This window comes from Gymnodraco acuticeps, unplaced genomic scaffold (genome assembly GCF_902827175.1).
Source record: "Gymnodraco acuticeps unplaced genomic scaffold, fGymAcu1.1, whole genome shotgun sequence".
NCBI lineage: Eukaryota > Metazoa > Chordata > Actinopteri > Perciformes > Bathydraconidae > Gymnodraco > Gymnodraco acuticeps.
In genome coordinates, this window is record NW_022991340.1 from 29222 (window position 1) to 173400 (window position 144179).

The 144179-nt window shown below is 40.8% G+C and overlaps 5 protein-coding genes and 1 long non-coding RNA gene across 13 annotated transcripts; 1 reads left to right on the top strand and 5 right to left on the bottom strand.

The window, feature by feature from the left end:
• The first annotated feature begins 9075 nt into the window (after nt 1-9075).
• LOC117562668 (THAP domain-containing protein 5-like) lies at nt 9076-77348 on the top strand. Its single transcript, XM_034240518.1, has 5 exons — nt 9076-9127; nt 9482-9573; nt 75986-76178; nt 76350-76703; nt 77337-77348. Exons 2-5 carry the CDS (start codon nt 9494-9496, stop codon nt 77346-77348), a joined length of 639 nt encoding a protein of 212 aa, XP_034096409.1. The 5' UTR covers nt 9076-9127; nt 9482-9493.
• Nucleotides 31312-74955, bottom strand: LOC117562669 (solute carrier family 22 member 6-like). Of its 4 annotated transcripts, XM_034240521.1 has the most exons (12): nt 74894-74950; nt 66561-66606; nt 64252-64727; nt 64066-64169; nt 63565-63719; nt 63251-63419; nt 63033-63156; nt 62829-62944; nt 62520-62734; nt 62326-62434; nt 31930-32133; nt 31312-31776 (listed from the first exon to the last, which is right to left on the bottom strand). In XM_034240521.1, the coding sequence occupies exons 3-12, from the start codon at nt 64654-64656 to the stop codon at nt 31689-31691; spliced, it is 1689 nt and encodes a 562-aa protein (XP_034096412.1). In that variant the 5' UTR covers nt 64657-64727; nt 66561-66606; nt 74894-74950; the 3' UTR covers nt 31312-31688. The 4 variants fall into 4 exon arrangements, with proteins under 4 accessions (XP_034096412.1, XP_034096413.1, XP_034096411.1 ...); XM_034240522.1 differs by lacking the exon at nt 66561-66606 and having other exon boundaries at nt 74894-74955; XM_034240520.1 differs by lacking the exons at nt 66561-66606; nt 74894-74950 and adding an exon at nt 65993-66045.
• Nucleotides 77349-79973: 2625 nt separating the features above from the next.
• LOC117562671 lies at nt 79974-81165 on the bottom strand. Its single transcript, XR_004571605.1, has 3 exons — nt 80885-81165; nt 80286-80478; nt 79974-80114 (listed from the first exon to the last, which is right to left on the bottom strand). It is a non-coding gene; the product is annotated as an uncharacterized LOC117562671 (long non-coding RNA).
• Nucleotides 81166-100190: 19025 nt separating this feature from the next.
• On the bottom strand, nt 100191-110879 carry LOC117562670 (solute carrier family 22 member 6-like). Of its 3 annotated transcripts, none has more exons than XM_034240526.1 (11): nt 110518-110879; nt 109918-110331; nt 109733-109836; nt 109223-109377; nt 104454-104622; nt 104236-104359; nt 104028-104143; nt 103719-103933; nt 103525-103633; nt 100790-100993; nt 100191-100637 (listed from the first exon to the last, which is right to left on the bottom strand). In XM_034240526.1, exons 2-11 carry the CDS (start codon nt 110320-110322, stop codon nt 100550-100552), a joined length of 1689 nt encoding a protein of 562 aa, XP_034096417.1. In that variant the 5' UTR covers nt 110323-110331; nt 110518-110879; the 3' UTR covers nt 100191-100549. The 3 variants fall into 3 exon arrangements, with proteins under 3 accessions (XP_034096417.1, XP_034096416.1, XP_034096415.1); XM_034240525.1 differs by having other exon boundaries at nt 109918-110340; XM_034240524.1 differs by having other exon boundaries at nt 109918-110393.
• A 5704-nt stretch (nt 110880-116583) lies between these two features.
• Nucleotides 116584-124371, bottom strand: LOC117562690 (solute carrier family 22 member 6-like). 3 transcript variants are annotated; one of them, XM_034240563.1, is made up of 11 exons: nt 124099-124371; nt 123511-123933; nt 123326-123429; nt 122813-122967; nt 120077-120245; nt 119869-119992; nt 119662-119777; nt 119353-119567; nt 119159-119267; nt 117183-117386; nt 116584-117037 (listed from the first exon to the last, which is right to left on the bottom strand). In XM_034240563.1, the coding sequence occupies exons 2-11, from the start codon at nt 123913-123915 to the stop codon at nt 116950-116952; spliced, it is 1689 nt and encodes a 562-aa protein (XP_034096454.1). In that variant the 5' UTR covers nt 123916-123933; nt 124099-124371; the 3' UTR covers nt 116584-116949. The 3 variants fall into 3 exon arrangements, with proteins under 3 accessions (XP_034096454.1, XP_034096455.1, XP_034096456.1); XM_034240564.1 differs by having other exon boundaries at nt 123511-124335; XM_034240565.1 differs by lacking the exon at nt 116584-117037 and having other exon boundaries at nt 117331-117382.
• A 7084-nt stretch (nt 124372-131455) lies between these two features.
• pygma (phosphorylase, glycogen, muscle A) lies at nt 131456-142265 on the bottom strand. Its single transcript, XM_034240569.1, has 20 exons — nt 141954-142265; nt 139893-139994; nt 139679-139757; nt 139439-139542; nt 139123-139254; nt 138919-139030; nt 138755-138837; nt 136430-136573; nt 136127-136219; nt 135851-135997; nt 135080-135243; nt 134847-134961; nt 134654-134755; nt 134252-134399; nt 134104-134162; nt 133880-134021; nt 133061-133268; nt 132414-132548; nt 132136-132202; nt 131456-131942 (listed from the first exon to the last, which is right to left on the bottom strand). Exons 1-20 carry the CDS (start codon nt 142194-142196, stop codon nt 131796-131798), a joined length of 2526 nt encoding a protein of 841 aa, XP_034096460.1. The 5' UTR covers nt 142197-142265; the 3' UTR covers nt 131456-131795.
• Nucleotides 142266-144179: the final 1914 nt, after the last annotated feature.

Here is a 144179-nt window from a genome sequence, read left to right on the forward strand (position 1 = left end):
ATATATATATATATATATATATATATATATATATATATATATCTTAATGCATTTTATATAAAACAATATATTTTGAGTGGGCTGTATCTGTCGAAAACTGCTGTCTGCTGTATGCACCTCCCTTACGAAATGAACTATAAATGAATTAGTAGGCTATTACTACAGTATACTATAAGAGTTGTATAGTGTCCTTTAGTAAGTTTGTATTTTTCACCAGCTATTGTATTACTATAGTTTTTTCTGTAGTGCCATTTTATTAGCTCCCTATAATATTTCAATAGTATAATATATAGTGTTTCTGTAGTTGTTTTTTGAACACAAGAACACTCCTATAATAATAGTATGATGTTGTCATAATGAATGCATATTATTACTATAGTGTTTGTAAAAGTATTGCACTCCTAGAATTGATGTGTATTTTTTTTTTATATCAAATTAATTTATATATATTTATATATATATATTAGCTGTACACTTTCCGAATATAATAGTTTTTTATGGACAACTTTACCATTCAGTCTCGTCCAACTGATCTTGCAGCTGTCACTCCTCGGCTCTTGGTAGTTCAGGCATTTATCAAACCTGGCAACTCCGGGCTTCCTTGCAGCTGTCAATCAAAGTCCAGTGGCTCCGCCCCAAAGTGTCAGAAACTTTTCACGCGCGCGTAGACAGACTCCGCGAGCAAGTGAGGCTGACACTCCCGCGAGCGAGCAAGAAGGCTGTCTATCTCGCTCGCGGGGGTTTAATCTGCGCGCGGGGGTCATTTCATGCGCGTGTAAAAGCACATTTTCCACTCGTGAGTAGCTTGTTTTGCGCGCTAGAATATTGACCCAAATCTGACTCCATAACAGCCGGAAAAAATCTGCTACTTCCTTACAGAGCCCCTCCTCCAACACACACGAACGCGCACATGACCAATGAGGGCACGAGATAACCTACGTTTGTGCACAGATGGAAGGCTAACAGGCAGGTAGGCCATCCAGTTATTTTAGCCGGGCCGGCTAAAATGATTGGTCGTGCTTTTTACAGTAGGCCTACCACGGCTTCCACAGATGAAATTTTGTAATGGATTTTTTGTCAAAGCACTTAAGATATTAATTGCTATCGGGATGTTAAGAGCATTCCATGGAATATAACAAAAAGTGTATCTCGAGCCGGTTTCTCAAACTTACCTACCCCACCTTTAATACTGGTAGGAGAAGTTTAAGTCCATTTCTGTCAATATCATGGACTGTGACATTTATAGGAAATCTGGCTGAGCGGAGGTATGTGTTTCTGTATGTGAGTGTGTGTGTGTGTGTGTCAATTATTGTTCATTTTTAGATTTTCATTTTGTATGTGTGAGAGATAGAGAGGGGCACATAGAGGAAGAGAGTGAGGGAGCACACAGAAAGGCTGAGAGCAAAAGAGAGAGAGAGAGAGGTCGGGGGACATACACCCAGCATGTGTGCCTGTGTACTGTATGATGTGGCTCTTTGCAGTAACACAGGAAGATTATTGGCTCTTTACCTCTGTTGGTTGGCCACCCCTGCCTTAGAGCAGGGGTAGGCAAGTAAGTTTGGCCTTGGGCCAATTTTTTGCTGAGCCACAAGATGGCGGGCCAGAACATAATCAAAGCCTAATTCAAGGAATTTATTTTGGTAAGAGGGCAAGAGCCCCTGTTCCCCAGTTCAGAAAGAACGCTGATATCGCTGATAACCCTCCATCAACACTCTGATGCGCAGTCAGATCCGCTGATTGGTTCAATAGGCGCCCAATCCAGAGCCTCTGGCTAGACCCGCCCAAAGGGAGGCTCGTCCTCTCTAGCCCCATTTCAGTCCCAAAGCCAGGGCTATTATCTGTATTTTAACAGACTTATCTTTTAAATTGAGGTGTAGTTATTGTTCTCTTCAAAGTTAATTTTTCTCTGAAATTTTAGGGAGGATGGTCCTCCCTTTCCTCAATGGACGAGCCTCCACTGAGTAAAGTAGAGTTATTAACTAGGTAGCAGTGTTATTTAACATATTCTGATAAGTATTGTCAAGTTTTCTGGGTTTTTGGCATTTATTTGAGTGTTTGCCCATTTGAGAGGCTTGAGGGGCAACAGAGAATCCTTTTTCCTTTTCTTTATTTCAACTTTTCAAGGACACATTAGGATTCTTTCAGGTTGAAAACCTTTAAAAAATATCAAAGGACAAAATAAATCAATTACAGCATGTTTTGCTTTGCAATTTAATATATTATAACCTAAATTAATCAGTAACCAAGTATTTTACTCAAACTCAATGTATTTAATAGTTAAATAAGTACTTTAATTGACCTGGTTCCCCACAACCACACATTTGCCATATGTGACCCGCTCTATCGAAATCAGTCGGAAGTCGCAACGGCTCATTTCAAAATAAACGTGGATTTGCGTAAAAAACTATTTTTTCGGGATTCGGGTGTTTTGTTTGATTTTAAATAAACAAAGTATTGGCTTTCAGAATATGGAACTTTTATTTCCAAAATCACCCGATAAATACATGTTTGAAGCTTGTAAAGGGAAGATGACAGCTCTCCCTCGCCACTCTGCTCTTCCACAGCGTCGCTTCCCCTCCCTCCGCTGACATTATGAATGTAAGCGGATATGTCGGGACAGAATTTATTTTACCGGACAAATTTGAAACTTACCGGTCATGTTTCAATAATAATAAGAATTGTGTAGCAAAGTTTCCGTTAGCAGGTAATCACCGGACTATGACAGGATATGCTGATGTTTAAAACTCAGTTAATGGGAATAATTTTTATATTGCTTCAGTTTATAATCGTTACAGATTAACCGCCGAATCAGATTCATTTTTCAATAAATGATTCCACAAACAACAAACAACATAATTATTACATTCAAACAAACTACTTGTAGTATGAAGTACATTATTCAAAAGTTTACATTAACTTTGGATAATAACACGGGAGAAACGGATCCTCTCTTTTCCTCTCTCCCTCCCTCTCTCTCCTGACAGCCCGTCAGTTTCTCATGCAGCGCGCTAAACAGTGGGCGGGGCTTCAGGTGATTATGCAGCAGCTGATCTGATCTCTCTCTCGGTCCGGTTATACTTCACTCGTGTTTATGTCCATATCGATCAGATCCAGCTCTCCTGATCGGCCTTTATAGAGAGCACCGATCAAACTATTAAGAGTGAATATCGGCTGATAATGACCGGCGGCCGATCGATCGGAGCATCCCTAATTTTGACCAGCAGGTTTTGAATTGACCGGTTTTTAATGAATTTTACCAGATAAAAACCGGTAATTACCGGCTAACGGAAACCCTGATGTGCGACTCTCTGGTCCTATGTTGTAAAAAAAAAATTCAAAAAAAAATGTTTTATTTTTGATTCTCAAAATTACGGGCCAAATATTATTGCTGGCGGGCCAACAATGGCCCGCGGGCCGCCTGTTGCCAACCCATGCCTTAGAGGGTGTTAGGTCCACTCCCCACTTATAAAAATAGCACTTTACCACTGCACCCTCTCTAATCTCAGATGCACCCTGAGTCATTTTGTTCTGGAACCGGGCCTGGTCACACGCCAGATGCGTGAGAGTTGGCAACACTGGAATCTTGGTTACTGCTTTTTCTCCGGCCTGTTTATTAGTTTGATTTCAATATAAAGCTTATTATATTGTATGTCTGCTAGACAGGTGGAGTTGCAATAAGACAGGTCAATACAGTGAAATGAATAGCTGTGAACAATTAGATCTGTGTGTGTTTGTGTTATAGGAGGATTTTAGTCTGGATTTGCATAAATCATGTTTTTATATTTTAGAAAATGTGCCTTCTACAGGTGCTTTGCTTTTACTGGTATTTGTATAACTTCTTATTACTTGCAATCTTGTATTTGAAAACAAAACTATATTTTCAATAAAATCAGCACCTACACATTTAAGTCTTCTCATTCCCTTTGCTCTGTTGAACTGAAATACTTTGCACACTTCTTTATCCAGGCTACTTTTAAATGGGCACTGTCTGATACAATTACTGAAACAAGTCAGACAAAGAAGTTTGTGACAAGAGGATTTACATTTAACTGGTTTGCGTCTGTCATTCATTGTCTGGGCCTTATGCTAAAATATCAATCAATAAGTAAACAATATGAAATCAGGTAGATAATTCTGTTTTTCAATCACACACAGAACGGCAAAATCAATGGGCAGTTTTTTCCACTTCTAAAAAGACAAGGTAAAGTACGGAAATAATTTGTCTTTTAAATGCTATGCTAAATAACTATGATAAGTGCTATGAGAAAGACTGCACTGTGTCAGACTTTTCACTAAACAAATTAAGAAAATAACAAGTGAGTATATTTGAGAGTGCAGTATAATGAGACAATAACAGGCTACAGATGCGGACACACACACACAAATATATTTATATAAATATATACAATTTAAAGTATGAGAGCACTCTCATAATAACGTAACACAATCAGAGACTGGATATATCCCCCCCTCTCTCTGGTCGCTGAAATGGGGAATTGAAATTACGGGCCAAAAGTTGTATTTACAAGTAGGCAGAGGACACCAAACCAACTGAGACCCGTCTGTCCGCCGCATTTACGCACTGTACAACACACACCTACACACTGTACCACACACACCTACAGCTCCTAAAGCATAAGCCGTTGTGTATTTTATTTTATTATGTGAAGCAATGGTCTTAGAAAAATATCGACTCTTTGTTTGTAGATATCTACTAAACTAAAGCAAATAAAGAGAGTAGGCCTGTTATACTGAGTGATATATATTATACACACTGCTCTGCTTTCTGCATGGACCGTACAGCTGTTCTCTCTGGAAACATCGGGACGCGATGAAAGCAGTTTCTAAAATAATATCCAGGGGATGCATGCATAGCTGTCATTGGCTGAGATAAGTCCGGCCGTGCATCACGCCTCCACCGTTCCCGGAAATGCATCCGTGGAGGAGCCGTGGAGGAACCATCAGTGTATCCTCGGTTAGAGCTCCTCCAGAGAGCCTCCTCGACGCTCGATCCTCGGTGTGCATTTAGAGAAATGAGATGTCCTTCAAAATGGCGCGCTGAAATTCATTTCCGGGTCACTACCGGAGGACCGAGGACCGAGGAGTCGAGGAGGGGAAATTTGACTATTGAGAAGCCTCTTAGGTCTCACTCACAGCCTCTTGTTATTAGCCAGCTAATAAATACAACCACGTCATACAAAAAGAAAAGCTGCAATTTCAACATGTCCAAGCATCCTGTATCATAGCCATGCTAATAACGTTTATAATAAACAAAACCGTTTGTAAATCAGTCAAGATTTCAGCAATTTAAGAGTATTTTTGTGCAGATCACTCACCTTACAACAGCTACCATAGCGCATCCCAGAGTAGCTGTTGACTGTAGCAAGATGGCGGCCGGTGAGCTACGCTGGAAAATCTCCCATGAGCCATCTAGTGTTTATATTATATACCTATGGAGAGCACTACCTGTAGCAAGATGGCGGCCATGTGGCAACGTCGGTCTCCATTGGCCAGCAGCGCGGGTGAGTCATCTAGTGTTTATTATATATGGTGGTGCTGACTTGAGACCATGGATGTATAATAAGAACTGGATACAGCGTGGGAGGCGGGGCCTCATTCATTCCTATGAGAGCTGCTCATTAGCGCATGATGATAAAATGGCCCAACTTTTGAGAGAGTTAAACGTCACAGATTACCCAGCATGCCTGAGAAGTACCCGTATGTGCACTCATAGAGCATGCGCAACTTTAACCAAAATGCTCGTTCACATCAAGCACGTCAATTTGCGTACACGTAATAGCACCGTGCGTTCATGACAGCATGGTAATGGATTGTTGTTATCATGAATTTGATATGAACGAGGCGGCAGTTAGCAGCTAGCGGCTAGCTAGTAATGATGCTAATGTACACATCAATCGTTATGTACTTATATTACGCTGTAACAGGATCTAGTGATATCCAACAGAGCTTCATTTAGCATGAAATTATTATTGCACTGTATATATTTATATACAGTGCAATAAGCTTCTTAGTGCAATACGAAGCTACAGGGACGTTAATAATGTCGGTAATATTAACTTTATTTAATACAACATTTACGGTACAAGATTTAATCATACAGCCCATGTATGATAATGAATTACAGCAAACATGTGCAATATATCCATTATTACAGCTCCGTGGGATGGCGGTAAGACGATATGGATCCGTTCTTATTGTGCATCCATGGGTAAAGATAAACGCAACTCACATTGGTTTCTCATACAGCATCTCTGTAAACTACGTGTATTCACTGAATTTCACTCTCTGTCTTTAACGGCTCGTTGTAGCTCCAATAGCTCCAGCCCCCACCCTTCCTGTGAGCACAGTGTGCTCTGATTGGTCGGGACACGTAACATGAACGTGCCGGGCGGCGCGGTCCCGTGGGTTAGATGCACGTTCATAATGAAGAGGGAAATAACTCTCAGAATAACGTTATTAGCTAATTTTTACAACTTGAGGAACGAATGTTTTTAATAAGGGCTATACAAGTGTTCATACTGGGTAGTTTATTTAGTAGTAGTACCGCCGTTTGGCCAGCACGAATATTTTCATCTGAGTCCGGCGCACTTCCTGGGGGCTTGCTTGAGACCAAGCCCCCAGGAAGTGCGCCGGACTCAGATGAAAATATTCGTGCACCAAACCCCCAGGAAGTGCGCCGGACTCAGATGAAAATATTCGTGCTGGCCAAACGGCGGTACTACACTTCCGTTTGGTTGCCAGGCCCGGAAACACTTTTTCCCATTGACTTACATGGGGAAAGAGTGGTCTGTAACTCGTTGGATAATTTTTTTTAAACTAAATAAACTACCCAGTATGAACACTTGTATAGCCCTTATTAAAAACATTCGTTCCTCAAGTTGTAAAAATTAGCTAATAACGTTATTCTGAGAGTTATTTCCCTCTTCATTATGAACGTGCATCTAACCCACGGGACCGCGCCGCCCGGCACGTTCATGTTACGTGTCCCAACCAATCAGAGCACACTGTGCTCCCAGGGAGGGTGGGGCTGGAGCGGTGTTGCCAACTTGGCGATTTTCTCGTTACATTTGGCGGCTTTCCAAACCCTCCGGCTACTTATTTGTGTCAAAAGCGACTAACGACTAATCTAACGATTTATAATGGTGTTATTAGGGACTTTTCTGGTGTTTGGAGACTCACGTATTGTTCTGCAGTTAACGAGCCGCGGGTGCTGCCGTGAGCCCCGCCTCCCTCCCATAGTACAGTTGCCTGGCCGCAGCAGAGCTGCTGCTGCAGTCAGAGCAGAGAGGAGACAACCACACTCCCCCGCGTCGAGACTGCAAATGAATTGCGCATGCGCCAACTGCCAACCCGTCCTGGTTTTGAGCGGGATTTAAATGTAAAATGTAAATGTTTCTTCACTCACTTTCACACTATAATAAATAACTGCCTTTGCTTTGCCTCACACAGCCCCAGTCACTCAATCACCTCGTCCACTCTGTGTGTGCCTCTCTGTGACAAGCTAAACATCATGGCACAGTCTAAATTGTATTCTCAAAAATACAGAAAGGAGTGGGAATCAAACCCTGAGTATAAAGGATGGTTGAAGCCATTTATTGGAGATGACACACGGGCATACTGCCTTTATTGTAAGGGGGATTTCTATGCCAAACGGTCTGACATCTGATTGATTGATTGATTGAAAAGTTTATTAACAGCTTGTATATTGGGTACAGTACAGTACAGCTCAAAACATACAATTGTTAAGGGGATGCAGACCAGAGAAAGACTTTCGTCTTGTTTACATCAGGGTCCCCCATTTCCAATTCATCATGAAGCATGTTAAAACCCAAAAACATACTCAAAAGGCCTCTACCATTCCTGCCAATCACACGCATATGTTTTGGTCATGCCCCAGCCTGAATGCCTTCTGGTCTAGTATTTTCAAAACCCTTGAGCCTTAACACACCCATACCCCGTAACCCTCTAACTGCCTTGTTCGGCGTCCCCCCAACACAGAACATGCCATGTTCATGGGAGGGGTGAGGTAACTATTTAATTTTCCTACAGACCATCTTCTATACATGTGTACCTACTGTATTGCCATTGTGATATCTGTCAAAAAGCCAATAAAAAGATAAAAAAAAAAAAAAAAAAGGCCTCGACCATGCTCTTTCCTACAGCCGCCATTACATGATATGCAAATTAGGCGATGACGTCATTTAGCGACTTCTGGCGACTTTTCGGACAGCCAATAGCTATGGAGTTGGCAACACTGGGCTGGAGCTATTGGAGCTACAACGAGCCGTTAAAGGCAGAGAGTGAAATTCAGTGAATACACGTAGTTTACAGAGATGCTGTATGAGAAACCAATGTGAGTTGCGTTTATCTTTACCCATGGATGCACAATAAGAACGGATCCATATCGTCTTACTGCCATCCCACGGAGCTGTAATAATGGATATATTGCACATGTTTGCTGTAATTCATTATCATACATGATTAAATCTTGTACCGTACATTTTGTATTAAATAAAGTTAATATTACCGACATTATTAACGTCCCTGTAGCTTCGTATTGCACTAAGAAGCTTATTGCACTGTATATAAATATATATATATATATATATATATACAGTGCAATAATAATTTCATGCTAAATGAAGCTCTGTTGGATATCACTAGATCCTGTTACAGCGTAATATAAGTACATAACGATTGATGTGTACATTAGCATCATTACTAGCTAGCCGCTAGCTGCTAACTGCCGCCTCGTTCATATCAAATCCATGATAACAACAATCCATTACCATGCTGTCATGAACGCACGGTGCTATTACGTGTACGCAAATTGACGTGCTTGATGTGAACGAGCATTTTGGTTAAAGTTGCGCATGCTCTATGAGTGCACATACGGGTACTTATCAGGCATGCTGGGTAATCTGTGACGTTTCACTCTCTCAAAAGTTGCAATATGGTCTAGCTGCGGCCGCGGCCAGTACACGGCGGTGTCACCATAGATATAAACACTAGATGGCTCATGGGAGATTTTCCAGCGTAGCTGACCGGCCGCCATCTTGCTACAGTCAACAGTTACTCTGATTCGCGTTATGGTAGCTGTTGTAAGGTGAGTGATCTGCACAAAAATACTCTTAAATCGCTGAAATCTTGACTGATTTACAAACGGTTTGGTTTATTATAAACATTATTAGCATGGCTATGATACAGGATGCTTGGAGATGTTGAAATTGCAGCTTTTCTTTGTGTATGTGGTTGTATTTATTAGCTGGCTAATAACAAGAGGCTGTGAGTGAGACCTAGTATTACAAAGTTGACCCAGCAACTTTACACCAGTGGGAGAGGCAGAACTGCTCTTTCTTTTCAACATAATTTAAGTTACACATGATTTCTTCCAAGTGGTTTGGCTTGTTAAAAACATCTTGCATTATGATACAGGAATTTGCTGGCTTTGTGTTTACAGAAGTACCTGACTATGCCGGACTTTTGTGCAGCCTACGGCTGCTCTAATCACCGCAGTCTGCAAACAAGAACCCGTGGGATCACCTTTCACGTGTAAGATATGAAAATATTATGACTAAAATTAGGATAATCGTTAATTACTTAGTGGATGTATGGACATTACAAGTCCTGCTACACAGGATCAGTGGGGCTATGTGATTTAATAGTATTGCAAGATTGTTGTTGACCCAGCCTCTTTAGAATATGTTGGGCAGAGCACCATTAAATTAGCATAGTGGTTGCTGATTGAGAATAATGTGGTTATTACTCTTCAGCAGATTCCGTTCTTAGAATTAATTTAATTAATTAATATCTCTGCTCTCGGTCGGTTGAGCAGTTTTACCACTACATTTGCATAGTGGTTTTGATTGAGAATAAGGTCGTTTATTGCTCATCAACTGAATTAATGTTTAACAACACAGACTTGTATTTTCTGTTAATCACACCATAAGCTCAAGAACTAAATTGAGCTATTAAATGGGAAGGGTGGTGGCAGAATATTACATTCACACTGTGTTTAATACACTTACGGATTATTGAATTGGATTTTGTTTAAAAAAAATTAAAATAATTTAAAAAAAAACAATAAGTAAAAATAAGTACTGATATTTTCCCTACCCCCGCTGAAGTTTCCCTAATTCGGATTAAAATTAAACTGGATGAGTTTAGCTGTCACCTGATATTTGTTGCGGGTTCATGTTTGTTTGTATAATTGTTTCGTGTTTGTTTGTATACCTGCCGTCTTGTGCATGTTTTTGTAACAACTAATAAAATGAATCAGTCCACAGCCAAGGTAAAATGAATCTAAATTTCCGCAAAAGGAAAATAAATAGCAAAAAAGCCTCTGTTTTACACCCGGGAACCTCAGAGGCATAACTGCGGGTCATCTGTCTGCTCAAATAGGTCAATGTTGTATTATTTGTTTCATTTATTCTTAATCTATGAATTGTATGGTAATAATGAAAATAAAATAACCTAATGTATTGAACACATTCCGAAACAAAGCAGATAAGACAAGACTTAGACACAATGGTGATTGAACCTTTTTGCACGATTGATGCAAAATGAAAACTTTGTCATTATCTGTTTCCAACTGGCCACTGGAATCAGATAATGGATATGAGTTGAAGTTCAATTACAGTTTTAAATATAGTTCAACATCCTTTTCTATACTCTGCTTGGTGCTGCAGAAGAAGAAAATAAAATAAACCGCAAGACACGGGGTCAGAGACAAGCGTGACCTCTGGAAGGAGAAGATAATCTGAAGCAGACCACGGCGCGACCCATTTGGGGTTTTATGACCACAGCACAAAGGAAGATCTAATTTCAGCAGTCAGTTTTTTTTTGGCAGAACTTTTGAGCATTTTGAAAATGTCTTTTCTTGCCTCTGTGCAAGGCTTAGTCTTTCTATCTGTATAGCCACTGGTGTAAAGTAACTAAGTTCATAAACTCCACAAGTCCTATACTTGGGAACCATTTTGAGATACTGGTACTTTATTTGAGTATCTAAATGTTTTGCTGCTTTATTTTTCTACTCCACTACAGTTCAGTGGTACATGGTGTACTTTTACTCCACTACATGTATTTAATACCTTTAGTTACTTCACAGATGTGGATGAATGATGTGAAATCTAATCAAGTGTTTAATCAGACTTTAGTTCCACCTGGAGTAAATCCACCAGCTACCCTGCAGTATACAAAGTACTTCAAACTAGCTGCACCTTTACCAGCTTTGAGAACACTTTAATGATCAATCATTATAAAACATATCATATATATTATTCTGAAATAAACCAATCTGCACAACGACTACTTTTACTGTCGCTATTTTCACTATATTTTGATGACAATACTTTTATACTTTTACTTGAGTAACATTTTGAATGCAGTACTTTTACTGTAACTTAGTATTCCTACACTCTGGTACTTCTACTTGTACTCAAGAACAAGATCTGAGTACCTAAGCTAACGTTAGCCAGAAACCTTCCATTTTGACACAAAGAACAATGGGGTAATTTCAAAGTAATTCGAAGTAATTCACACAGCCTCTTCCCTATGGGAGGAGCAGCAGTTTCAGCTTCATTTAAATATGTCGCGTGGTTATAGATGGATTTATTTTTTCCTCTAAAAGAGAGAATGTGTATTTTATGTTAGTATTTCAAAAATCTCCTGGGGGAGAATCCCCCCAGACCCCCTGCGGGGGTTGGGTTTTCAGCATGTGAACTCTTTCACTTGTGAGGAAATGGCAGGATTGGCTCCAGGTCGCCTTTTTATTTACTACAAGACAAATGTTTTTATTTTATTTTAATTTCATACAGTTCAATTTGGATTGAGACAGGGAAATATTCTAAACCTCACGCGTGGCGTTTCACTGACAAGGGGGCGATATAGCGTGTATGTAATTACATTTCAAATACTGATTTGAGCCCCACCACTGTATGGGTTAGCCCTACCATAGATTATCTAACACAAATACTCGGGAGCCGATAAGTCAATTAGTTGCTTATCGCGACAGGCACACAATAAAACAGTGGAAACAAACATGTGTTTGACTTTCATTATTTAATGAAACTGTGTGCCCTTTATAGTCTGTGTCCAATATTGTGTATTTGTATATATATATTATATATATATATCCTAAGTATATGCTAAGGTCCCGCTACGGACACGATAGCAGTCGCTTCGTGCGCATGTGTGTAATTAAACCCATGATATCAAAATCTCACTCCAGCCAGGTACCCAAAGTTAGCAACCCTGTCCATACCCCAATTATATTTTATTGATGACAAGTTTGCATCCCTGCCTGTTATCGTTTTCATCACGGAGCTGGAAAAATGGTGTATTGATTACTGATCTGTGCAAGTCCAATTTGTTAACTGACTTTGGTTCTAATGTTAAATTGATTTCAACCCATAAGTAATTATTTAAATTAACTCAACATTCCACATGATGGATTAGTGTTCCACATTTTTCCCACTAATTTGTTTATGATTAGGCCAATGGTAAAGAGAGACTTGATGACCCTGTGTCCTTTTTGTTAGCACGTGGTTCCATTTTGTCTAATGGCGTTGGACAGCTTCACTAAGAGTCACCCAGTTCTACCCTGCTACAGTCCGGCTGAGTGCAGTCACAGAGATGCTATGGCTGCTCTACATGACATTAATGGTTTGGTCCGAGAATGGACACCATTTCCTGCTCCCAGAGAGAATGACGCTCCTCACACTGAACAATACAGCCATTGACACTGTCTCACGTGGGTCTGCTCCCCCCCCACCGAGCCATGAACTGGAAGCTGTAACACTTGGAACTGTCACACCAGCACCAACCCTTGGGTCAGTTAGATGAGACTAACGGCTTCACTTAGGGCATATGGGTCAGAAATATGACTCTCGTTACCACGGAGTGGGTTGTTTGTTTTTTAAGGCTATTCATACTGCTATGCAGAGTGAAGAGCCCCTACTATTTTAACAAATAGACCTGATGTCAGGGGCCTCTTACTGTCTACTTCTGCATGTATTCACATTATATGGACCATGTTTACACCTGTTGAAACTAGGGCTGCACGGAACTCAGGCTACAATACAACCATTTTGTTCTGCTCTAACGATTCAATTTATAAATTCTACATCAAAATAGTTCGGTTTTATTGTTTCCAATGATAACGTCACCTTAAGTGGAGGAATGCAAACCTGTTTTCAAATGTAAGGTTTTGAATTTCTTTGACATTTCTCAGTAATGACACCCTCAGACGCCCACTATCATTTATGCCAGTGGTTCCCAAACTTTGTTGTGCCCAAGGCACACCAAAGGACAAGTAAAAAATCTCAAGGCACACCTATTGTGAAAAGATAGCCCTTATAACACGTGTTATCACTCATATTATGTAAAGTATCTGTAAATGTGCATAATTATTTACTAATGCCAAATAAAATGTGACAAAGACAACTATATTACGAAATATTTCCGAAATTAATTTGAAACTTTATCAAATTAGGCTTCATCAAAGCAGCAACACACTCATTTACACCAGACAGGTCACAAAATAGAAAATGAGGCAAAGGAAACTCAGCAGAAATTCAGCACAGACAACTGTCAATGCAAGGAAGCTGCATTGTCCATGGTCCGGAACTACAAATTATAAATGTATTACTTTAAAAAAAATGTAATATATTACACTACTTCGTTACTATCTACATAAAGTAACTCGGTACTTTACTCGTTACTTTCCTCGCCGAGCACGTACAAACTGCGCATGCGTGAGTGGCAATAACTTTCCTTACCAGCAGGCGGCGGTAGTCAAGCCCCCAGGTAGTGCGCCGGACTCAGATGAACATATTCGTGCTGGCCAAACGGCGGTACTACACTTCCGGTTTGGTTGCCAGGCCCGAAAACACTTTTCCCATTGACTTACATGGGGAAAGAGTGGTCTGTAACTCGTTGGAAAAAAATTTTAACTAAATAAACTACCCAGTATGAACACTTGTATAGCCCTTATTAAAAAAAACATTCGTTCCTCAAGTTGTAAAACATTTGCTAATAACGTTATTCTGAGAGTTATTTCCCTCTGCATTATGAACGCGCATCTAATCCACGGGACCGCGCAGCCCGGTACGTTCATGTTACGTGTCCCGACCAATCAGAGCACACTGTGCTCACAGGGAGGGTGCTGGAGCCAGGCTCTGGCTGGAGCTTTTGGAGCTACAACGAGCGTTAAAGGCAGAGAGTGAAATTCAGTGAATACACGTAGTTTACAGAGATGCTGTATGAGGAACCAATGTGAGTTGCGTTTATCTTTACCCATGGATGCACAATGGGAACGGATCCATATCGTCTTACTGCCATCCCACGGAGCTGTAATAATGGATATATTGCACATGTTTGCTGTAATTCATTGTCATACTACATGGGCTGTATGATTGAATCTTGTACCGTAAATGTTGTATTAAATGGAGTTAATATTACCGATATCACTAGATCATTACTAGCTAGCCGCTAGCTGCTAACTGCCGCCTCGTTCATATCAAATCCATGGCGGTAGTGTGTATTTGTCATTTAATACAGGCAACAACCGGAAGACAGAGAAGAAGAATAGACTGCGTGATATAAAAATAATGGGCATACCTCCACCCCTCGATAGTTATCGCTGACTCAGCCATGTTTATGCAGCACTGCACGTGGAGATGTGGACGCGCAAGTCGCGCAGATTACGTACATAAACCTACAAAGTACTGATATAGTAAATTAAAAAAAATAAATGATTATTTTTGTGTAGTTGTATATTGAAAAAATAATGTATGGTTGTCACAAAATCCCACGGCACACCCGGATTTGCCTCACGGCACACCAGTGTGCCGCGGCACACCGTTTGGTAACGGTGGTAACTCAGATGCTTACATGGACTTGTATGTTTTTCCTTCATATCTAACAGAAATAAGAGAGAACGAGATGGGAAAGTGAGTAAAGAGGGGGAGACGCACGGCGCATTTGATCTCGCTCATTTTTAGAGAGGTCTGTGTGAAATTCACCTTCAGCCATGAATTGTCTCAAATTGTTGTAAAACACTAAAGTCTTCATTCTGTCAGATGCAATGCAAATCACAGTTTGTCACATGTAAAAACTCTGCAAATCACCGTTTGTCACATGTAAAAACTCGCGAATGCGCAATGCATATTTTGTCACATGTAAAAACTTGCGAATGGTTCAGACGGTCTAGATGTCAATTTTGTCCTACTTGGGTTGCCGTCCGGCGTTGTCCAATATGGCGGACCATCTCGCACATGCGCACAGCAGATCGGGCAGAGCTGCAGATCGGGTAGTGACAGGCGGTACACGATGGTACACGACACGCCCACCTGACACTACGGTGGCCGAGAGGCATGGCAGATGAAAAGCGAATTGACGACAACTACGCCGCCTACGGTGGAGACCGTACATGGCATGTTATTGTAGCATTTTAAGCAACTAAATTAATAACCTATCCGTTTTAAGCAACTATTAGGCGTTTTAAGCAACTATTAGGCAAATAAATTAATAACCTATCCGTTTTAAGCAACTAAATTAATAACCTATCCGTTTTAAGCAACTATTAGGCAAATAAATTAATAACCTATCCGTTTGAGAACCCCTTGGAACCCCTTATCCCATTTTGATGGTTGGCATCTCATTTGAACAGTGAAAGCCAGAATATTGTAAAAATGCTTACCAATGATGTATTAATAATAGGATATATATAGCGCCTTTCATGAGACCCAAGGTCCCTTTAAAAAGAAGAACAGCAGTAGAAACAAACATAACAAAGGCAGTCAGACAAAACAACAAATAGATTTGGGGCCAAAGGCCTTGGCAGACAGATGAGACTTGAGGGCCCTTTTTAAGGCATCAAGCGTGGGGATGTTGCAGATCTCCGCAGGGAGAGCGTTCCAGAGAGTGGGAGCTGCCATACTGAAGGCTCTGTCCCCGAAGGATCGCAGGTTGGTGCGGGGGGCCAGAGTCTGAAGCCCGCAGGTTCCGGGGTAGAGCATGTGGGAATTGTATTGATTGAGCCAGTGTTTCATCGTGTACTTTCAACTGCAGTATATGGTCAGGCAAGTTCAGCATTCACTGTGATGTATATAAAATATGACACTGATACCGTTTTCCTCAATGAACATTTATTGAACAGAACATCAAATGGAAAATCAGAGCTGGTCAACTTAAAAAAATATTGAATAAATAATAAACTCCTCGGAATCTTTCACAAGTCCTTCAGCCTTTGGTGCGCTTCCTCACTCATGTTCTTGGCGAGGTCATGAGAACAAAGTTCCATCTTACTGATAAGACAAGATGGTATAAAGAAGTCATGTAATATTATAAAATCACATGCATCAGGGGTTGTACACTTGAATGTGTCCATTCACTAACCGACTCTTTAGGAAGGAAGTTGTAAGGCCTCCTGTTATAGGAGTGGTCCTCATCAGTGTCCAGGGGCATCTGTAGACAGTCAACCATTATTTTGACAGTGCTTTACATGCACGGTTTAACTCCTCCAAAAATGATCCAGGCTCGATTCAGAATGACACAGTACCACACAAAACAAATGTTGCATGTACCATAAGTTCTATGTAGTATGTGTTTTAGGAGTAGTAACCCATTCTGAAACAGGCACACAGGGTCATAGATACGTTGAGCAATACACTGACCATGGTGCTGCTTGCATGCGTCCTTTTACGACTGATCCTGAATGTAGGTGGGACATTGTCGCTAAGGGTCGCCCTGCCTTCCTCACTATAGTGAGCAAACCTCTTTCCATACCTGCAATTAAGACACATTTTCTTCACCAGAAGGTTGAATTTTAGAGCCAGGTGTTCACCCCCAAATCTTCTTGATAATACAATTACAAATTCAAATGTTTTTGTAGCACTGCAGCATACCCTTCCAGTCCAAAGTTTTTCACCAGGATAACACACCACCACCTTCTCAGGAGAGACATGTCATGCTAAAGAAAGAGCATCAATTTTCATTAAGTTTGTTATAGAATTTTAATGTGACTTCTTTCCTTAATACTTACAATGCTGAAGTCAAAGCTGGCCTCCATGGCAAAATACCAGGCATAATGTAATGAGAATTTTATTAGCACATGCAAGACATAATGTACACGTGACGGCTGGGTGTGACCCGGTCCTTTCACAAAATGGACACTGGAAAGTGTCCGAGTCCAATTTGTTGAGCTCTGGGCGTGCTCCATCACGGAGTGTTGTGTTGTTTGTCTATAGGTGAATAAAATAGAATACAATTTAAGTGACTTTAATATTGGAAATAGTTAACTCCTTAAACAAGCAGCAATGGACTGGCCTGTATAATCCTATGGGACAAAGCTGGTCATACTTCCTCACTTTCAGAAGGTAACCCTTTAATGCACAAAACAACCTCTAGATTTCACTGTGGTTTGAACAGAAAGCCCTTCAGCTAGTTTAAATGTCAGGCCTACAGCATAAACCCCATCTAAAAACAGAGGCTCTGTCCTAATTACCTGATTGCATCCACCTGGGTTACTTGGCTCTACCCAATAACTACCATTTAACTTTAAACCACACTTAAAATAATAATTATACATATTTACATGTCTACAGTATAGGAGCTAATACATGTTTTAAATAAAAAACATTCAAATGTGAAAGACACCTTCAATTAATATTTAAAACTTACATAAAATCAGATTCTTGTAAAAATTAGAGTACATGCATGTTCAGTTAGCATATATGCTAAGTTAACTGAACGTCGAGCATGTCAAGCTAAGGGGGGGGGAGTCTCGCTCCGCAGCCGGTTGGCGTAGTTTTGGCACAATTCCGTTGTACAGACCGACGTTAACAGCAGCCCTGTCTGTGCACACGGAGACCGACTCTGTCGTCCGGTGATCTAACCGCCTTCTGGAAAAGCTTCACAAGTAAGCCTACGTCGGTACGCAAATGCGCTTTGTGACACAAGTGACGGTACGCATTTCAGATTACGCACATAACCTGCGTACCAGTTATGTACACCCCTGTACTACAGCAAAAGTATTCTCCGTCGGGACTTCCTGCAACAACACCACGCCGTTATCTTGATTCTGATTGGCCAGAAGACATTATCAAAGATGTTCTATTGAGAAGACGAACACTACGTGACAAAAGTTTTCAAAACCGTGGCTACTGAAATCAATCTTACTAACTGCTGTCTGTGCAATTTACTCCGCGCGAGTTGGCAGACTTTATTTTGCTTACTTTAACATCATTTTTCATGGTGGGGCTAAGCCATTTCTTGGTATGGGTGTAGGCGTGTAGCCTACCCCAGCCATACCCTGGCGCTGCCACTGGGGGCACATATGGGGCGGGCCATTCTGCACATGCGTTAAATGCGTTAAATATTTTAACGCAATTAATTAAAAAAATTAATTACCGCCGTTAACGCGATAATTTTGACAGCACTAATATATATATATAGCAAAATAAACACAATTAATTTACACTGCGCTAAACAGCCACATCGACAAACAAACGAGAACCTAAATAGTATGTAATTATATCTAAAACCACAATACGTTAAGTACCTGTACTCGGTGCGCCATGTTGTTTGTTGTCTGTAAACCTCACGTGTTGGGCGTGCTCTCTTCTGACCATATTTGGAAGTACAACTTTTCGCGGCCGCAGCTAGACCCTTCTCAGCCACCGTAGGGTCGTGTCAGGTGGGCGTGTCGTGTACCATCGTGTACCATCGTGTACTGGCCGCGGCCGCCATAGTTTATAAACACTAGATGACTCACCCGCGCTGCTGGCCAATGGAGACCGACGTTGCCACTTGGCCGCCATCTTGCTACAGGCAGTTCTCTCATTCATAACATTATGGTTTACTATTTAAATAACCATAGCTTGCTCAATTTTCAACCAATTTTCAAACGGTTTGGTTTTTTATAAACATCAAAGATGTAGTTATGATACTGCATACTTATAATCATGGACTTTCATATGAAAATAACATTAATCAGATAAAGCAATAGCTATACACACACACACACAGTATTTATATTAAATATTTGCCGGTGTATATATTTCCATTTATTTTATTATATTGTTAATATTTAAAATAAATTATAAAATTAAAATACATTTATATTTTATATATAAAAATCGGTCTCATGTTACCACTCTGTAAGCCAAGAGTTGTTAATTTAGCAATGCCTTAGCTTGAAGAACAGGGACACAACTAATGATAATAGCATATGTTGGTATATTATTTAGATATTCACACCTTTATCAGAAGAACCAAACCAACATAAAATGTGCTCACAGACAGGCCAGTGCTGTCTAATTTATCACAATTATTTTTGACATGAGATCTTCATATCATCCTAGTTTTGTATTTAGTTTCTAGATTTGTAAACAAATCCAGAACCTTTGAAATATGTTATTGAAAAAAGACCTAGAATAATATAAACTGTACCATGTGTCCTTTTGTGTCCTTCTGTAGTCCATTTGTGGTTTGTCTTGTCTCACCCCGGCTGATATATCACAAAATCCACTGTTTAAATTGTTCCCTATATTGCCCCTATAAGGTGTCCTTGGGTGTTATGAAAGGCGGCCCCCCAAAATAAATGTATTATTATTATTATTATTATTATTAAGAAGAACAACTTGGTGTGGTGTGGAGGGGATGTAGGAAGCAGGAGCGGGTGGGGAGAGATGGGGCTTCAAGGTTCAAGGTTATTTGTTTTAAATGTGTCTTGGAGATAAGGACCAGCTGCACACAATAAAATACAGTATAACACAAAACCAATAAGACACACGGTGGCACATGGCACACCAACAATCAATCATCGTCCAGCCTCAGCTTTGGTATTCTTTCACAACCATGTTATGGGTTTATTAGACTGAGCAAACATAAACATATGTGGGGAACATAGTGCTGCGTCTCATGGAACCTGAATATGTCCCTTCTTAGGGCGAGTTCCCACTGCCTCCTCCTCTCTTCGGTTTTGGGAAACCTTAAAAACATGAGAAAGGTAGCCAGCTATATAAATTATTGTCAACATTTTCCTCCCTTCTTTCCTTTAACATTAAGGGTAAGGACAAAAATACACACCGAAATTATCATATTTTTGGTATGTATGCATGTATGTATAGCCTACTTTAAGAATAAGACAACCACACTAAAAGTAATAAAAAAGGTGTCCAAAAGAAACATTCAATAATTGTGTAAAGAAATGGTAACAACATATTCTAAAGAGGCTGGGTCAACAACAATCTTGCAATACTATTATCTCACATAGCCCCACTGATCCTGTGTAGCAGGACTTGTAATGTACATACATCCACTAAGTAATTAACGATTATCCTAATTTTAGTCATAATATTGTCATATCTTACACGTGAAAGGTGATCCCACGGGTTCTTGTTTGCAGACTGCGGTGATTAGAGCATCCGTAGGCTGCACAAAAGTCCGGCATAGTCAGGTATTTCTGTAAACACAAAGCCAGCAAATTCCTGTATCATAATGCAAGATGTTTTTAACAAGCCAAACCACTTGGAAGAAATCATGTGTAACTTAAGTTATGTTGAAAAGAAAGAGCAGTTCTGCCTCTCCCACTGGTGTACAGTTGCTGGGTGAACTTCTTAATACTAGGTCTCACTCACAGCCTCTTGTTATTAGCTAGCTAATAAATACAACCTCATACATAAAGAAAAGCTGCAATTTCAACATGTCCAAGCATCCTGTATCATAGCCATGCTAATAATGTTTATAATAAACCAAACCGTTTGTAAATCAGTCAAGATTTCAGCTAGTTAAGAGTATTTTTGTGCAGATCACTCACCTTACAACAGCTACCATAACGCGAATCAGAGTAACTGTTGACTGTAGCAAGATGGCGGCCGATCAGCTACGCTGGAAAATCTCCCATGAGCCATCTAGTGTTTATATATACCTATGGCGGCCGCAGCTAGACCCTTCTCAAAAGTTGGGCCATTTTATCATCATGCGCTAATGAGCAGCTCTCATAGGAATTAATGAGGCCCCGCCTCCCACGCTGTATCCAGTTCTTATTATACATCCATGCTTGAGACCGGTCTCTACCTGACCGGAGTCACGCTGTGTGTGTCCGTCAGGAAACACGCTGTTTACAAGTAGTTCCAGCAAACATCCACTGATAAACTGCGATGTTAACAACCTCATGATAACCCATAGCCGCGGGAAGTCATTTTGCTCAGGGGGTGCTGCCAAAAGTGAGGAGGGAGCCGCTTAAAAAAAAAAAGAAAAGGCGGGGCCGGGCCGGGCCGGGCCGGGCCCAGCTGTCAGCGATACGAGCCGCATACATTGTTTGTTAAAGGCGAGACACGGCAGGCAAAAACATCGTTTTTCATGCACTGGTCAATTTTGAGATGTTGTACTATTTTGATTCCATAACATGTTTTCTTTAAGGCTTTTGGAAGTAAAACGTACAAAATACACATTTAAGTGTTCATTTTACTATAGTTGGTCTATTTGCGTCTGTATATTTCTCCTAAATTCACCAAAAGTTAGCATTCTAACGTAACATAAAGTACCGCGACCGCTGTTTGCACCATGTCATCGTTGGAAAGCTGAGTCTCTCCTGCACAATCTCATCGGATCCAAATATGGTCATTTCCTTTGTATCAGCAACCAATCGTGAAAGTACAAAGGGGTCTTAAACCAAGAAACGAAATCTCATTGGCTCGTGTCAACTTCTGACAACGTGATTCGTTCAGATGCGTCACGTGATGTGCTAAAACACTTCCTGGTTAGCTTTCCGCTAGAAATTTAAATCTCAAAATGGCAAAGGAACGGCGAAAAAAACGTTCACAGAGAAGACAACAACAATTGTCACTTGCACGAAGCAAGGTTATACAAAACACAAATGACCCCGAACATGAAATACCTTCACGGAGTGCGTCGATGCCCAAGCTGTCATCCAAAGAACAGGAGGGTTTAGCTAGCGCCTCACTGCAATCTTTAAAGGTCCTTTTCTCAAAATGAGTTTTTTCTCCTACTCTGAGTTCGAAATTTCAACTTCAGTTGCACGTACATACACCACACCTTCCAGTTATATTCCTATCAATATTATGAAGGTTTTTGCAGAAGGGTTTGTTCATAGATCATTCATAGCCTGAATTATATAAGATGTTATACCTAGAAACATGGCGAAAATTGATATTTTAGGGCTGTTGACAGTATTTTCTGATTTATGGAGTGATAAAAAGAGATATCCAAAATCCCTTCTGTAAAAGCCTTAGATGCTAATATGACAACAAAATGAAACGAGCATTTTGAACCTGGCTTTATCCAAAGTTCAGATTTCGGTTCCTGAAATGTGTTAAAATATGCGCAAATATAATGAGATAATGGCTCATTTGCATATTCAGAAAACTTGTAATATAAGAAACAATTGCCTCATTGTAGGTAATTAACTGGAGAAATTACCCTATTCACCTGGGGTGTCTCGCCTTAACTTTAATAAACCATTATAGACCTTAGCAACAGCTGCACATGCCCACATGCTAACTATGGGTCTTACAAACCTACATAACATTACAAATAGTCAGAAAATATTATTTACAATATTAATAAAACTATGAATTCAATTGTAACTGATTGACAAGGCAAAACACTGCACAGCGGCAGCAGCATTAAAGGAAACATCGTCTTACCTTGTGTTGGGGCTTCACAAAACTCCAAATGTAGCCTGGGGTGGCACTAATGAAGACCCTCATTAGAGCAGATACATCCACATTGTCCAAAATGTTACTATGGACATGCATTAAAGTCAGATGTGTCAGTCTCTTCTGTGTCATATTACTCTAGTTGTAGAGGTGGTGGGCTGAGGAGTAGCTGGTGGTCCACTCTTTTTATTGGGTTGTTTGTTGGAGAAAAAAATCCAAAATCCTTTTTTGCGCCATTCTATAAAGTTGTCACTCTGCAGTGTGTGTGTCGCGTCAATTACGTCACTCTCCCACGACCTATGACCTAGATGACTCGGATTTTATTTATTTAGAAAATAAATTCAAGCCACCTGATATATACAAATATATACTATGACTATTATATGCTACTGTATACAGCTAATTTTATTTTAAGTAAAATCATAACTATTTTATGTAGTTTAATCATTTTTATTTAGGTGGTCACTCAGTTTTTCAAATGTACACCACTCGCCAACAGGGGGTGCTGCAGCACCCCCAGCACCCCTACTTCCCGCGGCTATGTGATAACCTCATATGTTTTTAATTTAGGATCAAACCTGTGTTTAGTCTAGAAAAAGGTAAATGTGTGCATTTTATTATAAAGTTGTGTATATTTACAGACCGTTGCAAAAACTAAGAAGCTTATAAACATCAGGTTTAAAACTAAAAGAGCTTTGAAACACAATGAAAGATGTTTGGAGTTTTATTTGAGTTATTCATTTAAACTTTTTGTCTAAGAGATGCTGATTTGAAACCGTTGTTACATACAGTTACGGCACTTCCTGTTTCTGCCGGAGAGAGGAGAGGCCGTCCCAAAGCTTACTGCTGTATTTACTCCCTCCATCTGACAGGAGGGAGCCTCGTTGAGCTGCGAGTGTGGCTACAGACGGAGTTCACTCCATCACGGAGGGGTAGGGTCGAGGGAGTGGTTTGGGATTGGGCCTCTGAATCGGAAGCCAACTTCAGCGTCGTCAGTTAAGCATGGTTTGAGTTACAACAGCATGGACTGCAGTAATAAGCGGGCAAGTGCCATGTTTAGTGATTCGAACACTGCAAAGAAAATGCAATGTGGAAGAACAAAGGCTGAGATGATAACAGCCAATGTGCTTGGCCCCAAAACTGTTCGGGATATTCTAAAAGAGCTGTGTCGTCCTCTCACCGAGGTCGCAGCAGGTGAGGAGGTGGAGTAACTAAAAAAGTAACTAAATCCGCCAGAAACCCGAAAATCTTTGCGCGCACGCGCGCGGGGGACACATGCATGCGTCCCGTTTCTCCATTTCTGGAAGTTGGCAACTCTAGTTATAGTCAACCATTAATATTGTGTCTCACACACACAAACTCTCAGTTCAAAACATTTGAAAAAAGTTGTTATCTTACTATGCATGTTGCTTCTTGAAATGTGCAGAGGATGTGGAAGGGGCTCAAATGCATGAAAGGGCACATTTGCGATCTTTGCGACTTTTTTCTCCCTGTCTGTATCTGACACACAGATTCATGACAGTTATTTAAAAATAAATGTAAATAAATAAAGTGTATTTTTGTTAATTCTCCTCACATGACATCTCAACTTTTACCTAACCCTCTGACTGACAGAAGCTCTGCTGACAGAGATGCACTTTCTCTCTTGTTTATTTCTTTACCGCGAATCACCAAATTCGGCAGCCCTTCTGTGTCAGCTGCCAGCTTTCCGGGAGCAGGCCTTCTCACAAACACATATACCACTGCAAATTGTTACCATTTTGATTTGACAACATTATATTGAATTATTACGGTTTTATCTGAGTTATATTTCTGCCAATCGGAAGCAGATCTCTCCCTTCACTGTCACATCGCGAGTGCAGTAAAGCCCGCCTCCAGTACTGCAGGATCTGCATTCTGATTGGCTAAAGCACTTATTTGTTGAAAACTCTGTGTAACGATTGGGCTGGAACTTGTGTGTTGTTAACCCTTTGTGAACTGGGATACATATGCGCAACAAAACAAAAAAAACACAATTAAAATTCGATATGAACTGAGGAGCCGCATGAGACTGGGCAAAGAGCCGCATGCGGCTCGACAGCCGCGGGTTGGCCACTCCTGCTCTAAGGGGTCCTCATGCTCCCCCGGGAAGATTTTTTTTTTAAATATTGAAGTTAAAAGCATCAATCTGGTGCACTTTGAGAGCAAAAATGAAGAGATCTATGGATCTATGTGCTCTTTGCTTGATTCATGCCTTCTCAGTCCCTTATCACGTAGCCTAGCCTATAAGAGCATGGCGCCAGTTTTTGTAGCCAGTTGTGGTGAAGGCATCTGACTTACTTGAACCGAAATGTCTACATGCATAGCAGAAGATGGCATGTTTTTTACATGAATATTCCAGCCAATCTCTGTTTTGAAACCATGAGCTGCAAAATAAGTAGCCTACAGGCGAGTTGGGCACTTTTTTAAATATACCTGGGCAGGCTCTGTTGTGCCGAGGTCCTCTGGCACTTGCGGGCCGCTGAGGGGTGGCGGTGTTTGGGGCAACAAAGACGGCTGCGGCTGCTCCGCCTCCGTGGGCGAGGCGGGCAAAGCCGGCGAGTCGGGCGTTATGGTCCACGACAGTGGCCGCGGGTAACGTAATGTCCCCATGATCTGAACTGTTATTACCTGCAGTAGATGCAGTGTTACTGCTGGCGATAAGGGCTGGTTGTTTTAACAATTTTCTGATGTCCATGACTGCTTTGTAAGAACCTTGCAGATGACGAACGCGCAGCGGCACAGGTCACGCACACCTGACATAATAATAACGTTACTTACTGTTTAAATTGAACAAATAAATGCAGCAGACAATGTTATTTAACCACAATTACAATTTATTTTATTTCAACTAAATTCTTATTATTATTATTACTACTATTATTATTATTATATATGTAATATTTTTAACTTTTTGTGTGTGTGTGTGTGTGTGTGTGTGTGGCACGAGCGCATTTTGTGAGTGCGCGAGCGGTATCGTGGAATGTTGTTGTTAACATCTGGTTAGCTGGCTATGCTAACGGATATAAAGAGCTGTTTCTACACCAAGGTGGAGGAGAGTCCTCCTGTCGGACTGAGAAGATCGTATAACCTCAGCTCAGTGAGGTAAGGACTCTCTCAGTGTTTAGATAGTTCACTTTAGTGTCAGTTATCTCAGTGGGTCTCAAGGGCGCCGGAAGCGGGGGGGCCATTGGCCCCCCCATTTTACGGCCCTGCCCCACATTTTCGCAGCAGCGGATGCCGCGGAACACTGTACACATCCCGTTTCAATAATTCCCCTCTAGTCTAAAGTCGCATCTAAAAAGAACGCCATCTGATCTAGCTGTGTATATTTTTGATTGTTATATTCAATCTCATTACAGGCATTTTTGAAGCTTGTAAAGGGAAGAACACAGCTCGCCTCTCACTCGCCACTCTGCTCTTCCACAGCGCCGCTTCCCCTCCCTCCGCTGACATTATGAATGTAAGGCATAGTAATCATAGATAACACCGCAGGGTCCGTTACAGTTTGTTTTCATCTGATTTCAAATAAACAAAGTCTTGGCTTTCAGAATATTAAACTCGTTTTGGCAAATTCAGATGATAAATACAGCTTTGAAGCTTTTAACGGCATAATTACAAGCGGAGAACGGAGTAACTTGACGTCACAGCAAGCATAACAACAGCCGGTGTTTCTCCTGAGAGTTTTCCCCGGGAAACAAACGCAAAAATACACAAACACACACACGTATACACACACACACACTCGCGAGCATCCCCCAGACCAGTAATCCAAACGAAAATATCTTCCCTCCGTACTACTTTGATCATTTGCTCCGCTAATAATCAATCAGATCGATCCAGAGAAGAGGAAACTTTAGAAGGCCTTTTTCTCAAAATGATGACTCGGTGACAGTCATTATATAATGTGACATATTTTGCTTAATATAGTATACAAAAACAATCCTGATATCATTAGAAAGCTAGGAATCTCCTCTTTCCAACAGTATACAACTCAAAATGTGTCTTCGGATCAATGCGACTGATTTCGATGGAGCAGGTCACTTTGCATTAGGTAAAATACAGCAGGCAGACATAACAGGAAGAATATGTACATTTTAATCCAATCAAATATTGTCACACCATTCAAATGTATCCATGTACATTACAACCAATAACAAAGCTTAGATGTGTTTATTTGTTACGTTGTTTACGTTATGTGTTACGTTGTTCAGTGTGTGTCAGCCGTTAACCTATAGATAAACTTGCAAACATGTCAGAAGAACCGGCGCATAAGAAAACAAAATACAGTCAAACTAAGCTGAAATTCAACAACTTGAATGTCACATCCCTGACATCCACAACTCCGGAGCCTGGTCCTTCAACCATAGAACCAGCGCAGCCAGATGAACCCCAGCAGCAGCTCTGCGGCCGCAGAGCCTGTCAAAACCGCCGCCGCCGGCATCGTTGAACCGAAACAGGCTGGTTCCGACTGCATGGAGGTTTGTTGTCGGGACATTGTGACGGGCAAAAAAAAAGCTTATTTGGGCAAAGAGAAGGTACTTCAATGCAGAATGCACAAAAACAGAGAGTGTAATTATTTACAAAACCACTAAACGAGCCTTCTGTGAAATATGCAGATTTGCTGCTGTCAAACGGCTTGTAACTTTCTCCAAATGTGGAGATGACAGCTTTGTAAATACAGAGTTAATAACTGGAACTTTTCACAGAGCTTACTTCAGTCAAACACCAGTCAACATTCAGCTTGTCAAACAAGAGCGTATGGAAAAAAGAAGAGATGGAATGATGTGTGGGCTGGTCTGTATAGTTTAATTTACAGGAAAGGAGTGAGCAGAGGGTTGAGTTGTCCATTCTTGTTCTGTTTTCTCTGACTATCTTCCTCCTGAAGACCCTCTCAGACTTTCATTTGCTCGCGCTACTAAAGAGACACGTTACCATGGAAACCAAACAATGGTGTAGCTGTATTGAAGTCCGAGTGGAAACAGTAACATTTGGTGCGTTATGTTAGAATGAAATAAATCAGATTTAGTCAGAAATCGGGAGAAATGCGGGATAAATATGACCCCGGCAGGAAAACGGGAGTCTCCCGCGAAAATCGGGAGGGTTGGCAAGTAGGCTATGTCACATACACACGCACTTTTAGGCCCCCCCACTTCTGAAATGAATCCGGCGCCGCTGGCAAACGGTTTGGTCACCATTTATGTAAACAAGTATTTGCGAGGAACACCTTTATATGATCATTATAGTTATTAAAAAATAAGAGAATAAATGAAAAACGGGTATGAAATACTATAGGACAGTAACAGAAGAATACAGTTTAAAGGGGGAGTGACTAGTAAAATATCCATAAAGAAAAAGTAAATCTGTTTACAGTTCTGTTTCATATGGGTGCTGCTGAGAGATGTAGGCTATCCATAGATCTCTTCATTTAGCTCTCAAAGTGCACCAGATTGATGCATTTAACTTCAATATTTTAAAAATAAACTTCCCGGGGGAGCATGCCCCCAGACCTTCCTAGAGGAGGTTAGGTCCACCCCCACCTAAAACATGTTCACATGGATAGGATACTAAATACATTTGCACACTTTTTATATGGTGGCCTATGTCCATATGTTTCTGTTTTGGTGGTCGTGCCACAACCGTGCATGTATGCACAAGTTGTTAGGGATATAATTGTCCTAGACTCCTAGATATGACGTGCATGACCAACCCTGACGTCTGTTATCTCCTTTAAGGAGATAGGCTGCTTCAGCCATAATGTTGTTGTTCCCATTCTATGACCGGGCAACCCTAGGTCACAGATGGTTTATTGTTGTGGGTACACTGGGACACTTCCTTCTCTGTGTTTGTGGACTCCAAGGTGTGAAATCTTCGAGGCCAAGAGTGTCAGACGCAAGTAACTCAGTGTTCCCAACTGTTTAGGCTATCTTCTCAAATATGTTGATTACTCTCTGCGAAACCAGTTAAATGGGCTAACGAGAGAGAGGTGCTCCAGAATTGACGTGGCAACTCTCCCGTGCAGTCAGAACCTCTGGCTCTTGGACTTGTGATATGAATTCTCCGGCCGAAGCTCCAAATAAACCATCAGTGTTTTACATCAAAGCTCCTGCTCTTCCCATGTCTTCTTCATGAGTCGGTGACTCCCACTGCATTGCTACACAGAAGTTTCCCCCACACAAGTCATGGTGGATCCACAATGTAAAGTCATTCACACAGCCTCTTCCCTCTTCTCTCTGTGAGGAGCAGCAGGTTCAGCTTTCAGAACAAAGTAACACAAAACTAAAATGGCATTCATTTTTTAAATATGTGGTGTAGTAATACATTTATTTATTTGTCTTCTCAAGAGAGTACCAGAATGTGTATTTTATGTTAGTATTTCAAAAGATCTCCTGGGGGAGAATCCCCCCAGACCCCCCTGCAGGGGTTGGGTTTTCAGCATGTCAACTCTTTCACCTGTGGGGAAATTGCAGGATTGGCTCCAGGTCGCCCTTTTTATTTACTTCAAGACAAATGTGCCTTTTTATTTGATACAGTTCAATTTGGATTGAGACAGGGAAATAATCTAAACCTCACGCGTGGCGTTTCACTGTCAAATCAGGCCCTTGGTGGATTTAATGTCGGCCCGCAGGATAATGTTTAATTACTATTAGATCTGGCCCGCCGCTATATTGCACGCACACCTTCACTCAATCCTGAGGATTTCCTCAGCTCAGAGCCTGACCCCAAACATTGATGAACTTGCACCCAAGATGAGATGCCAAGTATCTGGCTTGAATTAGCATCACAGGAGCAAACTGAGTTTCAATGGATGTTTCCTTCTGCACTTTGTCTCTCACGACAGCAGGGCATGTTTGGTTTGTTCTTTGAGGGAAATAGTTTTTTTGAAGCGGTTGTTGGCCTGTGGAAAAATGTAATCATAAGAAATGACTCTGGAAAAGCTGCAGATAGAGCCATAAGAAATGAATGCAACTGATTATTTCATGTTTAATATTGTTTTTATAGGCAATAATTTAAGCTTTGTTAGTTCCAGGTTTAATATGTGCAATAAGTTCATTTCAATACGTTTTGCAATACACATTGAACCTGTACTAGTCGGCCCTCGACTAGTACCGATTTTTAAATGTTGGCCCACTGTGTATTTGAATTTGACACCCCTGTTCTAGACTGTCTGTGAGACTCAAAAGATTAATATTTAAAGACTGGGGTTGCGTTCCGATAATCCAAAAATCAGCTCCTAAATTCTAACCCTATCTCCTATTCCTTGACCTCTGAGTGAAACGTCACGGGGTTAAGGGATAGTGGATAGGATAATTCAAAAGGACTTCGGAGAAGAGACTGCTGTACTTTAGAGAATCCGAATGCACTTTCACTATCCGACGTGTTTATGATGCGCCAGCGGACGTCATGAATGTGCGTCTGCTGCTGTGGGGAAACTATGGAAACTACAGTTTTCTATACAGCGGACTACAACATGGATGTTTAATAAGAACGAGGGACTCATCTAGAGACTCTGCACCGTGCTCTGATGCTGTTGCTTTGCTTTATGAACGTGGACAACAGAGAAAGATATTCTTCATGACCAAAGTTGGAATTGAAATAAACAAGGAAAGTGAAACTTATGCTCGTCACCCTCTCCCTCCAGTCCACATTAATACAAATGATCCCAATACGTATGATTGTATGAACTATGAAAAGATCTTAAAATCAATACAAATGTATTTATTATAAATGTTAGTCCTTAACATCTATCACTGTGTATATCACCATTCAAACATCTTTTAAAAGTTGAACAAACCCCACACAGCTGAGTAAACACTGAAATGTTGACTTTATTTGATCATTTCAGTAAAAACTAATGTTCATATTTCTCTTTTTGATTATAATACTGATGAACGTTCAAAACAAAGCACTTTGGCAACTTACCACATACGTTTTAAAATGCTTAATAAGCACCGTAACTTTCATGATATCATTTCTCCGTCATAATCGTTTGTTTCCGTGAACGGCCGACTATTGTGTGACGTCAAATGCTGCGGCTGCAAGGCATTGTGGGCAGCATTTTCTCCTCTCTTTTCGTCAAGGGATGTCCAGTGGTTCCTAAGCTAAAGGAGGTTATAAAGGAAGTTTGAAACCTCCTTACCTTTCATTTAGAGAATTGGAACGGCACTTATCATGGCTGCCACTGACGTACTTCCGGGTCATTTCACTCCGTTAGGAAGGTTCCTAAGCTAAATGGACTATTGGAATGCAGCCCAAGTGACATTTTACCTAAAATATGGAACACCAGAGGTCATTCATGAGATCATGAAGTGAAACAGACAAATGTAAACAGGAGTAAGTTCTGTGTGTGATTGAAAAACAGAATGATCTACCTGATTTCATATTGTTTACTTATTGATTGATATTTTAGCATAAGGCCCAGACAATGAATGACAGACGCAAACCAGTTAAATGTAAATCCTCTTGTCACAAACTTCTTTGTCTGACTTGTTTCAGTAATTGTATCAGACAGTGCCCATTTAAAAGTAGCCTGATAAAGAAGTGTGCAAAGTATTTCAGTTCAACAGAGCAAAGGGAATGAGAAGACTTAAATGTGTAGGTGCTGATTTTATTGAAAATATAGTTTTGTTTTCAAATACAAGATTGCAAGTAATAAGAAGTTATACAAATACCAGTAAAAGCAAAGCACCTGTAGAAGGCACATTTTCTAAAATATAAAAACATGATTTATGCAAATCCAGACTAAAATCCTCCTATAACACAAACACACACAGATCTAATTGTTCACAGCTGTTCATTTCATTGTATTACCCTGTCTTATTGCAACTCCACCTGTCTAGCAGACATACAATATAATAAGCTTTATATTGAAATCAAACTAATAAACAGGCCGGAGAAAAAGCAGTAACCAAGATATGTTCATTGACATGTCAGGGAAACCTCAGAAGCAGAATCCATATGCCCTCAGGCCGTCTGCTTTAGGAGATCCACCTGGGTTTCTTGCAGGATTATCGCTTCCTTTCGTGACACTTTGGAGCTTCTCCCAGTTCCCCTGTGGTCAAAATAGAAAATGAAAATATTGATGAATCTGTCTCTGTCTCTCTCTCTTAATGTCTAAAATGCCTCCAGTATACTTTACTAAAAATGTATTTTTTGATTTGCAGAGATGTAAAGAAGGAACAGATCCTGTCCCCCCTGATCTTACCTGTCCTCCACATCTTGTATTGTGTCGGGGAGGGGTGAGCCAAGTGTTTCTGGAAGAAATATTGCAGCAATTCCACTGAGGATCGGAGCGCCGCCATAGATCAAACCCGGGAGCCAAGGTAGATAGTCGGCCGTGAGAAGCACCATCGGGGCCACCATGGCTCCCACCCGACCCATCATGGATACCCATCCCATGCCATTCTGACTGAGAGGGAGAAATAACAACAAGATTAGAGGCTGCTATTTCAGAACATTGCTAAATTGACCAGTTAAGGTGTACATGAAGTATGTCATTTTCGTTGAATAAAACGCAGATAAACCTCGTAAATGCAGTCCATATACAGCACTGATAGGGACAAGGGTTTTTAGTAACTATTTAAAGGTGGGGTAGGTAAGTTTGAGAAACCGGCTCGAGATACACTTTTTGTTATATTCCATGGAATGCTCTTAACATCCCGATAGCAATGAATATCTTAAGTACTTTGACAAAAAATCCATAAAAAAATGTCATCTGTGGAAGCCGTAGCACTGTATAAAGCACGACCAATCATCTGAGCCGGCCCGGCTAAAATAACTTGATGGCAGAGGTGTGGACTCGAGTCACATGACTTGGACTCGAGTCAGACTCGAGTCACACATTTTATGACTTGAGACTCGACTTGACAACATCACAAAAGACTTGCGACTCGACTTGGACTTGAACACCAATGACTCGGGACTTGACTTGGACTTGAGCCTTCTGACTTGAGGTGACTTGCTACTTTAATTCAGAGGTCTCCAACACGCCGATCGCGAGCTGCCGCTAGAAGAGCAGACTCCCGTCGGGGAGAGCAGAATCTTCAGCCGCTCCTACTCTTGCTGAGATTCCTTGCAGGCAGGGGCGGGTCTTTATTTAGCTGGGCCACCATGCGGCCAATCATATGCGAGGACACACTAGGATCATACCATTATGTGAAAGAAGGGTGGGGGGCACAGCATGTGTAGTGGTACAGGCCAGCTGCACAGAGCGACGGGGAGACGGGGAGCCGGATTGAAATGCAAGCGCGTCGGAAAAAGTCAAGAAATGAGCGAAAACCGAAAAAAGAAGCAGCATCTGGCTGCTTTTCAATGATATTGGAGAAAGCAAAGCTGAGTGCAGGATTTGTAAAAATGAAAATAACCTTCAGAGCAGGGGTTTTTTTTGGTAACCACTCAGGATTTATTGTCAGAGGTGGGAGAAGTTCAGACAATTAAAAAAAGTTACAATCAGGGTTCCCGCGGGGTCTTAACAAGTCTTAAAAAGTCTTACATTTGATAATCAGAATGTAAGGCCTTAAATATGATTCAGAAGGTCTTAAAAATTATCGGATTTGAAAGGTACTTCTATGTTGCGATAGCGTCTAAATGTGTTTTGGGGGAAATGTCCGGGCTGCAAAGTAACCAGTACGGTAATAGCCTTTCAGTTCCCCCCAACAATTTGTATTGAATTAAATCAACATGGAACCAGTAATCACTAACTTTGTTTCCCCCGGCCCCTTATTGGAGAACACCCAGCTAGTAACCTAGCAACCAAGCTTCAGCTCATGTAGCCTATCTTCGAATCTACTTACAAATAAATATGGGGAAGTGTCAGTTCAACCGTATTTGGTTGGAAAACATCTAATTTAGTGCTTGGTTGAAACCAGTGGAGGGAACGTGTTTGAAGCCCGCTGCACCTTTTGCAAAATAAATTAGTGTTTGTTTTGCTAATGTAGCGTTAGCTAGTGCAGCAGCAGCTAATGTAGCGTTAGCTAGTGCAGCAGCAGCTAATGCAGCAGCTGCCGCAACAACACCGGGGGACCTCCGGGCGAAGTTTGGGTCTACGTCAACCCTTAAAGCGGAGGTGCTGTAGACCAGTGCTTCTCAAAGTGTGGTCCGCGGACCACTGGTGGTCCGTGAGCGCTCTCTAGTGGTCCGTGAGTATATTGGTAACATTTCACATTTTAAATAAATAAATAAATACAAGTTTTCCGCACTCTCGTGGGAATATCTCCCCAATGGAGCGAGCTTAAGTTTCACTTTCAATTGCATGATATAGCCCAGCGCAACACCTTCATCACACATGTTGCTAATTGTTTGTACCATTTTCAGGCAATTTCTAATCTGTTCTAGAAAAACGATGTGTTTTTGGATATGTTTGGAGTTAGCAGGTCCGCGAGTGTTTTTTTATTGGTTTCTCTTAAGCCCCACGGACCCGAGCTCGGGTCCGAAAATGCTATATATGTAGCAACAGTGCTATATCTGAAGTGTCATTCATGAAACTATTAATATTTCATACCCATCTGACCGGAGGAAACTTGGCTTACTGACTATACGAAAAAAAATTTTTTTTTCGAAAAATAAGTCTCACAAGAAGCCTCTAAATGACCCCATGTCAAAAACGGGCAATTGCTATGTCTGCTCATAACTCACAAAAACGATCATTTATAATTCATCCTTTCCGCACAAACAACACATTTTCTGAAAGCTGAGATTCCACAGATTCCATGGGTGTACACCCCATCACTACAGGCACAACATTAACCGAGCTGGCAGCCACAACATAGCAAGTAAACAATATCAGTTTTCAAATCCCTGACAATAATTAGGTCTTACCTTGGCTGTTTTGTGATCAAAAGTTGTGTTCAAAGGAATAAAAACGCTGCTCAGGGTTAATCCAATGTCTCTTGTCACTTTAAAATGATTACTGAGAATCAATCCTTTCATTCACGGCAGAAGAGTAGGTCCAACGATTAACAGTCCGTGGATTCAGCTGCGGGAGCTGCTTTTTACGCATAGCTCCCCCTCCGCAGGCATGACGTATTTACGTAATTTGAAACTGCTACTCGATTCGATTGGCTCTAACGATTCAAAAAAGGTGTCAATCACCCAAATCGACCAATGGGTTCCAGAGATAGGAGTTTGCGTAAGGATAAATAAAGGCTGTATCAGCTGATTTACGCACGACCCAGTCTTTGTACGCTGCATACTAGGCTATAGCGTAGCATAGCATGTCCCGCGGCGACAGGAGAGCAGAGAACGGCAGATCGATCAGCGAAACAGCAGGATTTGTTTTCTTTGTCTTCATTGTAACAATGGCAGCCAGAAAGAAGACTTTTTTGTCCGTCGAGGAGGCATTGGACATCGTATTTCAGGACTCTCCGTCGGAAGATAGTGATCTCGTCACGCACAAAGGGGACAGTAATGACTCTGATTATGAACCTCCGTCACCGGAAAGGTATGGATTCTCTCTGTTTGTATCTATTACTTATTTATTTGGTGTAAGAGTATTCATCTGTTTTTATCTTTTTGTTATTTATTTGGTGTAAGAGTGTATTCATCTATAGTAATTTCACACACGTGACAATAACACGACGGCATCCATCTTGTGATATAATGTTCTTTCACACACTCAACAACAACAAAGAAGATGGATGCCGTTTCTTGTTCTTGTTGTTGAAATAAACAAGACATATACATGTTGAATTTAACACGGTATTACATTTCATTTAGCTGACGTTTTTATCCAAAGTGACTTACAACTATATATATACACACACGCATATATATATATATATATATATATATACATACACACGTGTATATATATATATATATACATACACATATATATATATATATATATATATATACATACACACATATATATATATATATATATATATATACATACACACATATATATACATATATATATACATACACACATATATATACATATATATACATACACACATATATATACATATATATATATATACACATATATATATAAACATATATATACATACATACATATATATACATACATACATACATATATATACATACACATATATACATACACATATATATACATACATATATATATATATATACACACACATATATATGACAGACAGAATATTAATATTAAATATTGAACAGATTATATGAACCCTGTCTCACATAATTTACACGGTATACATTTTGAGTGATATAATGTTATTTCACACACTCAAAATTGATGTTCTGCTGTTGTTGTAGAGAAATTATTTCTGATTTGAGTTACATTTTTGAAAGTACAAGCCAGAGAATTAATCTATTTGTTTTTTCCACATTTGTTTTCACAGTGAGGAAGGCGATGAGGATATGGCTTCTGGATGCCCGAGTATTATGGGGAAGATGCCACCAAGGTCAGGAGGTACTGCAGGAGGTGCTCTGATGCTGGCAACTGAAGGGTGAAGACACCTGTGTACTGCAGGAAGTGTCAGGTCCCTCTGTGCTTCACTATCAAAAATAACTTTTACAGGGCATGGCATGACTTACTGGAGTAATACTGTAACATTCAGGGTTTGTATAAAGTTTTTTTTTTACCCAAAAAATGCTTGTTGTATAGTGTGTTGCTAATTTTTTTTAATAAATCTGCTCCAGTTAGAGTCAAATGTTTCCTAAGTTTCCTCATTTTTATTGTGCAAGTAACATGCATCTCATGCAAAGAGGGAACTTTCCACACACACACACACACACACCCACTTAATTTTTATTTATTTTTTTAACAATTATTTTTTTATTTTTTTATGGAATGAATACCTATAGTGATAATTAAATGTTGTACAATGATTTTTACAGTCTGGTACCTGAAAAAGGTTAAATGGCACTGATGGTACCAAATGTGCCCAAAGCTTAGTCCGCTTGGACTTTTTTTTGCTAAATCTCTCTAAAAAGGTCAATTCTCACTTGTTTTGCCTCAATCTTGATACAGGGTACTTATTATATGTTATACTTTGGATTCCTAAAGCTTTTAGGCTACTAACCCATCATTCAAGGGTGGTTTTCACTATAAGTAATGGGTTTTATTTGGGCGGAGACAAAAATGTACACTTTTTGACTATGTTCCATCTGGATTTACTCTGACACTGAAACATCTTTATTGATTCTGACACTTCTACATCCAACTCACAGATGTGACCTTGCTTTGATAAAAGAAATTATTCATATAACCCTTTTAGAAGTTAAGTTATAGTCCTTTGTTTTGGGCATGTCATTTTCGAGCCTGAAACCTGAAAAACAGGCTTGGGGCTTAAGAGGTTAAGTGGTCCTTGGTATGAAAAAGTTTGAACAACACTGCTGTAGACGCTACACACTAGGGCTGCTCGATTATGGCAATAATCAAGATTATGTTGGTCAATAATTAATATCACGATTATTAAATATTATTCATTGACTTTGAAAACATCCATTTATTGAACTTTAAAACAAATAATAATTTGAACAGTATCTTTTTAACTGTTGATTACCCTGAACATATAATTCAACTGAAAAACCAATACAAAAATTAATTAAATAAATGATACATTACTAAAAAATTCATTAGATCAAATATGTTGTAGTGCACTGTCACAACCTAGCAAAGCAAAATAATCGTTTTTTCCGATTATGTTGTTTTCGTAATTGTGGCAGGCCAAAATCGTAATTGCGATTAAAATATGATTAATTGCACAGCCCTAACACACACACACACACACACACACTTTTTGTCTAACACGCTAACACAGTTCTGTACTGTTATGCTGTTATGTTCAGTCACTGTTCTTATGTTGAACATGAATACATTTACTTTGTAAGTGATTATGGGACGTATTTCTTCTTTCATATCAATTTTCCTTCATACTTTATTGCCGTGAAATAGGTCTTAAATTCTATTCAAAGTGGTCTTAAAAAGGTGTTATTTGAGTTGGCGAAACCTGCAGGAACCCTGTACAATAAAAAGTCCTGCATTCAAAATGTTACAAGTAAAAGTACAAAAGTATTAGCATCAAAATATACTTAAAGTACCACCTGCAGAGGGATCTAGATGCAGGTGTTCTTTATAGAGACCGCCTCGCTGCACATTATCCCTTGCATAAAGATAGATTGTAGGGCCATTATAACATGTACACAGTGGAAATAAACATTCTGGTTACCTCAACATCAGGGATCTTATACATTAAACTCCTTCTGAATCAAACCGTCACGGTAGCCTTACCTTACTGATCCCTCTTAAATGAGAAAAACACACGTTACTTTACCAGCAGAGAGAAAATGGATTATTAAATTATTAATGTGACTAATAAAGAGCAATTTGATTATTAAGTATTATTCTGTTGATCGATGTCATTACATTTGGTGAAAAACACATAATGACTTGTTTATGACTCATTTTGTCAAAGTTTAGGACTTGACTTGACTTGAACTTGCCCATCCTGACTTGAGACTTGACTTGGACTTGCAAAACAATGACTTGAGACTTGACTCGGACTTGAGCGCAAAGACTTGAGACTTGACTCGGACTTGCAAAACAATGACTTGGTCCCACCTCTGCTTGATGGCCTACCTGCCTGTCAGCTTTCCATCTGTGCACAAACTTATCTCGTGCCCTCATTGGTCATGTGCGCGTTCGTGTGTGTTGGAGGAGGGGCTCTGTAAGGAAGTGGCAGATTTTTTCCGGCTGTGTATTTTCAAATTCTAGCGCACTCGAGCTGGTTTCTCCAAAATTACCTACCCCACCTTTAACCTCTTAAGCCCGAGGGTCCCCCCAGTATGCAATTGTGCTAAATTCAACACTGGAATCAAGCAAATATTAATATGTTTGCATGACATTAGTTATTTATATTTTGATATCACTTAATTATACGTTTAATACATTTAAGTCAAGCTAAGGTACATGTGATGGTAGCTAGCTAGTGCTCTTACCTGTGAGGCCTCCTCCAAACAGCATAATAACCAGACTGTATCATTAAAACTAAGTACCAGTTCTAGATACTTGACTTTAGACAAACAATTCAAAAGACAACATGTATTTAAAGACCAATCTTTATTTGAATGTGCCTCTTAACCTGAGCTATTAGTTATACAGTAATAGTATTGACAATCTAAAAAAACTGAACAACTCAACAGTCAACTTTATATTTCTTATTGTCTAAAGCATTTATTATTTTCATTTTCCCCCTCTCATATTCAGTGTGGACGGATTGAGACAGCCTGGTGTCCAGAGAGCTGCAGAGACTTCAGGGAGAAACCTCCGTGTGATGGACGTCCTGTCTGTTGGTTTGGAGAGGACTGAGGGTCTTTCCTCAGCGAGGAGGACCAGGCCTGATGGAGGAGCCCATGCTGGGCAAAGCTGATACCAACTGCACAGTCTGTCACGTTATTTGACTAAATGTGTTCACTTATACATTTAATAGGTTTACACCTTCTGTCCAGGGTGTCCGCGGGGTCTTAAAAAGTAGATAAATCAATTTAGCGAAAATTAAGGCTATTAAAAAGTATTACAAAGTATTAAACGGCATTTTCCAAGGTATTAAGAAGGTCCACAGCAACGACAACATGAAATACCCTTTAATTTACTGAAACAACATGTCGGGAAACCCCCTCAAGGTGGCCCCATGCATAGCGTGCCATAAAATGCTGCTTCTTATTTTAAGTTTCGTTGCCTTGCTCCGCTCTGTGGGGGGGGGGGGGGGGGTTTATCTGCTGGTGGACTACCTGAGAGATATACAGCAGGAGAACACGCCGTCCACCGCGGAGAATAAACAGAAGGGCAACCATGACAACCATGCTCCGGGGTCTTCTTAGCTGCTTTTGGTGTATTTTGTGGCGGCAGCGCCACTTACAGGCCTGGCATATGTACTACAGCGTTTCCAGCATTTCCAGCGGTCTAGTGTGAACGGACACGTTAATGAATCGAATGCGTGTGAACGGAAAACTTTTTTGCGTTTGCGTATGCGTTTTACTGTATACGTCCTCGTGGGGCCGGGGTCTAAGCCAAACTATATCCGGTCACAGAGATCTGCTATTTTAAAGTAAGGTCTCAATCTATATTAAGAACGAGAAAAGTCTTAACATACATATCGTTTTTGTAAACATATGACAAATGTGTGAGGGTGATGACGTCAGAGCATCGTCCTATGTGCCGGGCTTAGCCCCGGACAGCCCCAGCCCAATTCAACCCCTGGGTATTTGTGAGGGAGCTCCTATATGGCATTACCCCGCTGAAGCTCACCAAAGTTTAATATATTTCATAGTTGAAAGTTTTGTCAATTGTTTTGTTTATTGGTCAAATACTGGTTTCTACATTTGGTTCTGAGGAGTTCTACTGGAATTAAAGAGCACAGAGTACAGAAGCAACAAAGCAGCATACTGCATTAAACCTGACCTTCACAGAGAGGTTGAAGTTCATGTGGAGAGGAGGCTTCAGTAGTCTGTCTGCACTCTGTTTAGTTGTGCTATCTTACAATCAATATAGTAAATGTGAGGTAAAGTGTGTCGCCAATGTAACCGGTTAGAACTCGAAGTTGCGATGAGGTCTTAAAATGTATGGAAAGGGTCTTAAAAGGTATTACATTTGACTTCAGGATTCCTGCATATACCCTGTCTGTCCATATGTGCTTTTTATTTAAAACATTTGATTAACTTTTGGTTCACATTTCAATAAATTGTATTTGCACTCGTTTTGTCCATTATTCTTACTGAAAATGTTAGATTACACATTCACATCTGATTTGTGACGTTGCAAACTCTGCGGTACATGGCACAAGTGATGTGAAGCTCATAAAGTGAGGCAAATAGAAATAATCAGCTGATGGAGTGTAGATGTGGAAATAGGTGCATTCGATCAGCTGACTGTTTTTACAATAAAATTAGTTTCTTAGTGAATGTCCTGTACTGGTCTTAAAATCTCATAACATCAGATTTTAATGTTCCTCTTGGATGTTCTTCTTGACCCTCAGAGAAGGAGAAAATGTCGTGTCTTTCAGGCATGTCCTTTCCTAACAAAAATGACAGGAAACGTAAAACATATTATTGCAGAACAAGTGTGTTATTTATGAAAGCAGTGTGTTTGTGTGTTTAGGGGCTGTCGATATAATTATTTTGTAATTGTAATGTTTTTTTATTTATTTCAACAGAGCTACAAAGACAATCAGATTATGAATGAAACGTATGAAGTTCATTAACATTGAAATATATGTTATTATCAAAATAATATTTAACTGTTATCAAAACGTAGTGCAGCTGTAAAAGCTTGCTCTCTTGTCTCACTGAAAGAATCACTTTTACCACGTTTTTTACAGACAATATTGAGAGATAAATAGTAGCAGTTCTCACTATGTGTTAAATATCTTTGCCTTCAATACATTAAATTAGAAAGCTGACAACGTCATATTGCTTGTTAACATCTAAATGTAACCTTTTGTATGGAAAAAACCCTCAACTTAACTGATGTGTAAGGCAAGGCAAGGCAAGTTTATTTATATAGCACTTTTCAACACAAGGCAATTCAAAGTGCTTTACAAAAAATGAAAGAGATTAAGAAAATGGCATTTAAAATCAGTCATTGTGATCTAGTATTTAGTATTGTTTAATGGAATACATATCAGTGTATTAAAGTCAATACTTCATTCATTTAAACCAATATCTTTCTTGATTCTTTATACAGTATGAAAAATAGAGTCTTTGTACCTGAGCTGAAGTTCACTGCTGTGAGGAGTCCAGTTCTGTCTCTCACTCTCTGGTCCAGCCTGTCTGCATCACCTGGACACCTTAAACAAACATATATATATATATGTAAAGTACCATGTGTACAAACAAGCTTGTCTACATACTTGAGCATAGCCAATTTAAATTAACCTTAGCGATTCATACAGTTCCTACCTACATAATAAAATATCTCTCTAAGTTACAAGGATGACCTTATTTTATAACCTCAAACAGAAGCCGTTTCTTCTACAGTATTATCCCACTTAACGCTTAACACTAGTCTATTTCGTTTTAACCTTTATATATACAGTCTATGATTTTAACTTGTAGGCTACGATTAGCATCGTTAGCACCGATGTAGCTACCACTCGCTTACACACTAAACCAAGCCTTAACATTCATTACGTAGCCGATTAAAATCATTAACACATAAATAAGTACTCGATTTTCACTTACCGCAAAACCGCATGCATGCACCGTCTGTTTTAACCGCAGAGTGAGTCACAATAGTCCGATATATAAGCATGAAGAACAAACAACCACGGCCGGCTTCAAGTTGTGTTCCCTGGATGAGCTGAGCAGGCAGAGTCCCAGCTAGCAGCTAGCAGAGAGACGAGAAGCTAGCAGCAGCAGTCACTTGACAGAGCCGTCACTCAATGTGACCACGCCCTAATTTATGCAAAAACGTTAAGACCTAATATAAATAAAAGGGTCGTGTTAGAAAACAATTCACTCACAGATCCATAATCATGAAGGTGGAACCTAACTATATTCATAATAATATGTATTGCATCCATGGGTAGAAACATGTTTTTTTCTGCTGTAAAGTTGGGCATTTTAACATGGGGGTCTATGGAAATTGCTCCTTTCTGCAGCCAGTCCCTATCGGCCAATATATGAACTGCAGTGTGTGGCACTTCCGTATTGGCGTCCCGGTGTCAGTACCAGATATGTTCGGGCCAGAGCCGTATAATAGAAGAGTTATGACATCTCCGTTCACTCCAATGGACCACTTTTTTACAGCAATGGCGGATCGTGGAGCCTCTCATTCGTTCCCCGGAAGTTAGCGCCAAGGCTAGCAGAGCGGTAGAGTTGCAGCATAATAACCGTTCGTGACGGACTTTTAAAGGTAAGAAGAAGTTTAAAGATTTATATTGCGGATATTATCAGTACATCTGATTCAAATTAACATGTGTATTAAAGGATGTCAGTGGATTATCCCTAAATCAGTAGATTTAGGGATTTACAGATAACAGATCAAGCTAGGATACCGAAGCAAGTTAGCAACAGACGTTGAACAACCTTTTAATTGTAAATTCCGTTCTCTTAATGTCATTTGGTCCAACGTTGTTGAATTAGAGAAGAGGCGCTTCTAAACGGGATTGTATGCGGGGGTGGAGGGAGTTAAATATTAGATAAATATAACTTTGGTGCGTGTAAGAGTGAGTGTTTTTAGCAGAGCCATATTGTGTCCTTGTGATTATGTTGATTATTACCTGCCTGTATAATGTTGCAGCTCAGCTGATTTTGGATTGATGGCAAAGGGAGAGGGACTTAAGTGAGTGTGAAAACAAACAAGGTAAGTTTAATACTACTGTTTTATATAAGTAAGCATACTAAACATGTATTCTATCACTGTATTATATAAGTAATCTTGTTAGTAACCTACTGTATGGCAGGTGGAGGGGCAGTGATGTTACAGGTGGAGGAGCAAGACTGCAAACTCACAAGACAGAGAAATCAAAGTTTGTTCTCCAGAGAAGAGGTTGATTTCACTTCAATTTTTTATTTCATATTTTCTAAAGATGTGGAAATGGCAACAAAAAAACACGTGAGAGCTGTAACCAAGACAACTGTAACAACATGAGTAGAGAGCCACCAAGGTTTTTCAAGTCCCTCTCTTACTCCATTTTGCCAACCCAAACTTCCAGGTACATGACGGGACACCTTGCTTGTTTTTGTTGTTTGCGCTCCTCTGGCCAACCTGATCTCACCAGAATGCGTGACTCCACCACGCAACCTTAACACCGCATTGCGTGGTGGAGTCACGCATTCTGCTACATTTACGTGTCGGCACCACACAAAAAACCCCAATGTAAAGTGAATGAGGCTCTTTTGTCGTGGTGCACACACGCATTTCTACAACGTCCCGCAGTGAGCTTTTATTCTATAAAACGTTTTTTAAATCTACTTTATAGCTTGTAGTAACTCACAGGAGGCTTCTTTTATTTTATTTGTATTCATAATAATTTTTATTTGTCGTCAGAATGTATTATGGTGCATTAGTCACACATTTTTGTTCTCAAAAACAGTGCATTGTGTGTAATACAACTGTGATTTTTATTAAATTAGTTAGTTTTTAAGGAAGGCCAGAGCTTCAGCTGTGTCAATAGATTGTTCCCTTTAGTTAACGTTATTTAAAAGATAATGATCATGTCCCCTTTATTGTATTACGAGCATCCATTCCCATTGGATAACGGAGAATTTTACACCCGGAAGTAAGTATTCTCCTTACAGTCGATTGATTTTACAGTGATATCTGAACTACTCATCAACTCAAAAACACCAGATTATCCTTGTTAATTACACAACATTGATTGGTTTAAATTGTGTACAATGCTTTTGTATTTTTCCCCTTCGATTCGGAGAAACGAATATTTGTTCGGAGTTTTTGGATGGCAGAAGACACTACACTACCCAGAATCCTCAGCTATCGTTTGGGACTACACCATGTGCTCTGTTTGACAAACCCCGTGATCAGTCCTCAAGCTCTGTGATTGGTTGACCTCCAACTGCATTCCATATGAAAAAAAACGTTTCGTAAAAGATCAAATCATACTTTATTCAGCAGTGCTTGCTTTACTCTTTGAAAGTCATCACATTAATGCATTGTAATAAATGGTTTGGCTGCATTAAATATTACACATCTATCGTAGTTCTTTATTTATCTACAGAGATCGGGCATCAGAATAGACCGGAAACTATTATTTTACCGTTCTGTTTTAATTTCACAATAAAGTTAGTAGTAATAATCTGTTTTGATATTATTGTTTTTTATTAACTACTAGACTGCTGGGTCATGTTAAGACCATCTTTTCTGTGTTACTGTGGGTTTTTTCCATCGCTTTTGTTACAAATATCAAAACAATAACAACATATATCCGTCGTAAACTAAACCAGAAACAGCAATATATTTTATTTTGTTAACACTTTAAACTTGACAGTTTTTTAACCCGCACCTCCTACTGGTTAAAGCACGTTATTACACGTTTGGAGTAATTGCAATGCAGGAAGATTATGTTGCTTTTTAATGACTGTTTAAAATGCATTTTTCTTAATGTCTTTCATTTTTGTAAAGCACTTTTGAATGTGTTATATTTGATGAAAACATTTAAATATTAAGAGTACATACAAAATAGTTGGAAAGTAGAAGGTCAATGATATAAATATAGAATAGAAAATATCAAGAAGATACTGTAAATAATATCTACAACAAAACAGTTTAGTGCCTGATAGGAGGATGTGCAAAACAGACAAACTAATAAGGCTTTATTTAAACATTAAAGAATACTTTAGGCTAAGGTCTTCTTTTAAATAAGAAAAAAGCTTTGGGGGTATCTATCTACAGATACATATTAAGCCTGACAAAGTGCTTAACGTCTAATATATTGCATGGTTTGTTTTGGAACTTGACAATCAACTTTCCTGCAATGTTAACTATGTTGAAGCATTTATTTTAACTGATATTATACACATTAATTATACTCTTATGTAGATAGTATAAGAAATGTGCAGAATATGACAGTTTAATGGTGGAGGTACACACATATTGATAGATGTCTTGTAATGCACTGTTGAGGAACCTGTGACCCAAGTTTTTCATTCATTGCATAACTACACCGTAGTTGTGTATATGATATGTCAATAAACCTTTGAAAATCTTGAAATCTTGAAAGGGATGTGCAAAATATCAATTATATGCAGTCTTTAATGAACGATTAGAGAATAACGAGTAATGAATATGCTTTATACGGATCTGCAGATAAATGTTTAGTCTTCTCGAGCACCAACTATCAAATATCTCTCCTGATTGTTGGCACTTGACAATCACCTTCCCTGAATTTTACTCAGGTGTAACTAAAGTCTGATTTAAGGGTTGTTTATATTTCACATCATTAATCCAAATCTGTAAAGTAACTAAAATAAATGTAGTGGAGTAAAAACACCACGTTAACCTTAAAGAAAGCCCTCAGGATTATAAAAGACCCCCATCACCCCAGCCACAAACTGTTCTGTCTGCTGCCGTCTGGCAGGCGGTACCGCAGCATCCGGACTAAAACCACCAGACTCAGGGACAGCTTCATCCCACAGGCCATAAGACTATGAAACAACTGAACTTAGAAACAACATCCATAACATTCATCTGGCTGCTACTTAGAAATTATTTATCTAATATATCATATTCACAATGTAGTGACTGCTTTTTTGTCTTTTGTTTTCTTAGTTATGTTCTCTTTTATATGTGTGTGTTATGTGTTATGTGTAACGTTGCTAACTTCTTGGCCAGGTCAGCATTGAAAATGAGATTGTATCTCAATGCTTTTATCTGGTTAAATAAAGGTTAAATAAAAATTAAAAAAGATTCCAATCAATCTTGTATATAGACTCTTATTGCACTATTTTTTCTGTGTATCTGTTTTATTGTGTTGCACTGTTGGAGGAGCCTGCAACCTAAGGGGGGGTGGGGGGATAGGACACGTTCGATTCCTGTTTTGAATAGTGTGCCGTCGATGGGTTTCATTCCATTTCAAGGTGCTTTTTGACGCTCCGTGTAAACTTTGCGCACTGCCACTCCAACATCCAATCACAGAGCTTGGGACTGATCACGGGGTTTGTCAAGCTAAGCACATGGTGTAGTCCCAAACGATAGCTGAGGATTCTGGGTAGTGTAGTGTCTTCTGCCATCCAAAAACTCCGAACAAATATTCGTTTCTCCGAATCGAAGGGGAAAAATACAAAAGCATTGCACACAATTTAAACCAATCAATGTTGTGTAATTAACAAGGATAATCTGGTGTTTTTGAGTTGATGAGTAGTTCAGATATCACTGTAAAATCAATCGACAGTAAAGAGAATACTCACTTCCGGGTGTAAAATTCTCCGTTATCCAATGGGAATGGACGCTCGTAATACAATAAAGGGGACATGATCATTATCTTTTAAATAACGTTAACTAAAGGGAACAATCTATTGACACAGCTGAAGCTCTGGCCTTCCTTAAAAACTAACTAATTTAATAAAAATCACAGTTGTATTACACACAATGCACTGTTTTTTTGAGAACAAAAATTCGTAACTAATGCACCATAATACATTCTGACGACAAATACAAATTATTATGAATACAAATAAAATAAATGAAGCCTCCCGTGAGTTACTACAAGCTATAAAGTAGATTTTAAAAACGTTTTATAGAATAAAAGCTCACTGCGGGACGTTGTAGAAATGCGTGTGTGCACCACGACAAAAGAGCCTCATTCACTTTACATTGGGGTTTTTTGCGTGGTGCCGACACGCAAATGTAGCAGAATGCGTGACTCCACCACGCAATGTGGTGTTAAGGTTGCGTGGTGGAGTCACGCATTCTGATGAGATCAGGTTGCCTCTGGCAGGTGGAGGGCAGTGATCCCTTCCCTTCTTCCCTCAATCTTTGAGACTAATGTAAGTAGAAGACATGGCACTGTAAATGTTCGAACATTTAAAATATTATACCACTTAAAAATAAGAAATATTACTTTTGTTACTAAGAGTTCATACTTATTATACCTGTGTCACCTTTCACACTATCGCTGTGATCATGAGCTATGGGCTTTGTAGATACAGGTCCCGGGGTGAATCGTGGTGCAGGGGCCCTTCTCTTTTTGACCACAGGGCGATGCACGAAGATGGTTGGTATAGCCTCTGCTCTCAGCCTAGTCTTGCCCTTTTTTGTCTTGACAAACTGGTCTGCATCAAAATGTGCCTGCGGAGTGACTTGAGGTTACTTCACACACAGAACAACTCAGTTGTGTCTGCCCACATACATATCCCATAGTGCTTGAATACACAGTATTAGGAAACACTTTATACTTACTGGACATGTTATACTCATTACATACTGTATATACAATATGACCAAGAATGTGAGACAACTTTATAGAAATTCATTTCACATATGTTACTGATGCCATTTGTCATACTTTGTTAAACTCACAAATAATAAAGTTCTATAACTTCAGTTGGGAACAAAGACCACACCTTATCTCCCCAAGGCAATTCCCCATCCAATAGGTGTGCTATATAGGTGTGTATAACCCTTTCTCCTGTCTGTTACTCCCTCTTTCAGCACAAGAACCAGAGGGGGATTCAATGGAGCCTGAATACCTGCACTGAGACCCTCACCCTGCACCCTGAGTCTCAACTCAGTGTTTTTCAAGCCTTTCCCTGTTTTTTGTATTAAACAAAACATTAAGCTTTCCCAATGGTGTGGTTTTCGTTTTGTGAAAAAGTGCAAATGCAGTGTTTGTATATAAATCACATATTTTTTTGCTGTTGGTCGTGAAATTGCTCCTGCTTCCTCCGCTCTGTGTCAGTGGGGAAGCTGTACATTCGTACTCCTTTCTCTGAGCGATTGGAGCATCCCCAGGCAGCACAGCAAACCATGGTGGCGACTAGGAGGCAGCACAGCAAACCATGGTGGCGACTAGGAGGCAGCACAGCAAACCAGGACAACACGGAGGAAAAGGCACAGACATACTGCATGATATGCTATTCAATGTTTATTGAATTCCATGTATTTGCAATGGATGTTCCTAAAGCAACACATTTAACATCATCATCATGCTGCTGCTGCTAGTCCTTTGATAGTCACCTGTCGGTCTCCTGTCCTTTCTGAAAGCCATAAAGATGACAGTCATTTAGATAACTTGTGTCCTCAATTACCATGGTTACTGAAACTACCATGAATTTAAGAAAATGGTAGACATTAATCTAATCTGAATTTTAAAGCATTACTTTAGATCCCCTCCCTCTAAATATATCAATAAACATTAGAAAGTGATGCTCCTGACTACCATACAAGTTTAAGAAGATAATATTGGTTTTAAAGAATTCAAAGCTATAAATAAACAGCAACAGGCTCTTTAACCAAGGCACTGTTAGCCTAACATGTAAACTCCTTGTTCACACTAATCCTAATATTATCACTTAATATTAGCAAATTCTATTTTATTTTTTAAAACATATTGATGTAAATACATACACATATCGATTTGTTGTATAAATATTGCAAATCAAAACCTTTATTCACTAATAATTACCAAAAATCGTAGTTCTATCTCCTGTTATCAATGCATTCACATTGCCCGCCATGAACTTCCGGGGAACGATCCTCTTCTACATGAACCACGTGACGATAACCGTTTTTGGACTTCCGTTGTCGTAACTCTTCTATTATATGGCTCTGGTTCGGGCTACCAGATATGTTCGGGTGTATTTCCGTCGCATCCGTCATCCGTCATATTCGTCATATTTTACGGCAACTCAAGAGGGCCATCACGGTCAAATTCCGAACATTTAAACATAGCCGACACTTCATTCTTTAATTTGTCCGTTATTATATGTAGAAGATTATACTTTTTCTCCGTCATGTTGTTTCCTTAGCAACAACTTCAAACAGGCATAGCCTACACTTCATTCTTTACTTTGTCCGTTATTATATGTAGAAGATATTAATTTTTTCTCCGTCATGTTGTTTCCATAGCAACAACTTCAAACAATAACAACTAACCGCTAGCCGCAAAGCTAGCATCACAGCCACTGCTCCGTTTTCGGAGACTTTGCACACGTTTTTCACAAACATTTTCACACGCTAGGAGTACTTTCAATAGCTTCGTCTTGATCTGTAGATGTGATTTGATGTGTCGTGTGTCTCCCAACTCCTCTCCAAAGTTCAGATACTATATAAAAATACTAAAAGGTAAATAAAACATTAAACACAATGACAAAATAATAACCTGAAATATATGTATTCTATCTACACATTTCGTAATTATCTAATCTAGTGGCCTTATAAAAGTGTTGGCTAAAATAACGCAGAATATATATTTTTTTAAATTGTAAATAATTAGAAACATTATTTATGTGCACAAGTACATGGGACCCCACCATAGCACCCCACACATAACAAGCTGTCCCGAGTTCCTCCGGCTGCAGTTCCGCAGACGGCCGGTGTGTGGCAGCAGAGCGCTGGGAGCAGAGGGAGGTGAGTATATGACGGATATGACGGATGACGGATGCGACGGAAATACACCCGAACATATCTGGTAGCCCGAACATATCTGGTACTGACACCGGCTCTTCCCCAGAGTTTGCCGCTTGGTTTAATACAGAGCTGCCAAGTCTCACCCTTTGAGAGTGAGAGTCACGCAATTTAACCTCTTCACATGCCTCACGCCACACTTGCCATTTCACACGCTTTTTTCCCCCTCTCACTACTTTATAATTATTTTTGTATTTAATGATATATTTCCATAACTTGTTGCTCGAGACTTGCCGTAGTTCGAATCAGGGACAGGGTGAGTCCGCCCTATTCTGCCCCCGATTGGCTGACCGAGATATGTGATAACCGATCATCAGCCCTCGAGGCTAAATCTAACCAACCCAACGAAAGGCACCACGTATACAAACCAATCAGAGGCAGCTTAGGGCGGGTAATTGCGTCTCTATCCTATGAAGAACAACCTAACTCTATGGCGGAGAAATCGAAAAGTAAACGTGAAACGTCTGTCAGCGCCTCAATAATGCCGTGACTGACATTTTCATCTGAAGCGGGAGGTCAAACGGTAGGTAACCACATTATTTTTACAAATATTTTTATTTTGATGAAGTCAACGGTGGGTCTGACTACGTGAGACTTAACGTTACACAGGCTGCTGGTAACCAGTGTGGCAGGTTGCTGCGGTGGGTTTAACAACAACCGTGACTAATAGCAGTGTTAGTTAAATCATCACGTATTTGCGTGTGTGAGCTAATGGATACTTACTATGAGCTAAGGGAATTTACAGTACTGTACCTGTGCTGTTTGCATTTCTGTCTAATAAAATATTCAATCAATCAAACAGTTACTTGTAGCTATATTTTGATCCAGAGGATCTGACTGTGGATGTGGGATACTGGTTTAAAGGAAGCACCAATACAGTATGCTAGTAATAATGTACTATGTTTGTTCCCTTTTTCATTAGCACTGTACTTCTAGGTTAAATGTAATTTTGAAAATCTTTTCTGAAATACAAATTTGTAGATACGGAGTTTCAACCGCAAGTTGCTCTCGAAGTTTCTGAAGCCAGCAGCACTGCAGCACCGGGAATTGCATGAAATCCTCTATAAGGACCCATCAAACCAACTGCCATAGGTAATCCTCCAAGTTTCACATCAGCAGATGCACATACACTATCCACTCACTAATCTCACTCACATAATACTGTTTGTGTTTGTTAGAGGGCTGCTTGTGCAGACAAGTTATGAGTTTGATAATCTCATCTCATCACACACATAGGACCACAATGGAAACAAGTCCACAGGACTTTTTTATGTTATCCTTTTAGCCCAAATGTGTGACTGTACCTTGTGCTGTTTGCATTTCTGTCTAATAAAGTATTCAATCAATCAATCACTGATGTGATGAAGATACTTAAAGGGGTGCTTTCAAGTTAGCTATTGTGGTTGTTGATGCTAAAGGGACTCAACACCGGTCTTATTCCCAGTCTCATACTGACATGTTGGTGTTGGGAATGAGAACATATTGCATCAATCTTTCTCCAGAATCGCATACAGCACCTTAATGACCTCTGTGATGTTGTTGATTTATTGTGTCTCTCGTAGGAGAAAAGCTGGTGATCGGCTTCACTACTCGAGCTACACTCAACAGGCTCCTTGATGCAGGAGACATTACACCGCAGCAAGTGCAGAGGTTCCAGCAGGCAGCAGTGGCGTTTCTGGTGAGGGCTGTGGAGTATGCCATGAAGAAACTCCACATGAGAGAGCCCCTGATAAAATATGCCATGTTTCTGGATGTCCAGCAGAGGGTAGAGTGTGGAGTGGAAGACGCCTTGTACTTTGTCGACAGGTTAGTTGGGGTATCAAGTCAAGTACATTTATCTATAGTGCCAAATCACAACACAAGTTATCTCAATATACTTAATAAGTAGAGCAGGTTAAAGACTCTTGGCTCTTGTCACATTTTCTTAACATTTTCTTAATAGATTGTAAAGTTTAATGACCACATCTGAAAAACAACCCGTTTCAGCTACTGTACATTACTCGACCAGATCAGTGCACATTGTGTTCTTTTTACGTTTCCTGAACTTCTCCCATACAACGGACCTGACGAGCGTGACAAACTGAGTGAGGAGTTTTTGGACTACCAGTCCATGGACATTGCCATGCCCGAAGACCCAGCCACGTTCGACATTGAGAGCTTTTGGGGGAACTTGGCATCAATGAAGAATAAGGTAAGAATTATTCTGCACCCTTTGAAATACCCATTGACGTAATCAACTTAATTCTATACAAAAATACGAGTGTAATTAGGCTTCCTACATTTTTCAAAGGTGACTGGTATGAGCAGATTTGGGAGGCTCTCCCGTATTGCCAAGTTGGTGTTGGTACTTCCACATTCAAATGCTGATGCTTAACGAGTGTTCTCTGTGGTGGGACTGAACAAAACCCGAAAAACTGTTTGGCTCTTGATGGAACTCTATCATCCATCATGACTGTGAAGATGGCAAACCTTAAGCCACAGTGTTTCAAATGGGAGCCCCCTCCCTCTGTCATCAAGGCATCAACATCTGCCACAAACACCTACAACATGAGACATGTCATGTAAACCAAAACACACAAACAAAGACATGCACTTTATTTATTTATAATATATATATATTATAAATATATATATATATATATTATAAATATATTATATATATATATTATATATATATATATATAATAAATATATATATATTAGTGCTGTCAAAATTATCGCGTTAACGGCGGTAATTAATTTTTTGAATTAATTGCGTTAAAATATTTAACGCATTTAACGCATGTGCAGAATGGCCCGCCCCGTGTGCCACCAGTGGCAGCGCTGGGGTAGGCTACACCCATACCAATAAATGGCTTAGCCCCACCATGAAAGATGATGTTAAAGTAAGCAAAATAAAGTCTGCCAACTCGCGGAGTAAATTGCACAGACAGCAGTTAGTAAGATTGATTTCAGTAGCCACGGTTTTGAAAACTTTTGTCATCTAGCAATCGTCTTCTCAATAGAACATCTTTGATAACGGCGTGGTGTTGTTGCAGGAAGTCCCGACGGAGAATACTTATGCTGTAGTACAGGGGTGTACATAACTGGTACGCAGGTTATGTGCGTAATCTGAAATGCGTACCGTCACTTGTGTCACAAAGCGCATTTGCGTACTTGTGAAGCTTTTCCAGAAGGCGGTTAGATCACCGGATGACAGAGTCGGTCTCCGTGTGCACAGACAGGGCTGCTGTTAACGTCGGTCTGTACAACGGAATTGTGCCAAAACTACACCACCCGGCTGCTGAGGGAGACTCTCCTCCCCCCTCCCCCCCCCCCCTTCACTGGAGAACTGCGCTAAAACAGCTGATCACAACGTTCACACTGTGGTCACGAAGTAGTCCACTAGCCGCCCCCCCCTCTGTCGACTTTCCTGAAGTACTCCCCCGTTGATAGAAATCAACACGTAATTAATTAAAACCCCACGGTTTGATGATTGATAGGTGTGTGGGTTGTCTTTCATTTTGACACGCAGAAATGTTTTATAATAAACATAGATACTGTATGTTAAATGGCTATATCCGCCTTCTTTCATGTATCTTTCCATTCCCACAACAATATACATAAATAAATGGCATATGTTGGACATAGTTCGAATGGTGATTAATCATGATTAATTAATTTTTAAGCTGTGATTAATCCGATTAACAATTGTAATCGTTTGACAGCCCTATATATATATATAATATATATTATATATATATATATATAATATATATATATATTATATATATATATATATATATATATATATATATAAATATATATAATATATATATATAAATATTATATATATATATATATATATATATATATTATTCTGGTTCTAATTTTGTTACTCTTGAAAAAAAAAATGCACTAAAAGAAAAGGCTGCTATTGGTTCTTAAAAGGCTGCTATTGTTTCTTAAAAGGCTGCTATGTTTTCTTTATATTGACATTTTATAAATAAATGTATTTTATTTGTCAAACTTTTATTTGTTACAATTGTTTTCATTTCTACTTGTGCTGGTCAATTATTAACACTATATAAGCATGAGGAGGCCAACAGTGCAGGGAGAGCAGCTGGCATGGGGGTGAAGACATCACAACAGTCTTAATGTTCATTTAAATTGAGATATTCCTCTAAATCAACGTTAAAAAAGGCAACAACAAAAATCTAAATGCATCTTCCCCCGAAAGTCTCACTCCTACTTTTTACTGAAACTTGGCAGCCCTGTAATGTATATGCATATATCCCCCGGCTCCCACTAGCTTAGGTTTACTTAAGTTTAGATAAGAACATTTAATTTGAATACTAAAGTTTGTTAATCCAAAAACCTGTTTCCTTGTCTCTGTGTCTCACCTTCTAGTTCCTGGCACATTTTGGCTGCAGTTGGGCATAACAGTGTATAAAGACACCATAAACGTTTAGTGACATAACTCGAGTATGTAAGCTACCTTTGCACAATTGGTATTGCTGGATTCAGTAGAACCACACCTTTTCAACAAGCCATTGTGTGTGTTGCTATGGCAATCCATGTCAGGGTCACTACAAAGTAAAGAGATCATTCTACATAGTGTGGTGACACGTTATTGGACATAATTCACCTCTCGTATTGTGTTGCCACACGGACCCTTTAGTGGGAACACCTGTAGTGTTAGCTTCCATTCCTGCTCGTCAAGCAGAGCAGTTCATGAGATAACCTCTCTGTTATTAATGGCTAATAAAGATTGGAACTCTGTTCTTAATACACCGCCTCCGACTCCCTTTTCCTGGCACTACACTGGTGACCTTGACTTTTCCGAGAAAGTTTCCGGGAAATTAACGAGCATGGCTGAACGTGATGTGTTCGTAAAGCTGCCGGAATTCTGGGAGCACGCCGCGGAGGCATGGTACGCACATGTGGAGGCGCACTTCGCCTGCCGACAGGTCCGTGACGGGGACCTGAAATACTACCATGTGGTAGCAGCGCTGGGCAGCTCTGCGTCGTCCAGGTTGGTGGGATTCATCGCAGCCCCCCCACATCATGGCAAATATGAGGCGATTAAGGCCCTTCTCCTTAAGACATTTAGCTTATCTGCTAAGGAGAGGGCCCGCCAGATACTTGACATTCAAGGCCTAGGAGACAGCAAGCCATCCCAGCTAATGGAGAAAATGCTATATCTGCTAGGGGGGGGAAGATCCCCGGATTTTATTCACGGAGATTTTCCTGCATCACTTGCCTCCCCGGGTACAGACGGCGCTGGCCAACACGTCTGTCACGGAGCTGAGGAAGCGGATAGTTTTTTCCTGGCTACACAACAGCCCGGGGCAGAGACGTTAGCCGCGACGCTCAGCGGCCCACCTGCAGTCAAGAAAGCGTGGCGGAGGCCAGACACGGCTGTGGCTAGCCGGCGTGGAGACGCCGGAGAGTGCGTTTACCACGCACGTTTCGGGACAAGGGCGAAGAGATGCATCGCTCCGTGCAGCTACAAACCCCCGGGAAACGGAGGGGCCGGCGCTCAGTAGTGGCTCTGAGCGTCGGCGGCACGTGCAGGCTCCTCTTCGTCAGCGACAGCGTTTCGGGGAGCCTGTTTCTGTGTGACACGGGCGCTCAACGGAGCGTAGTTCCAGCGTCTAGTGAAGACGTCGCCCGTGGGGGGCACGGACCGCGATTGACGACGGCTAACGGCGGTCCCATTCGCACGTACGGCGTGAGGCCTATGTGTTTGTGCATCGGAGGACAGCGTTTCAGCTGGGATTTCGTGACAGCGGACATTTCTTTTCCCCTCCTCGGAGCGGATTTTTTGTGTGCTCATTGACTCTTAGTGGACGTTAAGAATAGGCGTTTGGTTGATGCCTTAACGTTTTCTTCCCTCGTGTGCACACTTGGCAGCGCAGCGTACGACGGGCTGTCAGGCTCGCTGTCAGGGGCAGACACGTTTCTCAGACTGTTGGCCGAGTTTCCAGACCTGTCGCTACCCACCTTCTCTGCGCTTACCACTAAGCATGGCGTGGAACACCACGTCACTACCGGGGGGGCCTCCTGTCTACGCCAGGGCCCGGCGGTTGAACCCTTCTAAGCTGGCTGTAGCGAGGGCGGCGTTCGCAACCATGGAGCGCCTGGGCATTGTCCGCCGCTCCGACAGTCCTTGGGCTTCCCCCCTGCATGTCGTTCCCAAATCGAACGGCGGGTTCCGCCCGTGCGGGGATTACCGCCGACTCAACGACACCACTACGCCTGACCGGTGCCGCACATTCAGGACTTTTCGGCGCATCTGGCCGGTACGGGGGTGTTTTCCAAGGTGGACCTGGTGCGTGGATACCACCAGGTGCCCATGCACCCCCTGGACATTCCCAAGACAGCAGTGATAACGCCTTTTGCACTTTTTGAGTTCCTGCGGATGCCTTTTGGACTCAAGAATGCCGCTCAGACGTTCCAGCGCCTGATGGATTCGGTGCTGCGGGACCTGCCGTTTGTGTTTGTCTACCTCGACGACATACTCGTCGCCAGCGCTTCAGTGCAGGAGCACCTGTCCCACCTCCGAGCCCTTTTCACACGGCTCAACGAACACGGATTAATCATCAATCCTGCAAAGTGCCAGTTCGGGGTGTCGGACATCGATTTCCTGGGGCACCGTGTCACCAAGGGCGGTGCGACACCTCTGCCAGCGAAGGTGGAGGCTGTGGAGGCTTTTCCTCGCCCGCTCACAGCCCGGTCGCTCCGTGAGTTTCTGGGGATGGTGACTTTCTACCACCGTTTCATCGCCCGGGCCGCACACATCATGCGGCCGCTGTATGAAGCGTTGAAAGGCAAGACCCCCGTCCAGGAGATCGACTGGACAGCAGAGGCGGACGGCGCTTTTGCTGAGGTCAAGATCGCGTTGGCTCAGGCGGCTTTGCTGGCACACCCATCATCTACGGCTCCCATCTCCATCACCACGGACGCGTCGGACTACGCGGTCGGCGCAGTGCACGAGCAGTAGGTGGAGGGCGCTTGGCAGCCGCTTGCCTTTTTCAGCCGCCAGCTGACGCCTAGAGAACGCAAATACAGCGCCTTTGACCGGGAGCTCCTCTGACTTTATTTGGCCGTGCGGCACTTCCATTTCATGCTGGAAGGCCGTGAATTTACGGCGTTTGTCGACCACAAGCCCCTCACCTTCGCCATGTCAAAAGTGGCGGAGCCTTGGTCGGCACGTCAGCAGCGGCAGCTGTCCTACATATCGGAGTTCACTACGGACATTAAGCACGTGGCTGGCAAGTCGAACCTGGTTGCTGATTGCCTCTCCAGGGTCGTCATCGGTGCCGTCCAGTTGGGCCTGGACTATACTCGCATGGCGGCAGACCAGGTCACAGATCCCGGCGTCCAGGCCCTGAAGGTGGAGCGTGCGGGGCTGCGCTTGGAGGACGTGGTCGTTCGGCGATGCGGGCATTACACTCCTGTGTGACGTCTCTACGGGCCTGGCGCGGCCTGTCGTCCCTGCCAGCTGGAGGCGTCCTGTGTTCGAGGCTGTGCACGGCCTGTCACACCCCGGCGTTAAACCTTCGGTGCGTTTGGTAGTGGCGAAGTTCGTTTGGCAAGGACTGAAAAGGGACGTGAGGACTTGGGCCAGGGAGTGCGTGGCTTGTCAACGCGCTAAGGTGCATCGCCACACGAAGGCCCCGTTGGAGCGTTTCCTGGTGCCTGAGAGGAGGTTTGATCACGTCAACATTGACCTGGTTGGTCCGTTGCCTTCCTCTCAGGGGTTTTCATACCTCCTCACCATGGTGGACAGAACGACCCGTTGGCCGGAGGCTGTTCCGCTCGTTTCGACCTCAGCCGCAGACGTTGCCCGGGCCTTCATTGCAACGTGGGTGTGTCGTTTTGGCACCCCGTCAGACATTTCCTCAGACAGGGGCTCTCAGTTCACGTCCGAGCTCTGGAACGCTGTGGCAGGCGGTTTGGGGGTTAAGCTGCACAGGACTACTGCTTACCACCCTCAGGCTAACGGCCTCTACGAGCGCTTTCATCACTCCAAGAAAGGCGGCCCTCAAGGCCGGCGGCCCTCAAGGCCGGCGGCCCTCAAGGCCGGCCTTACGGATGGTAACTGGGTCGACAAGCTGCCCTGGGTGATGCTGGGCCTGAGGACCGCACCTAAGGAAGATCTGCAGTGTTCTACAGCGGAGATGGTCTACGGTCAGCCGCTGAGAGTTCCGGGGGATTTCCTCCCAAATGCATCAGCTCCCTGGTCTGCCACGGCCCAGCGAGTTTTTCTGCGCGACGCAGCGGAGGCTTTCGCTCCAGTCCCGACTACTCAGCACAGTGCGCCAGGGTCTCAAGTTCCCGCGGAGCTACGCTTGGCTGGGCACGTCTTCATTCGTCACGACGCACACAGAGGCCCCCTGCAGCCCCCTTACGATGGACCTTTCCGGGTTTTGGAACACGGTGAAAAACACCTGGTGGTTGACATGGGCGGTAAGGCTGAGCACGTCTCGGTTGACCGGGTGAAGGCTGCTCACTTGGACGTGGACCGGCCGGTGGTGCTGGCTCGGCCGCCGAGACGGGGCCGACCCCCGGCTTTGATTCCTGTCAGGGAGTGTGGACCTGTTGTTCCGGTCCCTCCTCTGTCAGGGGCCGCACGGGCGGAGGTCGCTGTACCGACTCCGGTGCGCAGGTCTCGTGGGGGCAGGCGGATTGTTCCTCCCCGCCATACGGATTTTGTTTACACGTGAATTCTGGGGGGGCTTGTGTGGTGACACGTTATTGGACATAATTCACCTCTCGTATTGTGTTGCCACACGGACCCTTTAGTGGGAACACCTGTAGCGTTAGCTTCCATTCCTGCTAGCTCGTCAAGCAGAGCAGTTCATGCGATAACCTCTCTGTTATTAATTGCTAATAAAGATTGGAACTCTGTTCTTAATACACCGCCTCCGACTCCCTTTTCCTGGCACTACAATAGATACATTTCCGCCTATTGTAGGTATGTGTTCAAATTTCTGTATCTCCAATTTACATTAAGATATTGACATTCAGTCTTTTCTATAATGCAGAAAGATGTCCTGACCTCAGGTATGCCAAGTTTTAAACCTATCAGACCTTCCATTGTGAATCTACATGAGTTGTTATGCCTCAACCCCCAGACGGCCAACCTTTATTTTTAGTGTGGGGTGTCTAACTTTACACACACACACACACACACTTTATATTGTATGAGAGGTTCCAGGTTGAATTGAGGCAAATATTTTTAATGTTCAGAGGTTGTTGTGTTTAATATTCATGAGAATATTTGTCATTGTTCAAATGATAATAAACATTTGCATAAAGCATATTTGTCCACTCGTATGTTGATAAGAGTATTAAAAACTTGAAAAATATTCCTCTAAGGTACATTTAGAACAGATAAAAAATGTGCGATTAATTTGCGATTAACTATGGACAATCATGCGATTAATCGACTGACAGCCCTAATAATAAGTACCCTGTATCAAGATTGATGCAAAACAAGTGACATTTGACCTTTTTTAGAGAGGTTTAGCAAAAACAATTCCACCTCTGAGATGATTTGGGTGGAAATGGGGGTTTTACCGTTTCTCTGGAACCCATTGGTCGATTTTGGTGATTGACATCTCTTTCTGACCGTTAGAGCCAATAGAATCGAAGGGTCAACAAAAAGGTGTGGGCTTCGCGGACACAGTTTTGCACCAGAGTGAAGCTGTCTCTAGGTCTGACTTCTAGAAACGGAAATGCAGGTTTATTGCTTATGGATTATCAGAAATCATTTCAAAGGGACACAGACACATTGGATTAACCTATGGATTAACTTCAGCAGCGTTTTTATCGTTTTAATGCAATTGAAGACCACTTTTGACCAGACTACGACACAGGTGAGCCATGTTAGCGTTTTTAGCTACCTAGCGCCATATGTTTTGATGTCTGTTCTTGTTATTATCTCCGCAAGTTCGTATAATTGAGTGATAATGAGGGTACCCTTCGATTCTGTGTCACCTCACGATGTGAAACGATTGGTTGGATGTGCAGCAAAGATGTTGCGGCAGTGCCCCGGTACCGGGGTCTCTCGGGCTTAACAGGTTAACAGAATGAACAGACCACCTATGGACCCAGCGGATTGTTATTATTTTGACTTGGATCTGTTCGACCTGGATTACTCTCTTCGGTGTCATCATGCTGAGTGGAGTAGAACCTCGTCTAGAAGGGACAAAGAGGCTGTCCGCAAAAAGGCACAAATGGAGGGTCCTTCCTTTTCCGCGATCTTAACAGACAAGCTTCTTTAATTTAGCCCTTCACATTCAAACAGAAACTGAATAGGCAGATTCGAAGGGTTTATTTCTTTGGAATTTTATTTTAAATCAAGTTATTTTGGTAAAACTAATGAAAAATATATATTTTTAAAATATATTATTTTGTAGAATATCTTAGGCCCTCAGAGAGGGCCCTGACGGCTCGCCACTGTCACCGACTGATGTGCAGGAGCGTCAGCCGGTCCGGGACTCATAAGGGTCTGAACGGTGAACACCGTGGTTCCCGATGCGATCACAAGGCTACAGATAGCGATGAGCTTGAATAATCAAATATTGATAGCTTGGCTTCTGCTCTAAGAGTAGTAGCCAGTGCAGCGAGATGATGAAAAAGGACTGAACTTGTTGACAACACCGGGACTTATGCCTTCCAGGGTCATGCGAGGTCACACATGACTTTTTTGACATAAATACTCGACCAGCGCATGCGCTAGACAGAAAATATCCAGTGCCAAATACTGCCTCTGACAGTCAGTAAGGATGAAATAGAACTTCTTCCAACTAAACACAACAGCAGATAATGCCCAGGGCCCAGGAGTTCAAAACTTGTAATCCCTATCTGATCAAATCAGATTTGGATTTTGGGGAGTTCAAAACCAAAAAACAGGATTAGGATCACTTTGATATCCGATCGGATCAGGAAATCCAAGCCAAGCTTTAATCTGGATCAAATCTTCAAAACGGGTAGTTCAAACCGACAACACAGGATTGGGATGAGTTTGATCCCAAAAAACTGGATTATCCTGATCCCACCAGAGGGGTGGATTTCCAGAGCAAAATATACTGTACCATTTATTTAAAAATATGTTTCAATTTAAATTAGATGGCAAAGTTTCTTAACTGAAATAATACACAATTTTTAGCCTTCATGGGAAATACATTTTATTTTTCCATTTTTTGCTCACGTTTGTGGTGGCCTATTTTGTTTTCAACCAAATGTTGATGACATAAATGTGTATGCTCATAAAAGATTGTCAATCAGAAATGTAATTTAGATTAATTTAAAAATATCTTCAACAAAAAAAAAGTCCATCATCACCTTTCAAAAGTAATTGCGGACAATAGATGTCTGCAATGTGGTCTCTTGTCTTCCTTGTATTAGTTTTCATGTCCACTAGATGGTGATCGGTAGAATTAAAGCACTGATATTCAGGATCTAGTCATCTTGAAAAGTCGTAATCTGGATCAGGGTGATCCTATCCTGAATTGCTTTGAACTCCAGGGACAAAATTTGGCCGACTTGTCTGATCCTGGATCACAAAAAACGACATTTCAAAATCTGATCGGATCTGATTGAGATTAAAAGTTTTGAACTCCTGGGCCCAGGATATCAGGATAAAGACAGAACAGGATGAAAATAAACCAAACGCCCTAAGAAGTTTCCAAACAGGTTGAAACTGTTTAGTCCTCATATTATCTGGGTCAAAGGTGACCTGGTTTGACACCATTATTTGGTATCTGCTTTATCTCCTGCCTCTTTGTTAAGACAGGTACAAAGTTCCAAAAGTGATGAGTGGGTGTTTACTGGCATATTTTATATTGTAGAACTAAACATGAAAATCTCATAAGGTGCGACGTTTGTTCAGTCCATTAACCAGAAGCCCGTGCAAACACATTTTGACGTCAAGACAAAGGAAATGGAAGTGGGAAAATGCTAACTTGTGTTCAAGCTTAAAGACTTCTCAAGCATTGTCCATATTTCCATTTTGCCAGCGAACAGCATGTCAATCAGAAAAGTAGAGAAACTCTCATCTCCCCTTTTCAAAAAGACAGGATGTAGATCCTTCAATATATAAAATGAGCTGAGCTTAAAGGGGCCCTTTTATGCATTTGGGGGTTTTGCCTTTCCTGTGTAGTGTGATATAGGTTTTTGTGCATGTAAATGGTCTGCAAAGGCTAAAATCCAAAAGTTCCCTACAGAGGGAGTTTCTCGCACACACTCCCCACTGGCCTGACACGCCTCACTTTGATTCGTTTGTTTACTTCCATCACAAAGTGACATCACTTGGCAGTTGAATTATCACAACAGAGCTGGCCAGCTAACCAATTAGAGCAGACTGGGTTTTGGTTTCAGACAGAGGGTGAAAATAGGTTTTCAAGCAGTATGAGAAAAATAAAGAGCTCTGAACATTAAAGTAAGTAAACACCTGAAAACTAGTATAATAGGGCCCCTTTAAACCCTTAATAAAACAATTAAAAGCAACATTTTCTAAATAAGACTTACCGGATGATTGTTGGGAACAGTTCTCCAGAGTAAAGATAGCAGCAGTTGTATGAGGCAGCGAGGCAACCTTTACCCAGTACAGCCATACACGTGCGTGCAGTCTGTTTATCTGCACATGGAGTGAGACATTCATCAGAGGACTGTGTTGTTTCTGCAGTATGATATTCAACTTGTATACATGTTTTCAACCATACCATAAGGTATCAGCAGGTTGATCAAAACAGTGATTCCAGCGATGATGAGAGCCCCACTTTGTGATATGCGCCGTCCAAAATAACTCATAGATACGACCATGACGACTTTAGCAGGGATGTCGACAGCTCCGAAGATCACTTGGATCAAGTAGATGTCTAAACCAAACTTCTGCAGATCCATCGCAATACCGTAGTAAGCAAAGCTTGTGGATAACCTAGGTTTGTTTTAAAAATAAACCATGAATAGTGTCAAAGCAATTACATATTTGTTAATGAAAAACTGAGATTTTTACAAGAAGGAACATGTACCAGACAGCACTGAGGCAGATCGTCATTCTCCTCATTGTAGGTGTGCGGAACAGATCCAGGACAGAGTGGGTGCCTTGTGAGCAGGACATCTCTTTCTTCATGGTTTCCTGCAGCCTCTATGCATACCGACAAAGATTAATGTATTTTATACACATTAATAAACACAGATAGATACAATAACATAAACACAGCACATTCTCTTACCTTCATGTCGATTTTCTCTCCCTCTTCCTTCCGTCCATTAAATTTCGCCACACTTTTAAGGTTCTTGATGGCTTGTTCAGGGTTATTACTCATAACTAACCATCTTGAAGATTCATGAAACCACCTGTGTGAAATATGTGTTCTGTTAATCGTGCAAATAAACATGCATCTGTGATTCTGGTTTGCTTTGATTTGCATGTCAATACTTGGCATCTTACCATGCAATGAGGAAGAAGACAAAGAAAGGCAAAGACACAGCCAGGGTTAACCATCTCCAGTCCCGGATGAAGTACGCGATGAGCGCCAGTATCAACTGTCCAACTGTGTAGCAGTAACCTGTCGTTGTCCCCACTATTGTTCGCACACTAGTGGGGATCCACTCCACAACTTGATATTAAAGAAAAAAGAGATAGAGAAAGAAGTATTTTTATTTTATTTAGTACAATTATTATTCTTTAATCATTATGCATGTTGACTGCTTCCATTTAAGTTGTTTTACGCTGATTGTACCCTATCCAGCTAAATGTCTTACTGAGCGAGAAGGTGTTGAGCCCCATGCCGGCCAGAGCCATGCCACAGCCAAAGCGGAACAGGCAGAAGAGCGGGAAGGTAGTGGAGAAAGCAGCACATGTTCCTGACACAGCCATCAGCAGGTGAGAAATAAGCAAGAGGATGCGTCGACCATATCTAGAGCCAAGTGGGTTAAAGAGTTAATTCAGACTGTATCACATCATATGATTTTAACAAGGTAGCATGAAAAAAAGACGTGTAGTGTGGGACCCTTTTAAAGGGGAAATATGATGCTAATTTTCTGGTTCATTCATGCATTCTGGTTTTCTAGTAGAACATTTAATTATGCTTTAATACCAAAAAAACTCAAATGTTCTCATACTGTATTTCTATAGATATGTGTGTTTTTTCATAAACACACATATCATGTTTTAAAGTTACATAAATGATTAATGTTGCCGCATATCTGACATAGCACAACGTTCCTTTAACTGTAAATCATTAGTGATGAGATCAATGTTACCTGTCTGAAAGACCTCCAAAGACAACCGAACCCAGAAGCACACCTCCCATGTAGACCGTCTGTCCCATTTGCTTCAAAGACCGCTGATCACACACCAAATTCCACTAAAAAATATGGAACAACATTTAAGGCACAAGACAAGAAAACATATACACATAAGCAAAGAAAAATAAAATATATTCCTACATCAGATATGATTGTGGATTTCATGTGAGTCATGTTATAGGTCCATCCATCGGAACATCCCTGCAGGTCGACATCCAAACCAGCGTTAGTGTCTCCCTCCTTCCCTGAACTGGAGCTCCCGTTTTTTGTCAGGAGGTGCCACTGTGGAGCCGCGTAACGCAAGCACCTCTCTGGCTTCCCTGTCTGGTCCAGCGGCACCGTGACCAGCAGCGCTTCCTCTGCACTCATCTGGGACTGGGACAGGTTTGTGTGTGCGTTGCAGAAGTGAGGGGGAACCAAAGCCACAAAGTTCTGCAGCAGGTTGTGACTGGCCAACAACATCACAGGCATGCAGAGAAGGGTCGTCTGCAGGACCTGGAAGCGTCCTGTGCTCCCTACCTGCTCCAAGAGTTCCCCAAACCCCATAGTGGTGTACTACAAAAACTCCACAAGTTAACTTTATGTTAATGACAGCACATCCTGTTGTTGGTAGGTTCCTTTGGAGCAAACATAAGGGGCAAGAGTAAAATATAATTAAAAAATGTTTGGATAATTTTAATTTCAATAGAATGCTGAATAATCTTTTCTCATAACATTAACATTTACAAAAAGATTGCTGCGCCAGAGAAAATCATTAAAACCACTTATACGTGATGCAGTCAAGTTAAATTAGAATTCTTAGAAAGTGTTCCAAAAAAGGAAGTCCTTAAAAGCGAGCCGAAAAAATCAAAAAGAAGTAAAAATGGTCGCTGTTAGTGCAGTCTGTTAAAGTGAGTAATCGGCTCTCAAACTCCAACAGCTTTTCAGAACTTTGGATTATAAGTGCAATGTAACCTCTTGAGGTATTCGCGACTTGTTCACCAAACACTGAGGCAGAAGGTGGAGTCCTTGCTGCGCAGGAACAATATCCGGATGAAGAGTTCCAGTGCAAGTCAGCTCAAACCAAGGGTGGGCTCATAACTATGCTCAGCTGTTTTCCCCTTTTGCACTGAGACCTTTTCCGTGCCCTATATTGGTTACGCAACATGAATAACAGGGAGATAGTGTCTGTGTTTGTGGGCATGTGAATGTGAGGTCAAACAAACTGATTTTATCAGTTGCTTTAAAAATCTACATTATTTGTTCACTGGTTCAAAGGAAACACCACAGTCAGAAATGTGCAATCAGGCATACAGAAAAGGGAAAACCAAAAGTAAATGATTGATAAGAATTATAGCTGTGTTTATTTGGAGTCGGTTGACAGTTCAACTGAACTGCAGCCTGATACAAAAAATGTCTTTACTTCTGAGTGCAGTTTGTGATCCAAGCAGCCATCGTTGCAAATATTAAAGGTCAATCAATAGTTGAAAAATCCTCCACTTTAAAACTCGGTTCAATATTTTCGTGTCATAAATATGAGATATTAAAGTACAGAACTTATTGTCATTTGAAATATATATCATTGCATTTTAAATGGTCTATTAATTTACGTAACTATTCCATCCTGACAAGCAGCAGTTTATTGACTGCTGTATTTTTAAATCTCTTTTTACAACATTTCAAAATGCCTGTTTTTAATATGCTTCCACTGTATTTATTCTTAAATGTCTTTTATTTTATTTTGTAAAGCACTTTGGGTTGCCGTGTGCTGAAAGGTGCTGTATAAATACACTTAATGTTACGGTGTGTGCAGGAAGCAGGACCCAAATGCAGATTTAAATGTCAAAAATATCTCCTTTACTTCAAGGCTATACTAGAAACAAAGATAGAATAGAACACTCACCAAAGACAGAACAGCACACTCACCAAAGACCAAGTCAAAACACAAGACGAACCGAGAAAGACAGAAAAACCAGAACTTAAATACACACAAGACTAATTATACAAACAAGACACAGGTGAGGAGGGAGGAGAAAACACAGGACACCAGGTGCACACAATCGGGTAATAAGACACACCAGGGAAACTAACGACAGGGAACCACAGACAGATCTAAAGACAAAACACAACGCAGACAGAAAACCAAAGACAGATCTAGACAAGACACAACGCAGACAGAAACAGGCAAGACAGGAGGTGAAGACCTTTCAAAATAAAACATGAAACAAAAGACAGAAAAAGACAAGACAAAATACAATAAAGACAGATCTTGACACTTGCCTTGCCTTACAATTTTAAATCGGTTTTAGCCTAAACAGATATTTCTCTTTGGCAGACACAATGGAAATATACTGACTTGTTATTTTCTTAATTTGTTTAGTGAAAAGTCTGACACAGTGCAGTCTTTCTCATAGCACTTATCATAGTTATTTAGCATAGCATTTAAAAGACAAATTATTTCCGTACTTTACCTTGTCTTTTTAGAAGTGGAAAAAACTGCCCATTGATTTTGCCGTTCTGTGTGTGATTGAAAAACAGAATTATCTACCTGATTTCATATTGTTTACTTATTGATTGATATTTTAGCATAAGGCCCAGACAATGAATGACAGACGCAAACCAGTTAAATGTAAATCCTCTTGTCACAAACTTCTTTGTCTGACTTGTTTCAGTAATTGTATCAGACAGTGCCCATTTAAAAGTAGCCTGGATAAAGAAGTGTGCAAAGTATTTCAGTTCAACAGAGCAAAGGGAATGAGAAGACTTAAATGTGTAGGTGCTGATTTTATTGAAAATATAGTTTTGTTTTCAAATACAAGATTGCAAGTAATAAGAAGTTATACAAATACCAGTAAAAGCAAAGCACCTGTAGAAGGCACATTTTCTAAAATATAAAAACATGATTTATGCAAATCCAGACTAAAATCCTCCTATAACACAAACACACACAGATCTAATTGTTCACAGCTATTCATTTCACTGTATTGACCTGTCTTATTGCAACTCCACCTGTCTAGCAGACATACAATATAATAAGCTTTCTATTGAAATCAAACTAATAAACAGGCCGGAGAAAAAGCAGTAACCAAGATTCCAGTGTTGCCAACTCTCACGCATCTGGCGTGTGACCAGGCCCGGTTCCAGAACAAAATGACTCAGGGTGCATCTGAGATTAGAGAGGGTGCAGTGGTAAAGTGCTATTTTTATAAGTGGGGAGTGGACCTAACACCCTCTAAGGCAGGGGTGGCCAACCAACAGAGGTAAAGAGCCAACAATCTTCCTGTGTTACTGCAAAGAGCCACATCATACAGTACACAGGCACACATGCTGGGTGTATGTCCCCCGACCTCTCTCTCTCTCTCTCTCTCTCTTTTGCTCTCAGCCTTTCTGTGTGCTCCCTCACTCTCTTCCTCTATGTGCCCCTCTCTATTTCTCACACATACAAAATGAAAATCTAAAAATGAACAATAATTGACACACACACACACACACACACACACACACACAGAAACACATACCTCCGCTCAGCCAGATTTCCTATAAATGTCACAGTCCATGATATTGACAGAAATGGACTTAAACCTCTCCTACCAGTATTAAAGGTGGGGTAGGTAAGTTTGAGAAACCGGCTCGAGATACACTTTTTGTTATATTCCATGGAATGCTCTTAACATCCCGATAGCAATTAATATCTTAAGTGCTTTGACAAAAAATCCATTAAAAAATGTCATCTGTGGAAGCCGTGGTAGGCCTACTGTAAAAAGCACGACCAATCATTTTAGCCGGCCCGGCTAAAATAACTGGATGGCCTACCTGCCTGTTAGCCTTCCATCTGTGCACAAACGTAGGCTATCTCGTGCCCTCATTGGTCATGTGCGCGTTCGTGTGTGTTGGAGGAGGGGCTCTGTAAGGAAGTAGCAGATTTTTTCCGGCTGTTATGGAGTCAGATTTGGGTCAATATTCTAGCGCGCAAAACAAGCTACTCACGAGTGGAAAATGTGCTTTTACACGCGTATGAAATGACCCCCGCACGCAGATTAAACCCCCGCGAGCGAGAGAGACAGCCCTCTTGCTCGCTCGCGGGAGTGTCAGCCTCACTTGCTCGCGGAGTCTGTCTACGCACGCGTGAAAAGTTTCTGACACTTTGGGGCGGAGCCACTGGACTTTGATTGACAGCTGCAAGGAAGCCCGGAGTTGCCAGGTTTGATAAATGCCTGAACTACCAAGAGCCGAGGAGTGACAGCTGCAAGATCAGTTGGACGAGACTGAATGGTAAAGTTGTCCATAAAAAACTATTATATTCGGAAAGTGTACAGCTAATATATATATATAAATATATATAAATTAATTTGATATAAAAAAAAAATACACATTAATTCTAGGAGTGCAATACTTTTACAAAAACTATAGTAATAATATGCATTCATTATGACAACATCATACTATTATTATAGGAGTGTTCTTGTGTTCAAAAAACAACTACAGAAACACTATATATTATACTATAGTTATACTATTTAAAATAATATAGGAATACTACAAAGATCTAGATACATAGTATTACTATTGAAATATTATAGGGAGCTAATAAAATGGCACTACAGAAAAAACTATAGTAATACAATAGCTGGTGAAAAATATAAACTTACTAAAGGACACTATACAACTCTTATAGTATACTATAGTAATAGCCTACTAATTCATTTATAGTTCATTTCGTAAGGGAGGTACATACAGCAGACAGCAGTTTTCGACAGATACAGCCCACTCAAAAATATATTGTTTTATATAAAATGCATTAAGATATATATATATATATATATATATATATTAGCTGTACACTTTACGAATATAATAGTTTTTTATGGACAACTTTCCCATTCAATCTCGTCCAACTGATCTTGCAGCTGTCACTCCTCGGCTCTTGGTAGTTCAGGCATTTATCAAACCTGGCAACTCCGGGCTTCCTTGCAGCTGTCAATCAAAGTCCAGTGGCTCCGCCCCAAAGTTCCAGAAACTTTTCACGCGCGTAGAGAAACTCCGCGAGGCTGACCCCCTGATCCCACCGGAAGCGTCTGCGCTGCGGCTGCGTCGCGCTGCGACCTCCTCCTGTGTCATAACCCACCAGGCGCGTTTCAAAACGTTGCTGAAGCGGAGCGTCGTGTGTGCAGCCTCGCAGTTGTTGGATGAACGTTCCACTTCCTGCCTGCGCCGCGCTGCGCCGCGCCAAAAATAGGATTCATCCTATATTTTAGAAATTCCTTGCGGCGAGGAGCTTCTGGGACGCTTTGAACCGCGGCGCGGCGCAGCGGATCTGGTGGAATAGCACCCATTGACTAGAGTGGCCGCGATCGGTAAAAACGCCGCAGCCGCAGCGCAACGCAGCGCAGACGCTCCTGGTGGGATTAGGGGGTGACACTCCCGTGAGCGAGCAAGAGGGCTGTCTCTCTCGCGAGCGAGCGCATAGCCGCTCGCGGGGGTTTAATCTGCGCGCGAGGGTCATTTTAAAGAAAAAAAAACTAAGTTTAATATTTCAAAATGAGTGACCCATCTGTATTTCCCATATAACCTGTCTGAGCCAATATAAAACAAATCAGCCAAATAACTTTTCAATACATTATTGATTACTATTTTTGAGGTACTTTTAGGTTGGCAGTAAACACAAGTCAGAGGTACATGGTGTACTTCTACTCCACTACAGTTCAGAGGTACATGGTGTACTTCTACTCCTCTACAGTTTAGAGGTACATGGTGTACTTCTACTCCACTACAGTTCAGAGGTACATGGTGTACTTTTCCTCCACTAAATATTTAATACCTTCAGTTACTTCACAGATGAATGATGTGAAATATAATCAAGTCTTAAATCAGACTTTAGTTCCACCTGGAGTAAATCCACCAGCTACCCAGCAGTATACAAAGTCATTCAAACTAGCTGCACCTTTACCAGCTTTGAGAACACTTTCATGATCAATCATTATAAAACATATCATATATATTATTCTGAAATGGACCAATCTGCACAATAACTACTTTTACTGTCGCTACTTTCACTATATTTTGATGAGAATACTTTTCTACTTTCACTTGAGGAACATTTTGAATGCAGGACTTTTACTGTGACAGAGTATTCCTACACACTGGTACTTCTACTTTTACTAAGTACAAGATCTGAGTACTTGTACTTTTACTCAAGTACAATATCTGAGTACTTATTCCACCTCTGGTAGCGTATTAGCCTGAATTGTAGCCACAAGCAGAGCTGCATAAAAACAGACTCACAATGGTAACAAGTGGAAAATAATATTTACAAATGTGTACAATGATTTGTAGGTAATTCTGACTACTCAAGACACCTGATTTATACACCTGCAAAGTAAGACTGTGTTCATTCTACAATTACATGGGATTAAAGCAAAATGTAGTTTTACTTGTATAATACTTCAATTTTATATAAAAGACAGTTTGTTTTCATCTGTTTTCAAATAAACAAAGTCTTGGCTTTCAGAATATTAAACTTGTTTCAGCAAATTCAGATGATAAATACAACTTTGAAGCTTCGGCATAATTACAAGCAGAGAACGGACTAATGTAACATCGGACTAATGTTTCTTGTGAGTGTTTCCCCGGTACACAAACACACACACACACTCGCCAGCTTCCCCCAGACCAGTAATACAAACAAAAATGTGTCTTCGGGTCAATGTGACTGATTTCGATAGAGCAAGTCACATTTGGTTTAGGCACGAAACATACTACCAGTAGAAATACATTGCTTTCAAAATCGCTCTGTGTCGAATCAATAGATTATATTTCGTGACTATAACACGAAATGCCGTGAGTGCTTCATCCTCTGAACACCACACGATGGCGACTGTAACGCTCCTCTGAAATGATTGTCCCCTGCAATTATTATTATCCCTCATGGAGTTCGCTATTCAGCTCGCTAACGTTAGCTTAAACAAACGTAACATGCAACGTTAGCCTAATCTAAAATGCTCTACTACAGCGTACCTTTCATGTGGCTCGTCAGCGCAGACTCTCGCATCGTTATTTTTGCAAACTTTGCAGGAGGCTACTCGTGGGCTTAACCCTCGTCTTAGCCATGGCATGTATTTGTCTTCTGCTAGCCAACGCTCGTTGAAACGGCAACCTCCTGGCACACACACATCTATCACTCTCATCAGAATGCCCAGGTCACACGTAACACAAACACTTGCAGGTCGCGCGCATATCGCGGGAAGGCCGCAGCGGAGCTGTTTTATGTAGAAGCGAAGCAATTATTTTCTTTTAATCTAAAAAGCGAACTATTCAGTCAGACAGCAATTTATTGTAAAAGGAAAGCATTTACATTTTCAAGCACTTTATCTCAATTTCAAGCACCATTCCCAAAATTCAAGCACTTTCCCAACCTTGAAAACACCACGTCAAATTTCAAGCATTTTCAAGGATTTCAAGCACCCGTACGAACCCTGTTGGTTATGTTCACATACTTATTTGATTACATCCACTTTTCTAAGATGACAACAGAGACTTTCCCAAAACCAGCTGTTGTCTTGTGGATGCAAGCAGCTAATCACAGACTCAACCAGAGAGAAAGAAGTAGGCCTACATCATCAGCTACCATGTCTGACAGAGAGGAAGACAGTGAGGAGAACAGTCAGGAGGGTAGTGATGACAGCTTGTAGGATTACTGGTCGTGCTAATGTTGTCTTGTGTTCACCTCTGCATGTGTGTTCTGTGTTCACCTCTGCATGTGTGTTCTGTGTTCACCTCTGCATGTGTGTTCTGTGTTCACCTCTGCATGTGTGTTCAGTGCCGTGTGTCTGGCAAATAAAGTCAAGACCCCCTCAAAAGTTACAGTTTATTTCATTTTAAGGATGAGCACCAAGCAACATCTCCAGGTGCTCCTTTGAGAACCAGGGCAAAAAAGTTATGTGCACCCCTGATTATAAACGTTATTAGCATGGCTATGATACAGGATGCTTGGACATGTTGAAATTGCAGCTTTTCTTTGTGTATGACGTGGTTGTATTTATTAGCTGGCTAATAACAAGAGGCTGTGAGTGAGACCGAGTATTACAAAGTTGACCCAGCAACTTTACACCAGTGGGAGAGGCATAACTGCTCTTTCTTTTCAACATAATTTAAGTTACACATGATTTCTTCCAAGTGGTTGGGCTTGTTAAAAACATCTTACATTTTAGATACATTATGATACAGGAAATTGCTGGCTTTGTGTTTACAGAAGTACCTGACTATGCCTGACTTTTGTGCAGCCTACGGCTGCTCTAATCGCCACAGTCTGCAAACAAGAACCCGTGGAATCACCTTTCACATGTAAGATATGACTATATTATGACTATAATTAGGATAATTGTTAATTACTTAGTGGATGTATGTACATTACAAGTCCTGCTACACAGGATCAGTGGGGCTATGTGAGATAATAGTATTGCAAGATTGATGTTGACCCAGCCTCTTTAGAATATGTTGCTACCATTTCTTTATACAATTACGTAATGTTTCTTTTGGACACCTTTTTTATTACTCTTAGTGTGGTTGTCTTATTCTTAAAGTATACATACATACATTACATACATACATACATACAATTACCCCAAAAATATGATAATTTCGGTGTGTATTTTTGTCCTTACCCTTAACCAGTTAAGCCCTGAGCCTGTTTTTCAGGTTTCAGGCTCGAAAATGCCACTAACACAACAAATGATATATCTTCACTTCTAAAAGGGGTAAATTAATAATTATTTTTCTCAAAGCAAGGTTACATCTGTGAGTTGGATGTAGAAGTGTCAGAATCAATATAGATGTTTTTTATTTTAAAGTAAATTCAGATGGAACATAGTAAAAACATGTAAATTCTAATGTCCACCTAAAAAAAAAACCTTTACTTATAGTGAAAACCACCCTTGCATGATGGGTTAGTAGACTAAAAGCTTTAGGAATCCAAACTATAACATATAATAAGTACCCTGTATCAAGATTGATGCAAAACAAGTGAAATTTGACCTTTTTAGAGAGATTTAGAAAAATAAAGTCTAAACGGACTCACCTCTGGTGAACTTTTTCACTGTAAAAATCATTTTATTACTTTGAATTATCACTATAGGTATTCATTCCATCCAAATACAACTGTTGTGAAAAAAATAAATAAAATAAAACAAAACATAGGCCTACTCTTACAGTGAGCCTCTGAATTAGCCCCGAGCGAAAAATGCTAGCCTATTACTGCACCGAAAATCACTCCTCGCTCCCTTATTACTTATCCTAGCTGCACATCCAACACATTGTTTATGATCGCAAGGAGACACAGAATCTAACGGTGCCCACCTCAACACTAAAGATACAAACTCGCGACGTTATCAACAAAAACGTACATCAAAACAAATGGCGCTGGCGCTAATGCGCTAGGCCAGTGACCACCAACTGGCGGCCCGCGGGCCACATCCGGCCCGCCAGACATTCTCATCCGGCCCGCACGACGGGGGTGACTGCGGCGTGGTTACTGCGTTCGCAGTAACCACTGTGTGCAGTACCGGAGTCCAACAGAGAGGCAGCAGCTGCGGGACAGTAGACTGCGTACTGCAAAACCTTCCCTGCCTTGAAGAAGAAGTAATCCTTCGTTGTGAAGAGTCTGCTTTGTGCTCTCCGCACCACAGCAGAAGCCCCGCTGCGACAGAGTCCAACAGAGAGGCAGGAGCTGCGGGACAGTAGCCTAGAAGCAGGGTTGGGTTGTAACGGAATACATGTAACGGCGTTACGTAATCAGAATACAAAAATCAAGTAGGCTAACTGTATTCAGCTGGCGTTAAATTTGAAAAACGAGTAATCTGATTACAGTTACTTTCGTAAACCTGAAGTGAATACATTTTGGAATACTTATTGGAATTATTGGTGGAAAAATGTCCTCACAAAATGTAATATTCATTACCGGCAGAGCTGTGTGCACACTGCACGGCGCTGCAGCATGTCTGTGAGCGAGAGAGAGATGCAGCGCGTCTGTGAGGCCCCGCCCCCGCACGCAGATGAGAGAGAGATATCTCTTTTAAAATATATTGAAAGTTAGAAACGGAGATGGTTAGATAAAATGTGCAAGATAACGTTTATGTAGAATTTCTTTATTGTCGAAATGATGACATTCATAACGGGATCAAATCAAAGTGAATGGTTTGCTGCTGCTGAATGCCTGGGGCAAGTGACTGGAAAAAGTTTTAAAAGTTATAACATCGTTTCAGATAATAAATAATAATGATAATTCATTCTATTTAGGGGCGCCTTTCAAAGCACCCAAGGACACCTTACAATTCATAACATATTCTAAGGAAAGGTTTTAAGGCAGTACAAAGAATGCAGTCCGGGTGATGTGTTTTATGTGGGGTGCAGATGAGAGAGCTGTCCAGAATGACACCAAGATGTTGTGTTTGAGTTCTTGATAAGCCATTAAAACAGTAAAATACGTGTCTCCTGTTCACCAAAACATACCCATCTGTTATGGAAAAATAAAGTATTCCAAAAGTATTCTAAAAGTAATCTGAATACATTGAAGTAGACCCGATTCCAACGTTTAAGACACGTAACTGTAACTGTATTCTGATTACTTTCAGAGCCATGTATTCAGTATTTAGTAACTGATTACAGAACACTCAATACCCCCCCCCGGTCTACAACTTCAAAATTCTGAACTATATAAAAATTGCTGGCCCGCGATAGTGTCTATTGGATACATTTTGGCCCTTGGACAAATGTAGTTGGTGATCCCTGCGCTAGGCTAACAATGACTTACCTTCCTCGTTGTCTGGTCTAAACTGGTCTTCAATGGCATTAAAACGATAAAAACGATGATGTAGTTAATCCATAGATTAATATCCAATGGGGCTGTGTCCCCTTTGAAATGTTCTGATAATCTATAAGCAATAAAACTGCAATTCCGTTATCTGCTGTCCGCTCCGTGCTCAGAGCGGGTCCTGCTGCATTTCCTGCTTCGTTACGTTGTAAACAATAAATGAAGTCGGCTGCGTAATTTACTTAAGCTGGCTGGCATTCTTTATACTTTACGCAGGACCATATCTCTGGAACCCATTGGTCGATTCGTGTGATTTACACCTTTTTCTTAACCATCAGAACCAATAGAATCGATGGGCAGTTCCCAAATCTACGTAAACATTACCATAGCGGACGTAATAGAGAAGCAAACGAAGCATATCTGAAAGTGCAAGCCTGGACGGCAATACTTTATACCGAGTATATTGCCATAAATATGATGATTGATTATCAGTAAAAAATTCTACGTGACACAAAGACATTGGATTAACCTTGAGATGCGTTTTTATTCCGTTGAACACAACTTTTGATCACAAATCAAAAAAGGTAAGACGTAATTATTGTAATATTTTTGGAACCGGATGTTGTTTACTTTCTCTTTTCTGGCTGATAGTTCCAGGAATTCGAGGTCTTACAGTGATGACATTACATGTGTGGAATCTGTGGAGTCTCAGCTTTAAATCGTATATCTTGTTTGTGCAGTTAAGATAGTAATAAGGGCATTTCTACCGTGTGTTGTGTGTAAAAAAGCGTTAGCATTAGTTAGCATTTTTTTCGCTCAATGCTAATTCAAAGGCTTGGTATTACTCTTGTGTTTATTTTAGCTAACAATTGTTCTTATTGTCAGTTAGCGGAGTTTCTTACCTTTAAAAGGGTATGAAACATTAATAGTTTCATAAATGTTAAGAAGCCCTGAGACATGTGAGAGAAAAAAAACTGTGGGAGGGGTCCACTGGGGGGACCTTCGGGCTTAACTGGTTAATGTTAAAGGAAAGAAGGGCGGACAATGTTGACAATAATTTATATATCTGGCTACCTTTCTCATGTTTTTAAGGTTTCCCAAAACCGGAGAGAGGAGGAGGCAGTGGGAAGTTGCCCTAAGAAGGGACGGTTTTGTTTCCTCTGGCAGGACGCTGCTCTGCAGTGAGTACTTCAGGAGTGAGGACTTTGACAGGACGGGGCAGACTGTCTGGCTTAAAGATGGTGTTGTGCCAACAGTATTCAATTTCCAAGCTCATCTTCAAAGGGTATGTGTATCATTGGCCAACAAGAATTCAAGGTGTATAAGATTGATTGATAAATATGTGATTAAATGTCACACTTTAGTTTTTCTTTCTGCAAGTTTAGGAATAAATAATGTGTTGTGTATTACAGCACATTTTAAACACTCAAAATGTCTTTAATTATGTTTATTTTAGCCGGAAGCAACAAGAAGCACAACCACTTCAAGAAGAGCGGAAGATGAACCTCAGCCTAATGTTGTGAGTATTCTGAATGTGGCCAAGACCAGAGAGATGGTCATTGATTTCAGGAGGGTGAGGACGTCTCTTCTACCCCTGTGCATTCTGGGAGAGGATGTGGCTGTTGTGGAGGACTACAAATACCTGGGAGTGCACTTAGACAACGGACTGAACTGGAGGATCAACACTGATGCTGTGCACAAGAAGGGGATGAGCAGACTCTATTTTCTGAGGAAGCTGAGATACTTCCATGTGTGCAGCAAGATGCTGGAGATCTTCTACCGGTCTGTTGTGGCCAGTGCACTCTTCTTTGCTCCGGTCTGCTGGGGGGCAGCATCAGAGCCGGTGACACCAGCAGGATCAATAAACTGATTAGGAAAGCTGGGTCTGTCATCGGCATCAAGCTGGACTCCTTTGAAGCTGTGGTGGAGAGGAGGACACTGAACAGGCTGTTGTCCATCATGGATAACCCCACCCATCCTCTCCCCCTGCAGCTGGACAGTCAACGGAGCTCCTTCTCCAACAGACTGCTGCAGCTCCGCAGTGCCATAACTCAACAAATCACCTCTGGCTGGAAGATAACTCTCTGCTCCATAGTTTCTCTTGAATATAACCACGTTGTACATTTTACACATATATAATCTATTTAATATTTAACATTAATATTCCATATGTCTTATATTTATGTATATTATATATATATAATATCCTGCCAAACTCAACATGTATATTTTCCTCTTTCTTTATTTTCTTTATTTTTCTTGCTTATTTCTAATTCATTGTAAAATGCTTTGTCCCTTATGCTGCTGTAACTAAAAATGTTTTCCCAAATTGGGATCAATAAAGTACCATCTTATCTTGTTTTATTTGCATGTGGAATGTCTCTAACAAATGAGAGCATCATATGGCTTGTCATATTAAATCCTTTATCTCGGTGGTACCCAGGAAGGTCTATGATGGTGTTACTAGGAGAGCCCAATATAATTTGAGGTGGTACTCTGTGTAAAAGGTTTGAGAACCACTGGCCATTGCTCTATGTCACTCATACACTTGAATAAACATGTGCAAACATTGAAACTACACCCAGGGATTGGCAACCTTTACAATCAAAATAGCCATTTTTGTCCAGAGCCTCAAAACATATTTTTGCCTTATAAGGGGAAAAGCCTATTAAGATCAATTTCTTAAAAGTACGCTGAGTTGTGTTTTCTGTTGGAGAATGTAAAAAAAATCAGGCTCACAGTATTGATAAGTGAACAATGAATTGTTAAAAAAGTAACTTATTAATTTCCATATTACTATTATTTATATATTCGTATAATTGTGATAAATTAGACAGAACTGGCCTGTCTGTGAGCTCATTTTATGTTGGTTTGGTTCTTCTGATAAAGGTGTGAATATCTAAATAATATACCACCATATGTTATTGTCATTAGTTGTGTCCCTGTTCTTCAAGCTAAAGCATTGCTAAATTAACAACTCTTGGCTTACAAAGTGGTAACATGAGACCGATTTTTATATATAAAATATAAATATATTTTAATTTTATAATTTATTTTAAATATTAACAATATAATAAATGGAAATATATACACCGGCAAATATTTAATATACATACCTTGTGTGTGTGTATATCTATTGCTTTATCTGCTTAATGTTATTTTCATAAGAAAGTGCATGACTATAAGTATACAGTATCATAACTACATCTTTGATGTTTATAAAAAACCAAACCGTTTGAAAATTGAGCAAGCTATGGTTATTTAAATAGTAAACCATAATGTTATGAATGAGAGCACCATAGATATATATAAACACTAGATGACTCACCCGCGCTGCTGGCTAATGGAGACCGATGTTGCCACATGGCCGCCATCTTGCTACAGGTAGTGCTCTCATTCATAACATTATGGTTTACTATTTAAATAACCATAGCTTGCTCAATTTTCAAACGGTTTGGTTTTTTATAAACATCAAAGATGTAGTTATGATACTGTATACTTATAGTCATGGACTTTCTTATGAAAATAACATTAAGCAGATAAAGCAATAGCTATACACAAACACAAGGTATTTATATTAAATATTTGCCGGTTTATATATTTCCATTTATTTTTATTATATTGTTAATATTTAAAATAAATTATAACATTAAAATATATTTATATTTTATATATAAAAATCGGTCTCATGTTACCACTCTGTAAGCCAAGAGTTGTTAATGTAGCAATGCCTTAGCTTGAAGAATAGGGACACAACTAATGACAATAGCATATGGTGGTATATTATTTAGATATTCACACCTTTATCAGAAGAACCAAACCAACATAAAATGAGCTCACAGACAGGCCAGTTCTGTCTCATTTATCACAATTATACGAATATATAAATAATAGTAATATGGAAATTAATAAGTTACTTTTTTAACAATTCAATGTTCACTTATCAATACTGTGAGCCTGATTTTTTTTACATTCTCCAACAGAAAACACAACTCAGCGTACTTTTAAGAAATAGATCTTAATAAGCTTTTCCCCTTATAAGGCAAAAATATGTTTTGAGGCTCTGGACAAAAATGGCTATTTTGATTGTAAAGGTTGCCAATCCCTGGGTGTAGTTTCAATGTTTGCACATGTTTATTCAAGTGTATGAGTGACATAGAGCAAGTGAGATGGCCAGTGGTTCTCAAACCTTTTACACAGAGTACCTCCTCAAATTATATTGGGCTCTCCTAGTAACACCATCATAGACCTTCCTGGGTACCACCGAGATAAAGGATTTAATATGACAAGCCATATGATGCTCTCATTTGTTAGTGACATTCCACATGCAAATAAAACAAGATAAGATGGTACTTTATTGATCCCAATTTGGGAAAACATTTTTAGTTACAGCAGCATAAGGGACAAAGCATTTTACAATGAATTAGAAATAAGCAAGAAAAATAAAGAAAGAGGAAAATATACATGTTGAGTTTGGCAGGATATTATATATATAATATACATAAATATAAGGCATATGGAATATTAATGTTAAATATTAAATAGATTATATATGTGTAAAATGTACAACGTGGTTATATTCAAGAGAAACTATGGAGCAGAGAGTTATCTTCCAGCCAGAGGTGATTTGTTGAGTTATGGCACTGCGGAGCTGCAGCAGTCTGTTGGAGAAGGAGCTCCGTTGACTGTCCAGCTGCAGGTGGAGAGGATGGGTGGGGTTATCCATGATGGACAACAGCCTGTTCAGTGTCCTCCTCTCCACCACAGCTTCAAAGTGGTCCAGCTTGATGCCGATGACAGACCCAGCTTTCCTAATCAGTTTATTGATCCTGCTGGTGTCACCGGCTCTGATGCTGCCCCCCCAGCAGACCGGAGCAAAGAAGAGTGCACTGGCCACAACAGACCGGTAGAAGATCTCCAGCATCTTGCTGCACACGTGGAAGTATCTCAGCTTCCTCAGAAAATAGAGTCCCCTTCTTGTGCACAGCATCAGTGTTGATCCTCCAGTTCAGTCCGTTGTCTAAGTGCACTCCCAGGTATTTGTAGTCCTCCACAACAGCCACATCCTATCCAGAATGCACAGGGGTAGAAGAGACGTCCTCACCCTCCTGAAATCAATGACCATCTCTCTGGTCTTGGCCACATTCAGAATACTCACAACATTAGGCTGAGGTTAATCTTCCGCTCTTCTTGAAGTGGTTGTGCTTCTTGTTGCTTCCGGCTAAAATAAACATAATTAAAGACATTTTGAGTGTTTAAAATGTGCTGTAATACACAACACATTATTTATTCCTAAACTTGCAGAAAGAAAAACTAAAGTGTGACATTTAATCACATATTTATCAATCAATCTTATACACCTTGAATTCTTGTTGGCCAATGATACACATACCCTTTGAAGATGAGCTGGGAAATTGAATACTGTTGGCACAACACCATCTTTAAGCCGGACAGTCTGCCCCGTCCTGTCAAAGTCCTCACTCCTGAAGTACTCACTGCAGAGCAGCGTCCTGCCAGAGGAAACAAAACCGTCCCTTCTTAGGGCAACTTCCCACTGCCTCCTCCTCTCTCCGGTTTTGGGAAACCTTAAAAACATGAGAAAGGTAGCCAGATATATAAATTATTGTCAACATTGTCCGCCCTTCTTTCCTTTAACATTAAGGGTAAGGACAAAAATACACACCGAAATTATCATATTTTTGGAGTAATTGTATGTATGTATGTATGTATGTATGTAATGTATGTATGTATACTTTAAGAATAAGACAACCACACTAAGAGTAATAAAAAAGGTGTCCAAAAGAAACATTACATAATTGTGTAAAGAAATGGTAGCAACATATTCTAAAGAGGCTGGGTCAACATCAATCTTGCAATACTATTATCTCACATAGCCCCACTGATCCTGTGTAGCAGGACTTGTAATGTACATACATCCACTAAGTAATTAACGATTATCCTAATTATAGTCATAATATTGTCATATCTTACATGTGAAAGGTGATTCCACGGGTTCTTGTTTGCAGACTGCGGCGATTAGAGCAGCCGTAGGCTGCACAAAAGTCAGGCATAGTCAGGTACTTCTGTAAACACAAAGCCAGCAATTTCCTGTATAATGTATCTAAAATGTAAGATGTTTTTAACAAGCCCAACCACTTGGAAGAAATCATGTGTAACTTAAATTATGTTGAAAAGAAAGAGCAGTTATGCCTCTCCCATTGGTGTGAAGTTGCTGGGTCAACTTTGTAATACTAGAGAGGCTTCTCAATACTCAAATTTCCCCTCCTCGACTCCCCTCCTCGGTTCCCCTCCTCGAGACTTAGACCCGCCCACAGGAGATGCGAGCGGAGGACCGAGGAGGGGAACCGAGGAGAGAGGAGGGGAAGCAGCAGACGTTTAAAGAAATGATAACTCCTCTCCTCTGAGCGGTCATTTTAAAGAGACGTCCGTTCATTATTACGTGGCAACAGCTGCATCAGCTGTCGAGTGTTTTGTCATAGCGCTGTATCTCTGTTAGATCAGCTGAACATTGTTCCCCCACATATTTACTTTGAATTCATTGAGAGTGCGGTATAATGAGACAATAACAGGCTACAGATGCGGACACACACACACAAATATATTTATATAAATATATACAATTTAAAGTATGAGAGCACTCTCATAATAACGTAACACAATCAGAGACTGGATATATCCCCCCCCCCTCTCTCTGGTCGCTGAAATGGGGAATTGAAATTACGGGCCAAACGTTTTATTTACAAGTAGGCCTATTAAAAGTAAGCAGAGGACACCAAACCAACTGAGACCCGTCTGTCCGCCGCATTTACGCACTGTACAACACACACCTACACACTGTACCACACACACCTACAGCTCCTAAAGCATAAGCCGTTGTGTATTTTATTATGTGAAGCAATGGTCTTAGAAAAATATCGACTCTTTGTTTGTAGATATCTACTAAACTAAAGCAAATAAAGAGAGTAGGCCTGTTATACTGAGTGATATATATACACACTGCTCTGCTTTCTGCATGGACCTTACAGCTGTTCTCTCTGGAAATATCGCAACGCGATGAAAGCAGTTTCTAAAATAATATCCAGGGGATGCATGCATAGCTGTCATTGGCTGAGATAAGTCCGGCCGTGCGTCACGCCTCCACCGTTCCCGGAAATGCATCAGTGGAGGAGCCGTGGAGGAACCATCAGTGTATCCTCGGTTAGAGCTCCTCCAGAGAGCCTCCTCGACGCTCGATCCTCGGTCCTCTGTGTGCATTTAGAGAAATTAGATGTTTTTCAAAATGGCGCGCTGAAATTCATTTCCGGGTCACTACCGGAGGACCAAGGACCGAGGAGTCGAGGAGGGGAAATTTGAGTATTGAGAAGCCTCTTAGGTCTCACTCACAGCCTCTTGTTATTAGCCAGCTAATAAATACAACCACGTCATACAAAAAGAAAAGCTGCAATTTCAACATGTCCAAGCATCCTGTATCATAGCCATGCTAATAACGTTTATAATAAACAAACCCGTTTGTAAATCAGTCAAGATTTCAGCGATTTAAGAGTATTTTTGTGCAGATCACTCACCTTACAACAGCTACCATAGCGCGTCCCAGAGTAGCTGTTGACTGTAGCAAGATGGCGGCCGGTGAGCTACGCTGGAAAATCTCCCATGAGCCATCTAGTGTTTATATATATCTATGGAGAGCACTACCTGTAGCAAGATGGCGGCCATGTGGCAACGTCGGTCTCCATTGGCCAGCAGCGCGGGTGAGTCATCTAGTGTTTATTATATATATGGTGGTGCTGACTTGTCTCAAGCAAGCCCCCAGGAAGTGCGCCGGACTCAGATGAAAATATTCGTGCTGGCCAAACGGCGGTACTACTACTAAATAAACTACCCAGTATGAACACTTGTATAGCCCTTATTAAAAACATTCGTTCCTCAAGTTGTAAAAATTAGCTAATAACGTTATTCTGAGAGTTATTTCCCTCTGCATTATGAACGCGCATCTAACCCACGGGACCGCGCCGCCCGGCACGTTCATGTTACGTGTCCCGACCAATCAGAGCACACTGTGCTCCCAGGGAGGGTGGGGCTGGAGCTATTGGAGCTACAACGAGCCGTTAAAGACAGAAGATGCTTCTCAATACTCAAATGTCCCCTCCTCGACTCCTCGGTCCTCGGTCCTCCGGTAGTGACCCGGAAATGAATTTCAGCGTGCCATTTTGAAGGACGTCTCATTTCTCTAAATGCGGACCGAGCATCGAGCGTCGAGGAGGCTCTCTGGAGGAGCTATAACCGAGGATACACTGATGGTTCCTCCACAGCTCCTCCGCGGATGCATTTCCGGGAACGGTGGAGGCGTGACGCACGGCCGGACTTATCTCAGCCAATGACAGCTCTGCATGCATCCTCTGGATATTATTTTAGAAACTGCTTTCATCGCGTTGCGATGTTTACAGTGAGAACAGCTGTGAGGTCCGTGCAGAAAGCAGAGCAGTGTACAATATCACTCAGTATAACAGGCCTACATTACTTTCTTTATTTGCTGTAGTACAAAGAGTCGATATTTTTCTAAGACCATTTAGTGCGTCACATAATAAAATACACAACGGCTGTAGCCTTATTATGCTTTAGGAGCTGTAAGTGTGTGTTGTAGGCAGTGTGTATGTGTGTGTGTGGTACAGTATGTAGGTGTGTGTTGTACAGTGCGTAGATGCGGCGGACAGACGGGTCTCAGTTGGTTTGGTGTCCTCTGCTTACTTTTAATTTAATTTAATTTCAAATCTTTATTTATACAGATAAATCCCATTGAGATCATTGATCTCTTTTTCAAGGGAGACCTGCTCAAGTAGTTCCACATGAAACATAAAAACATAAATAGAACAACAAAAGGACATCATACAGCATCATTTACATAATTATCCACATAAACAGGTACCAATAGTTTCCGATTGAGTAGCATCCAACCGAGCTTTAAAAACATTTAGTGGCACCAGATTGTTCAGTTTCCATTTAATTTGCAGACTATTCCAAGACAGAGGAGCTGCGCATCTAAAAGCTGTCTTCCCTAAGACAGTCCTAGCAGTTGGCACATTTAATAAAACCACAGCATGCGATCTCAGGCAGTAGCCACTTACACTTCTCCGTGAGATCAGGGAGCAGATATAAGATGGAAGTTTCCCTAACATGGCTTTGTATGTTAGGGAAACTTCCATCTTATATCTGCTCCCTGATCTCACGGAAAATTGTAAGTGGCTTATTATTATAAGTTAATACTTGTAAATACAACTTTTGGCCCGTAATTTCAATTCCCCATTTCAGCGACCAAAGAGAAGGGGGGGATATATCCAGTCTCTGATTGTGTTACGTTATTATGAGAGTGCTGAGCTCTCATACTTTAAATTGTATATATTGATATAAATATATTTGTGTGTGTGTGTCCGCATCTGTGCCTGTTATTGTCTCATTATACCGCACTCTCAATGAATTCAAAGTAAATATGTGGGGGAACAATGTTCAGCTGATCTAACAGAGATACAGCGCTATGACAAAACACTCGACAGCTGATGCAGCTGTTGCCACGTAATAATGAACGGACGTCTCTTTAAAATGACCGCTCAGAGGAGAGGAGTTATCATTTCTTTAAACGTCTGCTGCTTCCCCTCCTCTCTCCTCGGTTCCCCTCCTCGGTCCTCCGCTCGCATCTCCTGTGGGCGGGTCTAAGTCTCGAGGAGGGGAACCGAGGAGGGGAGTCGAGGAGGGGAAATTTGAGTATTGAGAAGCCTCTAGAGCAGGGGTGCCCAACCAGTCGATCGGAGATTCCCAGTCGATCGCGAGATGTGTCTAAAAATAGAACAACAATATTCTGTTTTATCGTTAATGTCCTGTAACATAATCTTCCTGTGCCAGAATAATGCACTTGAACGCATCAAAGCTTTGTGATTGACCGGCGTGACCCCATGTGTCGGGGCGTGGCTGGTGAGCAGTGGGCAGTGCACTAGTTTGCTAACGTTGTCCGTGTCAACAGGAGTGACAGTCCGCACACACACAAGACCGCAATTATGGCAGAAGCAAAACATATATAATTTTCACTCCGAGTGGGAGGATGATTATTTTTGTATCTATTCCAATTCAAAGTCCATCTGTCTCATCTGCAATGCGAGCGTGGCTTTATCGAAGAAGGGTCATTTAGGAGCGGCATTTCAAAACAGTGCACAAACGCTACGAGACGGAATTCCCTCCTAATTCTGCCCTACGCTCCCAAAAGGGGAGGGGCCTGAAAGGACAGCTAAATGCACAGCAGTCCATTTCCACCAGGCCCAACAACAAGAGCAAGGCTGCTACCAGAGCATCTTATCGTGTCAAGTCACGTTCTTGTGAAACACAGGTCTTTCAAAGACGGCGAAGTTGTGAAAGAAGCATTCCTGGAGGCTGCCGATGCGCTTTTGGGGGACAGTAAAAATAACAGTAGCATTTCAACAGGTTTTTGATATAATAAAAACTCAAGTTAGATACCGTTATTAATCAGCTGTAAGTTTGAGTTTGTTTGAACTTATTCATTATAATTATTGTACAAAATGGTATAAGAATGCAAACTTAAATTGATTATAGTCTATTATCAATTCAGGTTAAGAAACTAGTGTTGCTTGCATCCTATTTAAAAAAAGGCATTTATTTGTATAATCTACTAAAATGCAACAAAAAAAGGGTTTGATTCTATTAATTTTGTCTTTTTTATTGCACTTTGGCAGCAGATTCCTGTGTAGCTTCAGATCTGAGTTGTCTTATTAGTAAGCCTAATTTATACTTTTGTAGCAACACTATTTTTATATAATGGCAAAGAAAGGGTTCAGAGTCTTTTCTTTTTTCCCTGTGTCATATGTGGCAGCACTGTTCAATGTTTCTTGAAAACATTACCCACTGTAGTGACGTGTGAATAAACTCCAACTCTGTATCAACAACACTGTTGTGTAACTTCAGTTAAATACTTGTATGTGTGCAGATTAGAAAGAGGTAAGATAAAGGATCTGCAGTATTTTATGAAGTATTAATCGTACAAAGGTCAGTTTTATACAAGTAGAAGTGTGTATTTACCTGGTAGTAGGCTGTCAGTAATGGCTACGCCTCTCTATTTGGACTGGTAGATCTCGGCAGACTGGCAACTTTAAAAGTAGCTCTCGGTTCAAAAAAGGTTGGGCACCCCTGCTCTAGAGAGTGAAATTCAGTGAATACACGTAGTTTACAGAGATGCTGTATGAGAAACCAATGTGAGTTGCGTTTATCTTTACCCATGGATGCACAATAAGAACGGATCCATATCGTCTTACTGCCATCCCACGGAGCTGTAATAATGGATATATTGCACATGTTTGCTGTAATTCATTATCATACATGGGCTGTATGATTAAATCTTGTACCGTAAATGTTGTATTAAATAAAGTTAATATTACCGACATTATTAACGTCCCTGTAGCTTCGTATTGCACTAAGAAGCTTATTGCACTGTATATAAATATATACAGTGCAATAATAATTTCATGCTAAATGAAGCTCTGTTGGATATCACTAGATCCTGTTACAGCGTAATATAAGTACATAACGATTGATGTGTACATTAGCATCATTACTAGCTAGCCGCTAGCTGCTATCTGCCGCCGCCTCGTTCATATCAAATCCATGATAACAACAATCCATTACCATGCTGTCATGAACGCACGGTGCTATTACGTGTACGCAAATTGACGTGCTTGATGTGAACGAGCATTTTGGTTAAAGTTGCGCATGCTCTATGAGTGCACATACGGGTACTTCTCAGGCATGCTGGGTAATCTGTGACGTTTCACTCTCTCAAAAGTTGGGCCATTTTATCATCATGCGCTAATGAGCAGCTCTCATAGGAATGAATGAGGCCCCGCCTCCCACGCTGTATCCAGTTCTTATTATACATCCATGGGTTGCTTCTCAGGTCGACTATTTTCATTTCCTCGCTCCTCGGTCCTCGGTCTCACCGGAAGTTGATTTGCCTGCGCCATCTTGAGTACCGTCCCATGGCTCTTATTTCTGCCGGAGGACCGAGGAGCGATCGTGGAGGAGCGATAACCGAGGAACCACCAGACCATCCTCCGATGAAATCCTCAGATACTCACCCCGCCCCCTTACTGTGTATCGCTCACTGATTGGACGAGGCAGTGCTTCTTGACATGAGAGCAGAGAAAATACATGAACCTCACGGGAGTCACTCCTCAGTTTATACCGTGTTTTGTTTCAATTCATGTATCATTTAGTTACAAATATGTGATATATCTGAACAACAAAGTGGTCAAAAATCATTTAATTCATTTTTTGGAAACATTTTCATGATCGCTTTTTTCGTTTTACATTTTCATTTATTGTCATTTCCATTCAGTCAGTCATTAAGTGCTATTAAAATGTTAATTTACTACATATCCAAACAAACAAACAAAGTGTGCAATCCAATGAATGTTAATCTAACTGGGGTTTGATAGATAACATATCTCTTTTTCTTCTCTCAATTATTTTATTTATATTGTGCACTCTAATCAATATTAATCAAACTATTGTTCGTTTATACATTTTAAGAATGGCGTTTATCTTTTTTGAGAATTAGTTCTTATTTTTATTTTATTTATTTGGGTCTACAACAGATGATACAAATGTTTGTGTCAGTAAATGTGTACTAACAGAGGCGGGGGTGTGTGTGGAAATAACGGGGACAGAGCTGCTGTCAGACGATCAGCTGTGCAGCGTCATCACAAACGGACGTCGCTTCACGTGACGCTCTGGAGGAAAGGACGTCCCATTGCTCTTAAAACTCATTTCCCTGCTTCTCGTGGTTTCCTTGCGTCCCTCCATGCTTCCCTGGTGGGAGGGACTAAACGCAGGGAAACGACGCAAGTGAGGGAAGCAAGGATTTCATTTAATCGACCTGAGAAGCAGCCATGAGAGACTTCTCAATACTCAAATTTCCCCTCCTCGACTCCTCGGTCCTCCGGTAGTGACCCGGAAATGAATTTCAGCGCGCCATTTTGAAGGACATCTAATTTCTCTAAATGCACACCGAGGACCGAGGATCGAGCGTCGAGGTGGCTCTCTGGAGGAGCTCTAACCGAGGATAGATGGTTCCTCCACGGCTCCTCCGCGGATGCATTTCCGGGAACGGTGGAGGCGTGACGCACGGCCGGACTTATCTCAGCCAATGACAGCTATGCATGCATCCCCTGGATATTATTTTAGAAACTGCTTTCATCACGTCGATGTTTCCAGAGAGAACAGCTGTAAGGTCCGTGCAGAAAGCAGAGCAGCGTGTATAATATATATCACATATATAACAGGCCTACTCTCTTTATTTGCTTTAGTTTAGTAGATATCTACAAACAAAGAGTCGATATTTTTCTAAGACCATTGCTTCACATAATAAAATACACAACGGCTTATGCTTTAGGAGCTGTAGGTGTGTGTGGTACAGTGTGTAGGTGTGTGTGTGGTACAGTGTGTAGGTGTGTGTTGTACAGTGCGTAAATGCGGCGGACAGACGGGTCTCAGTTGGTTTGGTGTCCTCTGCTTACTTTTAATAGGCCTACTTGTAAATAAAACGTTTGGCCCGTAATTTCAATTCCCCATTTCAGCGACCAGAGAGAGAGGGGGGGGGGGATATATCCAGTCTCTGATTGTGTTACGTTATTATGAGAGTGCTCTCATACTTTCAATTGTATATATTTATATAAATACATTTGTGTGTGTGTGTCCGCATCTGTAGTCTGTTATTTTCTCATTATACCGCACTCTCAATGAATTCAAAGTAAATATGTGGGGGAACAATGTTCAGCTGATCTAACAGAGATACAGCTATGACAAAACACTCGACAGCTGATGCAGCTGTTGCCACGTAATAATGAACGGACGTCTCTTTAAAATGACCGCTCAGAGGAGAGGAGTTCTCATTTCTTTAAACGTCTGCTGCTTCCCCTCTCCTCGGTTCCCCTCCTCGGTCCTCCACTCGCATCTCCTGTGGGCGGGTCGTATGGCGCATTTCCACTGCAACGGGGTAGCCCCGTTTAAGCGTCCCTAAGCGTCCTCGCTCAGGCCTCGGGCTGCCTCGCTGGCCGTCCGAGGCCGTGGCGCATTTCCATTACAGTTTAGGACCTGGGGTAGCAACGCAGTGTAGGCGGGGCGATCGGCTTTGTTTTTGTTCACATTTCGAGTTGTTCCGTCGAGCTCCCGCTGGATTTGATCATCCCCAATGAGATGTAGGAACGTCGTCACCTCCTCGGTCGACCACGGTGTGCTTTTCTTATTAGACGTAGCCATTTTTGTAGCTCATCCGTTTACAAAATGCTGTTTATAAAAATGCTGCAAGCTTGCTTCTAAATATATATGCGACGCTTGGGATGAACTCGCACGCGATCTTGTGACGATTCTCTCTGACCAATCAGCAGTCGAGAGTGTTGACGTCACTAGTTCAGCCCTGGCCCTGGTCTGATAGAACCACGATTTTATGGGGCCGGAAAAAGAGGGAAAAAGTACCCGCTAGCCGGTACTAGGCTATATGGAAAGGCCACCAAAAACTGGCCTGGCCGCTTGAGGACGGTTAAGGACGCTTAAACGGGGCTACCCGCTGCAGTGGAAATGCGCCATAAGTCTCGAGGAGGGGAACCGAGGAGGGGAGTCGAGGAGGGGACATTTGAGTATTGAGAAGCCTCTCTTGTGACCGGAGTCACGCTGTGTGTGTCCGTCAGGAAACACGCTGTTTACAAGTAGTTCTAGCAAACATCCACTGATAAACTGCGATGTTAACAACCTCATGATAACCTCATATGTTTTTAATTTAGGATAAAACCTGTGTTTAGTCTAGAAAAAGGTAAATGTGTGCATTTTATTATAAAGTTGTGTATATTTACAGACCGTTGCAAAAACTAAGAAGCTTATAAACATCAGGTTTAAAACTAAAAGAGCTTTGAAACACAATGAAAGATGTTTGGAGTTTTATTTGAGTTATTCATTTAAACTTTTTGTCTAAGAGATGCTGATTTGAAACCGTTGTTACATACAGTTACGGCACTTCCTGTTTCTGCCGGAGAGAGGAGAGGCCGTCCCAAAGCTTACTGCTGTATTTACTCCCTCCATCTGACAGGAGGGAGCCTCGTTGAGCTGCGAGTGTGGCTACAGACGGAGTTCACTCCATCACGGAGGGGTAGGGTCGAGGGAGTGGTTTGGGATTGGGCCTCTGAATCGGAAGCCAACTTCAGCGTCGTCAGTTAAGCATGGTTTGAGTGGACTGCAGTAATAAGCGGGCAAGTGCCATGTTTAGTGATTCGAACACTGCAAAGAAAATGCAATGTGGAAGAACAAAGGCTGAGATGATAACAGCCAATGTGCTTGGCCCCAAAACTGTTCGTGATATTCTAAAAGAGCTGTGTCGTCCTCTCACCGAGGTCGCAGCAGGTGAGGAGGTGGAGTAACTAAAAAAGTAACTAAATCCGCCAGAAACCCGAAGATCTTTGCGCGCACGCGCGCGGGGGACACATGCATGCGTCCCGTTTCTCCATTTCTGGAAGTTGGCAACCCTAGTTATAGTCAACCATTAATATTGTGTCTCACACACACAAACTCTCAGTTCAAAACATTTGGAAAAAGTTGTTATCTTACTATGCATGTTGCTTCTTGAAACGTGCAGAGGATGTGGAAGGGGCTCAAAAGCATGAAAGGGCACATTTGCGATCTTTGCGACTTTTTTCTCCATGTCTGTATCTCACACACAGATTCATGACAATTATTTAAAAATAAATGAAGTGTATTTTTGTTAATTCTCCTCACATGACATCTCAACTTTTACCTAACTGACTGACAGAAGCTCTGCTGACAGATGCACTTTCTCTCTTGTTTATTTCTTTACCGCGAATCACCAAATTCGGGAGCCCTTCTGTGTCAGGCTGTCAGCTGCCAGCTTTCCGGGAGCAGGCCTTCTCACAAACACATATACCACTGCAAATTGTTACCATTTTGATTTGACAACATTATATTGAATTATTACGGTTTTATCTGAGTTATATTTCTGCCAATCGGAAGCAGATCTCTCCAGGCGCGCCGGATTCATTTCAGAAGTGGGGGGGGGGCCAAAAAAAGTGCGTGTGTATGGCCCAATCCCAAACCACGCCCTACACCTATACACACACCCTCCGTGACGGAGTGAACTCCGTGGAGTGACACATGAGGCTCCCTCCTGTCTGTCAGATGGAGGGAGTAAATACAGCAGCAAGCTTTGGGACAAACTCCCCTCTCTCTGGCAGAAACAGGAAATGCGTAACTGTATGTAGGCCTAACAACTAATCAAATCAGCATCTCTTAGACAAAAAATGTAAATGAATAACTCAAATAAAACTCCAAACATCTTTGGTTACTTTTTTGTAAAGCTCTTTTAGTTTTAAACCTGATGTTTATAGGCTTCTTAGTTTTTGCAATAGTCTGTAAATATACAGAACTTTATAATAAAATGCACACATTTACCTTTTTCTAGACTAAACACAGGTATGATCCTAAGTTAAAAAAAATATGAGGTTATCATGAGGTTGTTAACATCGCAATTTATCACTATCGTTTAGTGGTTTTGCAAAGAATGAACCACTCTCTGTTTTTGTACAATTCTGCGTTGAAGTACCTTCTCTTTGCTCAAATAATCTACTAGCGGTCTCCTTTTTTCCGATAGTTAGCTGTACAGCTTTACCCGCCTCAATGTCCCAACAACAAACCATGCAGTCGGAACCAGCCTGTTTCGGTTCAACGACGGCGGCGGTGGTTTTGACAGTTTCTGCGGCCGCAGAGGTGATGCTTTTGGATTCATCTGGCTTCGCTGTTTCTATGATTGATGAAGGTCCAGGCTCCGGAGATGTGGATGTCAGGGATGTGACCTTCCAGTTGTTACATTTAAGTTTAGATTGACTGTATTTGTGACCTGCTCCATCGAAATAAGTCGCATTGACCCGAAGACACATTTTGAGTTGTATACACTGTTGGAAAGAGGATATTCCTAGCTTTCTAATGATATCAGGATTGTTTTTGTACTCCAAATATTAAGCGAAATATGTCACATTATATAATGACTATCACCGAGTCCTCATTTTGAGAAAAAGGCCTTAAAAGTTTCCTCTTCTCTGGAATCCATCGATCTGATTGATTATTAGTGGAGCAAATGATCAAATACTACGGAGGGAAGATATTTTCGTTTGGAGGGGAAGCTTGCGAGTGTGTGTGTATACGTGTGTGTGTGTGTATACGTGTGTGTTTGTGTAATTTTGCGTTTGTGTGTATTGTGTTTGTTTCCCGGGGAAAACACTCACAAGAAACACCGGCTGTTGTTATGCCTGCTGTGACGTTAAATTACTCCGTTCTCCGCTTGTAATTATACCGAAGCTTCAAAGTTGTATTTATCATCTGAATTTGCCGAAACAAGTTTAATATTCTGAAAGCCAAGACTTTGTTTAATTAAAATCAGATGAAAACAAACTGTAACGGACCCTGCCGTGTTATCTATGATTACTATACTCTTACATTCATAATTTCAGCGGAGGGAGGGGGGCGGCTTTGCTGGAAGAGCAGATTGCGAGTGAGAGGTGCCTGTTATCTTCCCTTTACAAGCTTCAAAAATGTATTTATCGTGTGATTTTGGAAATAAAAGTTTCATATTCTGAAAGCCAAGACTTTGTTTGTTTAAAATCAAACAAAACACCCGAACCCTGAAAAAATAGTTTTTTAACGTAAATCCACGTTTATTCTGAAATGAGCCGTTGCGACTTCCGACTGATTTCGATAGAGCGGGTCACATTTAGTTTTCTTCTGCGCTGGTTCTTCTGACATGTTTGCAAGTGTATATATTATTTCTAGGTTAACGGCTGACACACACAGAACAACGTAACAAATAAAGTAAACAACGTAACAAATAAACAAATCTAAGCTTTTTTATTGGTTGTAATTTACATTGATACATTTGAATGGTGTGACAATGTCCTATTTGATGGGTTAAAATGTACATATTCTTCCTGTTATGTCAGCCTGCTTTATTTTACCTAATGCAAAGTTACCTGCTGCTCCATCGAAATCAGTCGCATTGACCCGAAGACATATTTTGATTCCTAGCTTTCTAATGATATCAGGATTGTTTTTGTACTCCAAATATTAAGCAAAATATGTCACATTATATAATGACTGTTACAGAGTCATCATTTTGAGAAAAAGGCCTTTAAAGTTTTCTCTTCTCTGGAATCCATAATTTCTCATCATCAATCATCATGATTGATTATTAGCGGAGCAAATGATCAAAATACTATGGAGGGAAGATATTTTCGTTTGGATTACTGCACTCACGAGAAACACCGGCTGTTGTTATGGCTGCTGTGACGTTAAGCTACTCCGTTCTCCGCTTGTAATTATGCCGTCACAAGCTTCAAAGTTGTAGGCCTATTTATCATCTGAATTTGCCGAAACAAGTTTAATATTCTGAAACCCAAGACTTTGCTTATTTGAAATCAGATAAAAACAAACTGTAACGGACCCTGCCGTGTTATCTATGATTACTATACACCTTACATTCATAATTTCAGCGGGAGGGAGGGGGGCGGCGCTGAGGAACAGCAGAGTGGCGAGAGCTGTCATCTTCCCTTCACAAGCTTCAAACATGCCTGTAGCTAGTGAGATTGAATATAACAATCAAAAATAACAAAATATACACAGCTAGATCAGATCACGTTTTTAGACTTTAGAGTAGAGGGGAATTATTGAAACGGGATTTGTACAGTTTTCCGCGGCACAGTTTCATGGAAACACATCAGCTTTTGGACGACAGTCAATATGGATTCAGGAAAGATAGATCAACATCTATGGCACTAATGGAATTAAGTGAGGAAATAGCAAACTGCATGGACAATAAAAAACAAGCAGTGGGAATATTTATAGACTTACAAAAAGCATTTGACACCATAGATCACAATATTTTATTGATAAAACTGGAACGGTATGGCATCAGAGGGGTGGGATTAAACTGGGTGAGAGATTATTTAAGCAACAGACAACAATTTGTTGAATTTGTTGAAAACATAAAACAAATCCACAGATACAATTAATACTAGATAACATACACATAGAAAGAGTATATGAAATTAAGTTCCTTGGTGTGGTTTTAGACCACAAAATCAGCTGGAAACCTCATATCATTCATGTAAAAGCAAAACTGGCTAAAACTATCGCAATATTGGGAAAAGCCAGATACATTCTGGACTACAACTCATTGCATACTCTATATAACACACTAATATTGCCATATCTGATTTACTGTGTGGAGATTTGGGGAAACACGTACAAAACCAACCTACAGCCGTTATGCACATTACAAAAAAGGGCTATAAGAGTTATCAATAATGTTGAATATCTTGAACACACTAATGTATTCTTTTTGAAGTCACACATATTGAAGTTCATTGATCTGGTTAAATTTAAAACGGCACAAATCATGTACAGAGCCAGACATAATCTACTTCCCAGGAAATTAAAAACATTGTTCGTAGACAGAGAGGGTGGGTATAATTTGAGAGGAAATCTACATTTTAAACAACTCAAGGTCAGAACAACTCTGAGAAGTATGAGTATAACAATCTGTGGGGTGATTTTATGGAATGGTTTGGAGCAGGAGTTAAAACAAAGCACACGCATAATTCAGTTTAAAAGGATGTACAGAAACACTTTTTTGGAAAAATATGAGAATGAAGAAAGGTGATTGAAGACGAGAAATGATTGTATATGTATGTATAAATGTAAATGTATGTAGGAATAACTTGCATAATGATTTAAAGGACAATCATTGATCAAGTAAGGGGTGGGAATTAATAAGCATTTGCTTCCTCCTACTCCCTTTCGGACACATATGATTATTATTATTATTATTAATATGAAGACTTTTTTAGTTTTTTTTGTTGAATATACAAATATTACCATGAATGTGGATAAATACTGTATTATAACAATACGGTATTCTGTTTTTCACATTTGTTATTTTTTATTTGTTATTTTTGAATCTGTTCGAAATAAAGACTGAAAAGAGAAAAAAAAAGGAAAAAAAAAATCTGATGCTGCGAAAATGTGGGGCAGGGCTGAAAAGTGGGGGGGCCAATGGCCCCCCCGCTTCCGGCGCCCTTGGATCTCTCCCTTCACTGTCACATCGCGAGTGTAGTAAAGCCCGCCTCCAGTACTGCAGGATCTGCATTCTGATTGGCTAAAGCACTTATTTGTTGAAAACTCTGTGTAACGTTTGGACTGGAACTTGTGTGTTGTTAACCCTTTGTGAACTGGGATACATATGCGCAACAAACAAAAAAAACACAATTAAAATTCTATATGAACTGAGGAGCCGCATGAGACTGGGCAAAGAGCCGCATGCGGCTCGACAGCCGCGGGTTGGCCACTCCTGCTCTAAGGGGTCCTCATGCTTCCCCGGGAAGATTTTTTTTTAAATATTGAAGTTAAAAGCATCAATCTGGTGCACTTTGAGAGCAAAAATGAAGAGATGGATCTATGTGCTCTTTGCTTGATTAATGCCTTCCCAGTCCCTTATCACGTAGCCTAGCCTATAAGAGCATGGCCCCAGTTTTTGTAGCCAGTTGTGGTGAAGGCATCTGACTTACTTGAACCGAAATGTCTACATGCATAGCAGAAGATGGCATGTTTTTTTACATGAATATTCCAGCCAATCTCTGTTTTGAAACCATGAGCTGCAAAATGAGTAGCCTACAGGCGAGTTGGGCACTTTTTTAAATATACCTGGGCAGGCTCTGTTTTGCCGAGGTCCTCTGGCACTTGCGGGCCGCTGAGGGGTGGCGGTGTTTGGGGCAACAAAGACGGCTGCGGCTGCTCCGCCTCCGTGGGCGAGGCGGGCAAAGCCGGCGAGTCGGGCGTTATTGTCCACGACAGTGGCCGCGGGTAACGTAATGTCCCCATGATCTGAACTGTTATTACCTGCAGTAGATGCAGTGTTACTGCTGGCGATAAGGGCTGGTTGTTTTAACAATTTTCTGATGTCCATGACTGCTTTGTAAGAACCTTGCAGATGACGAACGCGCAGCGGCACAGGTCACGCACACCTGACATAATAATAATGTTACTTACTGTTTACATTGAACAAATAAATGCAGCAGACAATGTTATTTAACCACAATTACAATTTATTTTATTTCAACTAAATTATTATTATTATTATTATTACTACTATTATTATTATTAATATGTTGTTAACATCTGGTTAGCTGGCTATGCTATCGGATATAAAGAGCTGTTTCTACACCAAGGTGGAGGAGAGTCCTCCTGTCAGACTGAGAAGATCGTATAACCTCAGCTCAGTGAGGTAAGGACTCTCTCAGTCTTTAGATAGTTCACGTTAGTGTCAGTTATCTCAGTGGGTCTCAAACGGTTTGGTCACCATTTATGTAAACAAGTATTTGCGAGGAACACCTTTATATGATCATTATAGTTATTAAAAAATAAGAGAATAAATGAAAAACGGGTATGAAATACTATAGGACAGTAACACAAGAATACAGTTTAAAGGCGGAGTGATTAGTAAAATATCTAGGGGTGCACCGAATGGGAAATTCTTGGCCGAAACCGATACCGAAAATAGGAAACAGTTGGCCGAAAACCGAATGCCGAAAGGCCGAAAATGATTAATAGAAATATATATATATAATGTATACATTTGTTACCAATGTTGTTCAGCTACCTGATTATGGAAATAGACATGATAATGGCAAAACTTAACTTAAATAATAATCACTATTATGGGTCCATAAAACATGTATTCAGCACTTTTGAATGCATACAGTACATTTATATATGTCATGTATTATTGCTAAAAAAGATGATATCGCAGTCTTAGTGTCGCCAACTCGTTTCTAATATGCAAAGACAACAAATGCGTCTATGATGTATTTTCGATCAGACGAGATCTCTCTCCCCCGTCTGTGTGCGAGGGGGCGGGGCAGTTTACACACACGCAGCTGCTACATGCAGCGGAGCACACTGCGGAGATGGCGGAGAGAACGCGCTCCGAGGTGTGGTTAAACTTTACCCGTCTCGATGTGGAGAATACTTGTTACCATAAGTGCAATAAGAGTTTAGCATGTAAGCACGAGCAATTTGTCTAAACATTTAGCAAAAGTGCACCGCATGCAGACGGAGGAATGTACCGGGTTCGACCGTCTTTCTAGCAGCTCTGTAGCCCCATCCACGAGTAACGTTTCCACGTCAGGTGTTATGTATGCTAGCAGCAACACACGCAGTTAACTACATGATACAAACATGGGTTAATGATTAGAGGTAACTGAGTTATTTAGTTTGTTAAAATTTCAGCTATTCTGTTTACAGTCTGTCATCAGATTATTTAATACGATTTGTTAAAGGCTCAGGGCAATCTCGATGACAAAGGTCAATGTACCCCCCCCCCCTGTGAGCCAGCCGCGAGCATGGTCGCCGCGTCTTTATTACGTCATCACAACAACATCTTCGAGGCCAAGAGTGTCAGACGCAAGTAACTCAGTGTTCCCAACTGTTTAGGCTATCTTCTCAAATATGTTGATTACTCTCTGCGAAACCAGTTAAATGGGCTAACGAGAGAGAGGTGCTCCAGAATTGACGTGGCAACTCTCCCGTGCAGTCAGAACCTCTGGCTCTTGGACTTGTGATATGAATTCTCCGGCCGAAGCTCCAAATAAACCATCAGTGTTTTACATCAAAGCTCCTGCTCTTCCCATGTCTTCTTCATGAGTCGGTGACTCCCACTGCATTGCTACACAGAAGTTTCCCCCACACAATTAAGTCATGGTGGATCCACAATGTAAAGTCATTCACACAGCCTCTTCCCTCTTCTCTCTGTGAGGAGCAGCAGGTTCAGCTTTCAGAACAAAGTAACACAAAACTAAAATGGCATTCATTTTTTAAATATGTCGTGTAGTAATATATTTATGTATTTGTCTTCTCAAGAGAGTACCAGAATGTGTATTTTATGTTAGTATTTCAAAAGATCTCCTGGGGGAGAATCCCCCCAGACCCCCCTGCAGGGGTTGGGTTTTCAGCATGTCAACTCTTTCACCTGTGGGGAAATTGCAGGATTGGCTCCAGGTCGCCCTTTTTATTTACTTCAAGACAAATGTGCCTTTTTATTTGATACAGTTCAATTTGGATTGAGACAGGGAAATAATCTAAACCTCACGCGTGGCGTTTCACTGTCAAATCAGGCCCTTGGTGGATTTAATGTCGGCCCGCAGGATAATGTTTAATTACTATTAGATCTGGCCCGCCGCTATATTGCACGCACACCTTCACTCAATCCTGAGGATTTCCTCAGCTCAGAGCCTGACCCCAAACATTGATGAACTTGCACCCAAGATGAGATGCCAAGTATCTGGCTTGAACTAGCATCACAGGAGCAAACTGAGTTTCAATGGATGTTTCCTTCTGCACTTTGTCTCTCACGACAGCAGGGCATGTTTGGTTTGTTCTTTGAGGGAAATAGTTTTTTTGAAGCGGTTGTTGGCCTGTGGAAAAATGTAATCATAAGAAATGACTCCGGAAAAGCTGCAGATAGAGCCATAAGAAATGAATGCAACTGATTATTTCATGTTTAATATTGTTTTTATAGGCAATAATTTAAGCTTTGTTAGTTCCAGGTTTAATATGTGCAATAAGTTCATTTCAATACGTTTTGCAATACACATTGAACCTGTACTAGTCGGCCCTCGACTAGTACCGATTTTTAAATGTTGGCCCACTGTGTATTTGAATTTGACACCCCTGTTCTAGACTGTCTGTGAGACTCAAGAGATTAATATTTAAAGACTGGGGTTGCGTTCCGATAATCCAAAAATCAGCTTCTAAATTCTAACCCTATCTCCTATTCCTTGACCTCTGAGTGAAACGTCACGGGGTTAAGGGATAGTGGATAGGATAATTCAAAAGGACTTCGGAGAAGAGACTGCTGTACTTTAGAGAATCCGAATGCACTTTCACTATCCGACGTGTTTATGATGCGCCAGCGGACGTCATGAATGTGCGTCTGCTGCTGTGGGGAAACTACAGTTTTCTATACAGCGGACTACAACATGGATGTTCAATAAGAACGAGGGACTCATCTAGAGACTCTGCACCGTGCTCTGATGCTGTTGCTTTGCTTTATGAACGTGGACAACAGAGAAACATATTCTTCATGACCAAAGTTGGAATTGAAATAAAAAAGGAAAGTGAAACTTATGCTCGTCACCCTCTCCCTCCGGTCCACATTAATACAAATGATCCCAATACGTATGATTGTATGAACTATGAAAAGATCTTAAAATCAATACAAATGTATTTATTATAAATGTTAGTCCTTAACATCTATCACTGTGTATATCACCATTCAAACATCTTTTAAAAGTTGAACAAACCCCACACAGCTGAGTAAACACTGAAATGTTGACTTTATTTGATCATTTCAGTAAAAACTAACGTTCATATTTCTCTTTTTGATTATAATACTGATGAACGTTCAAAACAAAGCACTTTGGCAACTTACCACATACGTTTTAAAATGCTTAATAAGCACCGTAACTTTCATGATATAATTTCTCCGTCATAATCGTTTGTTTCCGTGAACGGCCGACTATTGTGTGACGTCAAATGCTGCGGCTGCAAGGCATTGTGGGGCAGCATTTTCTCCTCTCCTTTCGTCAAGGGATGTCCAGTGGTTCCTAAGCTAAAGGAGGTTATAAAGGAAGTTTGAAACCTCCTTTCCTTTCATTTAGAGAATTGGAACGGCACTTATCATGGCTGCCACTGACGTACTTCCGGGTCATTTCACTCCGTTAGGAAGGTTCCTAAGCTAAATGGACTATTGGAATGAAGCCCAAGTGACATTTTACCTAAAATATGGAACACCAGAGGTCATTCTTGAGATCATGAAGTGAAACAGACAAATGTAAACAGGAGTAGGTTCTGTGTGTGATTGAAAAACAGAATTATCTACCTGATTTCATATTGTTTACTTATTGATTGATATTTTAGCATAAGGCCCAGACAATGAATGACAGACGCAAACCAGTTAAATGTAAATCCTCTTGTCACAAACTTCTTTGTCTGACTTGTTTCAGTAATTGTATCAGACAGTGCCCATTTAAAAGTAGCCTGGATAAAGAAGTGTGCAAAGTATTTCAGTTCAACAGAGCAAAGGGAATGAGAAGACTTAAATGTGAAGGTGCTGATTTTATTGAAAATATAGTTTTGTTTTAAAATACAAGATTGCAAGTAATAAGAAGTTATACAAATACCAGTAAAAGCAAAGCACCTGTAGAAGGCACATTTTCTAAAATATAAAAACATGATTTATGCAAATCCAGACTAAAATCCTCCTATAACACAAACACACACAGATCTAATTGTTCACAGCTATTCATTTCACTGTATTGACCTGTCTTATTGCAACTCCACCTGTCTAGCAGACATACAATATAATAAGCTTTATATTGAAATCAAACTAATAAACAGGCCGGAGAAAAAGCAGTAACCAAGATATGTTCATTGACATGTCAGGGAAACCTCAGGAGCAGAATCCATGTGCCCTCAGGCCGTCTGCTTTAGGAGATCTGCCTGGGTGTCTTGCAGGATTATCGCTTCCTTTCGTGATGCTTTGGAGCTTCTCCCAGTTCCCCTGTGGTCAAAATAGAAAATGAAAATATTGATGTCTCTGTCTCTGTCTCTCTCTTAATGTCTAAAATGCCTCCAGTATACTTTTACTAAAAATGTATGTTTTGATTTGCAGAGATGTAAAGAAGGAACAGATCCTGTCCCCCCTGATCTTACCTGTCCTCCACATCTTGTATTGTGTCGGGGAGGGGTGAGCCAAGTGTTTCTGGAAGAAATATGGCAGCAATTCCACTGAGGATCGGAGCGCCGCCATAGATCAAACCTGGAAGCCAAGGCAGGTAGTCGGCCGTGAGAAGCACCATCGGGGCCACCATGGATCCCACCCGAGCCATCATGGATACCCAGCCCATGCCATTCTGACTGAGGCAAGGCAAGGCAAGGCATGTTTATTTATAGCACCTTTCAACACAAGGCAATTCAAAGTTCTAAACAAAAATGAAAGACATTCAGACAAAGGCATTTAAAAACAGTCATTAAAAAGAAAAGATAATAAAAGAAACATTAAAAGAAAAAATACATGAATAAGAAGTATATGAATAAAAAGTATATGAAACGATTCAGAACGATTTTAAAAGCAATGTATTTCTATTGGTAGTATGTTTCGTGCCTGCACCACGTCTTTTTCTCCGGTCGGGTCTTGGAAGACCAGAAGCTGTGTGGTTCATAAAAACATTTTGTTACTCAATATCAAGCCACGATTACTGTTTTTATTCTAAATGTTATAATGTCTGACTCTTTTTGCCGTCCGCGAGGAAAATAAATGGGGCTCAGAGCCTCAGAATAGTGAAATCTGTATTTTTGAAATCTTTTTTTTTTAGGATACTAAATACATTTGCACACTTTTTATATATTTTTTTTCCCCTAAGTTTCTAAAACAAAAATAAATAAATGTTTAAGATGTTTTTAAGATGTTTGTGGGTTTTAAAGGGCTTTCACTCTTTAGTCAAAGGTGACCTGGTTTGACACCATTAATCTTTATCTGCTTTATCTTCTCTCTGTACAATAAACTGCAGACTCACTTTTGTTTTATCTTAGTTGTTTCTGCCTCAACAGTTAGTGGTGGCATGACTTCAATAACCCACCACTAAGATAAAAGCGGACTTATGTACAGTGTAAAGAGCTAAGAAGTAGTAGTAGATAGATTCAGTGGATTCAGTGGCGACTGGTCATTAGGGCACAGCCCCACCTAGTGTCAGCAGAAAGTATTAAAATAATGATTACAACAAAATGCAAAAAATAAATTTAAATATATATAAAATATATTTTAAGATCATGTTTAATCATCTGATTTGTCTGTACATTGCTGTTTTAGTATGTGTTCTTCTAATTAGTGTTTACAGTGTGTGCCTATTGAGCTGTTTAGAGCCATGTGGGACAAAACCCGATCCTGCCCCTCCCTCTCACTGTCTAAGTGAACAGTGACTGTAAAAACTACACTGCGCATGCTCAGAGTATTTTCCTATTTAATGTGTGTGGCAAAAAATAATGACCATAGGGGCATAGAGCTGCCATCCCTACCATACGACGCGTCCTAAAACCAGGAAGTAAGCTGCGCATGGCTTCCCTCCACAAAAAAGCAATGACATTTCTCCATAGGATTTTAGAAAATAGCTCAAAATAAGATCTGTGGGAAACGTACCTGTTAGATACATGCACGTTTTGTTCAGCCGGATAATATCCACATGTCTACCCTACTTTTATAATTTTCGAATCATAAATCTATCATTTAGATTTATGATAGACTTTTGAAACTACAAGAAGATAAGGAGGACTTTTACAAAAAAGTAATAGAGATTTTTGTCCAGAAGGATAGGCAAATGGACTTAATCTTCAAGTCAAGGTAAGACCAACATTTTATTGAAAATGGGATCTTACTAAGAGAGAACAATTCAATATTTAAATAATACAATTACATTTTTTGGGTATCCTTCTGTTGAACTGTCTGTTTAAAATGAATTGAAGCATCAGAATAAAGAGGCTTTTGAAAATAATATTATATTTTGATTTAGGTCAAAATATAATATTTGTAAACCTGAAGAGTAAGTGCCAGTGACCAGCCATGAACCTCACTGCAGAAGCTTATGTATATACATCTAAGTTTTTTGTGCCTCACCACTTTTGTACATATAGAAACGCCACTGCAGCTGACCCCCAATTGTTAGCAACCACCTTTGTTAAGACATGTCAAAAGCTCCAAAAGTGAGAGAACTAGAACTAATCATGAAAATCTCATAAAGAGAGACCTTTGTTCAGGCCATTAACCAGAAGCCTGTGCAAAAAAGAATTGACTTCAAGAAGAGGGAAATGGAAGTGGGAAAATGTTAACTTGTTTCAAGCCTAAAGACGTCTGAAGCATTGTCCACAGCAAGTAGAAAAAGTCTCATATGCCCTTTTGAAAAAGTCAGGATGTATCCTCCGATAAATAAAACGAGCTGAACTTAAAGAGCTGAACTTAAAGAGGTTTATGCTTTTGGGGTTTTTGCATATGTGGGTGATATACTGTAGGTTTGTGTGCATGTAAATGGTCTACAAAAGGCTAAAATCCCAAAGTTCCCATAGTGATATCACCAAGTAACACTTGCGCTTCTATTGGCTAGCGCTACAACACATTGTACATGATAGGTTAAGGGGCGGGACATCCCTAGGCAGTTGAATTATCGCAACAGAGCCGGCCAGCTTACTAATCAGAGCAGACTGGGCTCTGGTTTCAGACAGAGGGTGAAAAGAGGTTCTGCAGCACAGGCAGTATGAGAAAAATAATGAGCTCTCTGAACATTAAAGTAAGTTAACACCTGAAAACTAGCATAAAAGGGCCCCTTTAAACCCTAAATAAAAAAATAAAACATTTTCTAAATCTTCTTGCTAAATGGACACCTGTAAATAAGACTTACCGGATGATTGTTGGGAACAGTTCTCCAGAGTAAAGATAGCAGCAGTTGAATGAGGCAGCGAGGCAACCTTTACCCAGTACAGCCATACACGTGCGTGCAGTCTGTTTATCTGCACATGGAGTGAGACATTCATCAGAGGACTGTGTTGTTTCTGCAGTATAATATTCAACTTGTATACATGTTTTCAACCATACCATAAGGTATCAGCAGGTTGATCAAAACAGTGATTCCAGCGATGATGAGAGCCCCACTTTGTGATGTGCGCCGTCCAATATAAGTCATAGATACGACCATGACGACTTTAGCAGGGATGTCGACAGCTCCGAAGATCACTTGGATCAAGTAGATGTCTAAACCAAACTTCTGCAGATCCATCGCAATACCGTAGTAAGCAAAGCTTGTGGATAACCTAGGTTTGTTTTAAAAATAAACCATGAATAGTGTCAAAGCAATTACATATTTGTTAATGAAAAACTGAGATTTTTACAAGAAGGAACATGTACCAGACAGCACTGAGGCAGATCGTCATTCTCCTCATTGTAGGTGTGCGGAACAGATCCAGGACAGAGTGGGTGCGTTGTGAGCAGGACATCTCTTTCTTCATGGTTTCCTGCAGCCTCTATGCATACCGACAAAAGATTAATGTATTTTATACACATTAATAAACACAGATAGATGGTACAATAACATAAACACAGCACATTCTCTTACCTTCATGTCGATTTTCTCTCCCTCTTCCTTCCGTCCATTAAATTTCGCCACACTTTTAAGGTTCTTGATGGCTTGTTCAGGGTTATTACTCATAACTAACCATCTTGAAGATTCATGAAACCACCTGTGTGAAATATGTGTTCTGTTAATCGTGCAAATAAACATGCATCTGTGATTCTGGTTTGCTTTGATTTGCATATCAATACTTGGCATCTTACCATGCAATGAGGAAGAAGACAAAGAAAGGCAAAGACACAGCCAGGGTTAACCACCTCCAGTCCCGGATGAAGTACGCGATGAGCGCCAGTATCAACTGTCCAACTGTGTAGCAGTAACCTGTCGTTGTCCCGACCATTGTTCGCACACTAGTGGGGATCCACTCCACAACTTGATATTAAAGAAAATAGAGATAGAGGTATTTTTTTAGAATTTAGTACAACTATTATTCTTGAATCATAATGCAAGTTGACTGCTTCCATTTAAGTTGTTTCATGCTGATTGTACCCTATCCAGTTAGATGTCTTACTGTCACGGTTGGGGTAAATAGGACCCAAAAGCAGTACGAACAGGAAAGGCAGGTATGGGGATTTAAACAAAAGTGAGCTTTATTCAAAAGCTGATACAGGGGCCAAAAGAGTGGGTGAAGGGGGGCCTGGTGGATGGGTTTGGGCTGATAGCCCGGAGGCACGGCAGAGGACCAGGAGGGGGTCTTGGGCAGATGGCCCGTGGGCCAGGCAGAGGCAGAGCAGGGGCGAAAGCCGCAGAGGGGAAACTCAGGAGGCCGGGCAAAAGGACAGGCAGGAAGGTGGCAGCGAGTCAGCGGGATCGCCGGAGCAGGTGAACTGGGATCGGGATTCGGGAGCACTGGGAGCAGGAGATGACGAGACCCCGGACGGGACAGGAACCGCTGTCTGTGTGACCCCCGGCGGGACAGGAACCGGTGTCGGCGGGACAGGTGTTCCCGATGGTACAAGGGCTGGTGTCGGCGGGACCCCCAATAGGACAGGACATGGTGTTGGCAGGATCCCCGGCATAGAAGGGACTTGAGTCGGCAGAACCGCCAACAGGACACAGGGGGCTGGAGTGGGAGCCGGAACCATGGCTGCTGGGGCTTGGGCCGGTAGCCTGGCCTTGCGTCTCTTATGGCGCGTTTCCACTGCACCGAGTAGCTCGAATTAAGCGTGCCGAGCCGTGCGGGGCCGTGTTTGGTTGCGTTTCCACTTGGCCTAGTTTTGGCCCGGGGCTACTTTTTCACCTTTTTTCTGGCCCGACTAAATCGTGGTTCTAGGGCCAGGAACAACCAGGCTGAGTCGGGCTGAGTATGCTAAACTAGAGAGAGAATCGCTGGCAAGGGGGCTACAACTACAACAAGATGAACATATTTTACCGGGATTTAATTGTAATACACATTTCAAAATGATGCCGAAGTAACAACATACTGATACCGGTTAGTAAAAATCCATGAATTAATGCTTTGACAAGTCTGCAGATAGACGGCAGGCGAAAACCCTTTTAAAATGCGTGTTTTCTAAATGTAGCTTGGCTAAGCTAACGTTATATATGCTCCGACCGTCCACACTCACAACAACGGCCTATACAGACATAAATAAACCAGCGACTGTATTCGCCATGACACAGGCAGTCTGTGGTTTGTACTTGTTTAACTTTTGTCAAGTTTCTGAGTGCTAAGAGCTAACGGCTGTTTTTTTTTTTCTGGGGCTCTCATTGAAGATGACGTCACGGCTCCGCCTACACTGCGTTACTATATTAACTGCCCCAGTTCCTAAACTGTAATGGAAGCGCAGCATTAAAGTGAGCCGGGCCTAATAAGGCCTAACCAAACCGAGCGAGGCCTGCAGTGGAAACGCGCCATTAGAAGCCTTTTGGAGGCTCCGTGGACCTCCCAAGGCCAGGCGGGATCCCACAAAAGGGTCCTCGAAATGAGCAATGTTGGGATCTGTGGCAGGACGGGGGCTAGCATGTCTAGGGCTAGCAGGCCGGGAATCAGATTTGACCTCACAATTACAATAAAGTCCTTCACCAACTCGATAATAAGTCCCTTAACCAGGGCCTCGAAGTTACTTCTTTGCGTGCCAAAAACATGATAGACTGCCTCTCCTCTCTACTGGAGGTGTATCGACAGTCATTCCTTAGGTATATTAAATTATAAGTTACCTCATAAAGGCCCCCTGCTGGGTCCAGCTTTGGTCCGGTTGTACTGTCATGGTTATGGTAAATAGGACCCAAAAGCAGTACAAACAGGGAAGGCAGGTATGGGGGTTTTAACAAAAGTGAGCTTTATTCGAAAGCTGATACAAAAATACAAGAACTGAAGGAACAGGCGAGGTAACACAAACAAATAACTAACAAACCCCATCCAGGGGACACAAGGAATGGGACTAGACAGACGGACGGGCACAGGCACAGAACATGGACAAGATCAGGTTGGAAATGACGACAACCGAACATGGAGCAAAGGGGAAGACAAGACTAAATACACAGAAGGGTAATCACAGGGCAAGATACAGCTGGGCAGGGGAGGCAGAAACACAAGGGCAACAGGTGAACACAATGAGACAATCAGACACAGGCAGGGGCGCCGCCAGGGATTTTGGGCCCCATGAAAAGATATCACATTGGGCCCCACCACCAGGCCCAGGCCACGCCAACCAAGCACAATGCTGTCACCACACCTCCAGAACCCAACCGACTCATTTATGCTTTAAATAACTCTACCTGTACAGGCTTGCATCTATCTTGTAGTCCAATACTAACTGCACAATATTTACTGACACTGAGCGGTGAATAACACTGTGCAGACGTGCAACATTCTGCTGCAGTAGAATTCACTATTTGATATAACACTAACATTCCTGACAATAGACCTCAATAGTAATCTTTTATGCTGTACATGCCTTTTTAATAGCATTTTTTAATGGAACATTCAAAAATCTAAATAAATATAACTGAAATATACATTACCTCTTAAATTAAAATAAAGTGAACATTAACACCAATCTTATCATTTATAAAATGCTATAACAAAAAAAATAACATAAGTTAATTAATTTACATATACATACCAACTACAAAATAAGCGGGTATTAAAGTGTAAACGGACAACAAAACGGAAATGGAAGTGAAAAGGCCTGATGGTGGTGCTAAATCAGAGCCTATTACCTGTTCTCAGTCTTTTTCTCAATATGCATCTTGTGTGTAGTGATCCAATATCGTTACCATAGCCTTGCCCTTTAACAGTTATTACGAGGCCTTGCTCAGCCTTACTCACCAAGAGCCCAGCGCCTAGCCTTCTTACAGGCAAAGTCACTGATCAAGTCCTTGAAGTCCAGCTTTCTAGACAACTGGCTTTCAATGGACAGCATGGCAAGACTGCAAAGCATTATGGGGGGTCAGGGCTGCGGAGCCTAAAGATGGATCTGTTGGTCCTGGCACCAGGGGACGGACAACTGATTTAGTATGAATAGCTGCTAAAAATGTACCTGCATTTATTAAATGTCAGCTAAAAGAGGAGTGAAATGAAAAACCTCTGAATTTTCTGTGAAGATATTAACAGTACTTAAAGGTGGGGTAGGTAATTTTGGAGAAAACAGCTCGAGTGCGCTAGAATTTGAAAATACATAACCGGAAAAAATCTGCCACTTCCTCACAGAGCCCCTCCTCCAACACACACGAACGCGCACATGACCAATTAGGGCACGAGATAAGTTTGTGCACAGATGGAAGGCTGACAGGCAGGTAGGCCATCCAGTTATTTTAGCCGGGCCGGCTCAGATGATTGGTCGTGCTTTTTACAGTGCTACGGCTTCCACAGATGACATTTTTTTATGGATTTATTGTCAAAGCACTTCAGATATTCATTGCTATCGGGATGTTAAGAGCATTCCATGGAATATAACAAAAAGTGTATCTCGAGCTGGTTTCTCAAACTTACCTACCCCACCTTTAATGTCAGCAAAACATTACAATTATTATTTACAATGGATTACGCTTAGCTAACAGACTAATTTCCACCACTCATAGACCACACCAGAGGTCGCGTTAACCGAATATTTTCCGTCTATGACGGATTTTTGAAAGCAGTCCGTCATTTTGACAGATTAGAACAAACTCGCGCCAAAGTTTCCCCGCAGCGAGGCTCCGGTGTTATGCCGTGTTATGCATGCCCTCCAAAAAGGAAATCATACTGTTTCCAAACCTAACTGTGCCGTACAAATCATTGAAATGTCTGTTTTGGCTTTACGCTGTTCACGCTCCCGCGAGGTGCAGCAGCCATGCATAACACGGCGCATGTGAACTGTCCCCCCCCGTCAGAGTTGTGTAAATGCCGACGGGTAATTCTGGATTTTGACAGAAGTTTTACGATCCTGTCCGTCAAAATGACGGGCAGCGAAAAAGTCTAGCGCAACCTCTGGACCACACCCACCTTTTCTTTTGAAAAACTGGGTGACATACTGTCGCCCTTTAGTCCCTCTCTCTTGTCTTTCTCTCCTTTCTTTTCTTTCTTGAAAGCCTGACTTTGTTAGTCGTTGAGACATCGTACACACGTAAGTACTAGCATCCCTCCTCACATGTCTCTCTGCTAGAAAGGGCCGGTGCCGCACAGCGTTTGGAGGCAGGACCAAACCATTACATATAAATAGAGGGGGGTGTTCGATGCTTTGGATAATGAACTTTTGGAAGAAAATAAGTTAAATGAATCGTAAGTTTAGTGAGTACATCATCAATATGGCGTTATATTAATGTTAATTATTGATGATTGATGAAAGGTTACTTAAACATTTTTTCTTAATGTTCTAAAACATTTTGGGGCCCCTGTCAGTCATGGGCCCTTAGAATCATCCTAACTTTTCACCCCCTTACGGCGCCCCTGGACACAGGAGGGCAAACACAGGAAGGAAGACCAGACAAAGGAATTTTAAAATAAAACTGGGAAATGGCAACATAAGTCCAAAACCATGATACTTACTGAGTGAGAAGGTGTTGAGCCCCACGCCGGACAGAGCCATGCCACAGCCAAAGCGGAACAGGCAGAAGAGCGGGAAGGCAGTGGAGAAAGCAGCACATGTTCCTGACACAGCCATCAGCAGGTGAGAAATAAGCAAGAGGATGCGTCGACCATATCTAGAGCCAGGTGGGTTAAAGAGTTAATTCAGACTGTATCACATCATATGATTTTAACAAGGCTGCATGAAGACGTGTTGTGTGGGACAATTTTTAAAGGGGAAATATGATGCAAATGTTCTGGTTAATTTGTGTATTTTGGGTCTAGTACACTTTCTTTTCTTAAAGAGACAGGCACTAAAATGGTGTGTTTCTGACAAAGGTGGATGCAGGATTATCTATAAAAGACAGTATACAAAAAAGTGCCTATCTCTTTAAGAAAAGAAAGTGTGTTTTTTACATACATGATTGATGTTGCCGAATATCTGACATTAGTAGCACAACTGTAAATCATTAGTGATGAGATCAATGTTACCTGTCTGAAAGACCTCCAAAGACAACCGAACCCAGAAGCACACCTCCCATGTAGACCATCTGTCCCATTTGCTTCAAAGACTGCTGATCACACACCAAATTCCACTAAAAAATATGGAACAACATTTAAGGCACAGGACAAGATAACATTTACACATGTGCAAAGAAAAAAAAATGTAGTCCTACGTCAGATATTATTGTGGATTTCATGTGAGTCATGTTATAGGTCCATCCATCGGAACATCCCTGCAGGTCAACATCCAAACCAGCGTTAGTGTCTCCATCCTTCCCTGAACTGGAGCTCCTGTTTTTTGTCAGGAGGTGCCACTGTGGAGCCGCGTAACGCAAGCACCTCTCTGGCTTCCCTGTCTGGTCCAGCGGCACCGTGACCAGCAGCGCTTCCTCTGCACTCATCTGGGACTGGGACAGGTTTGTGTGTGCGTTGCAGAAGTGAGGGGGAACCAAAGCCACAAAGTTCTGCAGCAGGTTGTGACTGGCCATCAACATCACAGGTAGGAGGAGAAGGGTCGTCTGCAGGACCTGGAAGCGTCCTGTGCTCCCTACCTGCTCCAAGAGTTCCCCAAACCCCATAGTGGTGTACTACAAAAACTCCACAAGTTAACTTTGTGTTAATGACAGCCTATCCTGTTGTTGGTAGGTTCTTTTGGAAAACATAAAAGTAAATAGTAAGTTGTTCTAGCATCTGTGAAAAATACCAAACTTAAAGTGCAAGTATAAAGTATAATTTTTAAATGTTTGGATAATTTGAAATTCAAAAAGACTTACCTCCTGAATAATCTTTTCTCAAAACATAAATATTAACAATAAGAATGCTGGCCTACAAAAAATTGCACTCATTAAAACCACTACTACATGATGCAGTCAATTTAAATTAGAATTCTTAGAAAGTGTTCCTAAAAGGAAGTCTTTAAAAACGAGGCCCAACGAATCAAAAATATGTAATAAATGGTCGCTGTTCGTGCAGTCTGTTAAATCGGCTCTTAAATTCCAACAGCTTTTCAGAACTTTGGATTATAAGTGCAATGTAATCTCTTGAGGTATTAGCCACTCGTTCAGGAAACACTGAGGCAGAATGTGGAGTCCTTGCTGTGCAGGGACACTGTCCGGATGAAGAGTTCCAGTGCAAGTGAGCTCCAACCAAAGGTGGGCTCATAACTATGCTCAGCTGTTTTCACCTTTCACACTGAGACCTTTCCCCTGCCCTTTATTGGTTACCTAACATGAATGACAAGGTGATAGAGTGTGTGTCTGTGAATGTGAGGTCAAACAAACTGATTTGGTTTCATTAGTAACTTCTTTGTCAGTTTCTTTAACTTTTTCTATAATTGTTTGCATGTTGTCTTGTTTATAAATCTATATTATTTGTTCACTGGTTCAAAGGAAATACCACAGTCAGAAATGTGCAATTAGGTAAAGAGAATACTAAAAGTAAATGTTTGATAAAAATTACAGCTGTGTTTATTTGGAGTCGGTTGACAGTTCAACTGAACTGCAGCCTGATAAAAATTAAAGGTCAATCAATAGTTGAAAAATACTTCACTTTAAAACTCGGTTCAATATTTTTGTGTCATAAATAGGAGATATTAAAGTACAGAACTTATTATCATTTTAAATATATATCATTGCATTTTAAATTGTCGAATAATTTACTTAACTATTCCATCCTGACAAGCAGCAGTTTATTGACTGCTGTATTTTTAGATCTCTTTTTACAATTTTAAATCGGTTTTAGCCTAAATGGATATTTCTCTTTGGCAGAGACAATGGAAATATATACTCACTTCTGGACTGAGTCTGTCCTCAGAGAGCCGTGTTAAATCCAGAGCACAAAACGTTAAAGTAAAAGTCCAAATTGTTGTTTGTGATTCTTTTTTTGTTGCAAAGTCTGACACAGTGCAGGCTTTCTCATAGCACTTATAGTTATTCAGCATAAAACACAAATGATTTCCGTACTTTACGTTGTCTTTTTAGAAGTGGAAAAAGTGCCCATTGAATTTGCCGTCATGCACTCATTGACAGTCAAAATGGATTCAGTTTGTCCATTCAAAGACATGTTCAAACCGTCTGTGAGACTCAAAATATTAATATTAAAGACTAGGTGACATTTTTACCTAAAATATGGAACACCAGAGGATTCTTGTGATCATGAAGTGAAACAGTCAAATGAAAACGGGAGTAGGTTCTGTGTGTGACTGAAAGACAAAATTCTCTACATGATTGAATTTTGTTAACTTATTGATTGATGGACTCCAGGATACTCTGCAACTTCTACAGGTGCACCATAGAGAGTATCCTTACGGCCCCTACACACGGCGGCGTGCGTTGCCGCTTCAACGCTTCAGCCCATTCACTTTGAATGGGGTGACGTCACGATTCGCCAAACTGCATTGTGGGAACAAAGCGTAGCTTCTCTCGCGGTGCTCGCTGCGTAAGTAGAGCAATGTTCTACTTTTGCCGCCTCGACGGAGACTGGCTGCATCACGGCCTGGTACGGCAGCTGCACCGCCCTCAACCGTAAGGCTTTACAGAGGGTGTTGAAAACTGCACAGAACATCACCAGGACAGAGCTGAGTACCTTTACTCCCAGCGACTCAGGAAGAAATCCCTCAGGATTATAAAAGACCCCCCATCACCCCAGCCACAAACTGTTCTGTCTGCTGCCGTCTGGCAGGCGGCACCGCAGCATCCGGACTAAAACCACCAGACTCAGAGACAGTTTCATCCCACATGCAATAAGACTGCTAAACAACTAACTTGCAAATAGACTCTTATTGCACTATTTCACTTTTTTAAACTATTTTTATTTTTGTATTTACCATTTACTATTTACTTGCACTATATTTTTCAGTTTATCTGTGTTATTGTGTTGCACTGTAGAAGCCTGTGACAAAAGATTTTCATCGACATAACTACACTGTAGCTACCCAGCTAGCGGGGAACGTTCTCACAACTTTGGCTAACGTTACCTATTGGTTCTAATAAGGTTTTAAAGAAACGTTTTAATCTGATGTTCAAAGAACCTTTTTAGGATGTTTATTTTTTCAAATAATGTTCCTATAAGGTTTAAGGTTAACTAAGACATAACGTTTTAACTGCAACATTCAGAGGATGTTTTGAGGATGTTATTGAGGCCTGAGATGACAGAAAGTTTATTTATAAAACGTTCCTTTAATGTGATATGTTAACAAAGGTGGAATGTTTTCCTTGCAACATTCTAAGGATGTGTTTTGGACGTTGTTGGGTAACACATTAAACATGTTCTTTATAAAGCGTTCCCTCAATGTTACATGAGAACAAATAAAGAACATTCTCCAAGCAACATTCTGAAAATATTTTCAGGATGTTATGACGCCTGAGATGACAGAAAGTGTTTTATAAAACGTTCCTTTAATGTGATATGTTAACAAAGGTGGAACGTTTTGCCTCCAACTTTCTAAGGATGTGTTTTGGACGTTGTTGGGTAACACATTAAAGATGTGCTTTATAAAACATTCCCTCAATGTTACATGATAACCAAAGAAGAACATTTTGAAAGCAACATTTGAATAATGTTTTCAGGAGGTTATTATTTGTTTATAAAATGTTCCTGTGTTGCCAAATATTAACAGGGTCATGGTCAACGTCAGATGTATTTGTAGTGCGCTTTAACCCTTGTGTGGTGTTCGGGTCAAATTGACCCGATTTCCATTTTCAATGAATACAAAAAAAATATAAGGATATTTTCGTTCAACCTGAAACTCAATGGCCGGGGCTTATTTATTGTGAAGGACATGTGGAATTGTTTTTATTTTTTTCCACTTATGAAAAAATGCCCACCTGCATTTATGTCCTTCATAAGAGGTTCGGGTCAATCTGACCCGGATACAATACCAGGACAGACAGACAGAGAAACACACACACACACACACACACACACACACACACACACACACACACACACACACACACACACACACACACACACACACACACACACACACACACACACACACACACACACACACACATACACACACACACACACACACACACACACACACACACACACACACACACACACACCTTGATCTTTACCCTTTGTAGTGTGTACACAAAACTATCCTAGAACATTATAAACATTTTAGATCTTCCAGAAATGTATAAACATTTTACATTTTCTTGCACTGTCCCCCCTCGCACCTGCACGCCGGAGGAGGGACTAAACGGAGACATAACCTCAGTGTAGTAACAGTGTAGTGCAAAACTACAATTATCTACCAACAAAATGGCCAAAAGATATTCTGCTCAGAGCCTTGGAGCTAATAATGGATGAGAGTGAGTGGAATGCATTAGAAGAACAGGGTGAAGTGGAACAGGAAGACATTTCTGAAGATCAGGATAATGTGGAGGTAAACTCAGAATTTGACAGCAAATTGGAAGATGAGCTTGACTCATAGCCAGCTGCTGGAAGACCCCCACAGCCAGCCGCAAGAAGACCCCCACAGCCAGCTGTGAGGTCTGTGGACCCTCAAAGGACTCCAAGACACAGACTACATGCAGCAACTGCAACAAGTACATCTGTGCTATACACACGAAGAAGTTTTGTACATCATGTGTTTCCTAAACGGACTTGCCCATTGACTCACATGATGTTCTGCAGCGTCACTTCATCAATATATTTTTCGGATATACTGTATTTTATGAATAGTGACTGTTAATTGTTTTTATTTGCTTTGTGTTTATATCTGTTCTATGTCATTTATATGGATGTTTCATTCTCTCTATTTCACAGCCAAATACTTTTGGCTGTGGTTCTTGTGTTCCAATTGCTGCTAAATTGCTTTATTTCCTTCAGGGCTTTGATTATTATATGACAGATTAAAAATAATAAACATTAATGAGAAAATGTTTCATTTACATTAGTCCTAGAAAAGCATGAGCAAAATGTAAACCTAGTTTTTATTACAGTGTATTTTTTTTAACATAAATTACATTTTTATCACAAAAAACGATGGACACTTCCATTGTTACATTTGATCTAGCAAAGAGTATTTTCAAAAACTAATCATATATTTCATTTATATTGTTGGGGAATGAGTTAAAGACAATATATATAAGGAATTGTGCATGTTGAATTTAGTTCTGTATTTTTTTTAAACCCTGAAATATGTCCCGGGTCAATTTGACCCGAACATTACCAAAGGGTGCGAAATGTGAACATAACACAAGGGTTAAAGCAAACTTGCTGTATTTGTTTGAAAAGGATGTTTAAAGAAATGTGATGTCACCAACCAAGGAACTGCTACCCCCGCGACCCGACCACGGATAAGCGGGAGAAGATGGATGGATGATGTCACCACATTTTCCTTTAAAAAAGAAAACAAGCACGTAATTCATGATATTGCACGTTTGCGTAGGCATGTCTGAGTTCCCAGCTAGACATTGTTAGTTCTAAAAACATTCTGAAAAATGTTACCATTCATTGTTCTAGGAATGGTTTCATCGAGAAGTTTTATTTTGGTTCCTAGAATGTACTTCTGAAAGGTAGGATAACGTTCTCTAAAAACATTCTTAAAATGTTTGGTGATAACATTGTTCGAACATTATACCCCAAGTGTTTTTGTTGTTTATGCACATATCTCTGGTCATATGGATCGAATAACACGTAGAAAACCAAAGACAGACATATAGAAGAATGGACCGACTATCACTGTCCGTCCCTGAAACCCCTGTTAGTGGGTTAGTGTGCCCCCCCCCACCTGCCTGCTGGTCTGCTCTACACGGCTGGGAGCAATCTCCAATCAACCACACCTGCAACCTGCTCATCAGCCACACTATGAAAGCCTGCAGCCTGCACTCATTCCCTGCCGGATTGTTGCCGTGAACGGTTTGTTGCCTGCCGCTCTAGCTTTTTACCAGCATATTCTTTGACAACTTTGCCTGCTTTTGCCTCATTTTTGTGTCTCTCCCAGGAGGAATCCAAGGCCTTCCACACTCCCAAGACCAGCCAGGCCTCTCCACCCTGGAACAACTGTTTCCCACTGCTGCCATAAACAACCTCCACTCCCAGCTCCCCTTTTCTAATAAACAAATGTTACTTTCACCAGCTGATTCCGAGTCGTCCTTTTACATGTGTTAATAGTCAAAATCCAATAGTTAAGTAAACTATCATAATCATCCTAATGACCACAGTGGGCAGTGCACTTACTGTACCCAGGAATTTTGAGTTGAACAATTACAGGAATATTATGTCTTTATGTTCTAATAATGTAAACATATTTTAGTAAATTGTTACCACAGAACATTTGCATACTTTTTTTAACATAAACCATGTTATCCTTCTCTAAAATAATAACATTCTGGCAACATAAAAAATCTAACTTGCAGCTGAAAATGTTTTAAGAACAGTAGGGCATAATGTTCTAACAATGTTATCAAAAACATTTGAAGAAGGTTATCACCTAACATTTCAAGAATGTGTTTAGAGAACGTTATCCTACCTTTCAGAAGAACGTTCTGGGAACCAAACTAAAACTTCCCTGCTGAAAACCTTCCTAGAACAATGACTGTAACATTCTCAGAATGTTTTTAGAACCAACATTTTCTAGCTGGGTATGTTCGTATGACAAAATAAAGAACCTTGAACCTTGATTGATATTTTAGCATAAGGCCCAGACAATGAATGACAGACGCAAACCAGTTAAATGTAAATCCTCTTGTCACAAACTTCTTTGTCTGACTTGTTTCAGTAATTGTATCAGACAGTGCCCATTTAAAAGTAGCCTGGATAAAGAAGTGTGCAAAGTATTTCAATTCAACAGAGCAAAGGGAATGAGAAGACTTAAATGTGAAGGTGCTGATTTTATTGAAAATATAGTTTTGTTTTCAAATACAAGATTGCAAGTAATAAGAAGTTATACAAATACCAGTAAAAGCAAAGCACCTGTAGAAGGCACATTTTCTAAAATATAAAAACATGATTTATGCAAATCCAGACTAAAATCCTCCTATAATACAAACACACACAGATCTAATTGTTCACAGCTATTCATTTCACTGTATTGACCTGTCTTATTGCAACTCCACCTGTCTAGCAGACATACAATATAATAAGCTTTATATTGAAATCAAACTAATAAACAGGCCGGAGAAAAAGCAGTAACCAAGATATGTTCATTGACATGTCAGGGAAACCTCAGGAGCAGAATCCATATGCCCTCAGGCCGTCTGTTTTAGGAGATCCGCCTGGGTTTCTTGCAGGATTATCGCTTCCTTTCGTGACACTTTGGAGCTTCTCCCAGTTCCCCTGTGGACAAAATAGAAAATGAAAATATTGATGAATCTGTCTCTGTCTCTCTCTTAATGTCTAAAATGCTTTTGACTAAAAAGGTAAGTTTTTAGATTTGCAGAGATGTAAGGAAAGGAGCAAATCCTGTCCCTCCTGATCTTACCTGTCCTCCACATCTTGTATTGTGTCGGGGAGGGGTGAGCCAAGTGTTTCTGGAAGAAATATGGCAGCAATTCCACTGAGGATCAGAATGCCGCCATTGATCAAACCCGGGAGCCAAGGTAGATAGTCGGCCGTGAGAAGCACCATCGGGGCCACCATGGCTCCCACCAGAGACATCATGGATACCCAGCCCATGCCATTCTGACTGAGAGGGAGAAAGAACCACCATTACTCTAACATTAAAGCGATGCTTTTCCTGTAAATCAGTGATTAGGGGGCAGGTGATAAAGAACAATGTATATGAGTACTGTTATTGATTATTTTTTATTTTGTAAGAAAGATATTAAAATTTAGATCAGAGGCTCCTATTTGAGGACACTACTAAAACAGCTGAAGGTGTACAAGAAGTACATCATTGTCTATGAAAGTTCAAAGTTCATGTGTTATTTTAACAGATCAACCTCGTAAATACAGTCCATATATATATATATATATATACAGCACTGATTGGGACAAGGGTTTTTAGTAACTATTTAATTGATTAGAAAAAATATGCATATACTATGTTTGTTTTGTTGGTGACAGAGTGTGCAGATGATAAGCAAAGACACATATTCAGCATGACTTCTGCCAGGAAATCTTCTTCCAACAAAACACAACAGCAAATAATGCCCAGGAATCAGGAAATAGACAGCCCATTATGAAAATAAACCAAAAGCCCTAAGAAGTTTCTAAAACTTGTTGAATCCATAGCGTGAAAAATGTTTAAGATGTGTTTAAGTGATTTGTGGGTTTTAAAGGGCTTTCAGTGGTCGTTTCTCAATGTCGAGTAAACCTGCTGCAGAGCCACTATTTCAAGTATACTACATCATCGAGTGGTGCCGAAGGACTGTTTAAATGCATGTAAAATGCCCAGCATTCGGCGCCACTCGATGACGTAGTATACTTGAAATAGGCTCTGTAGCAGGTATACTCGACATTGAGAAACGGCCTCCGTTTAGTCCTCATATCATCTGGGTCAAAGGTGACCTGGTTTGACACCATTAATCTTTATCTGCTTTATCTTTTGCCTGTACGTTAAACTGCAGACTCACTTTTTTTTTTGGTATGATCTTAGTGGTTTCTGCCTCAACAGTTAGTGGTGGCATGACTTCAATTTCCCCACCACTAAGATAAAGGCGGACTTATGTACAGTGTAAAGAGCTGAGAAGTAGTAGTAAATTTACCCAATTGTTAGCAACCACCTTTGTTAAGACACGTCAAAAGCTCCAAAAGTGAGAGAACTAGAACTAATCATGAAAATCTCATAAGGAGAGACCTTTGTTCAGGCCATTAACCAGAAGCCCGTGCAAAAAAGAATTTACTTCAAGAAGAGGGAAATGGAAGTGGGAAAATGCTAACTTGTTTCAAGCCTAAAGACGTCTGAAGCATTGTCCACAGCAAGTAGAACAACTCTCATATGCCCTTTTGAAAAAGTCAGGATGTATCCTCCGATAAATAAAACAAACTGAACTTAAAGAGCTGAACTTAAAGAGGTTTATGCTTTTGGGGTTTTTGCATATGTGGGTGATATACTGTAGGTTTGTGTGCATATAAATGGTCTACAAAAGGCTAAAAAAAAATCCCAAATTCCCATAGTGACATCACTAAGTAACACTTGCGCTTCAATTGGCTAGCGCTAAAACACATTGTACATGATAGGTTAAGGGGCGGGACATCCCTTGGCAGTTGAATTATCACAACAGAGCCGGCCAGCTTACCAATCAGAGCAGACTGGGCTCTGGTTTCAGACAGAGGGTGAAAAGAGATTCTGCAGCACAGGTAGTATGAGAAAAAGAATGAGCTCTCATTAAACATTAAAGTAAGTTAACATCTGAAAGCTAGCATAAAAGGGCCCCTTTAAACCCTAAATAAAACAATAAAAGACAACATTTTCTAAATCTTCTTGCTAAATGGACACCTGTAAATAAGACTTACCGGATGATTGTTGGGAACAGTTCTCCAGAGTAAAGATAGCAGCAGTTGTATGAGGCAGCGAAGCAACCTTTACCCAGTACAGCCATACACGTGCGTGCAGTCTGTTTATCTGCACATGGAGTGAGACATTCATCAGAGGACTGTGTTGTTTCTGCAGTATAATATTCAACTTGTATACATGTTTTCAACCATACCATAAGGTATCAGCAGGTTGATCAAAACAGTGGTTCCAGCGATGATGAGAGTCCCACTTTGTGATGTGCGCCGTCCAATATAAGTCATAGATACGACCATGACGACTTTAGCAGGGATGTCGACAGCTCCGAAGATCACTTGGATCAAGTAGATGTCCACCCCAAACTTCTGCAGATCCATCGCAATACCGTAGTAAGCAAAGCTTGTGGATAACCTAGGTTTGTTTTAAAAATAAACCATGAATAGTGTCAAAGCAATTACATATTTGTTAATGAAAAACTGAGATTTTTACAAGAAGGAACATGTACCAGACAGCACTGAGGCAGATCGTCATTCTCCTCATTGTAGGTGTGCGAAACAGATCCAGGACAGAGTGGGTGCCTTGTGAGCAGGACATCTCTTTCTTCATGGTTTCCTGCAGCCTCTATGCATACCGACAAAGATTAATGTATTTTATACACATTAATAACCACAGATAGATGGTACAATAACATAAACACAGCACATTCTCTTACCTTCATGTCGATTTTCTCTCCCTCTTCCTTCCGTCCATTAAATTTCGCCACACTTTTAAGGTTCTTGATGGCTTGTTCAGGGTTATTACTCATAACTAACCATCTTGAAGATTCATGAAACCACCTGTGTGAAATATGTGTTCTGTTAATCGTGCAAATAAACATGCATCGGTGATTCTGGTTTGCATGTCAATACTTGGCATCTTACCATGCAATGAGGAAGAAGACAAAGAAAGGCAAAGAGAAGGCCAGGGTTAACCATCTCCAGTCCCGGATGAAGTACGCGATGAGCGCCAGCATCAACTGTCCAACTGTGTAGCAGTAACCTGTCGTTGTCCCGACTATTGTTCGCACACTAGTGGGGATCCACTCCACAACTTGATATTAAAGAAAATAGAGAAAGAGGTATTTTTTTAGAATTTAGTAGAACTATTATTCTTGAATCATCATGCAATTTAAGTTGTTTCATGCTGATTGTACCCTATCCAGTTAGATGTCTTACTGTCACGGTTCGGGTAAATAGGACCCAAAAGCAGTACGAACAGGGAAGGCAGGTATGGGGGTTTAAACAAAAGCGTGCTTTATTCAAAAGCTGATACAAGGACGGCAGATAGCTTGCACATCTTCCTGCGCAAACTGAAAACTCATCTCTTTCGACTCCACTTCGAGCGATAGAACTATTAACGAAGCACTTTTATACTTTTATACTAATAAAGGACTGGCTTATCTAAAGCCAGTTGAGTAGCACTTGAAATGTTTGGCTCTATGAAACCTGATGTACTTTATGATTCTGTTTTCTTCAAGGTTGTGTCTTCCTGGTCGAATGTACTTATTATAAGTCGCTTTGGATAAAAGCGTCAGCTAAATGCAATGTAATGTAATACAAGGGCCAGAAGAGTGGGTGAAGGGGGGCCTGGTGGACGGGTTTGGGCTGATAGCCTGGGGGCATGGCAGAGGATCAGGAGGGGGTCTCGGGTGGATGGCCCGTGGGCAAGGCAGAGGCAGAGCAGGGGCGAAAGCCGCGGCGGGGAAACTCAGGGGGCCGGGCACAAGGACAGGCAGGAAGGTGGCGGCGAGTCAGCTCGATCGCCGGAGCAGGTGAACTGGGATCGGGAGCACTGAGAGCAGGAGATGGCGAGACCCCGGACGGGAAAGGAACCGCTGTCTGCAGGAACAGGTGTCGGCGGGACAGGTGTTCCCAATGGAACAAGGGCTGGTGTCGGCGGGACCCCCGACGGAGTAGGACGCGGTGTTGGCGGGACCCCGGGCGGAACAGGTGTCGGCGGGACGCCCAATGGGACAGGACACGGATTTGGCAGGATCCCCGGCGGAGAAGGGACTTGAGTCGGCAGGACCGCCAACAGGACACGGGGGGCAGGAGTGGGAGCCGCAACCATGGCTGCTGGGCCCAAGGCCAGGCGGGATCCCACAAAAGGGTCCTCGAAAGGAGCAATGTTGGGATCTGTGGCAGGAAGGGGGCTAGCATGTCTGGGGCTAGCAGGCCGGGAATCTGATTTGACCTCACAATTACAACAAAGTCCTCCACCAACTCGGGTAATAAGTCCCTTAACCAGGGCCTCAAAGTTACTTCTTTGCGTGCCGAAAACATGATAGACTGCCTCTCCTCTCTACTGGAGGCATATCGACAGTCATTCCTTAATAATAATAATAATAATAATATGAATTGATATAGCGCCTTTCACGAAACCCAAGGACGCTTTACAATGGGAAGTAACAAAACAAAACAAAACAAAAAGTAATAATAATCATACAGATACATAGGCTGAAGAAAACAAAACAGGAACAGGTTGCTGGGTACTGTATATTAGTTGAGGCCAAAGGCCTGAGTGAACAGATGGTGCTTGAGGTGTTTTTTGAAGGTGTCCAGAGAGTCTGCATTCCTGATTGCAGAGGGGAGAGAATTCTAGAGGGTGGGGGCTGCGACACTGAAGGCTCTGTTGCCAAATGTTTTCAGCTTGGAGCGCTGGATGGAGAGCAGCCCTTTGTCGGAGGACCGCAGGTGACGAGAGGGGGTGTAGGGCTGAAGGAGGTCAAAGATGTATGGAGAGGCTAGGGAGTGGAGAGATTTGTAAGTTAGCAGAAGGAGTTTGTACTGGATGCGTGACCGGGAGCCAGTGAAGGTGGATGAGGGTAGGGGTGATGTGTTGCCAGGGCTTAGTGTGGGTGAGGAGCCTGGCTGCAGAGTTCTGGACGTACTGGAGCCTGTCCGGGGCTTTGCTGGTGACCCCGAACAGAACTCCATTGCAGTAGTCCAGATGAGAGGAGATGAAGGTATGAATTAATATTTCTGCAACGGGGTCGGGGAGAGAGGGCCGGAGTCTGGAGATGTTTCGTAGGTGAAAAAATGCAGTTTTGACAGTTGACCTGATGTGGGAGTTTCTTAGGTATATTAAAATAGAAGTTACCTCATAAAGGTCGCCTGCTGGGTCCAGCTTTGGTTCGGTTGTACTGTCATGGTTGGGGTAAATAGGACCCAAAAGCAGTACGAACAGGGAAGGCAGGTATGGGGGTTTTAACAAAAGCGAGCTTTATTCGAAAGCTGATACAAAAATACAAGAACTGAAGGAACAGGCGAGGTAACACAAGAAAATAACTAACAAACCCCATCCAGGGGACACAAGGAATGGGAGCAGACGGACGGACGGGAACAGGCACAGGCACAGAACATGGACAAGACCAGGTAGGAAACGACGACAACCGAACATGGAGCAAAGGGGAAGACAAGACTAAATACACAGAAGGGTAATCACAGGGCAAGATACAGCTGGGCAGGGGAGGCAGAAACACAAGGGCAACAGGTGAACACAATGAGACAATCAGACACAGGAGGGCAAACACATGAAGGAAGACCAGACAAAGGGAGAACAGAATTTCAAAATAAAACTGGGAAATGGCAACATAAGTCCAAAACCATGACACTTACTGAGCGAGAAGGTGTTGAGCACCACGCCGGACATAGCCATGCCACAGCCAAAGCGGAACAGGCAGAAGAGCGGGAAGGCAGTGGAGAAAGCAGCACATGTTCCTGACACAGCCATCAGCAGGTGAGAAATAAGCAAGAGGATGCGTCGACCATATCTAGAGCCAGGTGGGTTAAAGAGTTAATTCAGACTGTATCACATCATATGATTTTAACAAGGCTGCATGAAGACGTGTTGTGTGGGACAATTTTTTTTAAAGGGGAAATATGATGCAAATGTTCTGGTTAATTTGTGTATTTTGGGTCAAGTACACTATCTTTTCTTAAAGAGACAGGCACTAAAATGGTGTGTTTCTGACAAAGGTGGATGCAGGATTATCTATAAAAGACAGTATACAAAAAAGTGCCGATCTCTTTAAGAAAATAAAGTGTGTTTTTTACATACATGATTGATGTTGCCGAATATCTGACATTAGTAGCACAACTGTAAATCATTAGTGATGAGATCAATGTTACCTGTCTGAAAGACCTCCAAAGACAACCGAACCCAGAAGCGCACCTCCCATGTAGACCGTCTGTCCCATTTGCTTCAAAGACTGCTGATCACACACCAAATTCCACTAAAAAATATGGAACAACATTTAAGGCACAGGACAAGATAATATTTACACATGTGCAAAGAAAAAAAAATGTAGTCCTACGTCAGATATTATTGTGGATTTCATGTGAGTCATGTTATAGGTCCATCCATCGGAACATCCCTGCAGGTCAACATCCAAACCAGCGTTAGTGTCTCCCTCCTTCCCTGAACTGGAGCTCCTGTTTTTTGTCAGGAGGTGCCACTGTGGAGCCGCGTAACGCAAGCACCTCTCTGGCTTCCCTGTCTGGTCCAGCGGCACCGTGACCAGCAGCGCTTCCTCTGCACTCATCTGGGACTGGGACAGGTTTGTGTGTGCGTTGCAGAAGTGAGGGGGAACCAAAGCCACAAAGTTCTGCAGCAGGTCGTGACTGGCCATCAACATCATAGGTATGAGGAGAAGGGTCGTATGCAGGACCTGGAAGCGTCCTGTGCTCCCTACCTGCTCCAAGAGTTCCCCAAACCCCATAGTAGTGTACTACAAAAACTCCACAAGTTAACTTTATGTTAATGACAGCACATCCTGTTGTTGGTAGATTCATAAAAGTAAATAGTAAGTTGTTCTAGCATCTGTGAAAATACCAAACATAAAGTGCAAGTATAAAGTATAATTTTTAAATGTTTGGATAATTTGAAATTCAAAAAGACTTACCTCCTGAATAATCTTTTCTCAAAACATAAATATTAACAATAAGAATGCTGGCCTACAAAAAATTGTGAATGTGGAGTCCTTGCTGTGAAAGAACAATGTCCGGATGAAGGGTTTCAGTGCAAGTGAGCTCCAACCAAAGGTGGTGGAGACCTTTTCCCTGCCCTTTATTGGTTAACTAACATGAATGACTATACACTATACTTGTTAGACTTACATATATTCAGTACTGTGGGCGATCCCCACAGGAGCCATTTGGGGTGAAGTGTCTTGCCCAGGGACACAACGACAAACTGACTGCAGTGGGACTCCTCGAACTTGCTATCCCCTGATTCGTATTTCAGCACACTAATCCACTGAGCCATGACAAGGTGATAGAGTGTGCGTTAGTGTGCCTGTGAATGTGAGGTCAAACAAACTGATTTGGTTTCAATAGTAACTTCTTTGTCAGTTTCTTTAATATGTTCTATAATTGTTTGCTTGTTGACTTGTTTATAAATCACCACTATTTGTTCACTGGTTCAAAGGAAGGACAGCAGTCAGACATTTGCAATCAGCTAAAGAGAAAAGGGAAAACCAAAAGTAAGTGTTTGACAAAAATGGCAAATGATTCTATTCAACTATTCATTTGTACACCATGACCTTTTCTCCTCCTCTGTCACCCTGTGTTAGAACACACATTGCAGTCAATAAGTGACTCTGATTTATCAATAAGCAACAGTTGTATTCCAGGTAACTGAGAGTCAGGAAACATGACCCCTTAATAAAAAGTTAAAGAACACAAAAATGTGTGAATGTCTCTAAAATCTGAGACATGTCTGCCTGTTTCCTGGTGATTCGTTTTTTTCAGGAATGTGTGCTTTGTAGAGATCAGCATGAGATGTCAGACCGAATGAAGCAGCAGGTGAACAAAAGTAAAACAATAAACAGTCAGTTTTTTCAGCTGCCAGACTCTGAAGGACAAAGATATGTACTTTTGATTTCCTCCTTCTTAGGGGCGTTATGTTTTAGTCTTTAAAGTTTGAGTATTTAAAAGAATTTATAAAAGCAAAACATGTTTTTAAAAAAATAAAAAATACTTTTTAGGAAATGGAAAAACAGAGAAACAGTAGAAAGTGAAGAGTCTGGATTGAACAGACACAGATACATGTTATTGTTTTACAAAGAGAAAGGACTAGCACAATCCTCAACAAGCTGATATTTGCACAGGGTTTTAATGAGTAACGAAAGACAAGAGAACAGAGTAAAAATGTACGAGCAAGAAAGTGCTTCACACAGCAGTTATGGTACATTGGTTTAAATGTAGAGAAAATGCTCCACTCATGTTATCAAAGTGGAAGATTCAGGGAGGAGCCTTTTTAGTCAGCACTAAAACATCTTACAGCAACCCAGTCTCACGGCATTTCATGTTCACCAACACGATTTTTAATCTATTGATTCGTGTTCCCCAACACGATTTGCCCCTTTTTTTTCGTGTTGCACAGCACGATTTTAAAAGCAATGTATTTCTATTGCCTGCAGCACGTATTTTTCTCCGGTCGGGTCGAGGAAGACCTGAAGCTGTGTGGTTCATAAAAACATGTTCTTACTCAATATCAAGCCACAATTATTGCTTTTATTTTAAATCGTATAATTTCGGACTTTTGTTGCCGTCTGTGAGGAAAATAAATGGGGCTCAGAGCCTCAGGATACTGAAATCTGTATTTTTTAAATATTTTTTTCCTTCTAATTTGTTATTCTTTTCAAAATAACACACTGTTATTTACTCACCAATAACACACAATTATCCTTGCTTTTATTTATTGGTTTAATTCCATAATCTCGGGCTTTTTTGCCGTCCGTCAGGGACTGAATTTCAAAATAAAATATCCGGAAACAGACGTAGGGACATTTCGAGCGTCATTGCGATTGTCAACCTTTCTGAGTTTAGGATGGCCGAAGACACTACACTACCCATAATCCCCAGCTATCGTTTAGGACTACAGTCCCCCGTAAGGTTACTTAGAGCGTCAAACAGCTGTGTGAAATGGAACGAAACCACGCCAGACTATCCAAAACTGGAATCGAACGCCCCCCCCAGAACTACACATGCTGGATGCTGGCTATTGTGTTTCGCCAAATGTTCTATGGGACGTCTCTACTGAACGTTTTCGTTTTTCCCACAATTAGAAGTTGCCAGTATTAAACACATTGGCGTTATCAAATGTAAAACTATTATATATTATTTATTATAATTAATAAATGGGTGAAAATCGCTATATATACCCACATGACAGCTCATTGTTACTTTGTAATTCTACTCCACTACAATTCAGAGGTTGACCTGGTATTTTTACTCCACTGCATTTATTTGAGTTACTTTGCAGATTCTGATTAATTATGTGAAATATAAACAACCCTTAAATCAGACTTTAGTTACACCTGAGTAAAATTCAGGTAAGGTGATTGTCAAGTGCCAACAATCAGGAGAGATATTTGATAGTTGGTGCTTGAGAAGACTAAACATGTATCTGCAATTGACATGAATGGAAACGAGTAATAAAGTATATTCATTACTCGTTATTCTCTACTAATAGTTAATTAAAGACTGTATATTATGGCTATTTTGCACATCCCTTTCAAGATTTTCAAAGGTTTATTGACATATCATATACACAACTACGGTGTAGTTATGCAATGAATGAAACACTTGGGTCACAGGTTCCTCAACAGTGCATTACAAGACATCTATCAATATGTGTGTACCTCCACCATTAAACTGTCATATTCTGCACATTTCTTATTCTATCTACATACATATGAGTATAATTCATATGTATAATATCAGTTAAAATAAGTGCTTCAACATAGTTAACATTGCAGGAAAGCAATATATTAGACGTTAAGTACTTTGTCAGGCTTAATATTTATCTGTAGATAGATACCCCCAACGTTTTTTTCTTATTTAAAAGAAGACCTTAATCTGTTATTTAATGTTTAAATAAAGGTTAATTCGTTTTTCTGTTTTGCACCTCCTCCTATTAATATCTTTGTACATGCTGCACTAAACTGTTTTATTGTAGAGATCACTTTATAGTATCTTCTTGATTTTTTATATTCTATATTTCTATATTTATACTTTCCCCCTATGAAAGTATGTACTCTTAATATTTTTTTAATCAAACACAATAATTCAATAACGTGCTTTAATCACTAGATGCACACAAGGTACACAAATGTTTTCCGGATTTCATATCATATAAACACCAAATCCCAGCATGCATTGCAGCTAAAACATCCAATAAGCGAGCTTAAAACCATAGCTGAGGATCTTGGGTAATGCCTATGTCCGGTTATTTTTATTTTGAAATTCAGTCCCTGACGGAGGCCAAAAAAGCCCGAGATTATGGAATTAAACCAATAAATAAAATCAAGGATAATTGTGTATTATTGGTGAGTAAATAACAGTGTGTTATTTTGAAAAGAATAACAAATTAGAAGGAACATTTAAAAAAAAAAATACAGATTTCAGTATTCTGAGGCTCTGAGCCCCATTTTTTTTCCTCACAGACGGCAACCAAAGTCCGAAATTATACGATTTAAAATAAAAGCAACCACACAGCTTCAGGTCTTCCTCGACCCGACCGGAGAAAAATACGTGCTGCAAGCAGTAGAAATACATTGCTTTTAAAATCGTGCTGTGCAACACGAAAAAAAATCGTGCTCTGCAACACGAAAAAAAGGGGCAAGTCGTGTTGGGGAACACGAATCAATAGATTAAAAATCGTGTTGGTGAACACGAAATGCCGTGAGACTGGGTTGCTTACAGTGGAGGCTGATAATGCGAAATGAATACACATTGACCTTTTGATGCTGCTAATTAAAATGCTAACATGCTGAGGATTAGCAAGGATACCATGTTCACTGTTTTAGTTAGCATTAGCTTGCCTTATGGTGCTGCTAGATTAAGTAAGGGGAGGACTATTGTTATTAAAATTCACAATTTTAATGTTGTTGCGAGAGGAGAGACAAATTGCTGATACTATTTCACCCACAACTGCACCCACATATCCCTCGGCCAACATTTAGAAATAGCTTAGTCACCTCAATCTCTCCTCTCCATGAGGCCCTGAACCTGAGGCCATAGCTGCTTGTGAGGCAGATGTAAGGGTATTTTTTACACAATACATTTGAAATGATGATATAAAAGCATGACGTTTCAGCTACTGCAAGATATTCATTCACGGACCCACATTACAGAGTCATGAAGAGCAATGAAACAAATAAAGGATTTATTTGATTGTCCTTGTTCCTCAGTTATCCATATATGTTAAATGTTTAATGCAGGTTTGGACTTTAAACCTGTTAAATCCATAGACAGGGCAATGAGGAGTTATCTTAGAATTTATTACATGTACCAGTAACCCCTGAGTTAAACACTGCAAACAAGTTAAGAGACAGCGCAGACGTTGTATATGCTCACTTGCTTTGTGGCTCTTGCTCTCATAAACAAAAGGAGGCGAACACACAAAACTTTGAACTTTCACTTGCAGCTCTAAGATACAAATATAAATGTTTTTTTTTAAACGTATACATTTGATGCTTCTTTTTCTAAGATAAGCTGTAGGATAGTAAATGATCAGCGTTTGCAATCATTTACATTTTAATTCACCATTTCTAATCTTCAATATATGTTTATATGTTCTATATTATCTTTATAGTATATTTTATCTATCTATATTATTGATAAGTAGCTATATAACTACACACATACAAACATGCTTTTGTCTTCTGATTTAATGAACAAGGGGTGTGTGTGTGTGTGTGTGTGTGTGTGTGTGTGTGTGTGTGTGTGTGTGTGTGTGTGTGTGTGTGTGTGTGTGTGTGTGTGTGTGTGCGTGCGTGCGTGCGTGTGTGTGATGACAATAAGCCATTACTGGCACGCAAAGGAGCCATTGAAGAATCGATTGAGGTCACAGGGGTGCACAGCTGGATCAACGGGAGAGTAACCATCCGTCCGTTTAGCTTATTCCCCTCAACTGTTCACTTGGTAGCAACAGCTCCTCCTAAAGGCCATACAGAGAACTTCATTTATCCCTCAGAAATCTCTGAGGCCTGCATGGGAATGCTCTTTCAGTCACTATAAGACTTAAGAGAGGTGTTGTTTGGGGAGTATTCCTTGTACGATGCTAGGGTCTAAGGACAGAGGGTGTCATATTGTGTACAGACTTTAAATCCCCCCCTGTGAGACAAATTAGAAATGTTTTAATGGATTGATCACTGGACATTTGCTCTGCTATTTTTTCCCTTGTCTTCTAACATCTTGGGCCCAAGTTGGACATTTTTTTATTTTTGTATTTAACATGTTATTTTAGTTTCTTTGACAGTCAAACAAACATTTTGTCATCAAATATGATCATTTTAGTGACACATGTTGTATGCAGATATGACATTTAAAGGGCTGGAATGAGATAACAGTGATGTTGATGATTCATTGCTTTGGTATGCTATCTTTAGTTGGAGGAAATAAACGCCCTTGATAACTTTGGCATGTGTTTACTGCCTCTGACTGCATTCAATCAATCAATCAATCAATGTTTATTTATATAGCCCAATATCACAAATGTTACATTTGTCTCAGTGGACTTTACAGTTTGTACAAAATATCAGTATGACAATACGACACCCTCTGTCCTTAGACCCTCACATCGTACAAGGAAAAACTTCCGAAGAAAACCCACAGTTTAAAGGGAAAAATGGGAGAAACCTCAGGGAGAGCAACAGAGGAGGGATCCCTCTCCCAGGATGGACAGACGTGCAATAGATGCCGTGTGTAAATTGAAAAGATAATACATTTGCAACATAGATACCTAGCATTGAGATACGTGTTGCCTTCACTGCCACAGTGCTGAAGTCCTCTGCTGAGCGATCTGCTGTGGTGATCCAGGGGACTGTGGGGCCACGCCTTCATCAAACACGCTGGTGTTTTTTTTTTTGTTGCACCTCTTAACTCTGCTCCATATATTCTCAATATTTGCATTAGATAAGGCAGTTGGTACCTATTGGATCTACCCAATATCTGTGTGTTTTGGCTGTCAGGTCATATTAAATAACATTATGTCATAGTCTGTACCTTTTCGTACAGATAATAAACACACTTGATGCCTTTTTAAATGGCCAATGAACCCAAGATCTGAATCTGAGGATTATAGTTATTGAATGAATGTTGAATTTTCACAACACTGTCCACTGATTGGACCACAGATTTTCTGCTTCCTGAATTGTACACATTTTATTTAAATCAACATTTGACCACAAAATACAACAAAATGCCCATGTTTAATTAAATGCATATTTAATTTGCTTTTAGGATATTTCTTTAAAGGTCCCATGTCATGCTTTTTTCTGGTTATTACCCGCCCCCTTGTGTGTTATGTAGCTTTTTCTGCATGTAAACAGTCTGCAAAGTCACAAACCCTCTAAGTACACCCTGTAGCGAGTAAAACTCTAACACAGAAAATACCTGTCTATGCTGCCCCAGAACGCCTCGTTGGAGATTTTTCTTTTTCCATTTTTTTCTTCCTGAGTATGGTGACGTGACCATGCCCAGGTCCAAATGGACCAATCCGTGGAGCTCCTCACAGACACACACACTCACTCAGCCTTATCTTTTCTCAGCCTCGGCTCCGTGGATCTCCACTAACAGTTTGCCACACACTCACGTGTGTGTGCTCAGGCTGAGTCTCGCTGTCTGGCAGCAACCAGGAAACGACACCAGTAATCCAGCTCACACTGTCCGCTCCTCGAGCGGAGCAACGAGCCCCGCAACGTCCCGCCAACACGGCACCCAGACCCCACGCAGCATTCTCATCTGTTTGTCATTACTGGTGTCATTTTCTAGGTTGCTAACAAACGCCATTGTAACACATAAAAACACATCAGAGCACAGTGGGCTCATAGGGAGGGGGGGCAGGAGCTCCAACAAGGCGTGTAGGACAGAGAGTGAATACACATACTATAACATGCTGTATGAGAAACCAATGTGATTTTGGAACATTGAACAATGTAAATCTATTAGAGATCTATTAGTAGACCTCAACAATGGAATTATGATTAGTAGAAATGGCCATGACATGGGACCTTTAAGATTCACTGATTACAATGATGTGTTGCCCACTGTGCTATTGGTTACCAAAATAATTTGATTTGGTTCTTAGGCTATAGTGAAATTGACCATTGTTCATGTAATATGCTTGGAAATACAATTATTGCACAATAATAATGTGCAAATGTATTCTTCAGTTTACTATTTAAATGTTCTGGAAACATGGCTTTCCCTCAAACAGAATGGAAAAAGCTATACAAACTCACGCAGGCTGTCTTGGTATTTAAGATGTATTTTATTCAGAATGGCTCTGAGTGGAAGTACAAGAGTTAATATTTTTCTACATAAGATATCACAGATCACTTCACAAAAGCTCACCACGAGGATCTATTAACCATATTGTAGATCTGCATGCATGAAGAATGTAAACTTAGTCAAAGAGTCGTGTGACACACACTGTAGTAACGCAGGAAGCATTTGATGCTTTTCCCTCTCAGAGGCAGGTTTGTGGTGGCTTTTACCAGCCGCTCAGTATCTGACAAACTGACTCTTAATGCGTCTGGTTGTGATACAAGCAGGGAAAGTCGGGCCGTTGTGGCGTCATGTGGAAAGTTTATTACAAGTCGTCAGGGGCGGGGAGTGACTCCATCGTGGGCTCCATGCCCCAAATCTCACGAGCATACTCTGTAATGGTGCGATCACTGGAGAACTTGCCACATCCGGCAATGTTCTGGATCACCATCTTGGTCCATTCCTTGGGGTTCTGATGAAAAGATGAAAATGATTAATAATGGCATCCGGGTAATAAGATCAGTAATTAAAAGGCTTAGTAGCTCTGAGTAGTGACCTTTCATTAGTGGTTATACTCATATACCCAGACTAATTAAAGTCCTACCAAAAATGCATGAAAGGCTTTCGTGAACCATATGGGTTGTGTGGTTTTTTAATGAACATACCTTGTAAAGAGCGTTGACTTTCTCCTGGCATTTCATGTAATCTTCATAGTCAGCAAAGACCTTGTATCTGTGCAGAAAAGGATGCAATAAAATGAAAAAACAACAAATATAGTACAATAGGAATGTGTTTGGTGTTTGGTATGTATTATTGCATGCGTACATGTCTATGAGTCGTCTCTTTTCCTTGTATGCGCCACCATGCAAGTTAATACACGTTCTTATTTGTATTTGTGTACGCATGTGTGTGCCTCAGGCTAGCAATGTTAGATGTGTTTTACCTGTCATGATTCATCAACATGTTGACAATTTCTTTAAACAGGTCATGCTGCTTTGGGCTAAAGAAGCCTCCAGCGATCTGGTCAATAGCCTGTTTCAGCTCAGGAAGGCGGTTGTAGTACTCCAAAGCGTTGTATCTAAGTGGGAAATAAATAGAAGCACAAGCTTGTTGCTGAAGTAACTGCCTCATTAATTAAGGTGCAGTATCCAGTGCCTGTACAGAGACATTAGCAGATTCCCCAAGGCCACACCTTTCAGTGTGAAACATCCCAACATGGGTGGAAAAAAACATTGTGTGGTGAAAGTGATCATTACCAAAACCTGTGTGAGAGACAGAGTGCTAAGTGCTCCTTGCATTGATATCAAACAAGATGGAGATGGAATATCTTGTAGATAATTCACCACATGGATCAGATAACTGTGTTCTTACTATTCAACAATAGACACAAAAATAAAATATACAAAGTTCAGCCTTTTTTCTGCCTTCGCTCCTTTTGCTGTTCCCCTGTGGGATTATGTCATGGTCAAATCAAACAGTCACATTTAGGGACACACAGCTCTGATGAAGGGATAAAATCACATAGTGAATAGATTCCATTAGCTATAGAAAAAAATGGGTTTGAGGTCACAAATGTAACTGGAAACTTACCCTTTCTTGTCCATTGCGTCAACGTCATCCACCCTCATGCCGAAGATGAAGAAGTTCTCTTCGCCGGCCTCCTCAGCCATCTCAACGTTGGCTCCGTCCATTGTACCGATGGTGAGAGCACCGTTCAACATGAACTTCATGTTGCCGGTGCCAGAGGCCTCAGTGCCAGCTGTGGAGATCTGCTGTGACAGGTCAGCTGCGGGGATGGCTGGAATATGACAGAAGTAGAGGGTTGATGTTTTAGGGTATTGGTAAGCATTTTGGGTTTTCAACAGATGTAATGAGAGCAGATTAAAGGTCACCTATTATGCAAAATCCACTTTTTCATGTCTCTTCTACATCAACATGTGTAAAGAGATTCTGAAAGTTTCAGGAACAAAGATTCTCTCTCTTTTTGTCCTTATCCATTTATATAAAATCCTGTCTGAAAATGAGCTCATCAGATTTTGGCCACTTTATGATGTCATAACGATGTTTTGGCTTGTGTAACCATTAGCCAATCACCAACCAAGTTAACCCCCCCCCCCATCTTATCACCTGAATCTCCTCCGAGAGCACCATTGTGTTCTTTGTAACCAAATATCTCTCGTCTTTTTTCATCCAAAGTAACAGACAGAGAATCAACACTTTTTAAACAGGGCTGAAACAGAGGGGTATGAGGCATGCTATAATGCATGATCTGTTTGGTATTTCGAGCATTAACATGTTTTGTATATTTCTGAGACCTATTATATATTGATGAGAAACAGTATAATAGGGGACCTTTTAAAAGAGAAATGGAAACAAAGCTTAGAAACAGAGTAGTGCTTTGGTAGTTACCTCTCTCTGCCAGTGTGACTTTGTAGTTTTCCAAAAAGATGACTTTAAGGCGGTCTCCGACCACAGGGTCGTTGTTGACCACCTCCCCAATGGCTGTGATCAGACGGATGATCATCTTGGCGGTGTGGTATCCAGGGGCAGCCTGCACCAAAGAGCATTAGATTAATTTACTTGTGAGGGTGATTTTGTTTTGGAAGCTCAGTTGCATGCCGTAAACCACAAACCTTTCCTCCAATCATGACAGTTCTTGGGGTCCACTGCTTGTTGGGCTCCTTCTTGATGCCTGGTGGAGACATGAAGAGATACCAGTAGTGAAATGTGTGTGTTTGGATAAAAGCATTTGGGAAAGAAGATTCATGAAAGTGCACTTACGGTTATAGTAGGTGATGATGTGCAGACAGTTGAGCAGCTGTCTCTTGTATTCATGGATTCTCTTGACTTGAATGTCAAACATGGAGTTGGGGTTGATCTTCACCTTGTAGTGCTCTTCCAAGTGCACAGCGAACTTCAACTTGTTTTCCTACTTTATTGAAAACATTTAATCACATACAGGAAAACAAGTTAAACTTTATTTGCTTGTGCTGTGTAAAGACACACATTCTGAATTTTGGCAAAACAAATAATATGAAAAAAAGCTTTTAATGCAGGCTTAGAGATACCTCATAATATGTTCAGTATAAACATGGAAATGCATTGATTGCATTGTGCTTTTGGCAGAAATAATAAAGTCTGATTTTATACAATCTGAATTAAATAAATAAAATATTACTTCACCTGCTTCACTTTGGCGACATCACGAATGAAAGCCTCATCATTCACAAAGTTGCGGAGTCCCTGCAGCTGGTCAAGATCACGGATGAATTCCTCACCAATTCTCTGTTAACACAAATAAAGGGAAAACATTTCAAAAGAACAAGTATTTACAATGCTATTTGTGTGAAGTGTGCATGTTAAAAACACAGCTGACCTCTGCGATGACCTCAGCCAGCCCCGGGTTGCACATGACCAGCCAGCGGCGAGGAGTGATACCGTTGGTCTTGTTTTGGAACTTGGTTGGCTCCATCTCATAGAAGTCCTTGAAACTGCAGGGAGAGAGAAGCATCACACGTATCAGAAAATGCAGATGATGCAGCCACCCGTGCATACTAACATATATGACTTTTGGTGATTCAGGCCTACAGGTATAGTTCTTAGACTTACAGAGTAGCTTTAAGGATGTCAGAATGTATCCTTGCCACTCCGTTGACAGCATGGGAACCAACAATGCTCATATGGGCCATGTTGATCCTCTTCTGTCCGCATTCCTCAATGAGGGACATGCGGCGCAAACGATCGTGATCACCAGGGAACATCTTTGCAACTCTCTGCAAAAGAATGTGAGACCAAATGTTTTGCTTGCTGAATCGTATATCCTTATAAACATATGATATAGGTAAACATAGGTCAGAGAAGCAGCAACACAGCACTTTCCATCAGTATGAAAGAAAAGGAAACGGCGTACTGTGAAGTGTAGAGTTGAGCTACAGCTCATAAAACCTGCCCACCAGTTAATGTCAGAAATGTTTCAACTTCCATTCAGCGTCGTGGGCTAATTCTGACAGACGCTGCAGTTAAAAGCCAATACAAGACCTTTTTTTCTTTGACATGCAGGTTTTCATTAATTAATGCATGCTTTTTGAGTAATGTGTTTGGCTCTTTTCTTTCTGTAACACATGCACATTTCTCCTCTGTGGGACGAATAAAGGTATTCTGATTCTGATAATACTCACCCTTATTCATTGATTGCACCAAGCTTTTTTTTCAGATGACAGTACATAATGCTATGCTACTGCAAGACTGCATTACTAAATTAGCACTCAACCACCGAGAGCATGGACAGTGTGTGCTTCCTCTGTTGCCATAAATACACATTGTACAGATTGGATGCATTATTATTAGAAATTATGACATGTTGCAATGTGGAGTACTGACCTCCAGATGGCGACGGTTGATCTCATAGACAATCTCCAGGTGACGAGGCAGCAGCTGGGCAAACAGGTCGACTGGCCAGCGCTCCAGAGCTTCCGGAAGGACGGTGTGATTGGTGTAGGCACACGTGCGCACACAGATGTCCCAGGCCTGAACACCAGCGAGAGGGACAACATGAACCATTACGATGATGCTGGTAAATGAACATTCCTAGAATATGAATCAAAAGTACAAACAAAGTTATGGGAAATGCAGTTCTACTGTGTCACTCTTCCTCACCATGTCCCATTCAAGTTTCTCCTCATCAACCAGGACCCTCATCAGCTCAGGAATAGCCATGGCTGGGTGGGTGTCATTCAGCTGAATGGCAACCTAAATATGCAACACAATAATAAAAGACAATCCATAATTAGAATATTCCATAATAGTGCTTTGTAGATATTGTTCATTTAATCTATTCTTATAATACAGTGTAACCTACATACAACCTGTTCAATGCACTGACAGAGGCAATTTAATAAAAGCACAAAGGAATCCTTTTTATTTTTGACAGATACTATTTTGTTGAATGTAATGCTTCACCTTGTCAGGCAGTTTGCTGAAGTCTGTGCGAACAATCTCCCTGGAGCCAAACTTAGAGACCTTGAAACGACGGATGATGTCTTGCAGGGTGGCAGAAACCACAAAGTATTCCTGCTTCAGACGGAGCTCCTTTCCTTCAAAGAACTGAGGACAAAGACACACATTTGTCTATTTGTGATCTGCAGGAAAATAATTATAGGTACCATCTTGTGTCTGCTAATCATGCATAGACATCTGCAATCAATCCTCTTTAATGAAATAATTACCCATACCTGATATAATAAGAACGTTTTAGCACTGCATCAGCTCTATTTAAAATATCATATAATCATCATGTTAAAGCAGTTAATTAAAATGTATTGGGACAATTCTATTATGTTTAAATGTTTGCTGAAACAAATTGAAATATTTATGCAAACTAAATTCAGTGTGAGGGTTTGACCCAATGCAGCCTAATTTCACATTTGCTAAGCCACACAAAGGAGGAGAAGTAAGTAGAAGTGACCACCAATGTGATTTTGGCTATTTGTATGTTTTCAATTGTGGATATTAAGGTGATTTGAAATAGAAATGCAACATTTGCCCCACCTACTGGCAACAGAAAATGTGTCTAATTGAGTGATAAAGAGATGAATGCTGCATGAAATAAAATCGCAATGTAAGGTCGTTGGCTGGATATAGTTGGCTATAGTAAAGTATAGTTTTAAAAAGGGCTTTGACTCGTTATGAATGTATGTGGGATTACCAGTGTGGAAAAACAACAATGCGCATGCCAAAACCTTGCCGTGTCACACCTGTTGCCCCTCTGCAACTTGATTGGTTGTTTGCCAAATTGCTTCCTGTTAGCGTCACTTTGTCTATAGTTTGTTTAGTATGGTCGTTGAGAAGATAGCAACTGTTACCATGACCAATGCGGATTATCTTTAACAGTAGCCTATATAAATACAGGCTTGCTTGATGAATAAATACTTAAGATTAAACGCAGCGAACCAAACCTCTGGGAAAAATAAACAGGTTTAACGTTAAGTGGTTCTCCAGGACTAAATGCCTATCTGCTTGCATGTCGGATAAAACGCTTCTGTGCCCCCCCCCCCTCCCCCCTTGTGGGTTTTTATTCGACGGAGATGGCAGTAGGCATACAGAAGGCTTTTGGTCTAAATAAGGCTTTGAGGATCTCAAGCATCCTTTTCTCGGGATTGTTAAAATGGATCCAGGAGGACAACGTTTCAAAGTTAGGCTTCTTCCGCAGAGTTAACATCTACCTAAACTGACAGCTCATGAAAACGAGGACAAGAGCATAGCAGCAAACTGAGGAGAAACGGTATGAGCTGGGATGTATCACCTGTGTGGAAATGTGGGGGAAATGTGTGCATTACGTCATTTGATTGGTTGTTGCTTTTCTTTTTAAACCTAAATACTTTTTATTTACGACCCTGATTCAACGACTTCAATAATATAAAAAAGAACATTGGAGAAGGTAGAAGCTTTCCCATTTTTAATGATGATACTTTTTGTCATTTCAAGCCTTGTAATAAAGCAACATAGAACAATGTCAGACTTAATAAGATCATGATCAGCATCATTATCATTAAAATGTAGAACGGTTTCATTTTCCCTTTTATGGATCTTCTCAGTTTCATGATTTGAAGACATCACATCAGTGTTTGGTAATTTCATTGTTTTGTTATTATTTGAATGGCATAATTGTTTAAAATAACCCACAGATCAATTCAATATCAAATGTAGGCGTTTGTTTATACAATTCATTATGAGTCAAATTTAACATTTGGTATAACTTTGATGGACTTCTTGGTTAATCAATAATTATTTCAGTGCTTTTATATTGTTATGAGTAACACACATTATTAATGCCAATAGCAGTGATACTATCCTGACTGAATTTAAACAAGACTGGAATATTAGGCGGAAGATCTGCTCTCACTTGCACGGACATAAACTACCAGAACTGACATGTATTATATCTTGATTCAGACGGTTATTTCTCAAATCCTCCATCTTTAGCCTTCAGGGACTAAGCTCATGGTCGGCAATTCTTATGTCAGCTACTGTATGAAGGATGACTTCAGAGGAAGAGCACACAGTGGCTCCAGCTGAAGACAAAGGACACTACTTGGGGTCCAAATTATGGAAATCCATCCGAGTTAGGATAAGCCCTTAAATCATACAGGAGCCATACTGTCCAAAGCTGCTATAAACTTTTCTACTTTTTTTGTGTTTCCTAATCCATGGTTTACATTTGCATGGCCATCCTACAGTAAGAGTGCAGTCCTGGAGGATCAAAAGGTAATAGTCTTTTTTTCTTACATTGTCGTTGGGATACAGCACACGGGAGATGTTCTCAGCCAAGTTTCTGTCCAAAACAGCCTGAATGTAGCCACCAACATTGACTGCGAGGGGGAAAAAAATACATTTAATTCAAGTTAATTTGACAACTGATGGTAAATGATTGACCTCTGCAAGACACTTACAGTCTTTAAGGTTAAAATCGCAAGGGGCCTTTGCAGACCACAGCCTCATGGTGTTGACATAGTTGTTTCTGTATCCAGGGACAGGGGTGTCATATGGCAAAGCCAGCACTGTCTGCCAAAAACCACAGGGACAGACATACTTATTTATCATCTTACATTGCATCTCTTACTATTCATATCATCTATTTTTATTCACATGTTCACCTGAGTGTCGACCCATTTGACTCCATCAGGGGTTTGCTCGGTCCTGCCGTAAAACTGCACTGGACGCATGTACTCGGGACGTGCCTTCTCCCAGGGGTTGCCAAAGCGCAACCAATCATCAGCCTCCTCAACCTGGATAATGACATACATTTATCTTTAGGGGAAAAAAACACTCATTAGTGGCTTTTGAGCTGAGCCAGACATAGAAAATGATGATGAACACGAGGACATGATAATGATCATCTAGCAGGTGATTTGAGGTGAAAGAGGGAAGCTATTTATACACACGTTTTACATCAGTTCTCTAATTTCTAACCTGCCAGCCATTAACGATTTTTTGATTGAAGATACCGAATTCATAGCGAATACCATAACCATAGCCAGCCAGACCCAGTGAAGCCATGGAGTCCAGGAAGCAGGCTGGAAACCAGAGGCAGGGAAAAAAGCAAATCAACATTTGACAAGCTCTTATATAAAATGATGCATTATTTAAGTCAGTCAACAAGAGTAAAGATCTCTTGAGTTGATCAAATATGACGGGTGAAAAGATGCTCACCGGCAAGGCGTCCCAGGCCACCATTTCCCAAACCAGCATCTTCCTCCATGTCCTCGAGCTCCTCCATGTCCAGACCCAACTACAGACAACAACACACAACATGGCCTAATGTAGCTTTCGATCTGAGATGTTTCCCTCCCAATAATAGTAATAATAATAGTAGAAAATAGATATTTTAAAGTTCTAGGTAATAAATGAAAGGTATTTTCCTCACCTGGTACATGGCCTCATCACAGGTGTTCTCCAGGGCGAGGTTCACCATGGTGTTTTGGAGGGTGCGGCCCATGTAGAACTCAAGGGAGATGTAGTAAAGACGCTATAGTTTGAGAAGAAAGATCGAAATAATCAACAACATACTGTATGAACTAGGGGTGTGAGAAAATATTGATGGTGATTTCATATGACAGTTTTCTTTAAATTATATTTAAAAAAAAATGCAATACCTTGCCTTTTTTACAGTATCGCAATATTCAACATTATATTAAATTGTAACTTTTGTATCATTTTAGATTTCTTACCGATACACAGCCCTAGAAAGAACAGCCAGAAAAAGTCTGATGAAGACTAACAGATGTATTTTAATCTCATCGTGTGATTATGGTTACAGAAAGATCCCCACAATAACATGATTGGAATAAATCTATGCAATTATATGTCACAAAAACATCCAACCCAGACTGTCATCGAAACCTTCCATTTTAATTATTTCGATTCGGGGTTGGGAGTGCATAGAGATGTGCCACCTGAGCCTGTGTTTAGCCTTTGCCATTTAGTTGTTTTCCCCCCCTCCTCTCACATGGTGGGTCAACCCAGTTGAGGAGGAGAAGGGACAGATTGCTTTTGGAGTAACATAACACCAACATGTTGCTCTGTGCAGAAAATAGCTCCTGTAGAGGTCGCTGTAAAGGTCAGCTTGAGCTGTGGAGTTTTCAGTGTAGAGTATTGATATATGTGTTGAAAAAGAATGAATATATATGACAGAACAGCATCACAGAGAAGCTATCTCTTGAATTATAAATGACTGTTCCAAATGTTGTCAGACTTCAATCCTTGTTACATCTCATTATGCTGATTAGCTGCATATTCCCCTCCTAATAATGCATAAACGTGATGTGAAAAATAAATCTATATGTACGTTATCTAATATGCAGCACAACACTCTTGTCTGGGCCTGGAGTTCCTCACTCCTTAAGGCTTCTGTTTAGACCTTTTAGGGTAGATTCACCTTTGCCCTTTGAGTCTAGAGGTGATGCAGATCAGATAGTTTTTGAGTTGGAGGCTTCATCCCACCAACATCTCATTTAAAAGTTTCACAAACCTAACCTTCTATGTGAGAATAAAATGTCACTCTCCTAAGATAAATACATAAGGGCTTTGGTAAGTTACAGAACAAAAACCCTGCAGAGTAAGCCTGAGGGTGCAGGGAAATGTTCTTCCTGTGCTAAAAAGAAAAAGAAAATCACACCCTTTTATTTACTGGTGCCACCCCCTGCTAAGTAAATGCAAATTTCACTCTGCTTCTGTGTCTATTGTCATTGCACACAGTTAGATGTCATTGCACACAGTTTGGTATGTTATCTCCAAGATAATGGTGGTGTGGTTTGCAGCTTCCTATTGTAGTTATTTCTGTATGGCTGTTAACTTATAACACTGCAGTTGGGGAGATATAGCTGCTCTGATTATTCAATGCCCTCAGAGGCATGCGCTCATATGACAGGGCTATGTGCTTTATGGTCAGAGAGGACAGCAACAGAAGGTCATGGAGAGGTTTAATGTTTCAACACACTATAAGAACGGCGGCATACCAACAGAGTGCTAAGAAGCCCAGATGAAGTTTAAATGTCATGACCTTACACTGACATCAGGCAGAAGAACTGCTAAAAGTACATTTGGAAGAATATAAATACCTTGTTGGAACGATTCATGGCCTTTTTGTTTAAAATGTATGAAATGTGCTGAAGTTATTGCATGAGATGAACAGTATAAGATGCAGGGTGTGGCGCAGAATGCTAATGAAAACAAAGAGCACTGTGGGAAGGCGGGGCTCACAATGCAACAGGCTGTCCATAAATATCCTGAAGGTGAACCAGTTCATAGATTAAATATAATTACCAGTATTCCCCTTGTTATTATTACTATATTGGAATGTTATCTATAACAAATACAAGTGTATGCCATTGTTGCCATTCAAATAACAACCCATTTTTTAAGAATAGTCAATAGTCAATAATGAAATGTATTTATTCATACATTTATCGTTACTGTTATGACTTACTTTGGGATCTTTCTCATAGTAGTGCTGCTGGGTTCTGATCCACCTGCCAATCAGGTGCTCCCGCACAGTGTGGGCGAGAGCAAAGAAGTAATCCCTTCTGGTAGCCACATTTCTGTCCTTGACCAGCGTAAAGTGGAGATGTCTGTTGAAATCTGTCTTCAATGCCGAAATGTTTTCAGTGCCGGCGAGGCCTCGCACTGAAATCTGTTTCCTTCTATCATGGTCAGATAAGGGTTTAGACATGGTGGCACGAGTTGCAGCAGCTCAGGGCTCTTGACTCTGGCAGAATGTAAACGGAGAGACAGCAGGCACACAGCAGAGAGGCGCCCACAGCACCGGATCGGGGTCGGCATTTTAAAGCCACAACTATGAATATTAAGTAGAGGGTGGAGCAGAGTGTATATATTAGGGGAAAAGGTGGGGTTTAGCTGGAGGACAGATGTTATGTAACACAAGTGGCCCATCTTGGATTAGCTACATGACATTTTGGAGGATGTTTACAGTACATCTTTTAATATATATAACAGAGTGGGTACTTTTCAGATTTCTCATTTGATTTGCACTGGTCATATCCAATCATTTTAGAGTCAACCTGATCAAAGCAGTATGCTATATCTTCCTATTAGGAAAGTTAGTATTCTCTGCCATGCTTGTATTTCACTGTTACATAAAGGGTAATTGTGACGTTAACAAAGCTGCTGACCTAAAACAACCTAATGATTGAAATTATAACAAAAAATCTGAATATTATCTTTTTCAATGTGTAACTATGTCCCTGTCTGCCAGTTTGATGCATTGTCTGATTTTGTAGAAAGAATACGTGCAGTGATAATATCTGGCAGCTACAGTGGCTAACTTGTTTTTCTCCCCATAGTTGGCAGGGGTACCTTGGCCAGCAGATGGTAACGATAAATATTAGATTAAATGTATTTTTTGCAACTAAAAGGCACTGTCAGCTAATTCTCATATTGTGTAGCATAATGACACTATGTGTTCCTGCATTAGAAGGCAGTTACAGGACGAAGTTCATTAAGCAGGCTTGAAACCTGAACCGTCGTATCACTTTAAAAGTACTGTAAGTTGTTATCAACCAGCATTCCAGATATATGTAGATCACATCTGTTCAAGAGCCCAGAGCAATATCAGACACAAAAGCAGCTGCAGCAGAGCTAGTAAACCCGCTCTATTTACAGTTGTCACTCTAGCAAACCAAACTATCAGGAAGTCTTGACCTTCTATAAATAGTATCTCTGACCCAGTCCCAAAGGCCATGATATTTGAAAGGCATATCTTGTTAATGTCAGCATGCGCCGGCAGAGAACACTAGTCTACTATGAGTCGGACTGCAGCATATGGGTGGAGGCTGAGCCGCTCGGGATGCAGTAACGCACACTTATCATTACCTTGTTTGAGGGGGGCTCCTGCCTGGAATTGGTTAAAAGCAGGATGAAAGAGTGACTATTATTTTAATGGCAAGATGTACTAGACTGCACTGCACTTTGGATAAATGTTGACAGGAAAAGTACTGGGAATAACATCATTGCGTCTTTCTAACCATTTGCAAAGGAAAAAACAAAGGATGCTTTTGTCAAACAAACAAAATAGCTGAATAGAAATCAAATTAGCGCTGGTGGTTAAGGCTGATGGCGGGGCTTCAGGGCAATTTATGCATTATTTGAAGAATTGTAAGAACTTCTGTGGCATATTAATGCTATCTACACCATTTCCTATTATGTTTCTTTTAATATGTCTCCATACCAAATGACCCCCAGAACAGAGGGACCATCGCACAGCAGATGACAGAGATTGAAGCTGGCATGCCCCCGATTTGTCTATTATGATGAGCAAATTATGTTCTTACATGTCTACTGGCTGTTCTGTCAAGTGGTACATCAAGCATTTCAAGACCACACTGAATGAATGCACTGCCTGATGGAAACTGTGAAAAAACAACAACAACAGTATTCTTGATGTGAAGGCAGATGTTCAACAACAATGGAGTTATTGTGACAGTAGCCTCCATGTGCCATCCCAATGTGACCAGTTTATTTATTTTCTATAATCCCTTTATTTTCTATCTACAATATGGGACTGTCTAAAACTGTTATTTATCTCCATGAAATAATCAGGAAAACACATGGAAGTCTAATTAATTTGTGATTATAATTTAACTCCTAAGAGAATATTAAGTTAATTAACGATGATGTTAATGAATGCTCTGATTGT

Excerpts from the sequence above, each read along its gene's own strand:
- LOC117562690 (XM_034240563.1), bottom strand. The coding sequence starts at position 123,915 with ATGGGGTTTGGGGAACTCTTGGAGCAGGTAGGGAGCACAGGACGCTTC. Across the intron at positions 119,568-119,661 it reads ATCTGCCTCAGTGCTGTCTG|GTTATCCACAAGCTTTGCTT; the intron begins GTACATGTTCCT and ends AAACAAACCTAG. Across the intron at positions 119,268-119,352 it reads CAACCTGCTGATACCTTATG|ATAAACAGACTGCACGCACG; the intron begins GTATGGTTGAAA and ends CTCCATGTGCAG.
- LOC117562668 (XM_034240518.1), top strand. The coding sequence starts at position 9,494 with ATGCCGGACTTTTGTGCAGCCTACGGCTGCTCTAATCACCGCAGTCTG. Across the intron at positions 9,574-75,985 it reads CGTGGGATCACCTTTCACGT|GTTTCCCAAAACCGGAGAGA; the intron begins GTAAGATATGAA and ends CATGTTTTTAAG. Across the intron at positions 76,179-76,349 it reads TCCAAGCTCATCTTCAAAGG|CCGGAAGCAACAAGAAGCAC; the intron begins GTATGTGTATCA and ends TGTTTATTTTAG.
- pygma (XM_034240569.1), bottom strand. The coding sequence starts at position 142,196 with ATGTCTAAACCCTTATCTGACCATGATAGAAGGAAACAGATTTCAGTG. Across the intron at positions 136,574-138,754 it reads TGCTGTATCCCAACGACAAT|TTCTTTGAAGGAAAGGAGCT; the intron begins GTAAGAAAAAAA and ends CTTTGTCCTCAG. Across the intron at positions 134,022-134,103 it reads CTGTCATGATTGGAGGAAAG|GCTGCCCCTGGATACCACAC; the intron begins GTTTGTGGTTTA and ends TCTTTGGTGCAG.
- LOC117562670 (XM_034240526.1), bottom strand. The coding sequence starts at position 110,322 with ATGGGGTTTGGGGAACTCTTGGAGCAGGTAGGGAGCACAGGACGCTTC. Across the intron at positions 103,934-104,027 it reads ATCTGCCTCAGTGCTGTCTG|GTTATCCACAAGCTTTGCTT; the intron begins GTACATGTTCCT and ends AAACAAACCTAG. Across the intron at positions 100,638-100,789 it reads ATACAAGATGTGGAGGACAG|GGGAACTGGGAGAAGCTCCA; the intron begins GTAAGATCAGGG and ends TTTTGACCACAG.
- LOC117562669 (XM_034240522.1), bottom strand. The coding sequence starts at position 64,656 with ATGGGGTTTGGGGAACTCTTGGAGCAGGTAGGGAGCACAGGACGCTTC. Across the intron at positions 62,735-62,828 it reads ATCTGCCTCAGTGCTGTCTG|GTTATCCACAAGCTTTGCTT; the intron begins GTACATGTTCCT and ends AAACAAACCTAG. Across the intron at positions 31,777-31,929 it reads ATACAAGATGTGGAGGACAG|GGGAACTGGGAGAAGCTCCA; the intron begins GTAAGATCAGGG and ends TTTTGACCACAG.